Raw genomic sequence first — 144,179 nt, 5'->3', positions numbered from 1 at the left:
GAGTCTGTATCTGATGGAAATCAGCAGTGACAAAGAGATGTGCGCACAGTCTCAGGACAATGGTATGGATGGGACTAACCTGAGCAGTGCAGTATACAAAGGGGAGGAGTCTGTATCTGATGGAAATCAGCAGTGACAAAGAGATGTGCGCACAGTCTCAGGACAATGGTATGGATGGGACTAACCTGAGCAGTGCGGTATACAAAGGGGAGGAGTCTGTATCTGATGGAAATCAGCAGTGACACAGAGATGTGTGCACAGTATCAGGACAATGGTATGGATGGGGCTAACCTGAGCAGTGCAGTATACAAAGGGGAGGAGTCTGTATCTGATGGAAATCAGCAGTGACACAGAGATGTGCGCACAGTCTCAGGACAATGGTATGGATGGGACTAACCTGAGCAGTGCGGTATACAAAGGGGAGGAGTCTGTATCTGATGGAAATCAGCAGTGACACAGAGATGTGCGCACAGTCTCAGGACAATGGTATGGATGGGACTAACCTGAGCAGTGCGGTATACAAAGGGGAGGAGTCTGTATCTGATGGAAATCAGCAGTGACACAGAGATGTGCGCACAGTCTCAGGACAATGGTATGGATGGGACTAACCTGAGCAGTGCGGTATACAAAGGGGAGGAGTCTGTATTTGATGGAACTCAGCAGTGACACAGAGATGTGCACACAGTCTCAGGACAATGGTATGGATGGGACTAACCTGAACAGTGCAGTATACAAAGGGGAGGAGTCTGTATCTGATGGAAATCAGCAGTGACACAGAGATGTGCACACAGTCTCAGGACAATGGTATGGATGGGACTAACCTGAGCAGTGCAATATACAAAGGGGAGGAGTCTGTATCTGATGGAAATCAGCAGTGACAAAGAGATGTGCACACAGTCTCAGGACAATGGTATGGATGGGACTAACCTGAGCAGTGCAGTATACAAAGGGGAGGAGTCTGTATCTGATGGAAATCAGCAGTGACAAAGAGATGTGCACACAGTCTCAGGACAATGGTATGGATGGGACTAACCTGAGCAGTGCAGTATACAAAGGGGAGGAGTCTGTATCTGATGGAAATCAGCAGTGACAAAGAGATGTGCACACAGTCTCAGGACAATGGTATGGATGGGACTAACCTGAGCAGTGCAGTATACAAAGGGGAGGAGTCTGTTTCTGATGGAAATCAGCAGTGACACAGAGATGTGCACACAGTCTCAGGACAATGGTATGGATGGGACTAACCTGAGCAGTGCGTTATACAAAGGGGAGGAGTCTGTATCTGATGGAAATCAGCAGTGACACAGAGATGTGCACACAGTCTCAGGACAATGGTATGGATGGGACTAACCTGAGCAGTGCAGTATACAAAGGGGAGGAGTCTGTATCTGATGGAAATCAGCAGTGACAAAGAGATGTGCGCACAGTCTCAGGACAATGGTATGGATGGGACTAACCTGAGCAGTGCGGTACACAAAGGGGAGGAGTCTGTATCTGATGGAAATCAGCAGTGACACAGAGATGTGCACACAGTCTCAGGACAATGGTATGGATGGGACTAACCTGAGCAGTGCGGTATACAAAGGGGAGGAGTCTGTATCTGATGGAAATTAGCAGTGACACAAGAGATGTGCACACAGTCTCAGGACAATGGTATGGATGGGACTAACCTGAACAGTGCAGTATACAAAGGGGAGGAGTCTGTATCTGATGGAAATCAGCAGTGACACACAGATGTGCGCACAGTCTCAGGACAATGGTATGGATGGGACTAACCTGAGCAGTGCGGTATACAAAGGGGAGGAGTCTGCATCTGATGGAAATCAGCAGTGACAAAGAGATGTGCGCACAGTCTCAGGACAATGGTATGGATGGGACTAACCTGAGCAGTGCGGTATACAAAGGGGAGGAGTCTGTATCTGATGGAAATCAGCAGTGACACAGAGATGTGTGCACAGTATCAGGACAATGGTATGGATGGGGCTAACCTGAGCAGTGCAGTATACAAAGGGGAGGAGTCTGTATCTGATGGAAATCAGCAGTGACACAGAGATGTGCGCACAGTCTCAGGACAATGGTATGGATGGGACTAACCTGAGCAGTGCGGTATACAAAGGGGAGGAGTCTGTATCTGATGGAAATCAGCAGTGACACAGAGATGTGCGCACAGTCTCAGGACAATGGTATGGATGGGACTAACCTGAGCAGTGCGGTATACAAAGGGGAGGAGTCTGTATCTGATGGAAATCAGCAGTGACACAGAGATGTGCGCACAGTCTCAGGACAATGGTATGGATGGGACTAACCTGAGCAGTGCGGTATACAAAGGGGAGGAGTCTGCATCTGATGGAAATCAGCAGTGACAAAGAGATGTGCGCACAGTCTCAGGACAATGGTATGGATGGGACTAACCTGAGCAGTGCGGTATACAAAGGGGAGGAGTCTGTATCTGATGGAAATCAGCAGTGACACAGAGATGTGTGCACAGTATCAGGACAATGGTATGGATGGGGCTAACCTGAGCAGTGCAGTATACAAAGGGGAGGAGTCTGTATCTGATGGAAATCAGCAGTGACACAGAGATGTGCGCACAGTCTCAGGACAATGGTATGGATGGGACTAACCTGAGCAGTGCGGTATACAAAGGGGAGGAGTCTGTATCTGATGGAAATCAGCAGTGACACAGAGATGTGCGCACAGTCTCAGGACAATGGTATGGATGGGACTAACCTGAGCAGTGCGGTATACAAAGGGGAGGAGTCTGTATTTGATGGAACTCAGCAGTGACACAGAGATGTGCACACAGTCTCAGGACAATGGTATGGATGGGACTAACCTGAACAGTGCAGTATACAAAGGGGAGGAGTCTGTATCTGATGGAAATCAGCAGTGACACAGAGATGTGCACACAGTCTCAGGACAATGGTATGGATGGGACTAACCTGAGCAGTGCGGTATACAAAGGGGAGGAGTCTGTATCTGATGGAAATCAGCAGTGAAAAAGAGATGTGCGCACAGTCTCAGGACAATGGTATGGATGGGACTAACCTGAGCAGTGCAATATACAAAGGGGAGGAGTCTGTATCTGATGGAAATCAGCAGTGACAAAGAGATGTGCACACAGTCTCAGGACAATGGTATGGATGGGACTAACCTGAGCAGTGCAGTATACAAAGGGGAGGAGTCTGTATCTGATGGAAATCAGCAGTGACAAAGAGATGTGCACACAGTCTCAGGACAATGGTATGGATGGGACTAACCTGAGCAGTGCAGTATACAAAGGGGAGGAGTCTGTATCTGATGGAAATCAGCAGTGACAAAGAGATGTGCACACAGTCTCAGGACAATGGTATGGATGGGACTAACCTGAGCAGTGCAGTATACAAAGGGGAGGAGTCTGTTTCTGATGGAAATCAGCAGTGACACAGAGATGTGCACACAGTCTCAGGACAATGGTATGGATGGGACTAACCTGAGCAGTGCGTTATACAAAGGGGAGGAGTCTGTATCTGATGGAAATCAGCAGTGACACAGAGATGTGCACACAGTCTCAGGACAATGGTATGGATGGGACTAACCTGAGCAGTGCAGTATACAAAGGGGAGGAGTCTGTATCTGATGGAAATCAGCAGTGACAAAGAGATGTGCGCACAGTCTCAGGACAATGGTATGGATGGGACTAACCTGAGCAGTGCGGTACACAAAGGGGAGGAGTCTGTATCTGATGGAAATCAGCAGTGACACAGAGATGTGCGCACAGTCTCAGGACAATGGTATGGATGGGACTAACCTGAGCAGTGCGGTATACAAAGGGGAGGAGTCTGTATCTGATGGAAATTAGCAGTGACACAAGAGATGTGCACACAGTCTCAGGACAATGGTATGGATGGGACTAACCTGAGCAGTGCGGTATACAAAGGGGAGGAGTCTGTATCTGATGGAAATTAGCAGTGACACAAGAGATGTGCACACAGTCTCAGGACAATGGTATGGATGGGACTAACCTGAGCAGTGCGGTATACAAAGGGGAGGAGTCTGTATCTGATGGAAATCAGCAGTGACACAGAGATGTGCGCACAATCTCAGGACAATGGTATGGATGGGACTAACCTGAGCAGTGCGGTATACAAAGGGGAGGAGTCTGTATCTGATGGAAATTAGCAGTGACACAAGAGATGTGCACACAGTCTCTGGACAATGGTATGGATGGGACTAACCTGAACAGTGCAGTATACAAAGGGGAGGAGTCTCTATCTGATGGAAATCAGCAGTGACAAAGAGATGTGCGCACAGTCTCAGGACAATGGTATGGATGGGACTAACCTGAGCAGTGCGGTATACAAAGGGGAGGAGTCTGTATCTGATGGAAATCAGCAGTGACACAGAGATGTGCACACAGTCTCAGGACAATGGTATGGATGGGACTAACCTGAACAGTGCAGTATACAAAGGGGAGGAGTCTGTATCTGATGGAAATCAGCAGTGACAAAGAGATGTGCACACAGTCTCAGGACAATGGTATGGATGGGACTAACCTGAGCAGTGCAGTATACAAAGGGGAGGAGTCTGTATCTGATGGAAATTAGCAGTGACACAAGAGATGTGCACACAGTCTCAGGACAATGGTATGGATGGGACTAACCTGAACAGTGCAGTATACAAAGGGGAGGAGTCTGTATCTGATGGAAATCAGCAGTGACACAGAGATGTGCGCACAGTCTCAGGACAATGGTATGGATGGGACTAACCTGAACAGTGCAGTATACAAAGGGGAGGAGTCTGTATCTGATGGAAATCAGCAGTGACACAGAGATGTGCACACAGTCTCAGGACAATGGTATGGATGGGACTAACCTGAGCAGTGCGGTATACAAAGGGGAGGAGTCTGTATCTGATGGAAATCAGCAGTGACACAGAGATTTGCGCACAGTCTCAGGACAATGGTATGGATGGGACTAACCTGAGCAGTGCAGTATACAAAGGGGAGGAGTCTGTATCTGATGGAAATCAGCAGTGACACAGAGATGTGCACACAGTCTCAGGACAATGGTATGGATGGGACTAACCTGAGCAGTGCAGTATACAAAGGGGAGGAGTCTGTATCTGATGGAAATCAGCAGTGACACAGAGATGTGCACACAGTCTCAGGACAATGGTATGGATGGGACTAACCTGAACAGTGCGGTATACAAAGGGGAGGAGTCTGTATCTGATGGAAATCAGCAGTGACAAAGAGATGTGCGCACAGTCTCAGGACAATGGTATGGATGGGACTAACCTGAGCAGTGCAGTATACAAAGGGGAGGAGTCTGTATCTGATGGAAATCAGCAGTGACACAGAGATGTGCGCACAGTCTCAGGACAATGGTATGGATGGGACTAACCTGAGCAGTGCAGTATACAAAGGGGAGGAGTCTGTATCTGATGGAAATCAGCAGTGACACAGAGATGTGCACACAGTCTCAGGACAATGGTATGGATGGGACTAACCTGAGCAGTGCAGTATACAAAGGGGAGGAGTCTGTATCTGATGGAAATCAGCAGTGACACAGAGATGTGCGCACAGTCTCAGGACAATGGTATGGATGGGACTAACCTGAGCAGTGCGGTATACAAAGGGGAGGAGTCTGTATCTGATGGAAATCAGCAGTGACACAGAGATGTGCGCACAGTCTCAGGACAATGGTATGGATGGGACTAACCTGAGCAGTGCGGTATACAAAGGGGAGGAGTCTGTATCTGATGGAAATCAGCAGTGACACAGAGATGTGCACACAGTCTCAGGACAATGGTATGGATGGGACTAACCTGAGCAGTGCAGTATACAAAGGGGAGGAGTCTGTATCTGATGGAAATCAGCAGTGACACAGAGATGTGCACACAGTCTCAGGACAATGGTATGGATGGGACTAACCTGAGCAGTGCAGTATACAAAGGGGAGGAGTCTGTATCTGATGGAAATCAGCAGTGACACAGAGATGTGCACACAGTCTCAGGACAATGGTATGGATGGGACTAACCTGAACAGTGCAGTATACAAAGGGGAGGAGTCTGTATCTGATGGAAATCAGCAGTGACACAGAGATGTGCACACAGTCTCAGGACAATGGTATGGATGGGAATAACCTGAGCAGTGCAGTATACAAAGGGGAGGAGTCTGTATCTGATGGAAATCAGCAGTGACACAGAGATGTGCGCACAGTCTCAGGACAATGGTATGGATGGGACTAACCTGAGCAGTGCGGTATACAAAGGGGAGGAGTCTGTATCTGATGGAAATCAGCAGTGACAAAGAAATGTGCGCACAGTCTCAGGACAATGGTATGGATGGGACTAACCTGAGCAGTGCAGTATACAAAGGGGAGGAGTCTGTATCTGATGGAAATCAGCAGTGACACAGAGATGTGCTCACAGTCTCAGGACAATGGTATGGATGGGACTAACCTGAACAGTGCGGTATACAAAGGGGAGGAGTCTGTATCTGATGGAAATCAGCAGTGACACAGAGATGTGCACAGTCTCAGGACAATGGTATGGATGGGACTAACCTGAACAGTGCGGTATACAAAGGGGAGGAGTCTGTATCTGATGGAAATCAGCAGTGACACAGAGATGTGCACACAGTCTCAGGACAATGGTATGGATGGGACTAACCTGAGCAGTGCGGTATACAAAGGGGAGGAGTCTGTATCTGATGGAAATCAGCAGTGACACAGAGATGTGCACACAGTCTCAGGACAATGGTATGGATGGGACCAACCTGAACAGTGCAGTATACAAAGGGGAGGAGTCTGTATCTGATGGAAATCAGCAGTGACAAAGAGATGTGCGCACAGTCTCAGGACAATGGTATGGATGGGACTAACCTGAGCAGTGCGGTATACAAAGGGGAGGAGTCTGTATCTGATGGAAATCAGCAGTGACACAGAGATGTGCGCACAGTCTCAGGACAATGGTATGGATGGGACTAACCTGAGCAGTGCGGTATACAAAGGGGAGGAGTCTGTATCTGATGGAAATCAGCAGTGACACAGAGATGTGCACACAGTCTCAGGACAATGGTATGGATGGGGCTAACCTGAACAGTGCATTATACAAAGGGGAGGAGTCTGTATCTGATGGAAATCAGCAGTGACACAGAGATGTGCGCACAGTCTCAGGACAATGGTATGGATGGGACTAACCTGAGCAGTGCAGTATACAAAGGGGAGGAGTCTGTATCTGATGGAAATCAGCAGTGACACAGAGATGTGCACACAGTCTCAGGACAATGGTATGGATGGGGCTAACCTGAGCAGTGCAGTATACAAAGGGGAGGAGTCTGTATCTGATGGAAATCAGCAGTGACACAGAGATGTGCGCACAGTCTCAGGACAATGGTATGGATGGGACTAACCTGAGCAGTGCGGTATACAAAGGGGAGGAGTCTGTATCTGATGGAAATCAGCAGTGACACAGAGATGTGCACACAGTCTCAGGACAATGGTATGGATGGGACTAACCTGAACAGTGCAGTATACAAAGGGGAGGAGTCTGTATCTGATGGAAATCAGCAGTGACAAAGAGATGTGCACACAGTCTCAGGACAATGGTATGGATGGGACTAACCTGAGCAGTGCGGTATACAAAGGGGAGGAGTCTGTATCTGATGGAAATCAGCAGTGACACAGAGATGTGCGCACAGTCTCAGGACAATGGTATGGATGGGACTAACCTGAGCAGTGCAGTATACAAAGGGGAGGAGTCTGTATCTGATGGAAATCAGCAGTGACACAGAGATGTGCACACAGTCTCAGGACAATGGTATGGATGGGACTAACCTGAGCAGTGCAGTATACAAAGGGGAGGAGTCTGTATCTGATGGAAATCAGCAGTGACACAGAGATGTGCACACAGTCTCAGGACAATGGTATGGATGGGGCTATCCTGAGCAGTGCTGTATACAAAGGGGAGGAGTCTGTATCTGATGGAAATCAGCAGTGACACAGAGATGTGCACACAGTCTCAGGACAATGGTATGGATGGGACTAACCTGAACAGTGCAGTATACAAAGGGGAGGAGTCTGTATCTGATGGAAATCAGCAGTGACAAAGAGATGTGCGCACAGTCTCAGGACAATGGTATGGATGGGACTAACCTGAGCAGTGCAGTATACAAAGGGGAGGAGTCTGTATCTGATGGAAATCAGCAGTGACAAAGAGATGTGCGCACAGTCTCAGGACAATGGTATGGATGGGACTAACCTGAGCAGTGCAGTATACAAAGGGGAGGAGTCTGTATCTGATGGAAATCAGCAGTGACACAGAGATGTGCACACAGTCTCAGGACAATGGTATGGATGGGACTAACCTGAGCAGTGCGGTATACAAAGGGGAGGAGTCTGTATCTGATGGAAATCAGCAGTGACACAGAGATGTGCGCACAGTCTCAGGACAATGGTATGGATGGGACTAACCTGAGCAGTGCAGTATACAAAGGGGAGGAGTCTGTATCTGATGGAGATCAGCAGTGACACAGAGATGTGCACACAGTCTCAGGACAATGGTATGGATGGGACTAACCTGAGCAGTGCGGTATACAAAGGGGAGGAGTCTGTATCTGATGGAAATCAGCAGTGACACAGAGATGTGCGCACAGTCTCAGGACAATGGTATGGATGGGACTAACCTGAGCAGTGCAGTATACAAAGGGGAGGAGTCTGTATCTGATGGAAATCAGCAGTGACACAGAGATGTGCACATAGTCTCAGGACAATGGTATGGATGGGACTAACCTGAGCAGTGCAGTATACAAAGGGGAGGAGTCTGTATCTGATGGAAATCAGCAGTGATACAGAGATGTGCACACAGTCTCAGGACAATGGTATGGATGGGACTAACCTGAGCAGTGCAGTATACAAAGGGGAGGAGTCTGTATCTGATGGAAATCAGCAGTGACACAGAGATGTGCACACAGTCTCAGGACAATGGTATGGATGGGACTAACCTGAGCAGTGCGGTATACAAAGGGGAGGAGTCTGTATCTGATGGAAATCAGCAGTGACACAGAGATGTGCACACAGTCTCAGGACAATGGTATGGATGGGACTAACCTGAGCAGTGCGGTATACAAAGGGGAGAAGTCTGTATCTGATGGAAATCAGCAGTGACACAGAGATGTGCACACAGTCTCAGGACAATGGTATGGATGGGACTAACCTGAGCAGTGCGGTATACAAAGGGGAGGAGTCTGTATCTGATGGAAATCAGCAGTGACACAGAGATGTGCGCACAGTCTCAGGACAATGGTATGGATGGGACTAACCTGAGCAGTGCGGTATACAAAGGGGAGGAGTCTGTATCTGATGGAAATCAGCAGTGACACAGAGATGTGCACACAGTCTCAGGACAATGGTATGGATGGGACTAACCTGAACAGTGCAGTATACAAAGGGGAGGAGTCTGTATCTGATGGAAATCAGCAGTGACACAGAGATGTGCACACAGTCTCAGGACAATGGTATGGATGGGACTAATCTGAGCAGTGCAGTATACAAAGGGGAGGAGTCTGTATCTGATGGAAATCAGCAGTGACACAGAGATGTGCGCACAGTCTCAGGACAATGGTATGGATGGGACTAACCTGAACAGTGCAGTATACAAAGGGGAGGAGTCTGTATCTGATGGAAATCAGCAGTGACACAGAGATGTGCGCACAGTCTCAGGACAATGGTATGGATGGGGCTAACCTGAGCAGTGCAGTATACAAAGGGGAGGAGTCTGTATCTGATGGAAATCAGCAGTGACACAGAGATGTGTGCACAGTCTCAGGACAATGGTATGGATGGGACTAACCTGAACAGTGCAGTATACAAAGGGGAGGAGTCTGTATCTGATGGAAATCAGCAGTGACACAGAGATGTGCGCACAGTCTCAGGACAATGGTATGGATGGGGCTAACCTGAGCAGTGCAGTATACAAAGGGGAGGAGTCTGTATCTGATGGAAATCAGCAGTGACACAGAGATGTGCACACAGTCTCAGGACAATGGTATGGATGGGACTAACCTGAACAGTGCGGTATACAAAGGGGAGGAGTCTGTATCTGATGGAAATCAGCAGTGACACAGAGATGTGCGCACAGTCTCAGGACAATGGTATGGATGGGACTAACCTGAGCAGTGCAGTGTACAAAGGGGAGGAGTCTGTATCTGATGGAAATCAGCAGTGACACAGAGATGTGCGCACAGTCTCAGGACAATGGTATGGATGAGACTAACCTGAGCAGTGCGGTATACAAAGGGGAGGAGTCTGTATCTGATGGAAATCAGCAGTGACACAGAGATGTGCACACAGTCTCAGGACATTGGTATGGATGGGGCTAACCTGAGCAGTGCAGTATACAAAGGGGAGGAGTCTGTATCTGATGGAAATCAGCAGTGACACAGAGATGTGCGCACAGTCTCAGGACAATGGTATGGATGGGACTAACCTGAGCAGTGCAGTATACAAAGGGGAGGAGTCTGTATCTGATGGAAATCAGCAGTGACACAGAGATGTGCACACAGTCTCAGGATAATGGTATGGATGGGACTAACCTGAACAGTCCATTATACAAAGGGGAGGAGTCTGTGTCTGATGGAAATCAGCAGTGACACAGAGATGTGCACACAGTCTCAGGACAATGGTATGGATGGGTCTAACCTGAGCAGTGCAGTATACAAAGGGGAGGAGTCTGTATCTGATGGAAATCAGCAGTGACACAGAGATGTGCGCACAGTCTCAGGACAATGGTATGGATGGGACTAACCTGAACAGTCCATTATACAAAGGGGAGGAGTCTGTATCTGATGGAAATCAGCAGTGACACAGAGATGTGCACAGTCTCAGGACAATGGTATGGATGGGACTAACCTGAGCAGTGCAGTATACAAAGGGGAGGAGTCTGTATCTGATGGAAATCAGCAGTGACACAGAGATGTGCGCACAGTATCAGGACAATGGTATGGATGGGGCTAACCTGAGCAGTGCAGTATACAAAGGGGAGGAGTCTGTATCTGATGGAAATCAGCAGTGACACAGAGATGTGCACACAGTCTCAGGACAATGGTATGGATGGGGCTAACCTGAGCAGTGCGGTATACAAAGGGGAGGAGTCTGTATCTGATGGAAATCAGCAGTGACACAGAGATGTGTGCACAGTCTCAGGACAATGGTATGGATGGGGCTAACCTGAGCAGTGCGGTATACAAAGGGGAGGAGTCTGTATCTGATGGAAATCAGCAGTGACACAGAGATGTGCGCACAGTCTCAGGACAATGGTATGGATGGGTCTAACCTGAGCAGTGCAGTATACAAAGGGGAGGAGTCTGTATCTGATGGAAATCAGCAGTGACACAGAGATGTGCACACAGTCTCAGGACAATGGTATGGATGGGTCTAACCTGAGCAGTGCAGTATACAAAGGGGAGGAGTCTGTATCTGATGGAAATCAGCAGTGACACAGAGATGTGCGCACAGTCTCAGGACAATGGTATGGATGGGACTAACCTGAACAGTCCATTATACAAAGGGGAGGAGTCTGTGTCTGATGGAAATCAGCAGTGACACAGAGATGTGCACACAGTCTCAGGACAATGGTATGGATGGGTCTAACCTGAGCAGTGCAGTATACAAAGGGGAGGAGTCTGTATCTGATGGAAATCAGCAGTGACACAGAGATGTGTGCACAGTCTCAGGACAATGGTATGGATGGGGCTAACCTGAGCAGTGCGGTATACAAAGGGGAGGAGTCTGTATCTGATGGAAATCAGCAGTGACACAGAGATGTGCGCACAGTCTCAGGACAATGGTATGGATGGGACTAACCTGAGCAGTGCGGTATACAAAGGGGAGGAGTCTGTATCTGATGGAAATCAGCAGTGACACAGAGATGTGCGCACAGTCTCAGGACAATGGTATGGATGGGACTAACCTGAGCAGTGCAGTATACAAAGGGGAGGAGTCTGTATCTGATGGAAATCAGCAGTGACACAGAGATGTGCACACAGTCTCAGGACAATGGTATGGATGGGACTAACCTGAGCAGTGCAGTATACAAAGGGGAGGAGTCTGTATCTGATGGAAATCAGCAGTGACACAGAGATGTGCACACAGTCTCAGGACAATGGTATGGATGGGACTAACCTGAGCAGTGCGGTATACAAAGGGGAGGAGTCTGTATCTGATGGAAATCAGCAGTGACACAGAGATGTGCACACAGTCTCAGGACAATGGTATGGATGGGACTAACCTGAGCAGTGCGGTATACAAAGGGGAGGAGTCTGTATCTGATGGAAATCAGCAGTGACACAGAGATGTGCACACAGTCTCAGGACAATGGTATGGATGGGACTAACCTGAGCAGTGCGGTATACAAAGGGGAGGAGTCTGTATCTGATGGAAATCAGCAGTGACACAGAGATGTGCGCACAGTCTCAGGACAATGGTATGGATGGGGCTAACCTGAACAGTGCAGTATACAAAGGGGAGGAGTCTGTATCTGATGGAAATCAGCAGTGACACAGAGATGTGCGCACAGTCTCAGGACAATGGTATGGATGGGACTAACCTGAGCAGTGCAGTATACAAAGGGGAGGAGTCTGTATCTGATGGAACTCAGCAGTGACACAGAGATGTGCGCACAGTCTCAGGACAATGGTATGGATGGGACTAACCTGAGCAGTGCAGTATACAAAGGGGAGGAGTCTGTATCTGATGGAAATCAGCAGTGACACAGAGATGTGCGCACAGTCTCAGAACAATGGTATGGATGGGACTAACCTGAGCAGTGCGGTATACAAAGGGGAGGAGTCTGTATCTGATGGAAATCAGCAGTGACACAGAGATGTGTGCACAGTCTCAGGACAATGGTATGGATGGGACTAACCTGAGCAGTGCAGTATACAAAGGGGAGGAGTCTGTATCTGATGGAAATCAGCAGTGACACAGAGATGTGCGCACAGTCTCAGGACAATGGTATGGATGGGGCTAACCTGAGCAGTGCAGTATACAAAGGGGAGGAGTCTGTATCTGATGGAAATCAGCAGTGACACAGAGATGTGTGCACAGTCTCAGGACAATGGTATGGATGGGGCTAACCTGAGCAGTGCGGTATACAAAGGGGAGGAGTCTGTATCTGATGGAAATCAGCAGTGACACAGAGATGTGCACACAGTCTCAGGACAATGGTATGGATGGGACTAACCTGAGCAGTGCGGTATACAAAGGGGAGGAGTCTGTATCTGATGGAAATCAGCAGTGACACAGAGATGTGCGCACAGTCTCAGGACAATGGTATGGATGGGGCTAACCTGAGCAGTGCGGTATACAAAGGGGAGGAGTCTGTATCTGATGGAGATCAGCAGTGACACAGAGATGTGCGCACAGTCTCAGGACAATGGTATGGATGGGACTAACCTGAGCAGTGCAGTATACAAAGGGGAGGAGTCTGTATCTGATGGAAATCAGCAGTGACACAGAGATGTGCGCACAGTCTCAGGACAATGGTATGGATGGGACTAACCTGAGCAGTGCAGTATACAAAGGGGAGGAGTCTGTATCTGATGGAAATCAGCAGTGACACAGAGATGTGCGCACAGTCTTAGGACAATGGTATGGATGGGACCAACCTGAGCAGTGCGGTATACAAAGGGGAGGAGTCTGTATCTGATGGAAATCAGCAGTGACACAGAGATGTGCGCACAGTCTCAGGACAATGGTATGGATGGGACTAACCTGAGCAGTGCGGTATACAAAGGGGAGGAGTCTGTATCTGATGGAAATCAGCAGTGACACAGAGATGTGCGCACAGTCTCAGGACAATGGTATGGATGGGACTAACCTGAGCAGTGCAGTATACAAAGGGGAGGAGTCTGTATCTGATGGAAATCAGCAGTGACACAGAGATGTGCGCACAGTCTTAGGACAATGGTATGGATGGGACTAACCTGAGCAGTGCGGTATACAAAGGGGAGGAGTCTGTATCTGATGGAAATCAGCAGTGACACAGAGATGTGCGCACAGACTCAGGACAATGGTATGGATGGGACTAACCTGAGCAGTGCGGTATACAAAGGGGAGGAGTCTGTATCTGATGGAAATCAGCAGTGACACAGAGATGTGCGCACAGTCTCAGGACAATGGTATGGATGGGACTAACCTGAGCAGTGCGGTATACAAAGGGGAGGAGTCTGTATCTGATGGAAATCAGCAGTGACACAGAGATGTGCGCACAGTCTCAGGACAATGGTATGGATGGGACTAACCTGAGCAGTGCGGTATACAAAGGGGAGGAGTCTGTATCTGATGGAAATCAGCAGTGACACAGAGATGTGCGCACAGTCTCAGGACAATGGTATGGATGGGACTAACCTGAGCAGTGCGGTATACAAAGGGGAGGAGTCTGTATCTGATGGAAATCAGCAGTGACACAGAGATGTGCGCACAGACTCAGGACAATGGTATGGATGGGACTAACCTGAGCAGTGCGGTATACAAAGGGGAGGAGTCTGTATCTGATGGAAATCAGCAGTGACACAGAGATGTGCGCACAGTCTCAGGACAATGGTATGGATGGGACTAACCTGAGCAGTGCGGTATACAAAGGGGAGGAGTCTGTATCTGATGGAAATCAGCAGTGACACAGAGATGTGCGCACAGTCTCAGGACAATGGTATGGATGGGACTAACCTGAGCAGTGCGGTATACAAAGGGGAGGAGTCTGTATCTGATGGAAATCAGCAGTGACACAGAGATGTGCGCACAGACTCAGGACAATGGTATGGATGGGACTAACCTGAGCAGTGCGGTATACAAAGGGGAGGAGTCTGTATCTGATGGAAATCAGCAGTGACACAGAGATGTGCGCACAGTCTCAGGACAATGGTATGGATGGGACTAACCTGAGCAGTGCGGTATACAAAGGGGAGGAGTCTGTATCTGATGGAAATCAGCAGTGACACAGAGATGTGCGCACAGTCTCAGGACAATGGTATGGATGGGACTAACCTGAGCAGTGCGGTATACAAAGGGGAGGAGTCTGTGTCTGATGGAAATCAGCAGTGACACAGAGATGTGCGCACAGTCTCAGGACAATGGTATGGATGGGACTAACCTGAGCAGTGCGGTATACAAAGGGGAGGAGTCTGTATCTGATGGAAATCAGCAGTGACACAGAGATGTGCACACAGTCTCAGGACAATGGTATGGATGGGACTAACCTGAGCAGTGCAGTATACAAAGGGGAGGAGTCTGTATCTGATGGAAATCAGCAGTGACACAGAGATGTGCACACAGTCTCAGGACAATGGTATGGATGGGACTAACCTGAACAGTGCAGTATACAAAGGGGAGGAGTCTGTATCTGATGGAAATCAGCAGTGACACAGAGATGTGCGCACAGTATCAGGACAATGGTATGGATGGGACTAACCTGAACAGTGCAGTATACAAAGGGGAGGAGTCTGTATCTGATGGAAATCAGCAGTGACACAGAGATGTGCACACAGACTCAGGACAATGGTATGGATGGGACTAACCTGAACAGTGCAGTATACAAAGGGGAGGAGTCTGTATCTGATGGAAATCAGCAGTGACACAGAGATGTGCGCACAGTATCAGGACAATGGTATGGATGGGACTAACCTGAACAGTGCAGTATACAAAGGGGAGGAGTCTGTATCTGATGGAAATCAGCAGTGACACAGAGATGTGCACACAGTCTCAGGACAATGGTATGGATGAGACTAACCAGAGCAGTGCAGTATACAAAGGGGAGGAGTCTGTATCTGATGGAAATCAGCAGTGACACAGAGATGTGCGCACAGTCTCAGGACAATGGTATGGATGGGGCTAACCTGAGCAGTGCGGTATACAAAGGGGAGGAGTCTGTATCTGATGGAAATCAGCAGTGACACAGAGATGTGCGCACAGTCTCAGGACAATGGTATGGATGAGACTAACCTGAGCAGTGCAGTATACAAAGGGGAGGAGTCTGTATCTGATGGAAATCAGCAGTGACACAGAGATGTGCGCACAGTCTCAGGACAATGGTATGGATGGGACTAACCTGAGCAGTGCAGTATACAAAGGGGAGGAGTCTGTATCTGATGGAAATCAGCAGTGACACAGAGATGTGCACACAGTCTCAGGACAATGGTATGGATGGGACTAACCTGAGCAGTGCGGTATACAAAGGGGAGGAGTCTGTATCTGATGGAAATCAGCAGTGACAAAGAGATGTGCGCACAGTCTCAGGACAATGGTATGGATGGGGCTAACCTGAGCAGTGCGGTATACAAAGGGGAGGAGTCTGTATCTGATGGAAATCAGCAGTGACACAGAGATGTGCGCACAGTCTCAGGACAATGGTATGGATGGGACTAACCTGAGCAGTGCAGTATACAAAGGGGAGGAGTCTGTATCTGATGGAAATCAGCAGTGACAAAGAGATGTGCGCACAGTCTCAGGACAATGGTATGGATGGGGCTAACCTGAGCAGTGCGGTATACAAAGGGGAGGAGTCTGTATCTGATGGAAATCAGCAGTGACAAAGAGATGTGCGCACAGTCTCAGGACAATGGTATGGATGGGGCTAACCTGAGCAGTGCGGTATACAAAGGGGAGGAGTCTGTATCTGATGGAAATCAGCAGTGACACAGAGATGTGCGCACAGTCTCAGGACAATGGTATGGATGGGACTAACCTGAGCAGTGCAGTATACAAAGGGGAGGAGTCTGTATCTGATGGAAATCAGCAGTGACACAGAGATGTGCACACAGTCTCAGGACAATGGTATGGATGGGACTAACCTGAGCAGTGCGGTATACAAAGGGGAGGAGTCTGTATCTGATGGAGATCAGCAGTGACACAGAGATGTGCGCACAGTCTCAGGACAATGGTATGGATGGGACTAACCTGAGCAGTGCAGTATACAAAGGGGAGGAGTCTGTATCTGATGGAAATCAGCAGTGACACAGAGATGTGCACACAGTCTCAGGACAATGGTATGGATGGGACTAACCTGAACAGTGCGGTATACAAAGGGGAGGAGTCTGTATCTGATGGAAATCAGCAGCGACACAGAGATGTGCACACAGTCTCAGGACAATGGTATGGATGGGACTAACCTGAGCAGTGCGGTATACAAAGGGGAGGAGTCTGTATCTGATGGAAATCAGCAGTGACACAGAGATGTGCACACAGTCTCAGGACAATGGTATGGATGGGACTAACCTGAGCAGTGCAGTATACAAAGGGGAGGAGTGTGCATCTGATGGAAATCAGCAGTGACACAGAGATGTGCGCACAGTCTCAGGACAATGGTATGGATGGGACTAACCTGAGCAGTGCGGTATACAAAGGGGAGGAGTCTGTATCTGATGGAAATCAGCAGTGACACAGAGATGTGCGCACAGACTCAGGACAATGGTATGGATGGGACTAACCTGAGCAGTGCGGTATACAAAGGGGAGGAGTCTGTATCTGATGGAAATCAGCAGTGACACAGAGATGTGCGCACAGACTCAGGACAATGGTATGGATGGGACTAACCTGAGCAGTGCAGTATACAAAGGGGAGGAGTCTGTATCTGATGGAAATCAGCAGTGACACAGAGATGTGCACACAGTCTCAGGACAATGGTATGGATGGGACTAACCTGAGCAGTGCAGTATACAAAGGGGAGGAGTCTGTATCTGATGGAAATCAGCAGTGACACAGAGATGTGCACACAGTCTCAGGACAATGGTATGGATGGGACTAACCTGAGCAGTGCGGTATACAAAGGGGAGGAGTCTGTATCTGATGGAAATCAGCAGTGACACAGAGATGTACACACAGTCTCAGGACAATGGTATGGATGGGACTAACCTGAGCAGTGCAGTATACAAAGGGGAGGAGTCTGTGACGCGCCCCTGAGCCTGCTGTGTCGCGCAGCGTCTCGCGCACGGGGGCTTACCCAGAACCGGATCAGATGAGGGTTGTAGTCTTCGAGTGGCGGGGACCCGGTCCGTGCCCAGGGAGTCAAACTCAGTGTGTGGCAGTCTTGATAGATGTTATTTGAGTGTCGACTACGCCACCCGTTGATTTGCAGCTATGGAGCTGCCGCTGCAGGGCAGACCGCTGAGGCCGGTGTAGAATTGTGCAGCGTGATAGTATAACCCCCAACGGGAGGGGTATGGCCTCAGGGCAGCCGACGTGGAAGATGGGGGTAGCAGGAACCACTCAGAGACGGTGCGGTGTAATTCAGGGTCTTTACTGGTAACAACGATAGACCCTCCCGGAGTACTTGCTAGCGAACGGGGCCTGGTCAGTTCTTGAGCAGATGGGATCTCCCCTGGCCAGGCGGAGTTGTAGGCCTCCCAAACTGACTGTACTCTTCTGGCTACCTTGCTAGAAGCGGATATAAGTAGCCCACGTCCCTGAGTGTACCGTGTGGTGCTCACCCGTATGGCCGGTGACTCGGGGCCTTCTAATGGCTTCCGCTCCACGATGGCGGTGCTGGTCCCACGCGTGTGACCGTGCCTTCGGGTTTCTGGGCCTGAGGACCTGAAATCCCCTGCCGGTCGGCTTCTGCTGCTGGGTAAGAGTTAGTCCCCACAGCCTCGGACGCCGGGTCCGGTAAGAAAGCTTCTCAGTCAGGGCGAGCTCTGCAGCTGCCAGCCCCTGACTCGTAGTAGTATTGCTCCCACTGAGCTTCTGCTGTTTCTTCCTATGACTGTTTCTCGTCTCTACTCTCCTTGACTCCTAAACCTGCCTCAGCCCCGGGTTTATATAGGGGAAGTTCTTCCCCTCCCAAGACTGGGCAGGAGGTGTGGCATGCACAGGATCCCTGACCAAAGGACCTCCCACCTGCTCTCAGACATAACATTACATTACTGTGGAAACCAGACCCCTGGGGTGCCACATTCCCCCCTAGTGAAATTTAGTACTCCGGGACTAAACATATTTTAGAAAAACATAACAAGATATAACAACAATAATAGTACAATAAGAAGAAACACATAAAGGTGGTCACGGCATGTCCGTAACCGGGTGCAGTCTTTGAAGAAAAGCAAGGTGTCCATTTCACCAAAACAGGGAGACGTAACCAGGTAGGGGTTTGTCCTGCCCCGAGTCCTTAACAGTCTTTAGTCCGTCCTGGGTTACGCTCCAACTATGTACAAGGATTCCCGGTAAATCCACCAAGGACTCCTACAAATAACTAGAAACACAAAATTATACACAAGCAACAATACACAGGTAAACATAAATAAAACAATTTATACATTTCAAATCCTCCAACGTGCGGGTAACTGGCCTCTAGTGGCCCTAGTGGACCTACGGAGCTGACTGTCTAGCCCTGAACTACAGGGTGTAGGAGCTGTCAAGGGTAAACTGGGCAGCTGTCTACCGGCTCTTTGGCTCACTAGGGGTACGGCAGGCTCACTATAAGCAGAGGGTTGATCCTCCTGTTCTGCTTGTGTGGAGTCTTCTGCCTCCTGGACCGGCTGCTCTTCCAGCTCTACCTGTCGCTCCGTAGGTGCTTGGGATGCTGGTTGGAGGAAGGTGAGTACGGGTACCACAACTGCGCCATTGACTTGAGTCCAAGACCGAGGGAAGTCTCCGAGCACAGTACTAACCATGTCTTCCCTTTCCTCTACGGGTCGAGGGTCTTCTTGTTCCTCTTCAGGGTTCCGTAGCTGTTCGGGACACTTCTTCAGGTGGTCCCGGGATACAATGGCTGTGGTTTCCCCTCCGTCTTTACTGATGGTACAAACCTTCGGGTTCTCGTGGCTTGAGGGCAGTACGGTGTACGGGTCCTTCTCCCACTGGTCGTCCAACTTGTGGAGCCGTCTCTTCCTCTTCAAGACCTGCTCTCCAGGTACCAGGGGAACAGCGGGAGCATACTGGTTGTAAGTTTTCTCTTGTCTTTCCCTAGCCTGACAGAGACTTCGCTCCACGCTCTCCTGTACTCTCCGGTACTGCTGCTGCCTCTCTGTGTCCCAGTCTGCTTCTGGTGAAGTGTCCTCGGGTGTCAGGACTCCCATTTCCAGGTCAACAGGTAACTTACCAGGTCTTGCCCTCATTAGGTAAGCCGGGGTACAGTTGGTGGAACCTACCGGGATGTGGTTGTATAGGTCCACCAGATCGGGCAACTTCTCAGGCCACAGACTGCGTTCTTCCAGGGGCAACGTTTTTAGAAGATCCATTACCACCTGGTACATTTTCTCACAAAGTCCATTAGTTTGCGGATGGTAGGGTGTCGTCCTTATCTTCCGGCAGCCATACAGATTGCAGAATTCCTGGAAGACCTCCGCTTCAAAGGCAGGTCCCTGGTCCGTCAGCACTTGGTCCGGGTACCCGTGTGGACGGCAGAAGTGCTGCTGGAAGGCTCTAGCTGCTGTTTGAGCCGTTAAGTCCTTAACGGGGACGACAACCAAGAACCGGGAGTAATGATCCACGATGGTTAACGCGTAGACGTAGCCACTTCTGCTTGGGGTCAGTTTTACATGATCCAAGGCTACCAGTTCCAACGGTTGCCGGGTGACGATGGACTGCAGGGGAGTCTTCTGGCTGGCACGGTCCTTCCTTCTCAGGTTGCACGGGCCACAGTCTCTGCACCACTTCTCAATGGTTCCCCTCATGCCTACCCAGTGGAATCGCTCGCGCAGCAGGAACTCCAGCTTCTTCCACCCGAAGTGTCCAGCTCCGTCGTGGTATGCCTCCATCACCATGGCTGCGTCTCTTCGTGGCACCACTACTTGCCAGAGTAGTTCATGCGTCTGGGAGTTAACCATTCTGCGGCACAACTTCCCCTTGTAAAGGAACAGTCGACTCTTCTCTGCCCATAGTTGTTTGGCTTCCTCCGGAGCGTCTGGTTCAAGGCAAGCCTCCGGGCGAGTCAGCATCTCCTTCACCAGTCGGACGGCAGGGTCGCTGTCTTGCGTTTCCGCCCAGTTGTAGTGAGGTAAGGGGTTCAACGTAGCAGCCTGCTTACTCCTTACCCGGTGGGAATACTGGATAGTCCCATGACGGTGGAACGCAGGGAGTTCAACTTCTTCCAGTCCCTCCGGATCTTCTCCTTCGTCCGGCAGGTTGGGCATCCTGGACAGGGCGTCCGCGTTGGTATTGGAGCGTCCGGCCCGGTATTTGATTGTGAACTCGTAGTTGGACAGACGGGCCATCCACCTCTGCTCCAGGGCACCGAGTCTTGCCGTGTCCAGGTGTGTCAACGGGTTGTTATCCGTGTACACGGTGAACCGGGAAGAAGCGAGGTAATGCTTAAAGCGCTCGGTGACTGCCCATACTACGGCCAGGAACTCTAGCTTAAATGAGCTGTAATTCTCGGGGTTCCTTTCGGTGGGTCGCAGTTTTCGGCTGGCGTAGGCGATTACTCGTTCCTTCCCCTGCTGGATCTGGGACAGTACGGCTCCTAGCCCGATGTTACTGGCGTCGGTGTAGAGGATAAAGGGCTGGCTATAATCCGGGTACGCCAGGATTTCGTCCCCCGTGAGGGCCATCTTCAGCTGGCGGAAGGACTCTTCTTCCAGCTCCTCCCATTTGAAGGGCGGCTTCTGGTTCTTGGCCTTCCGGGACTGGCCTATCAGGAGGTCCTGCATAGGTGCTGCCTTTTTGGTGAAACCGGGAATAAACCTTCGGTAGTAGCCTACCAACCCGAGGAACTGCCGCACTTCTTTTACGCTGGAGGGGCTTGGCCATTCCTTAATTGCGGTGATCTTATCAGGGTCGGGAGCCACTCCGTCAGCGCTCACCACGTGTCCCAGGTACTGCACCTTTGGTTTCAGGAGGTGACACTTGGAGGGTTTCACCTTTAGGCCGTAACTCGCCAGAGCTTCGAACACTTCCGCCAGGTGTTTCAGGTGGTCCTCATACGTCTTGGAATATACGATGACATCATCCAGGTACAACAGGACCGTCTCGAAGTTTCTGTGGCCCAGACAACACTCCATTAGTCGTTGGAAGGTTCCTGGTGCGTTGCAGAGTCCGAACGGCATGCAGGTGAACTCGCTAAGTCCCATCGGGGTGGTGAATGCGGTCTTCTCCCGGTCCGCCTCTGCTACAGGAACCTGCCAGTACCCGCTAGTGAGATCCAAGGTAGAGAAGAAGTTAGCAGATCTTAAAGCAGCCAATGACTCCTCTTTCCTTGGTAAGGGGTACGCATCCTTGTGTGTGATACGGTTGATTTTCCGGTAATCTACACACATCCTCATGGTGTTGTCTTTTTTTCTGACTAAGACTAGTGGAGCTGCCCAGGGGCTACAGCTATCCCTGATCACCCCAGCCTCCTTCATGTCTCTAAGCATCCCCTTGGCGTGTTGGTAGTGGGCAGGGGGTACGGGTCGATACCTCTCTTTTATAGGAGGATGGTCTCCCGTGGGGATGTGGTGTTCTACCCCCTTGACTCGCCCGAAGTCTAACGGGTGTTTACTGAACACTCTCTCGTACTCTTGAACCACCCGATAGACTCCTTGTTTCTGGTGTGAGGGAGTGGAGTCAGTACCCAGATGTAGTTGCTGACACCAGTCCTCCATGTTTTTCTTAGAGCCGTTACCTTCCTCCGGGTGAGATGGAGGCAAGGGTTCCACAGATTGTATAGAATTTTGGTTAATGGTATATAATTTGGCTAGCGTGGCATACCGGGGCAGGTACACTTCCCTCTCCCCGATATTTATTATGCGAACGGGCACCCTCCCATGGCGTACATCAACCACCCCCCGTGCTGTCAAAATGGTGGGCCTACTGTCCGAGTAAACTGGTTCTACCATTGCCTGGTAATCCCTACCTCTCAGACCAATAGCTGCCCGGCACCAAATCATCATTTCACTTTTTGGGGGCATGGCAATAGGAAAAGGGTCACATATTCTTACGCTACCAATCTTACCGCCGGAGAGTTCCACCTGTTGCCGTCGCATCAGTGCCCGGATCTCTTTCTGGAGCACCCGCTGCTCGCCGGAGCTGGCGTTCTTGGCAACCTGCTGTAAAAGGAAAATCACCTCTGCAAGACAATTTTCAATTACATTAGTTCCTAGAGTTATTTTTGGGTGACTCTCATGTTTGTCAATATCTACAATGATCAGTCCCTGTGCTGCCAGTTCGACTCTACCGATTTTGATGGTCACCTCTTTAAATCCGATCTGTGGCACGGGCTGGCCATTGCTGGCGATGATACTCAAGTCGTCGTCAGGGTAGCGGGTAATATCCGAGTCATTCCAGTACTGCTTAAAGAGCACGTACTCATGGGAATGCCATCCAGTACCACAGGCAAGACTGGACGTCCTCCCACATATCTGTCGCGCCAGTTCGATGGGCCTGGTGATCTTTTTCCTGGGGGTTGGCCCTCTACCCCAGGTTGTGCCCGTTTAAAGAACAGTACCTTGCCATATGTCCGGGTTGATTGCAGCGGCGGCAGATGGATCGTCCGTCCTCGCTGTATCGGTCACTGGGTCTTCCTCTGGCCGGTGGGGTCCTCCTTGGTCGACGCCACGGGATGTCCTCCGGTCCGGATGCCAGCTGGATCTTCCCTGGGGTGGAAACCTGTAAAGACTGCACAGTTCGGGTTAGCGCAGCAACGCTCTTAGCTAGCTCTTGGACCTGATGGTGTAGGTCTGGAGCCGGGTCATTGTCCAAAGCCTGCGCATCAGCTCCCACAGGCCCTGCCGACAAGGGCGCCGCCTCCTGGTGGTAAGTGATAGCTGGGCGCCTGTGGGTCACAACGCCACCCGGTGCCGGTTCTCGGAGCACCCGGATGGCTCTGTCCTTGAACTGTGCAAATCCCAGATGAGGGTCCTGTAAGGCCATCGCCCGCAACTGGGTTCGGTGGGCATTACAATATAGTCCCTCTATAAATTGTTCGGTCAACAGCCTGTCCTCGTTTCCCACTCCATCAGGGTCGGTCTGCTTAATGGCCCTCAGGGCCTCTTGTAGGTTTAGTGCATAGTCCCTTATACTCTCATGCGCTCGCTGCTTGCACCCGTAGAATCTAAGCTTAATCTCGGCTGAGGTGCGGGTATCAAAGGTATCCTTCAGCCGGGTTAGTATCCCTGCGACAGTCTTCCTCCCAGGTGGCCAGGATTTTACTTCCCTTTTGGCTGCCCCGGTTAGTTGGGCCACCAGGATGCTCACTTTTTGCTCTTCTGTGAGGGGGTACACCTGGAAGAGGCTATCCAGCTTTTCTCTAAAGTCATGCAGGGTATGTGACTCCCCTGAGTACTGGGGTAGCCAAGCTGCTCCCGGGATATAGGGCATGGTGAAGGGCATAACTGCAGCAGCGGTGGCGCTGGCGGGGGTTGAGGCAGTGAAGCTCTCCTCCGTATCCGACATCTTCCTCCCCCCTAGTGGACCGTGGCCTACCTTGCGATGATCCTGTTCCGTAGGCCGCGGCTCCGCAGTAGATCGTCAGGGTTGAGGACCTTCCGTCGCGCTCCGGTGACGTCGGCGTCTGCTGGGCTCCTTCCAGGACCTTACGCAACGTCCGGACGTGAGGCGGGGCTTCAGTTCTCGCGCGCTTTCGGAGTCCACGCCCCTCTTCTTCCCGCGCGGCGTCCTCAAGATGGCGTCCAATGGCGGGAAAACTCCACGGATGGCGGGAAGAAGGCCGAAGATGGCGCCGGATGGCGGGAAAACTTCGCGGATGGCGGGAAGAAGGCAGAAGATGGCGCCGGATGGCGGGAAACCTCACCACTGGTAAGTTTGAACAGTCTTTGCTTTTCAGGCACGCAGTACCCGGTGGTTGCGGGCACGAAATCCTGCCGACTACGCCAAAGTTGACGCGCCCCTGGGCCTGCTGTGTCGCGCAGCGTCTCGCGCACGGGGGCTTACCCGGAACCGGATCAGATGAGGGTTGTAGTCTCCGAGTGGCGGGGACCCGGTCCGTGCCCAGGGAGTCAAACTCAGTGTGTGGCAGTCTTGATAGATGTTATTTGAGTGTCGACTACGCCACCCGTTGATTTGCAGCTATGGAGCTGCCGCTGCAGGGCAGACCGCTGAGGCCGGTGTAGAATTGTGCAGCGTGATAGTATAACCCCCAACGGGAGGGGTATGGCCTCCGGGCAGCCGACGTGGAAGATGGGGGTAGCAGGAACCACTCAGAGACGGTGCGGTGTAATTCAGGGTCTTTACTGGTAACAACGATAGACCCTCCCGGAGTACTTGCTAGCGAACGGGGCCTGGTCAGTCCTTGAGCAGATGGGATCTCCCCTGGCCAGGCGGAGTTGTAGGCCTCCCAAACTGACTGTACTCTTCTGGCTACCTTGCTAGAAGCGGATATAAGTAGCCCACGTCCCTGAGTGTACCGTGTGGTGCTCACCCGTATGGCCGGTGACTCGGGGCCTTCTAATGGCTTCCGCTCCACGATGGCGGTGCTGGTCCCACGCGTGTGACCGTGCCTTCGGGTTTCTGGGCCTGAGGACCTGAAATCCCCTGCCGGTCGGCTTCTGCTGCTGGGTAAGAGTTAGTCCCCACAGCCTCGGACGCCGGGTCCGGTAAGAAAGCTTCTCAGTCAGGGCGAGCTCTGCAGCTGCCAGCCCCTGACTCGTAGTAGTATTGCTCCCACTGAGCTTCTGCTGTTTCTTCCTATGACTGTTTCTCGTCTCTACTCTCCTTGACTCCTAACCCTGCCTCAGCCCCGGGTTTATATAGGGGAAGTTCTTCCCCTCCCAAGACTGGGCAGGAGGTGTGGCATGCACAGGATCCCTGACCAAAGGACCTCCCACCTGCTCTCAGACATAACATTACATTACTGTGGAAACCAGACCCCTGGGGTGCCACATCTGTATCTGATGGAAATCAGCAGTGACACAGAGATGTGCGCACAGTCTCAGGACAATGGTATGGATGGGACTAACCTGAGCAGTGCAGTATACAAAGGGGAGGAGTCTGTATCTGATGGAACTCAGCAGTGACACAGATGTGCGCACAGTCTCAGGACAATGGTATGGATGGGACTAACCTGAGCAGTGCATTATACAAAGGGGAGGAGTCTGTATCTGATGGAAATCAGCAGTGACACAGAGATGTGCACACAGTCTCAGGTCAATGGTATGGATGGAGCTAACCTGAGCAGTGCAGTATACAAAGGGGAGGAGTCTGTATCTGATGGAAATCAGCAGTGACACAGAGATGTGCGCACAGTCTCAGGACAATGGTATGGATGGGACTAACCTGAGCAGTGCAGTATACAAAGGGGAGGAGTCTGTATCTGATGGAACTCAGCAGTGACACAGAGATGTGCGCACAGTCTCAGGACAATGGTATGGATGGGACTAACCTGAGCAGTGCATTATACAAAGGGGAGGAGTCTGTATCTGATGGAAATCAGCAGTGACACAGAGATGTGCACACAGTCTCAGGTCAATGGTATGGATGGAGCTAACCTGAGCAGTGCAGTATACAAAGGGGAGGAGTCTGTATCTGATGGAAATCAGCAGTGACACAGAGATGTGCGCACAGTCTCAGGACAATGGTATGGATGGGACTAACCTGAGCAGTGCAGTATACAAAGGGGAGGAGTCTGTATCTGATGGAAATCAGCAGTGACACAGAGATGTGCACACAGTCTCAGGACAATGGTATGGATGGGGCTCACCTGAGCAGTGCGGTATACAAAGGGGAGGAGTCTGTATCTGATGGAAATCAGCAGTGACAAAGAGATGTGCGCACAGTCTCAGGACAATGGTATGGATGGGACTAACCTGAGCAATGCGGTATACAAAGGGGAGGAGTCTGTATCTGATGGAAATCAGCAGTGACACAGAGATGTGCACACAGTCTCAGGACAATGGTATGGATGGGACTAACCTGAGCAGTGCAGTATACAAAGGGGAGGAGTCTGTATCTGATGGAAATCAGCAGTGACACAGAGATGTGCACACAGTCTCAGGACAATGGTATGGATGGGACTAACCTGAGCAGTGCGGTATACAAAGGGGAGGAGTCTGTATCTGATGGAAATCAGCAGTGACAAAGAGATGTGCGCACAGTCTCAGGACAATGGTATGGATGGGACTAACCTGAGCAATGCGGTATACAAAGGGGAGGAGTCTGTATCTGATGGAAATCAGCAGTGACACAGAGATGTGCACACAGTCTCAGGACAATGGTATGGATGGGACTAACCTGAGCAGTGCAGTATACAAAGGGGAGGAGTCTGTATCTGATGGAAATCAGCAGTGACACAGAGATGTGCACACAGTCTCAGGACAATGGTATGGATGGGACTAACCTGAGCAGTGCAGTATACAAAGGGGAGGAGTCTGTATCTGATGGAAATCAGCAGTGACACAGAGATGTGCACACAGTCTCAGGACAATGGTATGGATGGGGCTAACCTGAGCAGTGCGGTATACAAAGGGGAGGAGTCTGTATCTGATGGAAATCAGCAGTGACACAGAGATGTGCGCACAGTCTCAGGACAATGGTATGGATGGGACTAACCTGAGCAATGCGGTATACAAAGGGGAGGAGTCTGTATCTGATGGAAATCAGCAGTGACACAGAGATGTGCACACAGTCTCAGGACAATGGTATGGATGGGACTAACCTGAGCAGTGCAGTATACAAAGGGGAGGAGTCTGTATCTGATGGAAATCAGCAGTGACACAGAGATGTGCACACAGTCTCAGGACAATGGTATGGATGGGACTAACCTGAGCAGTGCAGTATACAAAGGGGAGGAGTCTGTATCTGATGGAAATCAGCAGTGACACAGAGATGTGCACACAGTCTCAGGACAATGGTATGGATGGGACTAACCTGAGCAGTGCAGTATACAAAGGGGAGGAGTCTGTATCTGATGGAAATCAGCAGTGACACAGAGATGTGCACACAGTCTCAGGACAATGGTATGGATGGGACTAACCTGAGCAGTGCAGTATACAAAGGGGAGGAGTCTGTATCTGATGGAAATCAGCAGTGACACAGAGATGTGCGCACAGTCTCAGGACAATGGTATGGATGGGACTAACCTGAGCAGTGCGGTATACAAAGGGGAGGAGTCTGTATCTGATGGAAATCAGCAGTGACACAGAGATGTGCACACAGTCTCAGGACAATGGTATGGATGGGACTAACCTGAGCAGTGCAGTATACAAAGGGGAGGAGTCTGTATCTGATGGAAATCAGCAGTGACACAGAGATTGTTGTCACCATTAATTAAAGATGGAATATAGATTAGACATCAGTTCTTCTGTGTATGAGGAGAATATCTTGAGCTGTGTTGTTTTATTTGATTTGATGTGGTATGCACCGATTTTGACACTTGGACATGTGCTAATTACTATTTATTAATGTTTTATCATACAGATTGTCCACATAAAATCCATTAAATGAATTTAGAAGCCATTGAGATTTCTTGGCGTACAAAGTCCTTAGATCTATTTAAGCAGGAAGCCAATGGCGCCCCCCAGGATATCGTCTCCAATGATAGGGATCTGATACAACAATACAAAGCAGCACTACAGAAGAAAGTCAGAGGAGGGTGGAATAGGACCTCATTGGAAAATGATATGGATCAAAAGATTATCCCAAGAGGATTATGAGTGCAGGTTTTTTCCTCCATTGAACTTGAGGACTTGGATTTGGTTCAAAGATGGAAATTGGCAGCTACCACCTGCTCATTGGAGTTTATCAAAATAATCGTGGACAAAAATACAGCCACACTTAAGAATATGGACAGAGAAACTGAGGAATTACAGAAGACACTAAAAAAGGATGTTCAACCTGACATCCTAGAAACACACCTGAAAACGATAGAAAAAGATGTGGATAAATGGGAGAACGACACTAGCCAAATTAAATATTACTAATACCAAAGAAATCTTAAGGATGATGAAAATGATTGTATCTTTAAGTGGCAAAATCCAAAAAGGAAATCATTACAGAATGCTGCATTGAGCCATCAAGCCACTCCCAGCAATACCCCGGTGTCCGAAAGTAGCACTTCTAGTAGTGAGTCTGAGACCACTTAGGATCACTATCAATACACTAGAGCGGCAACAAGGGAACACGGAGATATCCTGAAATTTGCAACAAAAGAGACAACAAAAAGACTAAGGCTATGTGCACACAGTGCGTTTTTGGTGCGTTTTCGTGACGTTTTTTCCTTGCGGAAATAGGCCAAAAATGCTAGGGACTCCGTGTGCCAGCAATGACAATCCTGAAGTGCTTTGCATATGATCAGGAATTTTCCTGTCAGGTTTGTCATTGCGTTTAAATCTGCAGCATGTCAATTCTTTGTGCGTTTCTGCAGCGTTTTTCACCCATTGGCTTCAATTGTGCCAGTCAAATCCGCAGGAGAAACGCTGGTATAAAAATATTTGCGCATTTGCTGCAAAGTTTTGCTGCATATTTGACCCAATTACAGTCAATGAGTCAAAAATGCGGCAAGACGCACAAAGAATTGACAGCGGGTGACAGGTGTCAGTTGATGAGGGACTACTCCTCCCATCAACCTACGGCCACTCCCTCTGACAACAGTAAGAGCAGATGCGGCTGATGGGAAGAGTAATCTCATCAGCCAGCGTCTGTGCTCATAGTGTAAAATTTTTTTTAAACTAAATGTTGAAATAAATGAACACGTTATACTCACCTGTCCGCTCTAAGCCTATGTGACATGGCGATTCGATCAGCCGGTGATACACTGACAGGAGCGCGATCGCTCCCGGCAGTGTATAGCACTGAACTGCCGGGACTGAAGTTACTTGAGTTCATTAGCTAATAATCAGCTGATGAGCCCCAGTGACCTCATTTACAGCATCAGTGCTGTGTGGAAATTTTCTCACGCAGCACCAATGCAGTAAGGGAGGTGACCTAAGTTCATCAGCTGATCATCAGCTCATGAACTCAAGTAACCTCTGTCCTGGCAGCTAAGCGTTATACATTGACACAGGAGTGATTACATTCTTGTGTCAGTGTATACAGTGCTGTCCTCAAGAACAGTCACATCAGTAATTGCTGATGTGACTGCTCTAGAGGTGACCCAGATCTTCGTGGGACACTCTGGATTATGTCATCACGTCAGACAGGTGAGGGATATGGTTGTTTTTTTTGTTTGTTTTTTTCTTACAGGTGACAATGGCTTCAGCGGATTAGGTGTTAGGTGAGTATTTTTCTTTATTTTATTTTTGTTACAGGAGACGAGGGCTTCAATGCAATGGGCGTTAGGTAAGTATTTTTTTTTGTTAAACTAAGAATTATTAATAAAGAATTGTCTTGTTATTTCAAATAAAGGATTTTTTTCTGGCTGTGTCTTTATTTACAATATAACTATAGGATTAGCAATGGATAGGCGTCTTATAGATGCTGCTCCATTATTAACCCGTGTGTTTGATGTCACCGGACAATACAAAGGTGATAGACCGCTACAGGGCAAGTGGAAAGAGCAAGGTGCCAGAATAGGCTAATCTAATAGATGCGCCTTTTCTGAGGCAGCTGCGGGCTATTTTTAGGCCAATATCTATGGCCCCTTACCAGCCTGAGAATACCAGCCCCCAACTGTCTGCTTTAGTTTGGCTGGTTGTCAAAAATGGGGGGGACCCCATGACATTTTTTTAAATTATTTAGTTAAATAATTAAAATAAAAATGTCATGGGACCCCTCTATTCTTGATAACCAGCCTTGCTAAAGCTGACAGCTGGGTTGCAGCCCGAAGCTTTCAGTTTTGTCTGGCTGGTTATCAAAAATACAGGGGAACCCACGCCATTTTTTTATTTATAGCACAGGTGCCGGCAGATGAATACACCCATCAGCGGCACCCACTCTTGCTGTTAACAGTGACAGCAGGCGTGGGCTGGTGGGTGTAGTAATCCCATCTGCTGACCCCTGTGACAGGAGGTTAACATTTTACCTCTGGTCACAGCTGCGGGCTCACACTGTCATCTGACAGTGTGGGAACCGCAGCTCTCTGTCTGGTGGTATTAACCTTACCACTGATCAGAGGTAGTGTTTGCTGCATTGTCATGCACATGATAGCGTGGCAAACACTGGATGTTCGGGCCCCCCATGCATTAGGAGTAATGGCAGGGCTCACTCAGGTCTCATTGTTTGAGCTAATCCCCCTGCTTTTGTAAATAAACTAGCTGGTTTAGTACAATATGCAGTAAGCATAGCAACAAACATCATTGTTCCCAAACACCAAGTCACTGTCTTTCTTGACCAGCCACAGAAATACACATACATTCACAAGTCAACACAAACACAGTAGTGTATTTCTCTTGGCTTCACAAATCTATACGTCTATAAGAAGCTGTTTTGTCACATTGCTCTCCCATCTTAAATCAGCCAGACAAGCTAGGATCCCAATCATCCTTCTCCACTTATTGGAGACAGTCCATCAGCATGTCTTTAAGCACAGCCATGAATGTAAGAGGTCTCACCTTCATGAGAACAAAATTTTGTATCATCCAGTTCCCTCAGAGCATATTCCGTGTCTTCCTTGAGAATAAACTCCTCACGTAATTGACGAGAACACACTTGTATTCATTGCGTCCAGACAAGCCTTCCTCAGCATTCCGTAGTTCCTGAATTAAATCCGATGAGTGTCAGTGGCCTGGTATTCAATCCGTTGAAGCTGGCACAGCTCCTGTAGTTGCCGTTTCTTGTTGCTGCTGTATATCCTCATGGTCCTCCTCCCAAGGCCGGGCTGGTGGGGTTGAACATGGGAGCATCCAAAACCCGCTGTGTATACTTGTGGTCTACTTATATGTCTCCCTGGCTTTGGAGCCCTTTGGACGGTGTGTGCTAACACCAGTACCCTTGCAGCTCCCCCAAATCTGCTGGGCTGAGTAGTATCCCACCATTGCAACCAAAATATGAAGACCCGGAGTCTTCAGTGGGCAGAACACTACTCAGACAACACAGGGTGAGGGTAAAACAGTGTGGCAATACTTTATTGAACCACAAAAGAGGCAATAAACAGATAGAACAGTCCCAGCAAATACCCAAGATGCCGTTCCAGTGGTGTCGGTACGTGAGTTCCCGGGGCTCATTTGAGATTTTTAAGTCTTGTGAGCCCAATAAGCGCTAGAATCACTGTCCTCGCCTTCAGAAAAATCGAGCATCACAAGGAAATCTGAGAGCAGCCGTAGCCCTGGCTTCCTGTTGATGTTCAATATGTCCGAAGGCAGGGACAGGCAGGGGCACTGACTGGGCGCAGGGTTCATGTGATGTAACAACCCCAAGTCCCGACACCGCAGGAACAGTGCCGCCACGGGAGCTGAGTGTGAATGTTTTTATTTTAACGAGTACAAACTTGAGGAATGACAAGGGGTTGTCCTAGTATTGGACAACCTCTTTAAGAAGATACAATTTTCGATTAAAAAATTTCCAACGTTCTGAACATGAAAAAGGCTTTTCCCCTGTGTGAATTCTCTAAAGTTTATTAAGAGTTGATTTTCAAGGAAAACATTTCCTACATTAAGAATATAAAAAAGGCATCTACCCTGTGTGACTTCTCTGGTGAGTAAGAAGAGATGATCTCTTCACAAAACATTTTCCACATTCTGAACATGAAAAAGGCTTCTCCCCTGTGTGGGTTCTATGGTGGATATTAAGATGAACTTTCTGATTAAAACATTTCCCACATTCTGAACATGAAAAAGGCTTCTCCCCTGTGTGGGTTCTTTGGTGTATAACAACATCTGATTTCCGGTAAAAATGTTTCCCACATTCTGAACATGAAAAAGGCTTCTCCCCTGTGTGGGTTCTCTGGTGTATAACAAAACTTGATATCTGTGTAAAACATTTTCTACATTCTGAACATGAAAAAGGTTTCTCCCCAGTGTGAATTCTCTGGTGCTTAACAAAATGTGATTTCTGGTTAAAACATTTCCCGCATTCTGAACATGAATAAGGCTTCTCCCCTGTGTGGGTTCTCTGGTGGCTATCAAGATAGGATTTCCTGGTAAAACATTTCCCACATTCTGAACATGAAAAAGGCTTCTCCCCTGTGTGGGTTCTCTGGTGTGTAACAAAACTTGATATCTGTGTAAAACATTTCCCACATTCTGAACATGAAAATGGCTTCTCCCCTGTGTGCGTTCTCTGGTGTATAACAAAACTTGATATCTGTGTAAAACATTTCCCACATTCTGAACATGAAAAAGGCTTCTCCCCAGTGTGAATTCTCTGGTGCTTAACAAAATGTGATTTCTGATTAAAACATTTCCCACATTCTGAACATGAAAAAGGCCTCTCCCCTTTGTGAATTCTCTGGTGACTAAGAAAAGATGATTTATTCACAAAACATCTTCCACATTCTGAACATGAAAAAGGCTTCTCTCCTGTGTGGGTTCTCTGGTGGGTATCAAGATAAGCTTTCCTGGTAAAACATTTCCCACATTCTGAACATGAAAAAGGTTTCTCCCCTGTGTGAGTTCTCTGATGTCTGATAAAGTTGACATCTGTGTAAAACATTTCCCACATTCTGAACATGAAAAAGGCTTCTCCCCTGTGTGAATTCTCTGGTGACTAACAAAATTTGATTTCTTGTTAAAACATTTCTCACACTTGGAACAAGAAAATCTATTCTCTGGTGTGTGAATTTTTTGATGTTTAGGAAAAGACTTCTGTAGGGGAAAACTATTTCCATATTCTGAACGTGAAAATGGCTTCTTTGCTTTAGGAGCAATTTGTTTTTTAATGCTTATGTTGTGACTCTGACTTTCCTTAGTAGTCTGCAATGTATCAGAAGACAGGACCTGCTTCAAAGGATCAGATGACAGATCTTTGCTGTGAAGGGATGATGGTATATCTGGAGTAATGACATTAACTTCAATTGTATCCTGTGGGATCTCAAGATCATCTGATTTAAAAATTGAAGATGTCAGCTGTCCCTCTGATCTCCTGGTGCAGTCATCTGTCAAGAAGAAAATCAATTATTATTTTTCAATAAAAATATCCTTGAATTTTATATTTTTTAACATTTCTACTGTCTATAAAAATGGCAAGTTATTTAAAAAATATTGATTTATTCACCAAGACAATGACAGTTCACTGTTTAATAGAAAACCTCATAGGATGAACCAGTGGAACGTGGTGTTCAACTGTTTGTTCATTCTGCCTCCCAAATATGGAATAAAAAGCCACCAATGTTATGTAGGTGAAAATAATACCAATAAAAACTTCTACTCATCTCACAAAAAAGAAGTCCCCACTCAGGTCCATCATCTGTCAGTGGAAAACCAGAGGTTTCCACATTATTAGTGGCTCAAAAGCTCTTGAAAAGCAACATGGCTTCCATAAACCAATCCAGCAATATCAGCTCTCCCAAAGTCAGATCTCCCCCTCACTTCTGAGCCTTGCAGTGCGCCCAAAACACATTTAGCCTCCATGTATTTGGCATTACTATAGTGAGAGGAACCCACTTAATTGATGGTGTGTGTCTCCTGGAGCACAATCTGGACACTATGTGTTGGGTAATAAAATGGCATATTTGTGATTTCCACTGTTTGCTAATTTCCGGGAAGTGCCTGAGGAGTCAAAATAATCACTACTACTACAGATTAATTCACTGAGGGTTATAAAATGTATTCACTTTATGGGGATTTCCACTGCTCTGGTTTTCTGACATTTTGTCATATTAGGGCTTCTGCAAATGGTGGGTCCCATCTCCTCTGGGATCTGCTCCTGCAACGTCTGCTTCTCTCAGCAGGAGCCGCCTTATTCATCCAGCAGGCGGCGCTGGTGATGGAAGAGACGTCAGAACCAGAAGCTCTGGGCGGCGCAGGCTCTGTCCAGCCACTAAGATCAGGATTGCTGGGACCAGTAGTACCATCCAGTCTGACAGTATGGGTGTGTGTGCTGTTCAGCTGGAGTAATCTGCTCCCTGCTTCAGCCATTTGGAAAGCACCGCACCCTACTAAAGGTGGAAGCATATTGCCAGAAGCTGCCAGATCCAGCCTTGTCCTCCTCTGGTTCAGTCCTCTGTGCTCAGCTCCCGGCTTGTGTATTTGTTCCTGTTGTGACCTCGGCCCGTTTACTGACTACTCTCGTGTCTTCTGATTTTGTATTTTCTCTGTCCTCTTGGTTCTGACCCGGCTATCTGACTATTCTTCTTGTCATCTCACACCACAGAACAGCAGGTAACACCGTGGCCCAAGCCTAGGGGTCTCTGTGTAAGAACAGATCCATGTAGTGGGGTTAAAGGGTGATAAAGTAATCCATGGGATCTGGAAAATGGAGTAGATAGCGCCAAGCCTGTTCGTGTTGGCCATCTTTTGAGCTGCCAGGTGACCATGAACAGTGTCCCCAATACGCTGTGTCTGCAAACTATCCCAGCAAGATCTGCATTCAAATAGCTAAATATTTAACTGCTGTCGTCAAAACTGTGAGTATAGACAATAACACATCTACTGAAATGATCAAATTCAACAGTCTCCATCAGTAATAAATGAGTAACTAGTGGTGAAACCTCTCTGGGGTAATTGGAGTATGGGGCTCGGTGGCTCTTGACAATGTAAACTATCGTAAGAGCCAATATTTTCTGTCAGATGAGTTTTAAAAAGAAATATTAGACGATCAAAGAGAACTTTTTATAATAGTGCAGAGCTGAGGTGTCTTAAATTTGGACCTCAGGCATTGGGAAGAGGCATTTTTTTAAAGACTACCAAGGAGTTATAGATTCACATAAGTGAGGCCGATCCCACCACAATCAAACTATCATACAGAATGAAGCTGTAAAAAAAGACATAGAATAAAAAATGTTACATCCGCAACAACAAACTATGTATGAGGGGAGAATTCCAACACACTCATTTATGGTGGACCATTGGAGCTACGGAGTCCTGAGCAGAAGAGTAGAGAAAGTATTAGCGCCCCCATTTCAGGAGAGATTGTGCAGTAATCTGAATTCCTTAGGATCGAAAACATAATGGAATTTATGACGTGGAGTGAATCCATGAAACCAGGGCTCGAGCCAACACATCTCCTGCAGGCATGAATAAATGTATATCACAGCCATCAGCCACGCACAGCTTAGAGATATATCATGGCTCAGGTGTAATGTTTTCTGTATAGTTTGTCACAATCCTGTATGAAGTTAGTTGGTTTTAAAAGAAATTGAAAACTCAGGATAAAGGGAAACTCTGTTGTTATTGTACAGAAATTCACACGTGTCCCTCACTGCACATTTAATGTTGTCGATCATAAAAGTGAAGTTTAGCCAGAAAGACTGGACCTGGTCTTGTAGGGACCATATGAGCACATTCAGCAGCACAGAAGAGGGAGAAGGTAGATTCATCCAATAAGATATCAGGGTTCTAGGAAGCCAACACCATCATTACCCTCTGCTTTCTCTTACAGGCCCATCATAATATTTTTCTTAAAGTGATTTTCTCACTTGTCAGCACATTCTACGTACGCTGTCATTTGGCTTTGTAGTTTACAGATCTGGGCAGGTAAGGAGGTAAGGGTCAGCGTCTTCTAATCCCAGGGGGTAGGTGGATCTTACTGATTGTAAATTCTATAGAAAAGGACTTTCAACGCCCAAAGTCATTTGAACATTTTCGGACGGAGGAGAATGTTGTGGTCTAGAGGCAAAATAGTGATCACACGATTGTGATACGGCCGGACTACACCACTGATAAAGCAGCCACAGTCGGTGACTGAGAAGAATCTGTGACTTCTGTGCATTTAGTGGTCACTACTCACCTGGGTAGTCATATGTAGGAATCTCCTCTTTACATCGCTCATCACCCCTCACATATGTCTCTGTAGTATTAATATGGGTCAGATCTTCACCCTGAAACAAATATTGTAAAAGTCACAAACAGATGGAGAAGTCCCATCTATGATCAGCTCTAATCCTGCCATCTCCACCGTTATCATTATACAAGTATAAAACATATAATACTGGTGGATAAAACAAGACTGAACACAAGACCTTCACAGCCGTCTACACATCATAGGGGAGATCTCATGACACCTTCTCTCCATCTACCTGATGATCTTGAGGAACATTGGGGTCTTCTTGTTTACAGTCCTGTGGAAGAAGAGGACGGGGACATCTCTCTGGTGTTGTCCTCTTACTGGATAGATCTAGAGGAAGCACATACAGGGACTGAATTCATTCTTTACATACAGATAATTATAGGCTGTGTGTATTTCGTCCTGTCTATTACCTGGTGATGTGAGGGGCTGAGGAACCTCCATCATGACGTCCTTGTGCAGATCTTTGTGTCCTTCTAAATACTCCCACTCCTCCATGGAGAAATAGACAGCGACATCCTGACACCTTATAGGAACCTGACACATACAATGATACCGTCATCCCCTGATCCCTTCATAGCATTATTGTATAATGTCCCAGCATTCCCAGCAGTGTCACCTCTCCAGTCAGCAGCTCAATCATCTTGTAGGTGAGTTCTAGGATCTTCTGGTCATTGATGTCCTCATGTATCAGGGGGTGAGATGGAGGTCCTGTGATTGGGCTCAGGGGTCTTCCCCATCCCTCAGACACAGGGTCCTGACAGCGCTCACTAGAGGTCTTCTTCACTACTGTGTAATCCTGGTTATGGAGAGACACATTAATAAATCTCCCTCCAGACATTTCCAGAGTCCTCACCTCTCCAGTTCTGTCCATCTGTTATTCCCATAGATAAGAATGATGTAATGTGACGCCATCAGAATCTCTCACCTCTCCAGTAAGCCGGAAGAGGATCTCTAGGGTGAGGTGCAATATCCTCTCCGCCATCTTGTCTCTGTCCATATCCATCTTTGATTGGTAAATCAGGAAAATTCTCTTATATAGAAGATCTTCACTGCGAGGATCTTATATTGTAGAGATCTGAATGAGAAGATGATGAGCAGATGTAACATCATAAATATCCTGTGTAATAATACAATTACTGGAGATAATAAGGGAAACATATGATATTTATTATTTTACAGTATTTAGTTTTTTTCCTCGACATCTACTTATAAAACCTTTATATTTTAGGCCACAGACACCAAGTAGTTACTTCCCCGCAGTCTGCAGCTGAAAAAGTTTCTCACAAGATGGTTGTTTGATGGTTTTACGAGATGGTTGGTTGTTCTCTCCCCGACCCTTTCACAACTCCTGTCTCCTAGTTTAATCGCAAGAGAAACACATAACGAGAACCTGGAGAAAGGGTAAATCGTTCAGGTGGAGGGGAGATGGCGGAGGGGCATTGCTGAACCGTGAAGCTTCCTGGACACTGAGGGTAAATCCATCGTACTGGAGGGTATAAAGAGAATATGTGGACGGTTATCACTACTATCTACATTACTGTGCTGGAACTAGGAGAGGAATAATGGCGTTGTGTGAGGACTTCTCTGGGCTTCTGTCCTTCATCCTGCAGTCGTCTGAATGGATCTAATGTGGACGGGAACCAGCTAAGCCGCATTCTGTCCACAGCTGTTACCTCACTGTTCACACCACACAGAGACCCCAAAAGAGTCTCCGTGCTGAAGGGGTTAATGCCCCCTGCGCCCAGTAATGGGGGTCTACACATACCTCCACCTGCAGAGCCGCCACCACATATATGGCTGCTCTGTGCGCACAGGACCTGTGATGAGGTCACAGGAGGGGAGGAGTCAGGGGTCACATGATCAGGGGCCTCAGTGGATGCACAGTGTGAACTGTGCGGCTCCTGTACAGTGATATCCGGAGTGAAGACGCTACATGGGGACGTCTCCGCAGTCAGTGACATTTCCGGCATTATTTGCCCCTAACTATTGGCACAATTACCCCGCGCCGCCTTTTCTACAGTTTTATGTGTGAATGTAACGTGGGATTTTCCTGCTTGGAGACAAATAGACGACACATGAGGTGATTATCACCAGTTACCGGACGTCTACTATGTGGCGGCATATGATTGTGCTATCCACTCCATACCAGGATAAAAGGCCGAAATCTCGTATGTTTAACCCCTTCCAAGGAGGGCGGCCCTGATAGACTATGTTCAGAGTCCGGCTAATGTTCATCCCGAAGAGTTAGACGAGTGTGCGATGTTTTTCTCGCCTACATCCATATACAATACGTTATTAACTTCGTCTTTTACTTACTATAATCCTCTATGTAACTTTAATCTGATTACAAAACTAAGAAAACAATCTTATATACAGATATCGATATATGATAGATAATAGATAGATGTCCTGCAGATATAAAATCTCACAACCCCATATATATCATAAATCTGCAGCCTTTAGAGCCTTTCATGTGGAACTAAAGGGTGTTTAGCCTTGTTTAACCTAATAAATAATTTAAAAAACGGCATGGGGTCCCCCTATTTTTTGTAACCAGCAAAGGGAGAGCAGACAGCTGAGAGCTGATATTATCAGGTTGGGAAGGTCCCTGGTGATTGGGGCCATCCCCAGCCTAAAAATACCAGCCCTTAGCCATACCAGAAGTGGAGCAGCACCAGAAGTGGAGCAGCACATGAGATGCACCAAATATGGCTTTTTGCCTTTGCTCTTCCCAATTGCTCTGATGCGTTGACAATCAGTGTAATGCATCTTGGAGTTGATGACAGCTGTGATTTGTCAAAAATCACAAATGGCATCAAGCCCTGGTATTAGTAATGGAGAGGTGTCCATCAGACAACCCCATTACTGACCCAGTAACCAAAAATAAAAACATAAAAAAATATTTAATTTGAATAAACACTCACCTACATTTTTCCTGATTCACTAATTTATTAAAATCCTCCTCCTAATATGTAACACAGACTCAGCTTCACCAGCACACCGCCAGAACAAGTCCGACACAGAGAGGAACATCCTATGTAGCATAGTGGGACAGCGGTATCATGTAGATAGAAACTTATAGTTTTTCTTCTGAGAACGGCAATAGATAATTTGTGGCAGAGTATGAATGTTTTTTGCCAATCCTCCTCTGAAATTTAAGTACCCAATTCCTTCTCCCAACCCCTGTAAAGGGTAGAAGGTCATTGCTGGTGTCCATTTGTGTTGTTTTGTGTATATAAGATAGAAGTTTAGTACAAGGACCTACTTGAGTGATTAAGGGTTCAATCGGAGTGAGTTCATCCTTTATACTAGTCAGAAATATGTGAGAATTTCTAAATGACCTGAGCTGGAAATAAGCCAAACAGGATAGACCCCTACCTGGTCAGGATAGACCCCTACCTGGTCAAGAGCCACCAAGTTTTGTAAAGGATGGAAAAGAGCCTGATCCCATAAGAACGTGTCTCAATCTAACCCCATCAAATTTGGCCCAGATTAGAAATGAGGCCACACCTGAAGCAGGTGGGAAATCTGGGTTGTCAAACAAGGGTGTTAATGGACCCAACCTATGTGATATAGATGATGAGATTAGGACTCAAAAAGTGTATGTATGCAAAAAGTGAGTGTTATTAATAGTTTAGTTTCTCCATGTATTTTACCAATCCAAGGTTGAGATGTGAGTGTCCAGAGAGAGAGGTCCTCTTCCAGTTTCATCCACTGCTTATTTTCCATAGACCTAAACCAGTCCATTGTTCTCATAAGAATCGAAGATTGATGGGATTTTTTTTTAGATCTGGCAGATTAGTACCCCATTTTATTCTTTGGGACGACAAAATATTGTAACAGACATTCTAAGCCTCGATGTTCCCCATACAAACTTGCTGTTAGATGGGAAAAAAAGGTCTGAGGAAAGCAGACAGGAACGGTCTGGAATATATAAAGAAGATTTGGTAAAATGCCAATTTTGATCACATTAAAACGACCAAACCAGGACAAGGGTTTTAAGTTCTAATTAATTCGATTTTGAATCGTTTGTTCAAGGATGGGGGATATAATTTAAATGATACAGATCATCCAAGTTCCCCAGAATTTGTATACCCAGGTACTTAATAGCATCTTTCTGCCACTTTAAGGGGAAGTTAGAAATTAGTTATTGTGTCGGTTCAGCGTTAAAAGTTATGTTTATGGCTTCTGATTTAGAGTAGTTGGCTTTAAAATTGCTTACATGGCCGAATTCTTTTAAATCCTTTAGTATAGAAGGAAATGAGATAATTGGATTTGAAACATAGAGCAACAGGTCATCTGCGTATAGAGCTAGTTTATAGTGATGTGAGTCTATAGTAACTCCACTAATATCTGGATTTTTACATAATGCTACCGTGAAATGTACCATCACCAATGTGTATAGGAGAGGTGATAAGGGACACTCTTGCTTTGTCTCTTTTTTAATAGAAAAGGTGTCAGATAGAAGGCCGTTTACCCTATCGCTTTAGGGTCAGCGTATAAGGATCGAATTTTAGATAACAAGAAAGAGCCTAACCCAATTTGTGGAAGGGTGCTCTTCAAGAAAGTCCAATGCACTGTGTCGAACACTTTTTTAGCATTGACAGAAACAAGGCACATTGGGAGCCCCTGTTTTTTTGCATGTGAAATTAACAACGTTTTCTCTGTATTATCACAAGCTTCTCTACCCTAACAAAGCCAACCTGATCGTTGCTAACAATTGAATGTATATAGTGGGAGAACCATGTTGTAATTATTTTAGAAAATATTTTGACGTCTATATTAATGAATGATATTGGATGAATATTAGGGCAGGTATTTGGTCCTTTTCCAGGCTTTGATAAAACCGTTACATGAGCCTTAACCGGTTCAGGACCGCCCACTGTACATAAACGTCGGCGCTGCCTGGGCTCTGTGCAGCGCCGACGTTTAAAAACGGTGGGTGGTCCCGCAGCGCTCAGGACCCCCAGGGTCCTGCTAGCGCTGTGGTACCGGTTCAGAGCGATAGCTCTGACATGTGGCATCATGGGGACCTGATTGGATCAGGTCCCCATGATGTTAACCTGTTCCTATCTTCTAGATGCCGCGATCCATAGCGATCGCGGCATTTAAAGGATAGGGACAGCCGGTGGTCGGCGATCGGGACCCCCCACATACCTGTCAGCGGCGGGGATCCCGGTGCTGTGACCTCTGACATCATCGAGACCTGATTGGCTCAGGTCTCGATGATGTCAGCGTCACACCAGCCAATCAGAGAGATCACCAGGGAAGTTTGTTTTAGCAACAAACTTTCCCGGGCGATCTGCCTGATAAATGCAGTTTCTCCTCCGATCTCAGTGAGAGAGCAGAGGAGAAACAGTGTGACAAGAGCGGTCAGCCTTGCCACTGTGAAAGTAAAAAAAATAAAAAATAAAAAAGAAAGTAAGAGTTAGGGTTAGTGAGTCTGTCAGATCAGTCAGTCCTGTCAGATCAGTCCAGTCAGATCTGTCAGTCAGTCAGTCCTGTCAGATCAGTCCAGTCAGATCTGTCAGTCCTGTCAGATCTGTCAGTCAGATCTGTCAGTCCTGTCAGATCTGTCAGTCCTGTCAGATCTGTCAGTCAGTCCTGTCAGATCTGTCAGTCAGTCCTGTCAGTCCTGTCAGATCTGTCAGTCAGTCAGTCCTGTCAGATCTGTCAGTCAGTCCTGTCAGATCTGTCAGTCAGTCAGTCCTGTCAGATCTGTCAGTCAGTCAGTCCTGTCAGATCTGTCAGTCAGTCAGTCCTGTCAGATCTGTCAGTCAGTCAGTCCTGTCAGATCTGTCAGTCAGTCAGTCCTGTCAGATCTGTCAGTCAGTCAGATCTGTCAGTCAGTCAGTCCTGTCAGATCTGTCAGTCCTGTCAGATCTGTCAGTCAGTCAGATCTGTCAGTCAGTCAGTCCTGTCAGATCTGTCAGTAAGTCAGTCCTGTCAGATCAGTCAGTCAGTCCTGTCACATCAGTCAGTCAGTCCTGTCAGATCAGTCCGGTCAGTCCAGTCCGGTCCCGTCCTTTCAGTCCGGTCCGTTCAGTCCAGTCAAAAAATCTAAAAATAAAATGGCCCGTCAGACTTATACCGCAGAGGAGGTGTATGCCCTGCTGTGTTCTGACACTGATGACAGCGCAATCTCAGATGGAGATATGGATTTTGAGGGCTTTAGTAGCGGCGACACTGAGAGCCCAGAAATGAGCAGTGATTCTGTTCCATCCTCAAGCCCAAGGACCAGTACAGCAATAGGGGGCAAATAGCGCTACTGGAGAAACGTCTCCAAATCAGGGAACACTGCCCAGTACAAGCGCTGTCCCTGCTACTAGTGAATTGGCGCACGCCAGTGTACAAGGGGCGTTGCCACATGATCTAGCATTTCCCAGATGGGAGGCTTCGGATTCGGCTGCTCCATTCAGCCCTGATTTCAATGCCACTCCTGGTATAAATGTGGAGGTGGAAGATTTTGGACCAATTCATTTTTTTAATTTGTTTTTTACAGACAGCTTGCTAGAGCATATTGTCGTGCAAACAAATTTATATGCATCCCAATTCATAAGCCAGAATCCCCGATCTTACTATGCTAGGGCAAATTTATGGACACCAACTAATGTCCCGGAAATAAAAAAATTTTTAGGACTTACATTTGCCATGGGGCTTGTTAAAAAACCGAGCATTCGATCCTACTGGTCCAACCACCCTGTTCAAGCCACCCCTATGTTTTCAGTCATTCTGCCTAGGACCCGTTATGAAATGCTCATGCGGTTTTGGCATTTTAACGACAATAGTCAATGCCTGCCCAGAAATGCCCCAGAACATGACAGGTTATATAAAATTAGACCCATCATTGAAAATTTGTCAGAAAAATTCTTAAGCCTCTACACCCCAACACAAAATATTTCTATAGACGAGTCCCTTGTAAAATTCAAAGGAAGACTGCACCTCAAGCAATTTATCCCATCTAAAAGGGCAAGGTTTGGAATAAAGCTCTATAAAATGTGCGAAAGTTCAACCGGATACACATCCGCTTTTCGCATATATGAGGGGAAAGATAGCCAACTAAACCCAGCAGGATGCCCTACTTATCTGGGGACATCTGGAAAAATTGTTTGGGAGCTGATAAGTCCATTTTTTCAAAAAGGCTACAATCTATATGTAGACAATTATTACACCAGCATACCCCTATTTAAAAGTCTGGTTGAACACAACATCGGGGCTTGTGGGACCATCCGTAAAAACCGTCAGGGGTTTCCACAACCATTGGTCAACCAAAAGTTTCAAAAGGGGCAGTCAGGGGCTGTACGCAACGGAGAGCTGCTTGCCCTGAAATATAGGGATAAGAGGGATATTTTTGTCCTCAGCTCGATCCACACAGATGCCACAAGGGCCACTGTAGAACTAGGATCCACCACTCCGAAGCAAAAACCTGTGTCAGTCATTGACTACAACAAACACATGGGGGGTGTGGACCTTGCAGACCAGGTTCTACAGCCATACCAGGTATCAAGAAAGTCCTATACCGGGTATAAAAAGTTGGTTATTTATTTGTTTCAGGTGGCCACATACAATTCTTTTGTGTTGTACAAAAAAGCAGGAAATTCAGATCCTTTTCTTGATTATCAAGAAAAGGTAATTGAAAATCTTGTCTTTCAAAGTGTTAGCCCCGCTCATCCATTAGAATCTGAGGATGTGAAAAGACTCACTGAGCGACATTTTATTGCACTTATTCCAGCAACGGAAACAAGAAGGAACCCCCAGAAAAGATGTCGTGTATGTACTAAGAGAGGAATGAGGCGTGATACCCGCTACTATTGCCCACAATGCCCATCATTGCCAGCCTTATGCGTCACTGACTGCTTTAAAATCTTCCACACAGAACCACGTTTTTAAACTGTAAAAATATATCCCAATTTGTCATTCAAACATTTGGTTCATTTAGTGAATGACACATTCGAGTAGAGCTCACTTAATTTCTAGGGGGGGGGTTCTCCGGAATCTAAACCTTCCATTGCGTGCTTGTTTCTGGAAATCATCCATTGAGTTAAAATGGTCACTAAACCCATAGATGAATTCCCAGAGGGGTTTCATTTCCAAAATGGGGTCACTTCAGGGGGGATTCTTTAGCTCTGGTACTCTGAAAAGTGCCAGAACAGCATAATCCCCCCTGAAGTGACCCCATTATAGAAATGACACCTCTGTGGGAATTCATCTATGGGTTTAGTGACCATTTACCTATCTACTTATTTTCCCACCACTAGATTAATTTATACAGAGGAGTAGATTGTAAAAGTCGGTCACTTGTTGTGGGTTTCCTCTGTTTAGGCACCTCAGGGGCTCTCCAAATGCAACATGGCGTCCGCTATCCATTCCAGTCAAATTTCCATTCCAAAAGTCAAATGGCGCTCCTTACCTTCCAAGCCATGCCGTGCGCCCAAACAGTGGCTTTGCACCACATATGGGGTATCAGCGTGCTCAGGAGAAATTGCACAACACATTTTGGGGTCCATTTTTTCTGGCTGCCCTTGTGAAAATTAAAAATTTGAGGCTAAAGTAGCAGTTTTGTGTTAAAAATGTGTTTTTTTATTTTCACACTTCAACATTATAAAATTCTGTGAAGCCCCTGGGGGTTCAAGGTGCTCACCACACATCTAGATAAGTTCCTTGAGGGGTCTAGTTTCCAAAATGGGGTCACTTGTTGGGGGTTTCCTCTGTTTAGGCACCTCAGGGGCTCTCCAAATGCAACATGGCGTCCGCTATCCATTCCAGTCAAATTTCCATTCCAAAAGTCAAATGGCGCTCCTTACCTTCCAAGCCATGCCGTGCGCCCAAACAGTGGCTTTGCACCACATATGGGGTATCAGCGTCCTCAGGAGAAATTGCACAACACATTTTGGGGTCCATTTTTTCTGGCTGCCCTTGTGAAAATTAAAAATTTGAGGCTAAAGTAGCAGTTTTGTGTTAAAAATGTGTTTTTTTATTTTCACACTTCAACATTATAAAATTCTGTGAAGCCCCTGGGGGTTCAAGGTGCTCACCACACATCTAGATAAGTTCCTTGAGGGGTCTAGTTTCCAAAATGGGGTCACTTGTTGGGGGTTTCCTCTGTTTAGGCACCTCAGGGGCTCTCCAAATGCAACATGGCGTCCGCTATCCATTCCAGTCAAATTTCCATTCCAAAAGTCAAATGGCGCTCCTTACCTTCCAAGCCATGCCGTGCGCCCAAACAGTGGCTTTGCACCACATATGGGGTATCAGCGTGCTCAGGAGAAATTGCACAACACATTTTGGGGTCCATTTTTTCTGGCTGCCCTTGTGAAAATTAAAAATTTGAGGCTAAAGTAGCAGTTTTGTGTTAAAAATGTGTTTTTTTATTTTCACACTTCAACATTATAAAATTCTGTGAAGCCCCTGGGGGTTCAAGGTGCTCATCACACATCTAGATAAGTTCCTTGAGGGGTCTAGTTTCCAAAATGGGGTCACTTATTGGGGGTTTCCTCTGTTTAGACACCTCTGGGGCTCTCCAAATGCAACATGGCGTCCGCTATCCATTCCAGTCAAATTTCCATTCCAAAAGTCAAATGGCGCTCCTTACCTTCCAAGCCATGCCGTGCACCCAAACAGTGGCTTTGCACCACATATGGGGTATCAGCGTGCTCAGGAGAAATTACACAACACATTTTGGGGTCCATTTTTTCTGGCTGCCCTTGTGAAAATTAAAAATTTGAGGTTAAAGTAGCAGTTTTGTGAAAAAAAGTTAAATGTTCATTGTTTTCTTCCACATTCCAAAAATTCCTGTGAAGCACCTGAAGGGTTAATAAACTTCTTGAATGTGGTTTTGAGCACCTTGAGGAGTGCAGTTTTTAGAATGGTATCACTTTTGGGTATTTTCTGTCATAAAGGCTCCTCAAAGTCACTTCAAATAAGATGTGGTCCCTAAAAAAATGTTTTTGCAAATTTTGTTGTAAAAATGAGAAATCGCTGGTCAACTTTTAACCCTTATAGCTTCCTAACAAAAAAAAATTTTGGTTCCAAAATTGTGCTGATGTGAAGTAGACATGTGGGCAATGTTATTTATTAACTATTTTGTGTGACATATCTCTCTGATTAAAGGGCATGAAAATTCAAAGTTTGAAAATTGCAAAATTTTCAAAATTTTTGCCAAATTTCCAATTTTTTCACAATCAAACGCAAGTGATATCAAAGAAATTTTACCACTATCATGAAGTACAATATGTCACAAAAAAAACAATCTCAGAATCAGGGGGATCCGTTGAAGCGTTCCAGAGTAATTACCTCATAAAGTGACAGTGGTCAGAATTGAAAAAATTGGCCCGGTCACGAAGGCAAAAACAGGCTCTGGCGCGAAGTGGTTAAGTGATTGGGGCAAAAGGGGGAGTCTTCTGAGATATTATTGAACACTTTGCCTAAAAATTGTAATAACAGAGGTGCAAATGTGACACCCCAGGGGTCTGGTTGCCACAGTGATAGAGATGTTATGTCTGAGAGCAGGTGGGAGGTCTCTTGGTCAGGGATCCTATGCATGCCACACCTCCTGCCCAGTCTTGGGAGGGGAAGAACTTCCCCTATATAAACCCGGGGCTGAAGCAGGGTGAGCAGTCAAGGAGAGTAGAGACAAGAAACAGCAGAAGCAATACTACTACGAGTCAGGGGCTGGCAGCTGCAGAGCTCGCCCTGACTGAGAAGCTTTCTTACCGGACCCGGCGTCCGAGGCTGTGGGGACTAACTCTTACCCAGCAGCAGAAGCCGACCGGCAGGGGATTTCAGGTCCTCAGGCCCAGAAACCCGAAGGCACGGTCTCACGCGTGGGACCAGCACCGCCATCGTGGAGCAGAAGCCATTAGAAGGCCCCGAGTCACCGGCCATACGGGTGAGCACCACACGGTACACTCAGGGACGTGGGCTACTTATATCCGCTTCTAGCAAGGTAGCCAGAAGAGTACAGTCAGTTTGGGAGGCCTACAACTCCGCCTGGCCAGGGGAGATCCCATCTGCTCAAGGACTGACCAGGCCCCGTTCACTAGCAAGTACTCCGGGAGGGTCTATTGTTACCAGTAAAGACCCTGAATTACACCGCACCGTCTCTGAGTGGTTCCTGCTACCCCCATCATCCACATCTGCTGCCCTGAGGCCATACCCCTCCCGTTGGGGGTTATACCATCTACGCTGCACCATCCATCCACCGGCCTCAGCGGACTGTCCTGCAGCGGCAGCTCCATAGCTGCATTCAACGGGTGGCGTAGTCGTCCATCATCTACCGCTGTTACATCGCCGCTCAGTTTGACTCCCTGGGCACGGACCGGGTCACCGCCACGAGACTACAACCCTCAAGAGATCCGGCTCCGGGTAAGCTCCCGCGTGCGCAACGCAGCGCGACACAGGCCCAGGGGCGCGTCACAAACATGTTATAAAATCTATTATTGAATCCATCTGGCCCAGGGCTCTTCCCGATAGGGAATGATTTAATGTCCTCTCCTATCTCTTGTTCAGTGAAAGTTTTGTCTAGTATCTCCTGCTCAGGGGTCTGTAAGGAAGGAACGGCTGTGTCCTTAATATATTTGTCAATTTTTGTTTCAAGAATATTAGGTGGCATGTCTTGGTATTGTCCATGAATACTATATAGTGAGCTATAACAGCAAAGAAATGCTTTAGCTCTGTCAGTGGGGTTATGAATTTCTGGCCCGGGTGCTCGTTTTATTTTGGATACGTATGTCCTTTACACGTGTGGATGTAACCTCCTTGCCAATGAGCAACCACATTTATCTGTGAATTCATACGAGTACCTTCACATGTGATCTTGGTATTTTCTATACATTTGATCTATTAAAGACCTTCCCTCCTTTCTTTTTTGATCAGATTGTTTTTATTGAACAAAACAAAGAATTACCAACATTTCTTTTTTCTTATACAAACATTGTGATAAAAACAATAAAAAGAAAGAAAAACCAGTAAACAATACAAGAACCGGTTTACAATGATATAAATCCCAATATCGCTCTATAGTACAAGGTTTTGGAACAGTAATTTTACATTTGTACATAAATATCTGAATACTTCCTGACTGTTTATTTTTTTCCCCTATTGAGACATCAAAAGAAAAAGAATACATCTAAGAAGGGGCAATTGTGTGGACTGAGACAATTATTATTTGCTGACACCTTGGGTATAAGGATATAAATTCCTGGTTTACTGTAAGGAAATGGACAAACGATCCAGTATAGTATTTCTGAGAAAGTTTTCTGAAGCAATACATGGGGTAATTAACCATTGTTCCATATGTGTATGAATTTCTTGAGAGCGTTCCTTTAATATAAGATCCACTTTCCAAGCATAGAGTGTTATTTATCCTGGATTTTAGTTCTGTTATCGTTGGGGGAGAATTGTCTATCCAATGTAGTGCCAACTTTCTGGCTTGGAATAATATTCCTGAGCTATCTACTGCCATATGGGAGTCTGGATCTACGTCTTCTCCCAGGAGTCCTAGGATACAGATTTTAGGTTCCAACTGAAGTTGTATCCCAAATACAGATAGTACAAGAGCGATCACCCCCTTCCAGTAGTCGCCAATATTTACACATTCCCACATCATATGTATCATATGTATCAGGTGGGCGTCCTTTTGACCACATCTAGGGTCTGTGTCATTCGTTTGTATTTCAATTTTAAATAAAATACTTGGGGATCTATATACTCTTATGAATGAGAAGAATTCGGGACAATCTTGTGACTCCGACAATGAAAATTTCGGTGTCAAATCCAGTATTTCCCCCATTGCTCCTCAGATAAGGGACCCACATCCTCTTCTCATTTTGTCTTAACTATCAAAGGATGTTTATCCAAATGTAGGGCCAGTAACAGCCTGTAAATAAGGGATATTAGACTTTTTGTATCCAACGATGTAGTAATGGTATCTATTGGGTGATGTCAATCAGTATGGCGTTTATTCTAGTTGTGTACTATACTCATGACGTATCTGCAGATGTTGATAAAACACCCTATGCAGAAGGTTAAAATCTACCTTTACTTGTTCAAAGTTCTTGAATAATCCATCCCTCAAGAGTTGTGACACCAAACATATACCCCTATCCTCCCACTTACTAACATCTTTTAGTTTCTGTAGCTCTGGTAAGTTAGAGTTGTGCCATAAAGGAGTATAGTTTGTGTACTTTCCAATTACCAGAATATTTTTACCCCTATCCCACACCTTATATATTAACTTTAGTGTAGGACATTTTAAGTCATTTTCTCGAGGAGGCCCCATATCTAGTACTGAGAATGGAAGCTTTTACTTGGTTCCTTCCATAAGTATGTGCCCTGAAATTACACAATATTTACAAATACCTCATCCATGAAACCACCTTAACTCCATTCTAGTGTTAAGCAAATCTGCGTATACCTGGAGGGAAGCAGATCGTTTATGTTGTTTGTCAAGGAGATCAATCCACTCAAGCAAATGGGAGACTTTAGCTGCTTTCTCTTTTTAGCCTGGATCCATGTTTTATTATTATCCCTTTGAGGACGCATTTGAGTGCTTCCAATTGAAATGGTAAGTCGTTTTCATCATGCTCATATATTTGAAGGAGTCTATAGTCTCAAGAAGGTCTGAGACACAGTCAGTCTTTGAGCAGATTATCATTTAAGCTTCAACAGCTGAAGCCTTGGTGGAGTCAGGTATAGTCAGATTACAATATACAGGACCATGATCTGACCATATAGCAGTCCCTATCAGAGATATAGGCTGCCATGTAAGCAAGTGATGGCTAATTAAAGGGGATGTCCACTACTTTCACATTGATGCCCTATCTGTATCGCAGCACCCCCGCCGATCAGCTGTTATCGGTGCCGGCGGCCGCTGGCGGGAAGTCCTTATCTGCGGAGCCTGGCCGTCAAGTTGTAGTGGCCGGCGCTGGTTACTGCACATCCACCTCCCATTCAATTGAATGGGAGGTGGATGTACAGTACCCCGCGGTGGCTACTACAGATGGATTGCCAAGCGCCGCAGGTAAGCACTTCCGGCCGACGCCGGCACACATAACAACTGATTGGTGGGGGTGCCGTGTACAGGACCCCGGCCGATCATACATTGATGCCCTACCCTGTGGAGAGGACATCAATGTGAAAGTAGTAGGCAACTTCTTTAAGGAAAAGTCTCTACGGCTGTGCATATTGTGTAAAGAAGAATAATACATATAATCCTTTAAGTCTGGATGTAGTATACTTCATACATCGACCAGTTGGAGAGAACGGAGCACATTTAGCAAAGCTTTTTATTGTGATTTAGATTGGTGACTCCAGCCCAGGAACGCGTCTAAAGAAGGATCCAAGAAAAAATGAGTCACCTCCAATGATGATAAGGTCCTCCGCAAAATGTTGTAGTTTGTTTAAGTAATGACGACATGTCTTAATTAGGTCACAATTAGGCAGCTAGAAGTTTGCCAAAGTCAAAATTTTGGAATAGATCGAAATCTTAACAAACACATACAGTACCCTCCGTGTCAGACAGTGTTTCTACAATAGTATGCAGCAGTGATCTGTGGCGGCCTATACTCAGCACCTTAGACTTCAAAACTGCATTTGTACTGTGACACCAAAATGAATAATATCTGTTAGTAAACTGAAGTGTATGATCGCATCTAAAGTGGTGCTCTTGAAGAAAAAGAAAATGTACGTGCTGTTTATGCAGATGATACAACACTTGAGCTCTTTTCTCTGGAACATTAAGTCCTCTGACATTTAATAAATAAGTTTTGCGTTGTGCCATATTATATGAAAAGAAGTGGTGGTGGTGGGGGAAACAAGGATAGAAAGATTAAGAGCAAGGAGGAAGTATAGACGGTAGATAGTAACGTCTACCTCTCAGTGTCTAAGAAGTATAGATTATGAATATATCAAAACAGTAGGAAATTGCAAAACAAGCAGATCCCAATGCAAGTCCCTAACTGGGGGTTGTCTTTACAGGCGTAAGTCAAACTTTCAGTCCTAGGATTCCTATTAGGTGGAACCATGGAATATACAGCGAGTAAAGTAATACAGCCTGATATTACAGTAGTATCATGGGAACTCAACTTATATCCTGTTCTAAGATCTTATATGAACTTAGACATTCTATATAGTGGAAGAGTGGCACCTAATGCTCTATTTAGATATATCTAATTATATGCTTAAAGAAATAAGTAAGCATCTGCAAACTGTCTCTCATCAGGGAAGACAAGATTCATTTCAGGAGCTCATATGATTGACAGGTTGCTCTCCCATCTGGCTGCATCACCATCAAGTTCCTGATCCATTGAACACCTTCTGTGACGTGCTGGAACTCTCTGTGGCAATGGTGGAGCAGGTGGCCAGTCAGATATATGGAATGTCCAGGGCATCACAGAAAGGTCTCGTCACTTTGATCTTTCAAAGTATTCAATGTTCCATTTTTTTGGACCTGTAGCTGGAAAGGGTACTACAGGAGTATATCAGGCCATTTTACAATAGAGCATCAAGTAGTGGTTTCAATACCCTTCTTTTAGCAAGTGTCATTCAGGATAGGTCTATGAGCAATTGTATACGTTTTCCATTGAAATCACCAGGATCCAACTCCTCTGCTTTCATCACAATGGCCTCTTTTACATTGAAAAAGATGTAAATGACAGATCTGAGCCATGATTGCCTAATATGGTGCACCCTGTCGATCTTCAGCTCCTTATCAATAGGGTCACCAAGGACATTATTGAATAATATCCATAATGTTGGCATGATCGCTTGTGCATTGATGCTTTCAGGTATACCCCTTATCCAGATATTATTGTGATTTAAACAGATGGTTTATTTACTGGCTGTGAAGATCCAGTGTTAGTTTCTGAGCATTATGATGGCCTCTAACTTGGACGACATTATCCTCTAATCTCTGTACCTTGTCAGTAAGCTGTGACAGGATAGAAGTGAGGGGACGTATTTCAGTATTGTATGTGGTCTCCAGCCTCTGAATATATTGCTCCATATCTTCTTTAGTAGGGATAGACGCAATCTGATATACAAATAAGTTATGTTGCTCCCCATATCAGAATAACCTGTGGCTGGGGGGTAAATGTCCCTGTGAAGCAAGCACTGCTCAGTATGGGGGCTTTGGTGAGAGTACAGGGAGATTTGTGGAGCTGTTTTTTTGTGAGGTCTACATTAAGAGAGAAGATGGTGCAGGACTTACAGTCTGGAGCTGTCTGGCATCATGAGGGTTAAGACAGCTTCTTTTTCCAAGCTGAGATGAGGCAGTAATGGCTCAGAGCAGGAAGATAAGACCTTCCATAAGAAACACTGCATACCAGACCTGCTGACAGAGGTGGAGGACCTCAGATTAACCTCGGATCTCTTCCTTCTTTCCCATATCAGGCGTCATGTTTGAGGCTGTAAATTGCTTATAATTCCCCCAAGAACATGGTCTGTAGAGAGTGCTCTCAGTGTGTGCGTTCTCTCGGTGCTATGTCCAGGCCATGTCCTTCCTGTTGATGCTCAATACATCCAAAGGTGGTGTTGATTGGGGACAGGATTGTGTGATGTAACAACCTTATGTGAGCCCCAGGAAAGTGAGTTGTGACACCAATGGAACGGTGCCAGAACTGGAAGTGCGTATAAGTGTTTTTATTTTAACAAGGCCAAACATGAAGAATGAGAAGGAGTTGTCCTAGTAGTGGAAAACCTTTTTAAAAAGATACAATTTTCGGTTAAAAATTAAAAAGGCTTCTCCCCTCTATGTGACTTTTGTGAAGTTTATTAAGAGTTGATTTCCGTGTAAAACATTTCCCACATTAAGAACACATGAAAATGGCTTCTCGCTAGTGATGAGCGAGCACTAAAATGCTCGGATGCTTGAAGCTCGGGCCGAGCACATCGCGATACTCGGGTGCTCGACCCGAGCAACAAGCCCAATATAAGTCTATGGGAAACTCGAGCATTTTTCTGGCAGTTCCCCCTGCGGTCTGCAGAAGGTAAAAAATTGCCAAAATTGATGGGAACGTGCTCAATGAAACATGTCAGGCAGGCAGGCAGAATATATAAGCAGACAGGCAGGCAGGGTATATAGGAGGGTGCATGAAAAACATAGCAGGGCACTCGGAACACACTAGCGCCCTCCAATTTTCACGCACCCGTCTCTTTAAAAAAGCCGGCAATTCAGCAGCTGCATACAGTTATAACATCGGTACCTGACAATTTAGAACAGAAAGAATAGAGCATCACACATAGATTAGATAGAAAGAAACATGTCAGTCAGATATATATAATGAGTACAGTGATAGTGTTGGTTACTGTACTTGTCATTTAGTTTTAAAATAAAGGATTTATAAAAAAAAATTAGCGTGGGGTCCCGCGTAATTCTAGTCTCTAGCGGAGGTTAAGCAGATGACTGGGGCAGATGTTTGAAGCCTGGGAAGGGGGTAATACCCACGGAGCTTCCCAGGCTACTAATATCATCCCCCAGCTGAATACCTAGCCTTTACTGGCTATTAAAATGGGGGACCCCCCAAAAAAATGACTTTGGGTCCCCCTATTTTGATAGCTAGCAAAGGCTAGGCAGACAGCTGGGGGCTGATATTAATAGCCCAGGAAGGGTGCCATAAATATTGGCCCCCTCCCAGGCTAGAAACACCAGCCCTCAGCCGCCCCAGAAATGGCGCATCCATAGGATGATGTCATTTGCTGGCACCGCATGTGCAGGAGAATTCTCCCACGCTGTCAGTGATGTGCATGAGGTGAGCCGAGTTCATTGGACATGAACTCAGCTCATCTGGATGCCGTCGCAGCGAGACACTGTGGAGCGCAAGCATGCCTCCGCTCTGCAGTGTCTCTGAAGGATGACAAGCTGGATAGCAGCGTTCGGCTGCGATCCAGCCTGTCATGTGAATGTAGCAGAGCTGGAGCCGTCGTGGGAACCATGGAAAGGTAAGGATGAGGTTGGTTTATTATTTTACTTTTATTGCAGGAGACATGGGATTCAGCTGGAATGTGTGCGATGGTAAGTAGAGTTTAATTTAGAATATTAAAGTATTGTGTGTTTATTTCAATGAAAAGATTTTATTCTGGGTGTTGGTGTTTTTATTTTACATTTGCCTTACATTTGCTTTATAGACGCCTCCCCATTACTAACCTGGGCTTGATGTCAGCTAACATTATAAGCTGACATCAACCCCAGCCCTATTACCCCACTGCCACCACTACAGGGCAGTGGGAAGAGCGAGGCTAAGTGCCAGAATTGGCACATCCTATGGATGCGCCATTTCTGGGGCGGCTGAGGGCTGGTGTTTCTAGGCTGGGAGGGGGCCAATATTTATGGCACCGTTCCTGGGCTATTAATATCAGCCCCAGCTATCTGCCTAGCCTTTGCTAACTATTAAAATAGGGGGACCCCACGTCATTTTTTTTTCGGTCCCCCATTTTAATAGCCAGTAAAGGCTAAGTATTCAGCTGGGGGCTGATATTAGTAGCCTGGGAAGCTCCGTGGGTATTACCCCCTTCCCAGGCTTCAAACATCTGCCCCAGCCATCTGCTTAACCTCCGCTAGAGACTAGAATTACGGGGGACCCCACAACAATTTTTTTTTTTATAAATCCTTTATTTTAAAACTAAATGACAAATACAGTAACCAACACTGTCACTGTACTCATTATATATATGACTGACATGTTTCTATCTATCTAATCAATGAGTGATGCTTTATTCTTTCTGTTCTAAATTGTCGGGTACCGATATCTGCCGCTGATGAATTGCCGGCTTTTCATGTTTCACTGTGAGCACAGTTCCTATCGATTTGGGCAATCACTGTAATGCCTAAACCAACATGGCTGCGGCATTACAGTTAGTGGCAGGCATTCCCTGCATGTTGTTTGGCACTCTAAATAGCGCCAAACATGCAGGACGGGGACCCGAGCATCCGTCCGAGCATCGCGCAAGTACTCGGCGAGCTCCGAGCATCTCGTTACTGAGATGCTCGGGCGAGTACCGAGCAGTGGAAAGCATGCTCGCTCATCACTACTTCTCACTTGTGTGAGTACTTTGGTGACGAAGAAGTGAGAATTTGTTCACAAAACATTTTCCACATTCTGAACAGGAAAAAGGCTTCTCCCCTGTGTGGGTTCTCTGGTTTATAACAACATCTGATTTATGGGTAAAACATTTCCCACATTCTGAACAAGAAAAAGGTTTCTTCCCTGTGTGAGTTCTCTGGTGCTTAACCAGATCTGATTTCTGATTAAAACATTTTCCACATTCTGAACAGGAAAAAGGTTTCTTCCCTGTGTGAGTTCTCTGGTGATTGACCAAATTTGATTTCTGGTTAAAACATTTCCCACATTTTGAACATGAAAAAGGCTTCTCCCCTGTGTGGATTCTCTGGTGGCCATCAAGAATCGCTTTACGGGTAAAACATTTCCCACATTCTGAACAAAAAAAAGGCTTCTCCCCTGTGTGGGTTCTCTGGTGTATAACAACATCTGATTTATGGGTAAAACATTTCCCACATTCTGAACAAGAAAAAGGCTTCAACCCTGTGTGAGTTCTCTGGTGCTTAACCAGATCTGATTTCTGGTTAAAACATTTTCCACATTCTGAACAGGAAAAATGCTTCTCCCCTGTGTGAGTTCTCTGGTGATTGACCAAATTTGATTTCTGGTTAAAACATTTCCCACATTTTGAACAGGAAAAAGGCTTCTCCCCTGTGTGGGTTCTCTGATGGCTATCAAGAATCGCTTTACGGGTAAAACATTTCCCACATTCTGAACAAGAAAAAGGCTTCTCCCTTGTGTGAGTTCTCTGGTGATTGACCAAAACTGATGTCTGGTTAAAACATTTCCCACATTCAGAACAGGAAAAAGGCTTCTCCCCTGTGTGAGTTCTCTGGTGATTGATCAAAACTGATGTCTGGTTAAAACATTTCCCACATTCAGAACAGGAAAAAGGCTTCTCCCCTGTGTGAATTCTCTGATGTCTGATAAAACTTGATTTAAATGTAAAACATTTTCCACATTTTGAACAAGAAAATGGCTTCTCTCCTGTGTGGGTTGTCTGGTGGTTATCAAGATGCACTTTCTGTTGAAAACATTTCCCACATTCTGAGCATGGAAAAGGCTTCTCCCCTGTGTGACTTCTCTGGTGATTAACAAGATTTGATTTCTGGTTAAAACATTTCCCACACTTGAAACAAAAAAATCTATTTTCTGCTGTGTGAACGTTTTGATGTTTAAGAAAAGACTTTTCGAGGGGAAAACCATTTCCATATTCTGAATGTGAAAATGGCTTCTTTGAATTAGGAGTAGTTTGTTTTTTAATGCTTATTTTGTGACTATGATTTTCCTTAGTAGTCGGTAATGAATCAGAAGACAGGACGTGTTTCAAAGGATCAGATGACAGATCTTTGCTGTGAAGGGATGACGGTATATCTGGAGTAATGGCATTCACTTCAATTGTATTCTGTGGGATCTCAAGATCATTAGATTTAGAAATTGAAGATGACAGCTGTCCCTCTGATCTCCTGGTACAGTCATCTGCCAAGAATAAAACCAATTATTATTTTTGAATAAAATATCCTCGAATTATATATTTTTTAACATTTCTACTCAAAATGTAAAAATAGCAATTTATGTAAAATATTGAATTATTCACCAACAAAATGACCGTTCACAGTCTAATAGAAAACCTCATAGGATGAACCAGTAGAGCGTGGTGTCCAACTGTTTGTTCATTCTGTCTCCCAAATATGGAATAAGAAGCCACCAAACAATGTTATCTAGGCAAAAATAATACCAATAAAAACTTCTACTCATCTCACAAAAAACAACTCCCCACTCAGGTCCATCATCTGTCAGTGGAAAAACAGAGGTTTCCACATTATTAGTGGCTGAAAGGCTCTTGAAAAGCAGCATGGCTTCCATAAACCAATCCAGCAATATCCGCTCTCCCGAAGTCAGATCTCCCCCTCACTTCTGAGCCTTGCAGTGCGCTCAAACCACATTTAGCATCCATGTATTCGGCATTACTATAGTGAGAAGAACCCATTTAATTTACGGTGTGTGTCTCCTGGAGCACAATCTGGGCACTATGTGTTGGGTAATAAAATGGCATATTTGTAATTTTCACTTTGCGCGGTGCAGGCGCTGTCCTGACACTAAGATAAGGGTGCCTGGGACCTGTAGTACCATCCAGTCTGGCAGTATGGGTGTGTGTGTTGTCCTGCTGGAGTAATCTGCTCCCTGCTTCAGCTATTTGGAAAGCACCACACCCTACTAAAGCTGGAAGCATATTGCTGGAAGCTGCCAGATACAGCCTTGTTCTCCTCTGGTTCAGTCCTCTGTGCTCAGCTCCCGGCTTGTGTATTTGTTTCCTGTTGTGACCTCGGCCCGTTTACTGACTACTCTTGTGTCTTCTGATTTTGTATTTTCTCTGCCCTCCTGGTTCTAACCCGGCTACCTGACTATTCTTCTTCCCATCTCACTCAACAGAACAGCAAGTAACACTATGGCCCAAGCCTAGGAGTCTCTGTGTAGGTTCAGATCCATTAGGAGGGGTTAAAGGGTAATGGGCAAAACTGTGACTATAGATAATAACACCGACTGAAATGATCAAGCTGAACAGTATTCTTCCATAAAAAAACAAACGTCAGTCTGTAACTACCAGGTAGTTACAGACTCACATAATTTAGGCAGGACGATCCCACCACAAATGAACGATCATACAGAATGAACATGTAAATAAAATACAAGAATAAAAATATATGTTACATCCCAAACACCAACGTATGTACAACACTAAACCGGAGTTGCACTCATTTATGGTGGACCAGTGGAGCTATGATGAGTGCTGACCAGAAAAGTAGAGAAAATATTAGTGCCCCCATTTCAGGAGAGATTGTGCAGTAATCTGAATTCCTGAGGATTGAAAACATAATGGAATTTATGACGTTGAGTGAATCCATGAAACCAGGGCTGGAGCCAATGTAGCACCCTGAGGACTCGGCTGCTACAGGGGTATTACACCTCAAGCCAGAGGTGTGGTATTCCACTCCCGGGTAAGGATGGAGTGTGGAACTGAGCTAGTAGGCTGCATGCACTACATACATCCCATTTCCGGGGGACAGAACTACGGTACTCCCACCAGTATATGTGCAGGTACGACAGCGTCTGTTCCTGGCTGGAGTGGGAGGGGGGTGGAACATCCCAGTAGTGTAGGGGCAGATAGGGGGAGTAGTCTGGGTAAAGCTAGGAGCTCATTGGGTGCTGGTCACCTGGGCTCACACATAGAGGGAGTATATAAGGTGGGCACCATCTTAGATCAGGGTCAGTTCAGCCTGAGGAGAAGCAGAGCAGAGGAGCTCAGCCAGGAGGGCTGACAGGGAGCTGTGGCTCCGGCTGGGCCCAGCTCCAGAACAGAGCCTGCAGAGAGAGAGAGAGAGAGAGAGAGAGGAGTAAGAAGGACCCAGAGAGGAAACAAGAAGAGAACCCTAAGATCCCAGAATAAGGACAGAAGGGTGAAGGGTTGGCGGACAAGGGTACCGGATCCCAAGCTGGCAGAGGCCAAAACAAACCTTAGCCAGGAACCGGAGGTCGTGGTCAGGATCTGCCACGACCCTCACCAAATCCACTAGAAAGGCACACCAAGCATAGGGTCAGGGAACCCAGAGGAGGTTTGACCACCAAGAGACCCGAGGGAGCCGGCCAAAAGTGGATCCCTGGTGGGAACGGCCAGAGGAAGGGAGAGTCAGAAAGGAGCTCAGGACCACGCTCCGGAATTGCCTGGGGGTTGGCCGAGTCCAGGACCTGGTGGACGCAGCACGGCTCGGGTGGTCACTCAAGGCCAGAGTGACTAAAAGGACACCAGTAAGTAAAAACCCTGAACTGCATCTCTGACTCTGCCTCTCCTTTGTGCATCATCATAACCCCCATCATCCACACCTGCTGCCCTGAGGCCATACCCCTCCCGTTGGGGGTTATACCATCACTGCTGCACATATACCACCGGCCTCAGTGGACTGCTCTGCAGCGGCGGCTTCAAAGCCGCACTCAACGGGTGGCGTAGTCGACAATCAAGTTAACATCTACTGCCTTAGACTGCCACTTAGTTTGACACCCTGGGCACGGACCGGGTCACCGCCACAAGGACTACTACCCCCATACAGATCCGGCTCCGGGTATCCCCTTGAACATGGCCCAGGGGGCGCGTCACCAACACATGTCCTGCAGGCGGGAATAAATGTATATTACAGCCATCAGCCACGCACAGCTTAGAGATATATCATGGCACAGGTGTAATGTTTTTTGTATAGCTTATTGCAATCCTGTTTGAAGTTAGTCGGTTTTTAAGAGAAATTGAAAAGTCAGAAAAAAAGGAGACTGTTCTTATTGTACAGAAATTAACACTTGGCCCTCACTGCACATTGAATATTGTCGATCCTAAAAGCAAAATTTGGCCAGAAAGACAGGACATGGTCTTGTAGGGACTATATGAGCACATTCAGCAGCACAGAAGGGAGAGAAGGTAGATTCATCCAATAAGATATCAGAGTCCTAGGAAGCCAACAGCATCATTATCCTCCGCTTTCTCTAAGACGTCCAATAATATTTTTCTTCAAGTAATTTTCTACTTTTTTCTAACTTGTCAGCACATTCTACGTACGCTGTCATTTAGCTTTGTAATTTACAGATATGGGCAAGTAAGAGTCAGCAGGTAAGAGACTAATCCCAGGGGGTACGTGGATCTTCCAGGTTTTAAAGGTCTCTAGAAAAGGGTTTTCAATGCCCAAATTCATTTGAACAGTTTTGGGTGGAGGAGAATGTTGTGGTCTAGAGGCAAAAGATTGTGATACAGCCGCACTACACTACCGAAAAAACAGCCACAGCCGGTGACAGAGAAAAATCTGTGACTTCTCGGCAATTAGTGGTTACTACTCACCTGGGTAGTCATATGTAGGAATCTCCTCTTTACACCGCTCATCATCCCTCACATATGTCTCTGTAGTATTAATATGGGTCAGATCTTCACCCTGAAACAAATATTGTGAAAGTCACAGACAGATGGAGAAGTCACATCTATGATCAGCTCTAATCCTGCCATCTCCACCGTTCTCATTACATAAATAGAAAACATATAATACTGGTGGATAAAACAAGACTGAGCACAAGACCTTCACAGCCGTCTACACATCATAGGGGAGATCTCATGACACCTTCTCTCCATCTACCTGATGATCCTGAGGAACATTGGGATCTTCTTGTTTACTGTCCTGTGGAAGAAGAGGACGGGGACATCTCTCTGGTGTTGTCCTCTTACTGGATAGACCTGGAGGAAACACATAAGGGGCTGAATTCATTCTTTACATACAGATAATTATAGGCCGTGTGTATTTAGTCCTGTCTAGTACCTGGTGATGTGAGGGACTGGGGAACCTCCATCATGACGTCCTTGTACAGATCTTTGTGTCCTTCTAAATACTCCCACTCCTCCATGGAGAAATAGACAGCGACATCCTGACATCTTATAGGAACCTAACACATACAATGATACCATCATCCCCCTGATCCCTTCATAGCGTTACTGTATAGTGTCCCAGCATTCCCAGCAGTGTCACCTCTCCAGTCAGCAGCTCAATCATCGTGTAGGTGAGTTCTAGGATCTTCTGGTCATTGATGTCCTCATGTATCAGGGGGTGAGGTGGAGGCCCCGTGATTGGGCTCAGGGGTCTTCCCCATCCCTCAGACACAGTGTCCTGACAGCGCTCACTAGAGGTCTTCTTCACTACTGTGTAATCCTGGTTATGGAGAGACATATTAATAAATCTCACTCCAGACATTTCCCGAGTTCTCACCTCTCCAGCTCTGTCCATCTGTTATTCCCATAGATAAGAATGATGTAATAAGACGTCATCAGAATCTCTCACCTCTCCAGTAAGCCGGAAGAGGATCTCTAGAGTGAGGTGTAATATCTTCTCCACCATCTTGTCTCTGTCCATATCCATCTTTGATGGATCAATAAGGAAAATTCTCTTGTATTGAAGATCTTCACTGAGAGAATATGATATTGTAGAGATCTGAATGAGAAGATGATGAGCCAATGTAACATAATAAAAATCCTGTGTAATAATACAATTACTGGAGATAATAAGGGAAAAAATATGAGATTTATTATTTTGCAGTGCTTAGTTTTATTCTTTACATCTAGTAATAAAATCTACATATTTTAGACCACAGACAACAAGTAGTTTCTTCCTCAGAGTCTGCATCTGAATATGTTTTCTCATAGACTCATCTTTGGTGACGCTAATTCTTGTCTCATTTACCGACACTGGAATCGGCATTAGCAATACTACAGGAGATATTCATTACACGTGACATGAGGAATAACTACTTCATGATGAGGACGACTTCTTCATCTTCTACTATGGCTCTAGAAACTTATTTGGCCAGAGAGTCACTGACTACATCACCACCGGTCGTCTATATGAATGTTTCCCGTCTTCCCCGGACTGTAATCTTCTATCACGTTAGATCTCATGTCTGATTAAGACACAGATGTTTGAGGCTTTTATAAAAGCTTTTTTGTTTGCACAAACACCGCAGACAGTTCTTATTTGATACCAAGGTCTCCATGTGCAGTGTTTTATGGGGTTTATTCCTGGCATTAGGCTTTCCAATATTACAAGAAAAAAGCAGATATTAAAATGTTTCTAAAGAAAATTGGCACCAACAATTCTGGTAAAAAGAAGCCATACAAAAAGCGTAAGACACATTGCTATTTTTTAACACTTTAATTTGTTTAAAAAACAAACAAACAACTTTTAGGCACCAGAACATAGATGTACACCGCAGGGATGGCACAGGTTCGGCTGCAACAAAATCCTGGCAGTTTAACCACTTGCTGCTGACAAAAGCAAATATGGCATCTAAGAAGGTGTGACAGAGTCCGGCTCAGTGCCCCTCCTCCCCCAAGTACTTGATATTATGTGGCTGCCTAGTTACTACGATACTTAAATGACTAATAATGGTGTCTGGGCCTGCAATGTATGAAAGTCTATTAGGCCGGGCCGGAGTCAGCACCCAATAAGTTACATTTTAACGCCCACATACCCAGACTAAAGTTGCATGAAAGCACTGATTTCGGGGGGCTTGGTCGACTATATGAAGTATTTTGGGGCCTCTCGACAGATGATCTTAGGGCAGGGAAGGATCTGGTATCCTGAATTTCAGAAACGAATCCTTTTGTTCTTCCTGTAGATAATCCTGGCGACTCGCTCATCCAGACCACAGGAAAGCTGGAATATTTGTGTGCATGGGGGAGTCGGGAGAGATAACCGTCTGCCAAATGACTGATCAGTCAACAATTATCTCATGTGTATGGGGCCATTAGTATTATACTGACAGGCAGTGATGATGCACTGTTCTTCTGTACGGAGGTGTATCAACTGAGCAATCAGAGGCTTGTAAGTTGTATGATCGCACGAAGGAGAGTTGTTTAAAAAAAGATTTAAAGTGAAAAAATATCACAGATTTTGCAACAAGAAATATCTGTCACTATACGGAGACCAGACTCACTGCACAATGTTAGTTAAGTCACGTCCATAACAACTTTCTTATACTCAGTTATCCTATACACATCATATACACTGTGACGTAGATAGAAATCACAGATCCAACAGCAATAGCTGAAATTGAGCCCCTCGAAAAAATATACACTGCTCAAAAACATAAAGGGAACACTTAAACAACAGAATATAACTCCAAGTAAATCAGACTTCTGTGAAATCAAACTGTCCACTTAGGAAGCAACACTGATTGACAATCAATTTCACATGCTGTTGTGCAAATGGAATAGACAATAGATGGAAATTATTGGCAATTATAAGGACACCCTCAATAAAGGAGTGGTTCTGGAGGTGGGGACCACAGACCACATCTCAGTACCAATGCTTTCTGGCTGATGTTTTGGTCACTTTTGAATGTTGGTTGTGCTTTCACACTCGTGGTAGCATGAGACGGACTCTACAACCCACAGAAGTTGCTCAGGTAGTGCAGCTCATCCGGGATGGCACATCAATGCGAGGTGTGGCAAGAAGGTTTGCTGTGTCTGTCAGCGTAGTGTCCAAAGGCTGGAGGCGCTACCAGGAGACAGGCCAGTACACCAGGAGACATGGAGGGGGCCGTAGGAGGGCAACAACCCAGCAGCAGGACCGCTACCTCTGCCTTTGTTCAAGGAGGAACAGGAGGAGCACTGCCAGAGCCCTGCAAAATGACCTCCAGCAGGCCACAAATGTGCATGTGTCCGCACAAACGGTTAGAAACCGACTCCATGAGGGTGGTATGAGGGCCCGACGTCCACAGATGGGGGTTGTGCTCACAGCCCAACACCATGCAAGACGCTTTGCATTTGCCACAGAACACCAGGATTGGCAAAGTTGCCAATGGCGCCCTGTGCTCTTCACAGATGAAAGCAGGTTCACTGAGCACATGTGACAGACGTGACAGAGTCTGGAGACGCCGTGGAGAGCGATCTGCTGTCTGCAACATCCTTCAGCATGACCCGTTTGGCAGTGGGTCAGTAACGGTGTGGGGTGGCATTTCTTTGGAGGGCCGCACAGCCCTCCATGTGCTCGCCAGAGGTAGCCCGACTGCCATTAGGTACCGAAATGAGATCCTCAGACCCCTTGTGAGACCATATGCTGGTGCGGTTGGCCCTGGGTTCCTCCTAATGCAGGACAATGCCAGACTTCATGTGGCTGGAGTGTGTCAGCAGTTGCTGCAAGATGAAGGCATTGAAGCTATGGACTGGCCCGCCCGTTCCCCAGACTTGAATCCGATTGAGCACATCTGGGACATCATGTCTCGCTCCATCCACAAACGTCACGTTGCACCACAGACTGTCCAGGAGATGGCGGATGCTTTAGTCCAGGTCTGGGAGGTGATCCCACAGGAGACCATCCGCAACCTCATCAGGAACATGCCCAGGCGTTGTAGGGAGGCCATACAGGCACGTGGAGGCCACACACAATACTGAGCCTCATTTTGACTTGTTTTAAGGACATTACATCAAAGTTGGATCAGCCTGTAGTGTGTTTTTTTAGTGAGTCACCCCCAAAATTAAAGTGGAAAAACACACTACAGGCTGATCAAACTTTGATGTAAAGTCCTTAAAACAAGTCAAAATGAGGATCAGTATTGTGTGTTGCCTCCCCGTGCCTGTATGAACTCCCTACAACGCCTGGGCATGCTCCTGATGAGGTTGCGTATGGTGTCCTGTGGGATATATATCAATCAATATATATATAATTTTCCTCCCCATCCACGATAGATAAGAGTCTCTCCACTGCTTAATGAGATTTACTGTGGAGTCAAGCAGAGGGGGGAAAGTTCAATTTAAATAAATCTCCCTTCTGCCTATCTTCACCCCAAGGCATGTGATATGGGTCTTAGGCCAAGTGAATGGGTATAAGTTTTCCAGTTTTGCTAGGGAGTGTGTGGGGACATGAAAGTCCAGAGCTTCCGATTTGGAGAGGTTTATTTTGAAATTAGAGAGACTGCCATATTGCTCCACCAGCGCCATCAAGGCAGGGAGACCCTTTAGAGGATTGGTTAAGACGACCAGAAGGTCATCAGCAAAAGCTGCTGTTTTAAAATGTGAGTTGTGTATTCTGATGCCCTCTATCCCCTGATTTTCTTGTATTGAGATCAATAAAGGTTCCATTGCCAAGACAAACAACAGTGGAGACAACGGGCAGCCTTGTCTGGTCCCATTGCGCATGGTGAATGTGTTTGACAAGGAATCGTTGATTTTGATGCGTGCAGTCGGGTTATGATACATAGCCATAATGGCAGTAACCAGTGCAGGTGGTAAGCTGAAGCGTAGAAGTGTCTCCTCCAAGTAGATCCAGTTCACCGTGTGGAAGGCTTTCTCAGCATCTGTACCCAGTAGTACCAAAGGGATCTTGTGGGCTTTGGCATATTGAAGAAGGTGCAAAATTTTGTGAGTATTGTCCTTTCCCTCTCTCCTGTCCACAAATCCAGTTTGATTCAATGAATTAAGATTTGGCAAGAACTCGGCAATTCTACGTGCAAACATACTGGCCAGCAGTTTCAGGTCAACATTCAATAGGGATATAGGTCAGTAGCTGCCACATAGGGTCGGGTCCTTGCCATCTTTATGTATTAATGATATTTTGGCTTCGAGCATTTCTTGTGGAAAGGGTTGACCCTCTAATGTTTCATTAAAAATCTTCAGAAGATGGGGCAAGAGGAGAGGGGCGAAAGTTTTGTAGTATTGCGCAGAGAACCCATCTGGACCAGGGGCTTTGCCTTTCGGGCACCTCGACAAGGTGGACTGAAGTTCCTCTAGTGTGAAGGGTTTAGATAGTTTGTTTTGTTTAGATGTTGTTAATACAGGGAGATTCAGTGTTCGCAGAAAGTGAGCAGTATCTGACTTTCTCTGTATCTCATGAGCTTCTGTGTCATTTGGGCGAAGATTATATAGCTGTGAATAGTATTCCAGAAAGGCCGTCTCAATGTCAGTGGGGTTCTGTGCTGTAACACCGCTGGAGTTCACAATGGAGTGGATGTGGGTGCGGGCTTGTCTTTTGCGGAGCCGGGATAAAATAAATTTGGAGGCCTTATCTCCATGTACAAACGTCCTGTTTTTCCACAACGCATACATTTTCACCGAACTGACATTAAGAATATCTTTCAATTTTTGTCTCTTACTAGTGATGGTGGCCAAAGTTATATTGTCATTGGTTTTTTTGTGGTTCAGCTCCAGCTATGCTATATCGTCGTATAAGTTTTGGACTTCTTGATGTCTCCTTTTGTTATAATAAGATGCAATGGAGATAAGTTCGCCTCTTAGCACAGTTGTATGTGCTTCCCAAAGGGTCTGGGGGGAGGTCCCCTCTATTTCGTTTTGTTGGAAGTATTGGTGAAGTTTATTACTCAGTCGCGCCTGGATAGCAGGTAAGCCCAGTAGTGCTTCATTTATCTGCCAAGATCTGGGACCTGAGCGCATTCCGGCTGTAATTATTGAAAGTAATACAGTGGCGTGGTCTGAATAAACGTTCGGGGTTATATTTGCAGTAGAAAGTCTAGGCAGGAGCGATCTTGGTACAAAAATGTAATCTATACGGTGGTAGGATTTATGAGGATTGGAATAGAAAGTGTAATCTCGTACGGAGGGATTTAAGTATCTCCATGAGTCAATTAGCTGCATAGAATTAAGAGTGGTACGCAGTCTCACTAGATCTCTAGAAGAGATGGCGCTTTTTTGTTTGGAAGTGTCCAGCATAGGTTCCAGAGCAATGTTGAGGTCTCCTCCAATCAAGAGAACACCCACTCTAAAGCTCTCTATCTTTTTTAGAATCGATATTAACCATTTAACCAATTTTTTGTTGGGTGTGTACAGGCTACATAGGGTTACCAATGACCCACTGAGTAACCCCTTAACACATATGTAGCGCCCTTGAGGATCTACGAGGGATTCTCTGAACTGGAATGAGACTCCTCTCGAGCCAGATTGAGTTGATGTGGCATGGTACCATGTGTCATAGAGTGAACGATCAAAGTTTGGCAATCTGTTGGGTTTAAAATGGGTCTCTTGGATGAATAGCACATCCGCGTTTTGTTTTTAAAGTCTATGTAGTGTTGGGTGTCTGGAGCTCGGCGAGTTTAGACCATGGGCGTTTAAGGATGCAAAAGTAATTACTTATTAAGTAAGACCTTATCGGCGTCTGTCATGGTGGTATAGGTCTTTCTCAGGTGGCGCTTCCCGTGGAAAGAAGCTATTTGTGCCTATAGGGATTAGGAGATGGAAGGGAATAGGAAGAGGGGAAGGAGGGGAGGAAAGACTAGAGATCAAAGAGAAATGGAAAAAGGTGAGTATTAGTTTAGTTGATTGAAAACAATATATAACAATTCCAGATTCAAATTCAAACCACATATATAATGATTGGCATTAGTAGCCAGTTTAGGGGAGCATGCCCAACTTACAAATTTATATTCAACGAAAACATCCTTGTAGAGCATGGCATAACAAGAGTAACAAATAGCGAGGCCAAGACCTGAAGGGGGGAATGGTATGATGAGTCAAACCACATACTTAGGAATTCAAAAAAGGGGAGAGGTCGAAGCCTGTTTCCGAATTCCTTGACCGAGACCAACAGAGTCCAGGAGAAAGAAACAAAACAGTTTACTCTTTCTCAATTGTCCCGAAAAGGACCGACGAAGAGATGGGACAGCAGCGAGTGTCAAAACCGCTCAGGTGATATCATCAGGCCTTTTAGGAGTCGGAGATTTAGCTGACTTTCTCCTCGCGTGTTGTGTTTTCGGGGTCGCTTGTTGCCAAGGGATTGGGCTCGGAAAGGGTTGAATCAGCGTCGCAGAATGAAATGTCTCCAGATCACGGTAGGATGCAAGAGTTATGTCAAGGGTTTTGCAGGCAGCTTTAACATCTGCAGATGATCTGGCGACGATCTTCATGTCTCCTGCTGTCACGTGGACTCCGAAGGGGAATAACCAACGGAAACGGTGACCCCTCTGCAGTATAGCATCCGTGAAAGGTTTCAACAACCTTCGTTTTTTCAAAGTGATAGCCGACAGATCTTGAAAGAGCTGGATCCGTGTGTCTTCATAGGAGATCTCCTGTTGTTCCCTTGCTCTGCGGAGGATCAGATCTTTAACTCGGTAATCCAAAAAGCGACATAATACATTTTGGGGTGCCTCTCCTTGGGGCGGTTTGGGTCGGAGGGCCCTATGGACCCGGATTAGTTCGATTTCTCGGGGGTCATCATCAGCAAGTATGCCCCTGAAGATCTCTACTGCAACTTGGCCCAGAGCTTCAAATGCCACAGATTCGGGAAGGCCTTTAATTCTAATATTGTTGCGTCGCTCCTGATTCTCGTGATCTTCCAGGGTATTATGGATCAGATGTAGTTGTCGTTCATGAGCATTTAAGTTGTCAAGCAGCGCATTGGCTTGTTGTGAGAGTGCAGTTTGGGATTGTTCAAGCGTCTCCATCCTGTGGCCCTGTTGGGTAAGGTCATTTTTTATCTCTGCCAATTCTCGACTAATTGGTTCAAGGGTTTTAGCCAATATTCGCTTTATGAAAGAGCGAGTAACCGTGGAATCCTTATCTGAGCATTCTCCATCCGAGTCACTTTCCACCTCAGAGTCAGAATCGTGTATGTTTGTCATAACTAAGAACTTGGCGGTCTTTGTTGATTCTGTTGTAGTGCCCTGTTTCCTTAAGAATTGGTCAACATCAGCTTGGGTGACGGATTTCACAGCTTTAGATGCATTTTTAGGGGGCTTAACACTGGACTTCCCCATAGTGTTACTGGAAAGCTCTGTAGAGGAGAATATTGTCAAGTTATGGTGCGATGGCTCCACCTTCTGGCTTAGGGGTGTTTAATACGACATATCTTATCAGGCAGTTTTATATGGTCAGAATCCGAATATATTACTGGTAGATCCTACTGGTGGGAGTTGTAGTACACCAGAAATAGAGAATAAAAAGCTGTACAATCCACTAGGGTGAGAGATTATATTAGTGTGCAATAAAGCTCTATGCACAGCCTCTCTATTGCCTCTAAGATGCACAAGACATCAGTCCCAGGACATAGCTTGCAGGCTCAATTGGGGCTAGAACAGTGGGCTGGTGATAGAATATCAGTGGGTGTCCAGGTGACACTGGGGCCTGCTGTATTGTTTTATATATAAAAGTAGCAGCCTCAGCCTCTGTGTCCTTAATTATTCTTCAGCCCTGCTCAGATTTGGCCAGAGTCTGTAGTGCTAATTTTAATAGAAGAGCTGCAGCCTCAGTCGCAGGAGTCTCCACTTCTCCCCAGCACTGCTTAAGTCCCACGCCCCCAGTCTGGTTCCCTTTGCTCTGGCGACGGGGCTGAAGGGAATCTCAGGCCTCCGTGATCTCCGGAGCTCTCACCGCTCTTCAATGGCGTCGCCCCTCCCGTCTCTCCGTCACTCCCGCCGAGCGAGCCGCGCGATCAGCCGGTTGTTGGAGCCAGAGGCAGACGCGGATGTGTCGTCCAGGCTGCGCTCCTCTCAGGGAGCAAGACTGCGTGCACGCCGGGTCAAGATGGCGAGGGGCGGTGGGGGGGGTCACAATGCAAACCCACCTGGGGCGAGCGGTAAGGCTTCTGCAGCTTTCTTTGTCGGGCTCCTCGGGTCCCAGAAGCTGTGGGCAGCAGGCAACAAAGGTCTAGGGGGTGGATGGCATCTTTGCGAGGCCAGATGTGGCCGCGGCTTGCCAATCGGTGGAAATTATTCGATCGGGTGAGTCACAGCCTGTGATCGTGGGGATTTTGTCATGTGACCCAGCCGCGTCATGTGATTGCGAGACTCCGCGCTGCAGGAAATTACATGTTTTGAAAGAGTGGGAATACATATAAGGTGGACAAAATGGAATGAGTCTGATGAGAGCACTATTATGGGATAATGTATTTGAAAAAACAATGGGTTTTATATAGAAAAACCCTGGAATTATAGCAACCAAAATATAAAAGAGATATAAGCCCGCCCAGGAAGTGACATAGGACTCCCTGGAAAGGAGGGAAAGTAAACCTATTTACATACAGGAAGTGAGTGTGTGGGATTATCTCCCCATACATTTTTTGGAACAATAGTGGTGGCAGCACTCTGCACCACTGTAATGAACACTCACCATTGTGAGGCTCATTGAATTTTTTGTTTTACTCACTTTGACACTTTATTGGCACAGAATCACCTTCTCTCTTTGCATTATTTGTGCCTTCCCCAAAATTCTAAACATACTCCTCTGATGAACTCTCTGTAAGAAAAAAGAAATGTGTCGGGAGGGATTTTTGTGGGATATGTTAGAAGGTGCACTTGGGTACTGCCCTTGTTAGGGCGTGAGCTAACACCACGGGCACGACGGGGCAGCATCAGTCCTCAGAAAAAGATCAACTGAGACAGATAGAAAATCCCGGATGGAGTCTACATGCAAAATGGGTGAGATCCACACATTTTCTTTCTATATTGCACAATAGCACTTTTATGATTAATGTTATTTAACAGTCAGGACTGGATATATTCATCAGGAGACTGTATCCTGTAAATATCTGTAACAAGTCTTTTTGTGTCTCGAGTTTAAAAGGGATTATGTTGAGTCAGTAATGACTATATAGGATATAAAGTTTTATAAGTAAAGGTTATGTTTTAAGAGAATCCTCTCTGCTGTGAGATGTCCTTTTGTTTAGGAATTGAAGGACAGGTCCCAATAAAATGTCCCTTTTTCCCACAAAAAAAAGAAGGTGGTCTCACCCATCTATCCCGAAGGCATCTATCAAGAAGTATGGCCAATGACATGGTAGCCTCCAAGGACTGAGGGGTTTCATATACTGCCAAGGCATCTTTCAATCTTTTCAGCAAGACCTTCACAAAATTGGCTTCTAAGGGCTGAGTCATTCCATTTAGAATCCGTTGCCCATCTACGGAATTCAGAACTAAACATCTCCCCTGACCGATTGCCCTGCTAAAGGCGACGTAGCCTAGACTCAGCAAAGGCGACTCAGTCAGGGTCATCACAGATGAGGGCCAGGGCCCCAAAAAAAACCTCCACAGACTGGAGACAAACCGAATCCTGCGGTAAAGAAAAAGCCCAGGATAGAGGATCTCCCTGCAACAGTGAGATCACAATTCCTACTCGTTGCTCCTCACTTCCGGAGGAGTAAGGACGAAGTATAAAATACAGTTTCCAGGCCTCCTTGAAAACAAAAAAACTTGTCCCTACCTCTTGAAAACCTGTCCAAGAGGGCAACCTTGGGTTCAGGCTGGACAGGCCTACCTGAAGAGACCCCCACATTAGCGACCTGTAGCCGCTGATGCTGTTGCTGAACCTCACAACGGAGGTCATTCACCTCCAGAGACAGACTGTGCAGCCACTCTGTGAGCTCTGCAACTGAACCCATACTAAGGAGAAAGGAAAAAAACCCACACACGAAAAAAAACAACACACAATTAAACCCAAATGTCAGTTGTTATTTTTTGTCTCTAAATGTGCACAGCCAGTGATAATATCACGCAAGGTGAGGGAAAGACTAAATACAACACGAAGGGATTAGGGGAAGGGGGGAGTGGAGACCTCCTAGACTGATCTGACATCACCCTGTCTCCCCTACTGTCCCTATATTGGTTGTTCACCAATCGCCGCACAGGAATCTACCCCTGTATTTACCTAGCGCTTGGCCCTGGCTAGGGAATGGGGGGGGGGGTGAGCACTAGTCAGTCCCCACTAAACACTAAAGACAACAAGGTAGACAGATATGGGGGAAAATAACTTGGCTTGAGCCGACTTCAGAGAGATAACACACATGTCCTCTTTGCTCCAGAGAGGAAGTAAGCAGACTGCACCTGCTCCAAGCTTTCACAAGGAAACATGTGAATATCACCGGCGCCTCCCTATTGCAGACTGAAAGTATTTAAACACCCAGGCCAGGGTGTTAATTAGCAAGAGGGAGGTAGCCGCTGGGTCCTAGAGTGAGACAGATCTAAGAAGGTGTATGTAATGCTAAATTAATATATCTCCTGCAACCACCTGCAGGGTGACTGTCACATCTGACACACCCATGACACCATCCCAGCCTTGTGCAGGTCTACAATTTTGTCCCTGATGTCCTTACACAGCTCTTTGGACTTGGCCATGGTGGAGAGGTTGGAGTGTGATTGATTGTGTGGACAGATGTCTTTTATACATGTAACAAGATGCAATTAATACAGGTAATGAGTGCAGAGTAGGAGGGCTTCCTAAAGAAAAACTAACAGGTCTGTGAGAGGCAGAATTCTTGCGGGTTGGTAGGTGATCAATTACTTATTTCATGCAATAAAATGTCATTTAATTGACGCTGAGAAGGTGTTTGACCAACTCAATTGGTCGTTTGTCTTCTCGATGTTAAATAGGTTTGGGTTTCTGGGTCCAATTATTCACTTCATTAGAGCCCTTTATACAATACCCTCAGCCAAGGTGTCTGTTAATGGAACCATGTCTGATGAATTGTCTGTTTGTTAGGAAATCCCTGCATGTGTCACAGCTGCCTAACAACCCTGACACATGCAGCCTCAGCGGCACTAACATAGATGCCGAGCACCCGAGCGTGCTCACCGAAGGGTTAACAATACACGCTCGCTCATCACTAATGAGAACAATACGTAATGGGGTCTCCACATACCTCCACCTGCAGGGCCGTCACCACATATATGGCTGCTCTGTGTGCACAGGAGCTGTGATGAGGTCACAGGAGGGGAGGAGTCAGGGGTCACATGATCAGGGGCCTCAGTGGATGCAGGACTCTGCTGTGCTGGTTGTCATGGTGCTGGATGAGCTGAAGTTTATGTGTGGGGTCAGGAGGGGTTTACAGTGTGGATGTAGCAGAGCCGCGTGTGTACGAGGCGTACGGAGCAGAGCCGCGTGTGTACGAGGCGTACGGAGCAGAGCCGCGCGTGTACGAGGCGTACGGAGCGGAGCCGTGTGTGTACGAGGTGTACGGAGCGGAGCCGCGCGTGTACGAGGTGTATGGAGCGGAGCCGCGCGTGTACGAGGTGTACGGAGCGGAGCCGCGTGTGTACGAGGTGTACGGAGCGGAGCCGCGTGTGTACGAGGTGTACGGAGCGGAGCCGCGTGTGTACGAGGTGTACGGAGCGGAGCCGCGCGTGTACGAGGTGTACGGAGCGGAGCCGCGCGTGTACGAGGTGTACGGAGCGGAGCCGCGCGTGTACGAGGTGTACGGAGCAGAGCCGCGCGTGTACGAGGTGTACGGAGCAGAGCCGCGCGTGTACGAGGTGTACGGAGCAGAGCCGCGCGTGTACGAGGTGTACGGAGCAGAGCCGCGCGTGTACGAGGTGTACGGAGCAGAGCCGCGCGTGTACGAGGTGTACGGAGCAGAGCCGCGCGTGTACGAGGTGTACGGAGCAGAGCCGCGCGTGTACGAGGTGTACGGAGCAGAGCCGCGCGTGTACGAGGTGTACGGAGCAGAGCCGCGCGTGTACGAGGTGTACGGAGCAGAGCCGCACGTGTACGAGGTGTACGGAGCAGAGCCGCCCGTGTACGAGGTGTACGGAGCAGAGCCGCGCGTGTACGAGGTGTACGGAGCGGAGCCGCGCGTGTACGAGGTGTACGGAGCGGAGCCGCGCGTGTACGAGGTGTACGGAGCGGAGCCGCGCGTGTACGAGGTGTACGGAGCGGAGCCGCGCGTGTACGAGGTGTACGGAGCAGAGCCGCGCGTGTACGAGGTGTACGGAGCAGAGCCGCGCGTGTACGAGGTGTACGGGGCAGAGCCGCGTATGTACGAGGTGTACGGGGCAGAGCCGCGTGTGTACGAGGTGTACGGGGCAGAGCCGCGTGTGTACGAGGTGTACGGAGCGGAGCCGCGTGTGTACGAGGCGTACGGAGCGGAGCCGCGTGTGTACGAGGCATACGGAGCGGAGCCGTGTGTGTACGAGGTGTACGGAGCAGAGCCGTGCGTGTACGAGGTGTACGGAGCGGAGCCGTGTGTGTATGAAGCGGAGCCGTGTGTGTACGAGCTGTAGGGAGCTAAGCCGTGTGTGTACGAGGTGTACGGAGCGTAGCCGTGTGTGTACGAGGTGTACGGAGCGGAGCCGTGTGTGTACGAGGTGTACGGAGCAGAGCCGCGTATGTATGAGGCGTACGGAGCAGAGCCGCGTGTGTACGAGGTGTACGGAGCAGAGCCGCGTGTGTACGAGGTGTACGGAGCGGAGCCGCGTGTGTACGAGGTGTACGGAGCGGAGCCGCGTGTGTACGAGGTGTACGGAGCGGAGCCGCGTGTGTACGAGGTGTATGGAGCAGAGCCGGGTGTGTGTGAGGTGTACAGAGCAGAGCCGGGTGTGTACGGAGCGAAGCCGCGCGTGTACGAGGTGTACGGAGCGGAGCCGTGTGTGTACGAGGTGTACAGAGCGGAGCCGCGTGTGTATGAAGCGGAGCCGTGTGTGTACGGAGCGGAGCCGCGCGTGTACGAGGTGTACGGAGCAGAGCCGCGCGTGTACGAGGTGTACGGAGCAGAGCCGGGTGTGTGCGAGGTGTACAGAGCAGAGCCGTGTGTACGAGGTGTAAGGAGCAGAGCCGGGTGTGTGCGAGGTGTACGGAGCGGAGCCGTGTGTGTACGAGGTGTACGGAGCAGAGCCGTGCGTGTACGAGGTGTACGGAGCGGAGCCGTGTGTGTATGAAGCGGAGCCGTGTGTGTACGAGCTGTAGGGAGCTAAGCCGTGTGTGTACGAGGTGTACGGAGCGGAGCCGTGCGTGTATGGAGCGAAGCCGTGTGTGTACGAGGTGTACGGAGCGGAGCCATGTGTGTACGAGGTGTACGGAGCAGAATGCCTTCAAGTGGTGTTACAAGTGAAGTTAAATGGGAAAGGTTTATAGAGAATAATAGTGGTTGGTTGAAAGATCACGGTTTGGAGGGCACCGCCAAGAATTAGTTGGTAGTTTCAAAGGATGTGCTGATTGGTGGTTACAAAGAAGTTAAGACAGGCAATAAGTATTGTTATCATGTGTATGACCCCCAAACAATTCAGCCGACTACCACTCTGAGTAATCTTGTTGCCAGAGCTACTCCTCAGGTGCCTCCTTCGTTCAATGGACCTGTAGGATGGACATGTTGGAACTGTGGACAACAGAAACCAGACTGTAGAGACACTTGCTTTGCCTGTGGTGCTCCTCGACATAAGACAGCAAAAGGTGCATACCCGACAAATATTGGACGTACTGTCCACATGTACCCACTGTACACCCAGACCTGTGTCATAAAAACAGATTCCCCACAGCTTGGACTAGACGTTTCCTCCACCACTGCTGCAAAAATTACTACCATGGATCAGACAGGACATACAGGAGATGATGTAGGGCGAGACCTCGACATCTTTTGAGACACTGAAACTGGTGTGGGATAGGGGTGACACAAGGGAGGTTAGGGTGACTGAATACCGTACATGGAGCCCAGGGGTCCAGCTTTCCATGCTAAAACAGCTCCCAAACCCTGAAAAGAGTCCGGCAGCATTTGTCAGATCCCTACAGGAGATACGAGTGACTTATAACTGTACCTGGAGAGATTTAGAAGCTTTGACTAAAGCAAAGGCTGGAGATGTGAGAGGGACACATCATGTAAAGTAACAGTATGTGACTGCCAACACCCGAACACTATGCTACATCGAGCATGATCTGACCAGAGAAAGTGGGGAAGACTTTTGAGAACGAATGAAGAAGGGGGCGGATTGAAAGGTTTTGCCACCGGATGCTATTGGGGCTTTTGAAAAATTGAAAGAGTGTTTTATGTCTGCTCCTGTTCTAATCTAACCCAATCTCCAAGAACCATTCATTCTGGAGGTGGATGATTCAGAGGTCGGGGCTGTTTTATCTCAGGTGTTGCCAAACTCTGACTAATTTGCGGCCATGTGCTTTTTTCTCGAGAACATTTCCGTATGCTGTTGGGAATTGTGAGTTACTCTCTGTTAAATTAGCCTTTAAGGAATGGAGACATTTTCTCAAGGGGGCAGTTCATAAAGTCACTGTGGTCACTGACCAGAAGAATTTAACATTTATTGATCGTATATTCAGCTAAACAGCTAACTCCTAGACAGGCCAGAGGGTCCTTATTTTTCTCTAGATTCAACTTCTCTATCACTTTTAGGCCAGGATCTAAGAATGTGAAGGCTGACACACTATATCGCAGTTTTAGTTCAGTTTCTCTTTCATCCTCCATTATTCCTAAGGCTATTGTGGTTTCTGCTGTATCCTCGGATTTGGAAGCTGAGATCCTTAAAGTCCAATCGTTGGCTCCTTCCACCACTTCTGGGTCCAAATTATTTGTAGCTGTGTACCTAATATTGGATCTGTTTCAGGAGTTGCATTATTGCATCTTGAGTGGTCATCCTGAGGTCACAGCTATGTGGAATGCTATTACTAGGTTTTTTGGTGGCCATTTATGAATAATGATCTTGAAGATTTTGTATCCGCCTGTGAAGTTTGTGCACACGCTAAAGTCTATCATAATCGGCCGGCCGGCCGGGAAATTGGATCCATTGCCAATTCCAGAAAGACAGTGGACTCATCTGTCCTTGAATTTCATCACGGATTTGCCTCTTTCTGGTGGGAACATGGTTATTTGGATGGTGGTTGGCTGATTCAGTAAACAGGCTCATTTTGTTCCCTTGTCAGGGTTACCTAATGCCGAGACACTCAGGTTGTTTGGCATGTTGTGAGATTGCATGGAATTGCTCCTAACATATTGTCTGATAGTAGAGTGCAATTTGTTTCCAAATTCTGGAGAGCTTTTTGTAAAAAACTGGAGATTGACTTGTCATTTTCCTGTGCCTACCACCCTGAAACCGGTCAGACAGAAAGGACAAGTCAATCTTTGGAACAAACTTTAAGGTGTTTTGTTGCGGCTCAGCAGGAGGACTGGTCTTCATTCTTACTTCTTGCTGAGTTCGCTTCTAAGGCCACGTGCACATGTTGAGTACTTGGTGAGTTTTTTACCTCGGTATTTGTAAGCCAAGCCAAGGAGTGGAACAGTCAGAAGAAAAGTATAATAGAAACACGTGCACTACTTCAGAATTTTTCACCCACTCCTGACTTTCTTATGGGGCTTTCTTTTATCCAGAAAAAAATTATTTTACTTTCCTAGAAAAAACATATAATCAGATTCATGGTACAGTGATGGGCTCGTAAGTAGCACCAACTTAAGCTAATTTATTTATGGGGATTTTTGAGAATATTTTTAATTATACTAATTTTAATAATAATATTTTCTATAAACGCTATATCAATGACCTGTTCATCATCTGGGATAACTCTAGTACTGATGTACATAACTTTATTACCTGGATCAATTCCAGCAGTTTGGGTCTAAAATGGCAAATGGTTCCTAGAGGCGCTCCCGTTGGAGGGCGAGTTCCCAAATCACTGGTAAAAGTTCAGATGTTTCGTGCGATCAGGGGTTGAGTGAAACACAATAGGTTAAAACTTGTGGATTTATTTGGAGTAAATCATAAAAATCACTCATGTATGATTTCTCACACTAGTGATCTCTGATGACCGGGGGAATTATTTTTCCCACCATAGCCTCCATTATATCTCACCGCCTCTACACGAGCATCTCTCTGCTGTTAATCATCCTCTAGTAGCCGGGGTTCCTGTACTCCACTGACTTGTCCGTCCCATCAATTGTCATTTTACAAATATACACTGCTCAAAAACATAAAGGGAACACTTAAACAACAGAATATAACTCACAGCCCAACACCGTGCAGGACGCTTGGCATTTGCCACAGAACACCAGGATTGGCAAAGTCGCCACTGGCGCCCTGTGCTCGTCACAGATGAAAGCAGGTTCACACTGAGCACATGTGACAGACGTGACAGAGTCTGGAGACGCCATGGAGAGTGATCTGCTGCCTGCAACATCCTTCAGCATGACCGGTTTGGCAGTTGGTCAGTAATGGTGTGGGGTGGCTTTTCTTTGAAGGGCCGCACAGCCCTCCATGTAGTTCCTGCAAGATGGAGGCATTGAAGCTATGGATTGGCCCGCCAGTTCACCAAACCTGAATCCGATTGAGCACATCTGGAACATCATGTCTCACTCCATCCACCAACGTCACGTTGCACCACAGACTGTCCAGGAGTTGCGGATGCTTTAGTCCAGGTCTGGGAGATCCCACAGGAGACCATCCGCAACCTCATCAGGAGCATGCCCAGGCGTTGTAGGGAGGTCATACAGGCACGTGGAGGCCACACACAATACTGAGCCTCATTTTGACTTGTTTTAAGGACATTACATCAAAGTTTGATCAGCCTGTAGTGTGTTTTTCCACTTTAATTTTGCTGTGACTCCAAATCCAGGCCTCCATTGGTTAATAAATTTGATTTCCATTGATGATTTTTGTGTGATTTTGTTGTCAGCACATTCAACTTTGTACAGAACAAAGTATTCAATGAGAATATTTCATTCATTCAGATCTAGGATGTGCTATTTGAGTGTTCCCTTTATTTTTTTGAGCAGTGTATTTATACTGAACTAATGGTACAGAACATACAGCTAGGAGTGTTACCACATGCTTTTGTGTGTGAATATCCTAGTTCTTCGCTTCTCCATAGACTATATTTATTTATACTATGATTATAGGCGCGTTCTCTCCAGTTTTTCATGTGTATTCATATATACCTAATTTATAACTATAATTATCATGCTCATTATATAAATACATTCCTATATGTTCTTTATTGTTTTTTGTACGAATAGAAATTCCAAACACTTGCGTGGCTTCACATGACCATTCATATATCTCCTCATTGTCAAAGAAAGCTCCAAGACAAGTTCAATTCCATTTATTTTATTTTTATTATATATTTCTTTCTTCACTACATTAGTTGTTTGTCTCATATTTACTACCATCTGTAACAATGTGTTTTGTCATCATTTTTGCAATATTATATAAACATGTAAATGGCAACTCTTGACCTGCAGGATAAATGTGACGTCGTGGTCATATGATCTTGTTGACCCCATTTTTAGCGCCTTTATTTGACGCCTTGTCTATTTATTTCTGCTTCTGCTGATTGTGACTATATTGTGTTTTGTCCTGATGAAGAAGTTGTAAAACGTTGAAACGCGTTGACAAATAAACCGCTCACATTGGATTCTACATCTCTTCACTTTTCTTCAACGGCAGAGCAGATTAACCCCTTTGTTTCCAGTTTTTATCTTCTGAATCTCGTGGGTCTGGAGCAGCCTTCAGCTCTATCAGTGGTTGTGTGCACACAACAAACCAGGTGAGCTCCGCTGCGCATGTTCTCTCTACAATTTTAAGCAGATAAGACCCTATTTGCGATTTTTATCCTTTCCAGTTTTCTTCACTTCACTATATTGATCCCATATTTAAATCTATTTATCTCAGACGTTTTACTAATTACTGTCACAAGAGGTTCAATTACTATTACAAACAATAAGGGAGACAGGGGGCCCCTTGTCTTGTACCTCTGTGAAATAAAAATTGATTAGACAGCCATTAGCTCTTATTTTGGCCTTTGGCATCGAATAAAGCAATTGCAACCATTTTATAAATTTGTCACCAAAGCCCATCTGCTGTAACATAGACCACAAATATTGTCATTCTACACTGTCAAAGGCCTTAGCGGCGTCCAAAGACAGGATCACTCAATGACCAATATTATCAGCCCTTGCTTGCATATTAAATAAAGCTTTCCGAGATTGATCGTGGTGGACTTAATGGACATAAATCCATACTGATCGTGGTGTGTATTATTGAGATTACTTTTGAAAGTCTGTTAGCAAGTAGTTTGACGTCTACTGTTAAAAGTGAGATGGGTCTATAGGATGCCAGCAAGCTGGGGTCTTTGCCTTGTTTAGGCAACACAATAATTATGGCTTTCCTGCATGGATGTGGGCAATGATCCTCCTCCAAAACAGGAATTGTATACCTCCAATAACACTGGTAGTAATTCTTCCTTATATCTTTCATATACTTCCACTGGAAGACCGTCCATTCCCGGTGCTTTATCGTAGGCTATTGATCTCAGTGCCCATTCTAGTTCTTGTACATCAAGCAGTTCATCTAATAAATTCCGAGAGTTTAAGGAAAGGACCGGGAGCTCAGTTTTATCTAGGAAGGTCTGGGTCTGTTCTTCTGAGGGTTGAACCCGAGAAGTATACAGCTTTGCATAGTATTCCTCCAACACTTTCAGTATGTCCACTGTGGACTGTACCACATTACCCTCCCTAGTCTGCAGACTGTATATAAAGGCGGAGTCCCTCTGGGCAGCAGCTATCACAGATAAGTGACCTGTTTTATCCCCCTCTTCACAATAGTGCATCTTGGGAAACATCTTCTTCCTTCCTGCAGCTGCAATGTTCCCTGATTCAGCAGGTCCTGAGCTGCTTTCAGCCTGTTTTGCGCAGCCGGCATTGGATCTGTAATCATCGCACTCTCTGCATCTCCCAATTCCTGAAACACCAATGGATCCTGCTGCTTAGTTCGGGATTTAGCTGCTGAAATTTATTTAATAAAAATACCTCTAAGGTTCACCTTCATGGCTTCCCATACATATAAAGATAGAAGTTGTATTTTTATTAATCACAAGATACTCCTTTAGTTTTCATCAATTTTCTCAAGGTCTATAACTTGCAACCAAAAGGGGTTTAATTTCCCTGTGGGTCTGTACTGCATTGGAAGATTAAGCTTAGGGAGACACAGAGGAGAATGATGGGATAGGACTCTGGGCAGGAGCTGATGTCAGATATAAGACCCTGCAAGCGTTCATTTCCAAGAGACAAATCCATTCTCCACAAAGAGGAGAATGTGGATGAAAAACAAGAGTTTTGGTATACATTAGGATGACGGGCTCTCCAAAGATCAATTATGACTGTCTCCTTAAGTAAGTGACCAAAAGGGGTACAATTGCTTTCTACCCTCTTAGCTTCATGCCTCCCTCTATCCCAGAGAGAGTCCAGTATATTATTAAAGTCCCCTATTATAATATAGGGGGGTTTGCGAGAAGTCGGAAATAATAGTGAGAATTTTATGTATGATTATCCTGGAATATAGTGGTGGTATGTAGATAGAGATTATTAATAGAGATGTAGTAAGTAACTTACAGAACAAACATATCTAGTGACATATCTAGTAGAGTGTGTGGAGTGATAGTCGGCTGTAACCACTTCTTGTTTAGCAGATGAAGTTTCTCAGAGGTAAGATGTGTTTTTTGCAGACAAATCAGAGCAGGTTTTGCTGTTTAAAGATACTGAAAGATTGCCGTTTTTAACACTAGAAGAAAGACCCCTCACATTCCAACTAATTCATTTCACCAACCCCGCCATATTTAATGTAGTACATATGTTGTTTCCAATATCCTATTAGCAGAGCATTTACGTTTTACATAGCTAGTGTCAACAATATAAAACATACCCAAAAAAAAAAAAAAGAGACCCCCACCCCCATAAAACCCCAACCCCAAAAGGCAGATATAAAACACCTTTTTTCCAGGTGAGAGACTGGGCAAAGTATTTCCATAGCGGTCTCTTTTAAAGTAGAAAAAATGGTGGCTCGGTCACTTTTGAACGTATGGGAGAATCCCGCCTAGAATGTAAGGCTCCTCGGGGATAATTCAACCCCAATTAGGCATAAAAACTGCAATATAATCATAATAGAACCTGAGGAAAAAAACATTTGTAAAGAACTGTCCAACAAGCAGCAACACACTTCTTCCCATATACTCACGAATCATCGTGTTTTTAAAGAATTAGGGTTTGTACCAAAGGATCTTCAACTTGTAGCATCCCAAATTTGATCCCGGTGTATTTGCCTATCATTCAAATCCAGCTAGCGAAGGACTTCTTTTGAATCTTGAAAAAAAGTGTGCAGTACCTCCGGCTACCACCCTTAACTTGGCAGGGTATATCATTGAATATAGAACGTGCAGATCTCTCAGATGTTTTTGATATCAAGGAATCTGCCTCTTTGTTTCGGCCCTTCTATAGAATAATCTGGAAAGATCTAGATTTTGGATCTATTAATCGTTAGAGCTGGGTGATCCCTTGCCTGCCGCAGGATAATATATTTGTCCCGGTAGAGTACAATTTTAGCCAGCACAAGTCTTGGTGGAAGCCCAGGAGGAAGAGGACGGGTCGGTATGACTCGCCCCCTGGGCCGTGGGGTACCCGGAACCGGGCCTTCTGGTGTACGGTGCTGATGGGGGTAGTAGTGGCAACCCGATCCCGTGGCTCAGGGTGGTCAGACCAAATTGTGGCAGTCTATTTATCAGTGTTTTGAATGTCCGACTACGCCACCCGTGGATTGCAGTCAGAGATAACCGCCGCTGCAAGGCAGACCGCTGAGGCTGGTGTTGGTGTGCAGCACAGGGGTGCTTCCCCACGGGAAGAGTGTAGCCTCAGGGCAGTATAGGTGGATGCTGGGGGTGATGGTGCAGGCACAGCAAAGATCACACTAAGTCCAATGGAGCAGTCCAGGGTTTTTACTCACAGTTGTTATCCATGTCACTTCTGTCAGCAATGACTGCCCAAGCCGTGCTGCGTCCACCAGGTGAGGAGCTGGGTCAACCCCCAGGCAATTCAGGAGTATGGCACAGGACCCCCTTCTGTCCTTTCTCTGGCCTCTCGTGCCCCACCAGTGACCAAACTTCTGTCCAACTACCGTGGACCGTGTCGGGTAAGCGTTAGCCTCCGCTTCCCGCTATCCTATATGGTGCCTTTCTAGCAGGTTTGGCGGGGGGTCGCACCAATAAATGATCACGATCTCCGGTTCTTGGCTGAGGGATGATTTACCTCCACCAACTTGGGAATCCGGTACCCTTCCACAGCCTGACCCTTCACCCGATATAACGCGGGTTTGCAACGGTTGCTGTCCGTTCTGCTCTCTTAGGGTCCCTTCTGCCTTCTTGTTTCTGGAGCCTTTCTACTCCTCTGTCTCTTCTCCTTCTTCTCTTCTCCTCTCTGGCCCCGGCCTTCTCTCTAGGCCTGCTTCGTGGAGCTGAGCTCAGGCTGAGCCGACTCGACTTCTTATTTCCTGACTAAGATGGCTCCCACCTTTTATCTGCTTCTCTGTGTCTGAGCTCAGGTGACCTGCACCCAATGAGATCCTTACTATGCTCCAGAAACCTTCCCCTTCTGCTCCTACATCACTGGGTTCTCTCCCCCCTCCCCACTCCAGCCAGGGACATGGTCAGTTGTGCCTGCATAAATGGGAGCACCGTCGAGCTGTCCCCCGGAAATGGGGTGAGTGTGTGTATGCAGCTAACTGAGCCCTGGTCCACACTCCATCCTTACCTGGGAGTGGAATATCACACCTCTGGTTGAGGTGCAATACCCCTGTAGCAAGCGAACCCTCGGGGCGCTATAGGTACACTATGAACTCATTCTACAGCCTATAGGGGTGGGTTAAGGTTTCAAGCCCTATTATTAATTTCAGCAAGTTGTCAAAGAATTCAGTAGGAGAAGAGCCTTCTAGTTTTTTAGGCACACCAATAAGTGGTATATTACTGAGCCTGGATCTATTTCAAGGTCATCTGTTTTCGCCAGAAGTGCTGATATTTGCTGTGCTGCAAAGCTGCTCTCATTGCTTCTATAGGCAATCTGATCTTCAATGGCGCTGACGCTGCCCCTGCTCTATTTTCTGCAGTTTGTGTTGTATACCTGCTATCTCATCTTTAAAGCGCACTTGTCAGCAGGATTGTGCTTAGTAAACCACATACACTGTCAGGTGGGTGCCGTTATACTGAGTACAGTTGATGAAATCCGTCCAGCGGTTCTTTTATAATCTTTACTTTCATTTCTGACATAATGATATGCATGTGCTCTCATTACCTATTAATGTATGCCTATCTCTGCCTTGTGACAGGTCACTGTACTTTCAGTGATCTGCCTACTATTTTACGTACTGACTGTGCAAATTGTCTCTTCAGAGAGGAAGAGGACCAGAACTCGAGTGCCACCTGCAGGAAGTAGCAATTCTAAAAGTCAATAGTGACCCTTTAACGAGCCTTATCACATAACTTAGGATATAAGCCAGAACCAAAAACTCAATTTGCAGACAGTACCCGAAAACATTTTGCTAGAGGAAAAATAAATTTTCCTGCAGCAATATGGCCCCCGCTCTTCCGCAGTAGCATTTCTCGGTTGCCGAGAGCTGCTACTGCGCATGTGCGGTGCCATATTGCTGCACCCAAATTATTTTTCCAAAAGCAAAATGGCGCCCTGGCATGCACAGTAGCATTTCTTGGCAAACAAGAGATGCTACTGCGCATGCGCTGGCCGCCGCGGCCATTTTGGGGAATGTAAATTTCACTTTGTGACACAAATTACACAGTCAGTATGTAAAATAGTAGGCAGGTCACTGAAAGCACAGTGACCTGTCACAAGGCAGAGATAGGCATACATGAATACATAATGAGAGCACATGCATATCATTATGTCATAAATGAAAGTAAAGATTATAAAAAAAAAATGCTGGATGGATTTCATTAACAAAGGTATCATTTTACTCACTATAACAGCGCCCACCTTACAGTGTATGTGGTTTACTAAGCACAATCCTGTTGACAGGTGCGCTTTAAGACCACCAAAATGTACATTCAAAGCAGATTGTAAATCCTCTCCATGTACCTCTGCCATGAAAACATCTTTTAAAGTAGGTTCCTCAGGTACCTGTATGTCCCAATGGCACAAATTAGACCGTGGGGCAGCGAGTACTCTGTCACATGCAGTTTTCGACCCTCCATCAATCTGGATCCCTCTCCCATCTCCCCCTCATCCAACTTCTCTGCTCTGGAGGCCATGCACAGGTGCGGGGTAGCTGCTATAAGGTCACTGTCATCTGCTGAGACCTGTATTTGTGTGCGGGCAAATTGCTCCAGCCTGGCCACCACTTCCCTCCTCCATCTGTCTCCAGCATGACAAGCGTGGTGTCATTTTGGAGCTGAAAGCCTGCTTCTCCCTCTGTCTTTCTGTGGCTTTTCCTGGTTATTTTGTTTTTCCCTGGAGCAAAGTTATCCGGTAGATAGCTATTTTCAGGATGATCGTCGGGTCCTATATTGGATAAATAGCTAGATGCTCGACAGGAGCTTCTCCATCTGCTTGTTCTCACATGCCGTTAAGGTGGTTGCCCACCTACTTAGTCTTCATGGCGGATACACAAAAGTATTGCTGCTTTCTGTGTAAGTGGGATAGTCGCGCAAAAAATATCACTACAATAAAAGAGACCGGCCTCTCTGACATTCACTTCAGCAAGGGAGTAAAACTGTCCTGCATCCAGGAGTTGTTGATCCACCTAGGTAATGGTGGTAACAAAATCTTATCAAGTTGGGCCTGTTGAAGCACTTTCTAAAGGCAATGGATAAAAATGTAAAAGCATTCATGCATCTCACCGATAAATTTCCAATTTTAAGTGAAGCAAAGATAAAAGGAGTCGTCTTTATTGGACCTCAGATTCGTAAGCTTCTTCAAGATGAGGAGTTTCTTCATTTGTTGTAGGACAAGGAGGAGAAGTGAACGACGAGCACAGTGAGAGATTTAACCAAGATATTGTGGCTATGGAGAAAAGATATCAAGGAAAAATGAATGCATCAATCCTTGCAGATTACTGCTGCACAATTGTAAGAGATGATCCGATGCAGGAGTACAAGAAACAAGCAAAAAAGAGCTGTCATTGAATGAGGACTAATTTTTGTAGAGCAATTTCTGCAACTGTTTATAATTCGCAATAGTGTTTAGACATGTTTTAGTTATCCAAATTGTTGCCAAGTTTCCTCTAAATAAATATCAGAAAACTGTCATAAAATATTCAGCATCTGTATATTTACAAAAAATAATATTTCAAAGTACTGATACTTTTATGCATTAATAATATATAACGCATAAAAGTAAAAATAAATAAGCAGCAACAAAAGGAAAACTCTTTGATATAGAAACAAGAGACAACTAAAATTTTTTATCATGCAATTTGAATTCAGGAAGTGAAAATCATTAAGAAAGGGCTCATTTCATAACTGAACCTGACAATTTTTGAAAATATGTAAAACAGTGTTACATGATCTCAAAGGTCTTTAAGCTAGTCAGGTGGAAGGTTCTTCAGCTGCTCACTAAGGATGTGCAGCCTCTGTGCAGGTCCCGGTACCTTACTTTCCTGCTCTGCACCAATCAGTTAGATAACTGTGGGGCCGGACGAGAGAGCAGTTCTCTCACTGATCAGAAAGGACATTGTCTCATTGTTCTCAGTCATAGGAAGCTACCTCCAGTCTATAGGACGCACTCATTTATTAGCAAGTTTTTTTCTTGCTAAAAGTGTGTCTTTCCAAGTAAAACTTTTTCCACATTAAGAATATAAAAAAGGTTTCTCTCCTGTGTGACTTCTCTGATGTCTATCAAGATGCGCTTTCTGGTTAAAACATTTCCCACATACTGAACATGAAAAAGGCTTCTCCCCTGTGTGAATTCTCTGATGTTTGATAAGACTTGACTTCTCTGTAAAACATTTCCCACATTCTGAACATGAAAAAGGCTTATCCCCTGTGTGAGTTCTCTGGTGACTAAAAAGATTTGATGTAGTCGCAAAACATTTCCCACATTCTGAACATGAGAAAGGTTTCTCTCCTGTGTGAGTTCTTTGATGTGTAACAAGAATTGATTTCTGGTTAAAAGATTTCCCACATTCTGAACAGGATAAAGGCATTTTCCCTGTGTGAGTTCTCTGGTGTATAACAAGTCTCCACTTCCGGCTAAAACATTTTTCACATTCTGAACATGAAAAAGGCTTCTCCCCTTTGTGAGTTCTCTGATGTATAACAAGAGTTGATTTCTGTGTAAAACATTTTCCACATTCTGAACAGGAAAAAGGCTTTTCGCCTGTGTGAGTTCGCTGGTGCTTAACCACATCTGATTTCTGGTTAAAACATTTCCCACATTCTGAACATGAAAAAGGCTTTTCCCCCGTGTGAGTTCTCTGGTGCTTAACAAAATTTGATCTCTGGTTAAAACATTTCCCACATTCTGAACATGAAAAAGGCATCTTCCCTGTGTGAGTTCTCTGGTGTAGAACAAGACTCCATTTCCAGTTAAAACATTTCGCACATTTTGAACATGAAAAAGGCTTCTCCCCTGTGTGAGTTCTCTGGTGACTAACAAGATTTGATTTCTGGTTAAAACATTTCCCACATTCTGAACATGAAAAAAGCTTCTCCCCTGTGTGAGTTCTTTGGTGTGTAACAAGTCTCCATTTCCGGTTAAAACATTTCCCACATTCTGAACATGAAAAAGGCTTCTCCCCTGTGTGAGATCTCTGGTGTATAACAAGTCTCCACTTCCGGTTAAAACATTTCCCACATTCTGAACATGAAAAAGGCTTCTCCCCTGTGTGAGTTCTCTGATGTATAACAAGATGTGATTTCTGTGTAAAACATTTGCCACATTCTGAACAGGAAAAAGGCTTTTCCCCTGTGTGAGTTCTCTGGTGCTTAACAAAATTTGATTTCTGGTTAAAACATTTCCCACATTCTGAACATGAAAAAGGCATCTTCCCTGTGTGAGTTCTCTGGTGTAGAACAAGACTCCATTTCCAGTTAAAACATTTTGCACATTTTGAACATGAAAAAGGCTTCTCCCCTGTGTGAGTTCTCTGGTGACTAACAAGATTTGATTTCTGGTTAAAACATTTCCTACACTTTAAACAAGAAAATATTTTCTCTGCTGTGTGAATTTTTTGATGTTTAAGAAAAGATTTTTCGAGGAGAAAGCTATTTCCATATTCTGACAGTGAAAATGGCTTCTTAGCTTTAGGAGTAGTTCGTTTTTTAATGCTTATTTTGTGACTTTGATTTTCCTTAGTAGTCTGTAATGAATCAAAAGTTAGGACCTGTTTCAAAGGATGAGACAGATCTTTGCTGTGAAGGGATGATGGTATATCTGGAGTAATGGGATTCACTTCAATTATATCCTGTGGGATATCAAGATCATCTGATTTGAAAATTGAGGATGTCAGCTGTCCCTCTGATCTCCTGGCACAGTCATCTGCTAAGTAAAAAAAAATATTATTTTTGAATAAAATATTCTTGAAATTTATATTTTTGAACATTTTTACTTAAAGTATCGGTAGAAATGGCAAGTTATATAAAAATAATGAATATTCACCAAGACAATGACAGTGCACAGTCTAATAGAAAACCTCATAGCATGAACAAGTAGAGCGTGGTTTTCAACTGTTTGTTCATTCTGCCTCCCAAATATGGAATAAAAATCCAAACAATGATATGTAGACAAAAATGATACCAATAAAACCTTCTACTCATCTCACAAAAAGCAAGCCCTCACTCAGGTCCATCATCTTTCAATGGAAAAACAAAGGTTTCCACATCATTAGTGGCTCTTAGGCTCTTGAAAAGCAACATGGCTTCCATGAACCAACCCAGAAAAATCTGCTCTTCCAAAGTCAAATAAGCTCCTTACTTAACCCAAACAGAAAGCACCACACCCTACTAAATCTCAAAGCATATTACCGGAAGCTCTTAGATACAGCCTTGTTCTCCTCTGGTTCAGTCCTCTGTACTCAGCTTTCGGCTTGTGTATTTTGTTTTTTCTTGTGATCCCAGACCGTTTACCGACTACTCTTGTGTCTTCTGATTTTGTATCTTCTCTACCCTCCTGGTTCTGACTCAGCTACCTGACAATTCTTCTTGTCATCAAACTCCACAGAACAGCAGGCAACACCGTAGTCCAAGCCTAGGGGCCTCGGTGTAAGTCCTGATCCAAGTAGAGGGATTAAAGGATGATGGGCAAAACTTTGACTATAGGTGTCAGGAATATTATAAAATATTAATATCAGGAAAATGTCCCTCCATCTGCGTGACACACATGTTCAACCCCCTCCCTTATTCCCTTTCCGCTCAGCACAAAAGCCCCAATTAATGCACGACTGATAAATAGTTATTCACACACGGCCAGGGAAGAAGTGTGAAAACTTCGTTAGGAAGCAGGCCTCTTGTCCCTGAAAGACGCAGGAGGTACTTAAAATGCAGATTTCCCTAATTTGTGTGTAACTGTGAAGGGTCTTCCCTGAGCTTCAAAGGGGAATTTGCAGACTCACTGACTCCGATATTAGTTATGAAATAATATGAGCTCCATAGGTCCGACAATAACGAGACCCAAATGGGTAGTGACCAAAACAGCCCCAGAATATGCAGGTATTTTTCCACAGCTGTAATCACAATCAGGGAGCAGCAGCGCAAAAACACCCGAATAGTAGACTGCAGCTCTGGGATACGTGATATCAAAAGAAAGATAAAATCATGAGGGAAAATATGGCGTATGTTGCTAGCTTCTGCGATTAACGGGTGATGAGTTATCGCAAAAGTCAGCATTTCTAATAAAAATCTACAGGCTGAAGACCGGCCCACATGATGTCACCGCAAGGGGCGTGTGGCCAGGTCTCTCCTTAGGTATAAAGTAATCTAGGGGGAAGACAGAAGCACTCATTGCTGGGGGGAATACGAATTATACGCAAAGGGTCCTGTTCAATAACAGCAATCTGGAGAACCCGCCCTTCCACTATACTGAATAGTCTCCGTGATCGTGTAGTGTAAGTAATTTTCACTCTTTATCTTGTTTTATTTTATGTATCTGCTTATGTATTTTAATGCCCCCTTTGTAACATCCTTATGTATATATTTTTCCTAAACACTGCCTCCCTTTTGGATCAAATATAAAATTTAATAGTTCTGTTTCTTTTGTTCTGTAATCGTTCTCCTCCCCGAAGCCATAAACGCTACCGGGTTGGTTCCTGACCCGATACAAGTCCATTGACACCGGGCTGTATCAAACCAGAACTGGTGGCAGCATACCATCTGGGGGATTTGAGGAAGGCTGGCAGTGACGGTCGGAGGTGTGGATATATATTACTGGCACAGCCAGAGAAATATATATATACCGCCCTCACTGCAGAGGGCTTCAAATACCCAGTGGGCTACAGGACAGCCTCTCCGGCGACCACTCGCTCTAGGTGCAGTACCTTGACTGACCTGAGAGGCGAGGGGGCGCCAGAGAGTTGTGCCTGTATTGTGGCGTCACGGATTGGTGACGTGTAAGGGATAACACCCCACAGTGTCTTCCCCCGCTGGTGGCGGCTTCCTGGCACTACTTACTCTAGGTGCAGTACCTTGACTGACCTGAGAGGTAAGAGGGCGCCAGAGAGCGGCACCCACCGGCCGGCAAGTTTTCCTGACAATAGGCAATAACACATCTATTGAAAAAAAAAAGAGTAACTAGTGGTGAAACCTCTCTCGGGTAATTGGAGTATGTGTCTCACTAATTACTTACCGGTAATGTGATTTTCCTGAGCCCATGACAGCCCCACAACGAGAGAGGGAATCCACCCTTCAAGGACAGGAAACCTACAGAATAAAAGGGCGGCATGTCTCCACCATCTCAGTTGTTTACAGAGTATGAGAGGACACTACTTAATAGTTATATACCCCATGATTTTTCCTCCTACACACCGCAAGAATCAAACACCACGAAGGAAATGAAGTGATCATCCTCTACCAGTGACGAAAGGGAATAAAAGGATGCTGTCATAGGCTCAGGAAAAACAAATTACCAGTAAGTAATTTAGTGTTATCCTATCACCCATGACAGCACCACAACGAGAGATTTACAGAGAAACTTTAACGTTAGGGTGGGACCACAGCCTGTAGAACCCTTTTCCTAAAGGAAAGGACAGCAGAAGATTCCAGATCAAGCCTATAGTGTCTTTAGAAGGTACAAGGTGAAGACTGAATCACAACCTTACATATTGCTTGATGGGGACATCCGGTGCACAATTTCCTGATTTCTTTGGAAATTGGAAGCCATCTTGGGAAGATAGGCTGGTTCCAGAACCAGCCTATATTCTAGGATCTGTATAAATAGAGGATTAACCGACAAAAGCTTGAATGTCACTAACTTACCATGCTCAAGTCAGAGCCACCGGGATAATAGTCTTTAATGTGAAGACCTTGAATCCATGTGTTCAAGCGAAGGCTTGTTAGAGCCGTAAGCACTGGATTCAGATCCTAGAGTGCCATCTTTGGACTGGAAATGGGCCTAGATCCAAAGCTCACTTTCAAATTCCATACTTCATTGAAGGTTGGACACTGTTTCAGCTGTATACAGCTCAAAATGTCCACTTTTAATTCTCTTCCCCTTTATATGAGGTGCTGTTAAAGATAAAAGGTGAGACTTCGCCATCTGAACTGATTAGACAGTGTCATTAGAGATCTTGGCAGAGTTCCTCCATATTGGTTTATGTAAGCTAAAGCTACTCTGTTGTATGACAAGATCTTTACATGGTGACCATGTATAGATGAATGGAGCTTTCTTATATACTGCCTAAAGCTTCTTTAGGTTAGAGGAACCGGATCTTTAGAGGCAACACACGGGTATATACCTGTGACCATGCTACATATGGAATGTAGGAGATTAGAGTTATTAACAGCAATATTGCCTTGTTTAGAGTTGTGGCCAGACTGCTTATTAAATTTTGACATTTAACAGGACTCCTTATTCTCCCTTGGGAGACCACAACTCTGGCTCACTGCCCAGTGAGTTCTGCAGCACTCAATGGATCTGCCCATAATCCCAAAATAGTTGAGGTAACCTATTGCCAATGCCTCTTCCTTCAATATGAGAGTTGTCCTAACTACTATAAGTCTCGATAAAGCCTTAAGGCTCATTGACATCTGAAGGGAAGGACACAAACTGAAAGCCTAAATCCTCATTTTATGCCAGGATCCTCAGGAAATTTGATGTTTCATGTGAATTGGAACCTGATAGTATACCTTCTTTAACTGCTAGACTACTATATAGCAATCTGGCACTACAGATTTAATAGCAGATCTTATAGAGTCAATTTCAAATGATCTAACGCTCAAGAATCTGTACAGCCCTTTCCGGTTGTAGCAAACCCAGGTAGAGCTGGGTTAAATAATAGCTTTACAGGTCTTGATTAGGGCGCCTGAAGAGCTAAGCACCAGAGCAGGCTAGGCATTCATCTTAGTCAGACTGCTGAAAATCAGAGCAGACTATATGAGTCTTGGAAATAAACAGAGATACAGGCCAGGCTCCACCTGAGCGGAGTATGCAAGCATCAGTGGTTGCCCTGGATAAATGCTGTTTTGTTTGATCAAGCTGGGCTAGCTGAGCTGTATATGAGTAGTCAGGGTCTGTCCTATTTAGTCAGCGCTTGTACAAGGCCAGAAATATTATATTTATGACTTCCGTGCAACCTGTAAAAGAAATAAAACTGCACTTGTTTGGACCAAACCCAGAATGGCTGTATGAGCACTATGCGATGCCTCCTACCTTTGAGAGTGAAACCCTACAAGGTTTATTATTGACCTGCAAAACTAAGGAAGCGCTCTTATTGTCACCTGCCTTTCCCAAGACATCATCCAACCGGCATTCCACTGAGTCAGCTGAGCATCAGCCAGGAATACTGCCACCCTCTGTCTCAAATAGAGGCTAGAATATTTTTCCCCTTGAATTCTATAAGCTTGCCATGCACAGTTAACAGTGGCTGAACTTGGTTTTGTCAGACATAAACTTAGTTGTGCAACCAGTACCTTTACAATGAGGGACTATGAGCTATGAGGCAACGAGGCACTACAAGGCACAGGGGCACTATGAAGCACCGTGAGGTACTAACAGGCACTGTGAAGCGCTATGAGGCACTATGAGGTACTAACAGGTGCTATGAGGCACTATGAATGCACTATTAGGCACCATGAGGCACTATGATGTGTCTTGAGGCACTATTATATGCTATGAGGCACTATGATATGTTATGATATGCTATGCGGCGCTATGATATGCCATGAGGCGCTATGAAGAGCCATGAGGCGCTATGAATAGCCATGAGGCACTATAAAGCACTATGAAGTGCCATGAGGCACTATGAAGAGCCATGAAACACTATGATACACTATGCTATGATGTGCCACGAGGCACTATGAGGCGCTAGGCAGCACTATGATGCGCTATGAGGCACTGTGAAGCGCAAATGAAGTGCTATGCTATGATGTGCCATGAGGCACTATGATGTGCTATGAAGCGCTATGCGGCATTGTGAAGTGCTATGAGACACTATGAAGCGCTATTAGGTGCTCAGATTTTCATTAAAAGAGTAATCCATCTGAATGAAGGATAAACCTTTACTTTGGGTGATAATTATCAATTGTCAGACTAGCCCCACCCGAAGGAGCCAACTGATGAGACGCAGCTGGACAACAGACCTTCACAGAAACCATGTCCTGTATTAACACAATGTGCCGTCCTATGGATGGAGTAAACAGACTGGAGGACAACAGTTCAAACCTCTGAGTGTTACTTTAACATTTACTGAGCAAATTGATGCTCATTTTTGTGGTAAACTCTGAAGCCCGATCATGAGACTCTGTGCAGCCCAGACATGTGGCTAACTTTAGCCTAGAGGTCCAGCTTCCGTCCTGAAGTCAAATTTAAGCACCAGATGAGGTCTTACAGAGCGCACACTCACCCATTTTTGAGTTATGCGCTAACTTCCTTAAGCCTTTCCTAGTAACCATAACAAAGAAAGGGCCCCATAAACAAGGTGAACATTCACGAAGATCACTCACCGCCAGCTGTACAAAATTCGGAGGCTGGACCAAGTCACAAGACTGTTCCTTTCTGGAGGCTCAAGCGACTGCCTGCTGCTGTTCCACACTTATACTGCGGTCAGACCCCATTTCAAATGGGGGACCAGCTACAGCTCAGGGACACCTCCTCCGCTCCTCTGGCAAGCTCGTCATCAGGGCACAGCTTTCTAGCGCGCCCTGCATATGTGCAGCCTGGTACAAGACGGTAGCCGGAAACATGCTAGAAGACATTGGTCTCCGCTACTTCTTTTTCCTTTTTACCAGTGTGCGTCTTAGGGCGCGATTTCCTGGGTAGTGTACTGCCCCTGCGCAAACGGGATGCGTGGCCGCCAGGCCATCAAAGCTAATGGTGCGGCTGCTGCTCACGCCCGTCTGACAGAACAGGCCCCCTTGGACCCACCGCGGCGCTTCCATTTCCCTGATGCAGGCCACAGCAGAGACTGTGCCCTGTTACAAACCGACTGGCCCAGGTGTGGGAATAATCCTCTCTTCTTTCTTCTGCCGTCATTTTAACAAAATTCCCCCTCAAGGACAGGGAACCAACTGAGGTGGTGGAGAGGCGCCACCCTTTTATTCTGTAGGTTTCCTGTTCTTGAAGGGCAGATCCCCTCTCTTGTTGTGGTGCTGTCATGGGTGATAGGAAAATAAAAAAAAAAAAACACGTTATATCCCCAACAAGAATGTATGTTTTGGGGGAGAACTCTAACACTAAACCAGAGTTGCACTCATTTATGGTGGACCGTTGGAGCTACTATGAGTCCTGACCAGAAGAGTAAAGAAAGTGTTAGTGCTTCCCATTTCAGGAGAGATTGTATCTGAATTCCTTAGGATCGATAATATAATATAATTTATGACGTGGATTGAATCCATGAATTCAGGGCTAGAGCAATTCCAATACATCTCCTGCAGGCGTGAATAAATGTACAGTACAGACCAAAAGTTTGGACACACCTTCTCATTTAAAGATTTTTCTGTATTTTCATGACTATGAAAATTGTACATTCACACTGAAGGCATCAAAACTATGAAATAACACATGGAATTATCTACTTAACAAAAAAGTGTGAAACAACTGAAAATATGTCTTATATTCTAGGTTCTTCAAAGTAGCCACCTTTTGCTTTGATGACTGCTTTGCACACTCTTGGCATTCTCTTGATGAGCTTCAAGAGGTAGTCACCGGAAATGGTTTTCACTTCACAGGTGTGCCCTGTCAGGTTTAATAAGTGGGATTTCTTGCCTTATAAATGGGGTTGGGACCATCAGTTGTGTTGTGCAGAAGTCAGGTGGATACACAGCTGATAGTCCTACTGAATAGACTGTTAGAATTTGTATTATGGCAAGAAAAAAGCAGCTAAGTAAAGAAAAACGAGTGGCCATCATTACTTTAAGAAATGAAGGTAAGTCAGTGCGAAAAATTGGGAAAACTTTGAAAGTGTCCCCAAGTGCAGTTGCAAACACCATCAAGCGCTACAAAGAAACTGGCTCACATGAGGACCGCTCCAGGAAAGGAAGACCAAGAGTCACCTCTGCTTCTGAGGATAAGTTTATCCAAGTCACCAGCCTCAGAAATCGCAGGTTAACAGCAGCTCAGATTAGAGACCAGGTCAATGCCACACAGAGTTCTAGCAGCAGACACATTTCTACAACAACTGTTAAGAGGAGACTTTGTGCAGCAGGCCTTCATGGTAAAATAGCTGCTAGGAAACCACTGCTAAGGACAGGCAACGAGCAGAAGAGACTTGTTTGAGCTAAAGAACGCAAGGAATGGACATTAGACCAGTGGAAATCTGTGCTTTGGTCTGATGAGTCCAAATTTGAGATCTTTGGTTCCAACCACCGTGTCTTTGTGCAGCGCAGAAAAGGTGAACGGATGGACTCTACATGCCTGGTTCCCACCTTGAAGCATGGAGGAGGAGGTGTGATGGTGTGGGGGTGCTTTGCTGGTGACACTGTTGGGGATTTATTCAAAATTGAAAGCATACTGAACCAGCATGGCTACCACAGCATCTTGCAGCGGCATGCTATTCCATCCCGTTTGCGTTTAGTTGGACCATCATTTATTTTTCAACAGGACAATGACCCCAAACACACCTCCAGGCTGTGTAAGGGCTTTTTGGCCAAGAAGGAGAGTGATGGGGTGCTACACCAGATGACCTGGCCTCCACAGTCACCAGACCTGAACCCAATCGAGATGGTTTGGGATGAGCTGGAACGCAGAGTGAAGGCAAAAGGGCCGACAAGCTCATCAAGAGAATGCCAAGAGTGTGCAAAGCAGTCATCAAAGCAAAAGGTGGCTACTTTGAAGAACCTAGAATATAAGACATATTTTCAGTTGTTTCACACTTGTTTGTTAAGTATATAATTCCACATGTGTTAATTCATAGTTTTGATGCCTTCAGTGTGAATGTACAATTTTCATAGTCATGAAAATATAGAAAAATCTTTAAATGAGAAGGTGTGTCCAAACTTTTGGTCTGTACTGTATATTACAGCCATCAGTCAGGCACAGCTTAGAGATATATCATGGCACAGGTGTAATGTTTTTTGTATACTTTATCACGATTCTGTTTGAAGTTATTTGGTTTAACCCTTAACAACAGCTGTAACACATTTTTACGGCGGAAGTTAAGGGTACTTATGACTGAGTGCCGCTCTTTCACTGCACTGAGACATAAGTTTATAGCGGTGCAGGTCTACGACAGCTGACATCCTGTAGTATCAGCCCCGGCCAGTTTAGATGCCGATTAACCCTTTAAATACCGCTGTCAATCGTGACAGCGCTATTTAAGTGGTTACAAGGGGGTCGCAAGATCCCCTTAGTAACCATCGGACCCCCGCGATGTGAATCATTGGTCTCGATGGTTACCAGGGTACCCTGAGATCATGTGATGATCCCAGCGTACGGTGGCCTGTGAGATCCAGCAGTAAGCTGGATCTCACAGGTGCAGTCAATGACTCACTGATAGGTCTCATACACAGCAGTACAGGAGTACTGCAGTGTATGAGACCAGTGATCAAAGTAAAAATTACACATGTCCCACAGTGGGACTTAGTGAAAAAGTAAAAAAAAAGTGAAATAAAATATGTAAAAAAAAAAAACACAAAAAAATGCACACAAATCACTAAAATCCATTTCGCCACTCAAAATGCAGCGTTTGCAATTAAACAAAAAACGTACACATAATTGGTATCGCCACATCCGGAACGACCCGCTCTATAAAACTGTCACGTTATTTATTCCATTTGGCGAACACCGTCAAAAAGGCACACCAGGGGCTCTCCAAACGCAAAATGACTTATGCTCTCGATTACAGCCATTTTTGCATTCAAAAAGTCAAACAGTGCTCCTTCCCTTCCGAACCCTGCTGTGCGCCCAAACCGTAGTTTTACCCCACATATGGGGTATCAGCATACTCAAGGGTCCATTTTCTCCTGGTACCCTCGTGAAAATAAAAAAATTGGAGCTAAAAGTAAATTTTTGTAGGAAAAAAATTTGATTCATTTTCACGGCTCTACGTTATAAACTTCTGTGAAGCACCTGGCGGTTCAAGGTGCTCACCCCACATATAGATAGATTCTTTGAGGGGTCTAGTTTCCAAAAGGAGGTCACTTGTGGTTTGTGGGGTGTTTCCAGTGTTTAGGCACATCAGGGACTCTCCAAACGGAACATGGCTTCCGCTCTCGATTCCAGCCAATTTTGAACCAAAGTAAATTGTACGCCTTACCTACTGAGCTCTGAAGTGCACCCAAACAGTGGTTTTCCCCACATATGGAGTATCGGCATGCTTAGGATAAATTGCACAACAAATTTTGTGGTCCATTTTTTCTTGTTACCCTTGTGAAAATAAAAAAATTGCGTCCGAAGTAAGCATTTTATCAAGAAAAGTTAAATGTTCATTTTTTCCTTCCACATTGCTTCAGTTCCTGTGAAGCATGTGAAGGGTTAATAAACTTCTTGTATGTGGTTTTGAGCACCTTGAGGGGTGCATTTTTAGAATGGTGTCACTTTTGGGTATTTCCTTTCATATAGACCCCTCAAAGTGACTTCAAATGTGATGTGGTCCCTAAAAAATGGTTTTGTAAATTTTGGTGGAAAAATTAGAACTTGGTTAACTTTTAACCCTTATAGCTCCCTAACAGAAAAAAAGATTTAGCTTCAAAAATCGAGCTGATGTAAATTAGACATGTGGAAAATGTTATTTATTAACTATTTTGTGATTTTAACTCTCCGATTTAAGGGCACAAGGATTCAAAGCTTGAAAATTGCTACATTTTCAAAATTTTGGGCAAATGTTGTCGGTCATAATAGCGAGGTTTGGTCATAAAGACTGGACCTGGTCTTGCAGGGACCATATGAGCAGATTTATCTAAACTGTGTGCAGAATTATTAGGCAAGTTGTATTTTAGAGGATTATTTTTATTATTGATCAACAACTATGTTCTCAATCAACCCAAAAGACTCATAAATATCCAAGCTTAACCCCTTAAGCCCCGCGGGTGGTTTGCACGTTAATGACCGGGCCAATTTTTACAATTCTGACCACTGTCACTTTATGAGGTAATTACTCTCGAACGCTTCAACGGATCCCCCTGATTCTGAGATTGTTTTTTCGTGACATATTGTACTTCATGATTGTGGAAAAATTTCTTCGATATCACTTGCGTTTATTTGTGAAAAAAACGGAAATTTGGCGAAAATTTTGAAAATTTTGCAATTTTCAAAATTTGAATTTTTAAGCCCTGAAATCAGAGCGATATGTCACACAAAAGAGTTAATAAATAACATTTCCCACATGTCTACTTTACATCAGCACAATTTTGGAACCAAAATTTTTTTTTGTTAGGGAGCTATAAGGGTTAAAAGTTGACCAGCGATTTCTCATTTTTCCAACAAAATTTACAAAACCATTTTTTTAGGGACCACATCACATTTGAAGTCACTTTGAGAGGTCTTTATGACAGAAAATACCCAAAAGTGACACCATTCTAAAAACTGCACCCCTCAAGGTGCTCAAAACCACATTCAAGAACTTTATTAACCCTTCAGGTGCTTCACAGGAATTTTTTGAATGTGGAAGAAAAAAATGAACATTTAACTTTTTTCACAAAAATGTTAATTTAGACCCAATTTTTTTTATTTTCACAGGGGTAACAAGAAAAAATGGACCCCAAAATTTGTTGTGCAATTTCCCCTGGGCACGCAGATACCCAATATTTGGGGAAAAAATACTGTTTGGGCGCACGGCAGGGCTCGGAAGGGAAGGAGCGCTATTTGACTTTTTGATTGTAAAATTTGCTTGAATAATTAGCGGACGCCATGTTGTGTTTGGAGAGCCCATGTGTGCCCAAACTTTGGAGCTCCCCCACAAGTGACCCCATTTTGGAAACTAGACCCCCCAAGGCACCTTTCTAGATGCATAGTGAGCACTTGGAACCCCCAGGTGCTTCACAAATTGATTCGTAACAATGAAAAAGTGAAAAAAAAAAACACTTTTTCATTTTTATGAATCAATTTGTGAAGCACCTGAGTGTTCCAAGTGCTCACAATGCATCTAGATAGGTGCCTTGGGGGGTCTAGTTTCCAAAATGGGGTAACTTGTGGGGGAGCTCCAATGTTTGGGCACACAGCGGCTCTCCAAACGCAACATGGTGTCGCTAACAATTTGAGCCGATTTTCCGTTAAATTTGTTAGAGGACACCATGTTGCATTTAGAGAGTCCCTGTGTGCCCAAACATTGGAGCTCCCCCACAAGTGACCCCATTTTGGAAACTAGACCCCCCAAGGCACCTATCTAGATGCATAGTGAGCACTTGGAACCCCCAGGTGCTTCACAAATTGATTCGTAACAATGAAAAAGTGAAAAAAAAAACACTTTTTCATTTGTATGAATCAATTTGTGAAGCACCTGAGGGTTCCAAGTGCTCAGTATGCATCTAGATAGGTGCCTTGGGTGGTCTAGTTTCCAAAATGGGGTCACTTGTGGGGGAGCTCCAATATTTGGGCACACAGCGGCTCTCTAAATGCAACATGGTGTCCGCTAACAAATTTAACGCAAAATTGGCTCAAATTGTTAGCGACACCATGTTGCGTTTGGAGAGCTGCTGTGTGCCCAAACATTGGAGCTCCCCCACAAGTGACCCCATTTTGGAAACTAGACCCCCCAAGGCACCTATCTAGATGCATAGTGAGCACTTGGAACCCCCAGGTGCTTCACAAATTGATTCGTAACAATGAAAAAGTGAAAAAAAAAACACTTTTTCATTTTTATGAATCAATTTGTGAAGCACCTGGGGGTTCCAACTGCTCACTATGCATCTAGATAGGTGCCTTGGGGGGTCTAGTTTCCAAAATGGGGTCACTTGTGGGAGAGCTCCAATGTTTGGGCACACAGGGACTCTCTAAATGCAACATGGTATCCGCTAACAAATTGAATGGAAAATCGGCTCAAATTGTTAGCGGACACCACATTGCGTTTGGAGAGCTTCTCTGTGCCCAAACTTTGGAGCTCCCCCACAAGTGACCCCATTTTGGAAACTAGACCCCCCAAGGCACCTTTCTAGATGCATAGTGAGCACTTGGAACCCCCAGGTGCTTCACAAATTGATTCGTAATAATGAAAAAGTGAAAAAAAAAACACTTTTTCATTTTTACGAATCAATTTGTGAAGCACCTAGGGGTTCCAAGTGCTCACTATGCATCTAGATAGGTGCCTTGGGGGGTCTAGTTTCCAAAATGGGGTCACTTGTGGGGGAGCTCCAATGTTTGGGCACACAGGGACTCTCTAAATGCAACATGGTATCCGCTAACAAATTGAATGGAAAATCGGCTCAAATTGTTAGCGGACGCCACATTGCGTTTGGAGAGCCCCTCTGTGCCCAAACTTTGGAGCTCCCCCACAAGTGACCCCATTTTGGAAACTAGACCCCCCAAGGCACCTTTCTAGATGCATAGTGAGCACTTGGAACCCCCAGCTGCTTCACAAATTGATTCGTAATAATGAAAAAGTGAAAAAAAAAACACTTTTTCATTTTTACGAATTAATTTGTGAAGCACCTAGGGGTTCCAAGTGCTCACTATGCATCTAGATAGGTGCCTTGGGGGGTCTAGTTTCCAAAATGGGGTCACTTGTGGAGGAGCTCCAATGTTTGGGCACACAGGGACTCTCCAAATGCAACATGATATCCGCTAACAATTTGAGCCGACAATTTGTTAGCGGATATCATGTTGCATTTGGAGAGTCCCTGTGTGCTCAAACATTGGAGCTCCCCCACAAGTGACCCCATTTTGGAAACTAGACCCCCCAAGGCACCTATCTAGATTCATAGTGAGCACTTGGAACCCCAGGTGCTTCACAAATTGATTCATAAAAATGAAAAAGTGTTTTTTTTTTCACTTTTTCATTTTTACGAATCAATTTGTGAAGCACCTGGGGGTTCCAAGTGCTCACTATGCATCTAGAAAGGTGCCTTGGGGGGTCTAGTTTCCAAAATGGGGTCACTTGTGGGGGAGCTCCAAAGTTTGGGCACAGAGGGGCTCTCCAAACGCAATGTGGTGTCCGCTAACAATTTGAGCCGATTTTCCATTCAATTTGTTAGCGGATACCATGTTGCATTTAGAGAGTCCCTGTGTGCCCAAACATTGGAGCTCCCCCACAAGTGACCCCATTTTGGAAACTAGACCCCCCAAGGCACCTATCTAGATTCATAGTGAGCACTTGGAACCCCAGGTGCTTCACAAATTGATTCATAAAAATGAAAAAGTGTTTTATTTTCACTTTTTCATTTTTACGAATCAATTTGTGAAGCACCTGGGGGTTCTAAGTGCTCACTATGCATCTAGATAGGTGCCTTGGGGGGTCTAGTTTCCAAAATGGGGTCACTTGTGGGGGAGCTCCAATGTTTGGACACACAGGGGCTCTCCAAACGCAACATGGCGTCCGCTAACAATTTGAGCCGATTTTCCATTCAATTTGTTAGCGGACACCATGTCGCGTTTGGAGAGCCCGTGATGTGCCTAAACAGTGGAGCTCCCCCACAAGTGTCCCCATTTTGGAAACTATACCCCTCAAAGATTTTATTAAGGTGTATAGTGAACATTTTGAACCCAGAGGTACGGCACATTATTTGTTTACATTAGGTCATCATATTGAATAAGTTTTCATTATTCTTGAGCGCAAGTGCTCGCTACTTGAGTTTGCATCGGGTACTCAGGTATGCACCATGTACAGCGTGTGCTCGAGTGACATGCTCGAGTCCCTGCTCCGCATGTTTCACGGTTATTAGACACCCAAAAAAAAACATGCGGGGATCGCTCGTGCATGGCAGGCAATCCCCGTAAAGTTTTTTGGCCGCGAAGCATATGGGGCAGAGACTCGAGCATGTCACTCAAATACCCACGATACTAAATGCATACCAGAGCACCCGATGCAAACTCAAGTAGCGAGCACTTGCTCTCAACACTAGTCGCCATATCGTCATCTTTTTTTCTTACTTTTGAAAAAAATCCCAACCCCAGCCCTAACCCTAGCACAACCCTAGCCCCAGCACAACCCTAGCCCCAGCACAACCCTAGCCCCAGCACAACCCTAGCCCCAGCACAACCCTAGCCCCAAACCCAGCCCTAACCCTAGCCCAATCCTAACTCAAGAGTTTATTTTTGACGCCGTTCCTTGTGCGGTATAAGTGATTAGACGACTTTATTCTTCGGGTCGGTGTGATTACAGCAATGCCAGAATCATATGGGGTTTTTATGACTGACAGCTGTCACACACTAAAAGACGCATTTTTTGTAAAATCTAGTTTTTGCATCGCCATATTTTGAGAGCTATAATTTTTCCAAATTTTGGCAGACAGTCATGTGACGGCTCGTTTTTTGCGGGATGACTTGACGTTGTTATTGGTGCCATTTTCAGGCACGTGACATTTTTTGATCGCTTTCTATTCCGATTTTTGGGAGGCAGAATAAACAAAAACCAACAATTCAGGAATTGTTTTTTTTTTTTTTTTTTTATTCTGTTCCGCGTGTGGTAAAATTGATGAGGCAGCTTTACTCTTCGGGTCAGTACGTTTACAGCGGTACCACATTTGTATAATTTTTCTATGTTTTGGCGCTTATACACAATAAAAGCTATTTTATAGAAAAAAATATTTTTTAGTATCGCTTTATTCTGAGAGCTATAACTTTTTTATTTTTCGGCTGATGGAGCTATATGGCGGCTTGTTTTTTGCGGGACGAGATGACGTTTTCAGCGGTATCATTTTTATTTATATGCGTCTTTTTGATCGCGTGTTATTCCACTTTTTGTTTGGCGGTATGGTGATAAAGCATTGTTTTTTGCTTGTTTTTTTTTTTTTTTTTTTACCGTGTTCACTGAAGGGGTTAACTAGTGGGACAGTTTTATAGGTCAGGTTGTTCCGGACGCGGCGATACCAAATATGTGTACTTTTATTGTTTTTTTTTTATTTTTTTTATAATAATATTTATTGATGGGTACATTATATTTTTATTTTTGGTGTATTATTTTTTTATTTTTTTATAATATTTTTGCACATTTTTTTTTTTTTTTTTTTTCCACTTTCACACAGTTTATACACTTTATTACTTTGTCCCACTCTGGGACTTTCACTTTTTTTTTTCTGATCGCCTGCATGGCACAGGAATGGAGCACCATCCCTATGCCATGAAGGCTGTCAGAAGTGCACAGTGTGAAGATTGCTTGGAGATGCACTGCGCATGTCCAAGCAATCTTCCTGCTCTCTGGTGACCCGGATGTTGTCATGACGACATCGGGTCGTCATGGCAACACCCGGGAAGCCTTTGCAGACTGCGCTGGAAGCCGGAAGAGGAGGTGAGTATCGGCGATCACCTCCCCTTGCCCCCGCAATGCCGCGATCGACTTCGATCGACTTCGATCGCAGCATCGCGGGGGTTAATGTGCTGGGAGCGGTGCGTGACCGCTCCCTGCACATAGTACCGGGTGTCAGCTGTGACAATCAGCTGACACCCGGCGGCGATCGCGCCCGCACAGCCTGTGTGCGCGCGCGATCGCCATGACGTACTAATACGGGTCTGGCTCTTAAGTCCCAGGGCACAGACGCGTATTAGTACGTCAGATGTTATTAAGGGGTTAATATTTTTGGAAGTTGGAGTGTTTTTTTTTTTTAGATTTGGCTATTTTAGGAGGATATCTGTTTGTGCAGGTAACTATTACTGTACAGAATTATTAGGCAACTTAATAAAAACCAAATATAATCCCATCTCACTTGTTTATTTTCTCCAGGTAAACCAATATCAGTGCACAAAATTTAGAAATAAACATTTCTGACATGCAAAAACAAAAATAATTAGTGATGAATATAGCCACCTTTCTTTATGATGACACTCAGCAGCCTCCATCCATAGATTCTGTCAGTTACTTGATCTGTTTTCGATCAACATTGCGTGCAGCAGCCACCACAGCCTCCCAGACACTGTTCCGAGAGGTGTACTGTTTTCCCTCGATGTAGATCTCACATTTTATGATGGACCACAGGTTCTCTATGGGGTTCAGATCAGGTGAACAAGGGGGCCATGTCATTATTTTTTCTTCTTTTAGACCTTTACTGGCCAGGCACGCTGTAGAGTAGTTGGATGCATGTGATGGAGCATTGTCCTGCATGAAAATCATCTTTTTCTTGAACGATATCGACTTCTTCCTGTTCCACTGCTTGAAGAAGTTGTCTTCCAGAAACTGGCAGTAGGTCTGGGAGTTGAGCTTCACTCCATCCTCAACCCGAAAAGGTCCCACAAGTTCATCTTTGATGATACCAGCCTATACCAGTACCCCACCTCCACCTTGCTGGCGTCGGAGTGGAGCTCTCTGCCCTTTACAGATCACGCCTCTGATCCATCCATCTGGCCCATCAAGAGTCACTCTCATTTCATCAGTCCATAAAACCTTTGAAAAATCAGTCTTAAGATATTTCTTGGCCCATTCTTGACGTTTTATTTTATGTTTCTTGTTCAAAGGTGGTCGTTTTTCAGCCTTCCTTTCCTCGGCCATGTCCCTGAGTATCGCACACCTTGTGCTTTTTGATACTCCAGTAACGTTGCAGCTCTGAAATATGGCAAAACTTGTGGCGAATGGCATCTTGGCAGCTTCACGCTTGATTTTCCTCAATTCATGGGCAGTTATTTTGCACCTTTTTTTTTTTTTTTGCTTCTTGTGACCCTGTTGGCTATTTGCCATGAAACTTTGATTGTTCTGTGATCACGCTTCAAAAGTTTGGAAATTTCAAGACTGCTGCATCCCTCTGCAAGACATCTCACAGTTTTGGACTTTTCAGAGCCCGTCAAATCTCTCTTCTGACCCATTTTGCCAAAGGAAAGGAAGTTGCCTAATAATTAAGCACACCTTATATAGGGTGTTGATATCATTAGTCAACACCCCTCCTCATTACAGAGATGCACATCACCAGATTTACTTAATTGGTAGTTGGCTCTCAAGCCTATGCAGCTTGGAGTAGGACAACATGTATAAAACGTATCATGTGATCAAAATATGCATTTGCCTAATAATTCTGCACACAGTGTAATAAGTTATCAGGGTTCTAGGAAGCCAACAGCATCATTACCCTCCGCTTTCTCTTACAGACCCATCATAATATTTTTCTGTGAGTGATTTTCTAACTTGTCAGCACTTTCTACGTACACTGCCTTTTGGCTTTGTAGTTTACAGATCTGGACAGGTAACGGTCAGCATCATCTAATCCCAGGGGGTAGGTGGATCTTCCAAGTTGCAAGTTCTATAGAAAAGGGGTTTCAATGCCCAAAGTCATTTAAAAAGTTTTTCGTGGAGGAGAATGTTTTGGTCTAGATACAAAATGGTGATCACACGTTTGTGACATGGCCGGACTACATGATTGGTAAACCAGCCACAGCCAGTGACTGAGAAGAATCTGTGACTTCTCTGCATTTAGTGGTTACTACTCACCTGGGTAGTCATATGTAGAAATCTCCTTTTTACACCGCTCATCACCTCTCACATATGTCCCTGTAGTAATAATATGGGTCAGATCTTCACCCTGAAACAAATATTTATATAAATATAATCCTGCCATCTCCACCGTTCTCGTTACACAAGTATAAAACATATAATACTGGTGGATAAAACAAGACTGAGCACAAGACCTTCACAGCCGTCTACACATCATAGGGGATATCTCATGACACCTTCTCTCCATCTACCTGATGATCCTGAGGAACATTGGTATCTTCTTGTTTACAGTCCTGTGGAAGAAGAGGACGGGGACATCTCTCTGGTGTTGTCCTCTTACTGGATAGATCTGGAGGAAACACATACAGGGACTGAATTCACTCTTTACATACAGATAATTATAGGCCGTGTGTATTTAGTCCTGTCTATTACCTGGTGATGTGAGGGGCTGGGGAACCTCCACCATGATGTCCTTGTACAGATCTATGTGTCTTTCTAAATACTTCCACTCCTCCATGGAGAAATAGACGGTGACGTCCTGACACCTTATAGGAACCTGACACATACAATGATACCGTCATCCCCCGATCCCTTGATAGCTTTACTATAAAATGTCCCAGCATTCCCAGCAGTATCACCTCTCCAGTCAGCAGCTCAATCATCTTGTAGGTGAGTTCTAGGATCTTCTGGTTATTGATGTCCTCATGTATCAGGGGGTGAGGTGGAGGCCCTGTGATTGGGTTCAGGGGTCTTCCCCATCCCTCAGACACAGGGTCCTGACAGCGCTCACTAGAGGTCTTCTTCACTACTGTGTAATCCTGGTTATGGAGAGACACATTAATAAATCTCACTACAGATATTTCCAGAGTCCTCACCTCTCCAGTTCTGTCCATCTGTTATTTCCATAGATAAGAATGATGTAATGTGACGTCATCAGAACCTCTCACCTCTCCAGTAACCCGGAAGAGGATCTCTAGGGTGAGGTGTAATATCCTCTCCGCCATCTTGTCTCTGTTCATATCCATGTTTGATGGATAAATCAGGAAAATTCTTTTATGTAGAAGATATTCACTGAGAGGATCTGATATTGTAGAGACCTGAATGAGAAGATGATGAGCCGATGTAACATCATAAAAACCCTGTGTAATAATACAATTACTGGAGATAATAAAGGGAAACATTTGAGATTTATTTTTTTTACAGTATTTAGTTTTCTTCTTTACATCTAGTAATAAAACCTATATATTTTAGGCTACAGACAACAAGCAGTTTCTTCCTCGGAGTCGGCAGCTGAATACCTTTCTCAAAGACTCATCTTCCTTATTGCTAATTCTCTTCTCATTTACCGAATCAGCATTAGCAATACTGCAGGAGATATTCATTACACGACATGAGAAATAACTACTTCATGAAGAAGACGAAATCTTCATCTTCCACTATGGCTCTATAAACGTATTTGGCCAGAGTCCGTCACTGACTACATCAGCACCGGCCGTCTATATGTTTCTTGTCTTCCCCGGACTGTAATCTTCTATCTCGTTAGATCTCAGGTCTGATTCACACTCAGAAGTTTGAGGCATTTATAAAAGCTTGTTTGTAAGAACACCAAGACGGAGTTATTTGATACCAAAGTCTCCATGTACAGTGTTTTATGGGGTTTATTTCTGGGCTTAGGCTTTCCTATATTACAAAAAAAATACATAAAAAAGAATATATTAAAAAAAAAAAATTGGCACCAACAATTCTTGTAAAAAGAAAAAAAAAACATGCAAAAAGTTACTTTTTAACACTGTGTAAAGTGCTGGAGGGTAGATATGTTTCCCTGAGGCTATTGGCATCAGTGAATTAAAACCATTAAGTTTCCTCCAGCACGCTATGTGCAAGGAGGGGTTAAGTCTCCATTTCCAAAGGGCATGTTTTTATGAGAACCACAATAGAGCGGGCGGGAGGTTGTTCTCCATATCTCCTCCCCAGGGTGTGGTCTGGGGGAGGTTTAAACACTTGGCCAGCTGAGGCATTCAGAGTTCAATGTCTGGAGAAGTAAGCTTGTGTTTGAACCATGCAAAGTTGCTGAACTCTCAGCAGACGAATCCCTGTTACTCCAAGGACAATGTTCTATGTGTTACCATTTTTGCTTTGTTTTCCTGTTTTGCTCAGCCAGCTGTGTTTATTTTTATGGACTAAAGTTTGGTTTATGCAGAATTATAATAAATCAACCAAAGATTTAAAGAGACGGCGTATCTGTGTCTACCTCCGTGTGCAGCCAAGTAAGTAATCTACCACAGGTGGCGGTAGAAGTGCGGGCAAGATCCCCAGGAGGCACGTGTAACGGATGAGGACAAACCACATGTCCTGGGTAAAGGCGGCCATAAATCAGGAAATGAAGACCGACAGTATGGAGGACCTGGTCAAGCATCTTGTGATAGCACAGCAGGAGACAAGCAAGCTACTATTGCAGCAGATCCACCAACAGCAGAAGCAGCACCAACAGGACCAGCTCTGACAGCAGCAGCAGATGGAATTGCTCGCAGAGGTGGTTCGTGGAAGGCCGACAGCCCCTCCCCCAACTCCAGGTGATGACTCGAGCATCCGGAAAGTGGTAAGGCGTGCCATGCAAAAAAAAATCACCCCGGGCGATGATGTGGAGGCATTTTTGACTGTGTTTGAGCGGGTGGAAGAGCGGGAGAAGCTACCACCGGGGCAGTGTTGTCGGAGGTGTTGGCCCCCTATCTGAATGGTGAGCCCCAAAAGGCTTATTACGACCTGGCCTTGCAGGATGCCCAGGAGTATATTAAACTAAAAAAAAGGGTCTACCACTGGGCGTATTGCGGTGATAAACCCCCTCACTCCCAAATGTTCGATCTCCTCCATCTTGTGCAGAAGTGGTTGCAGCCGGAGTCCTCCACTCCAGCCCAGATAGTCGAGCGGGTTGTCATGGACAGATTTGTGCACTCCCTACCTAGGCCCATGCAGACCTGGGTTGCCCAGGGAGACCCCCGGAATGCAGATGACCTGGTCAGCCTTGTAGATAGATACCAGGTGGTCGAGAGGACCCCAAGGAAGCCGGGTGGTGCTGCATCCCCATACTGGGGTACTCAGGGGGAGCCAGAGTCCCAAAAGAGGAGGGGGGGTTAGAGCCACGAGTGGTGGGAGTCCAATGTCCCAAGGGGTTGCTGAGGGGCTGCCAAAGGCCGCTGGGAAAGACATGATCTGCTGGAGGTGTCGAACTCCTGGACACAACTGCCAGTTGTCCTCTGAGCAGATGGACTGCAGCATAGGAAGACGCTGCTCATACAATGCCTACCCCACCTGCAGTGTGGACTATCAGCCCTGTGAGGGGCCCCAGTCGTGTATTGTAACAATAAATGGTGTGTTAGTGTCGGGACTCCTGGACTCAGGAAGTTTGGTGACCCTGGTAAAGGCTACACTTCCCCACCAGTTGATCCCAGGGAAGTACGTGCGCGTCCGCTATATCTACGGGGATGCCAAGGACTACCCCGTTGCCCGAGTGACAATAAAAACTAACTGTGAGGTTGGGGTGGTTGAGGGCTTGTTACACCCGGTTATAATCGGGTGGGATTCTGGCTGTTCTGGGACTTGTGGGGAAAGGCAGGGGTGCCCACTAGCTCAGACCAGATCCGGTTCGTCCACGAAGAATCACCATTACAGCCAGAGTAAGATGAGTTCCCCCTGTGTGTCCTGGCAGGTAATTAGGATGAGACAGCGACCCATGAGGATGAGATTCCTGAACTGGGGGTTTCTGGGGGGGGAATTTTGGTACAGCGCAAATGCAGGATCTTACGTTAAAAGGTGCATTTGACAATGTGACTGTAATAAATGGGGTTGCCCAAGACCCGGGGGCTGACACCAGGTTCCCGTATTTCACCTTAAATGACGAGCTGCTTTATCGGGTCACTAAACCAAGATGGGAAGTGATAGAGCAGTTGTTGGTGCCGGGTCCCTATAGACATAGGATATTAGATTTGTCCAATTCGCATGTCTTAGGGGGGCATCTGGGAGTAGGCAAAACCCAAGAGCGGGTCTTGCAGAGGTTCTACTGGCCTGGGTGTCACCGAGACATTGTTAATTTCTGCCGGTCTTACCCTAATTGTCAGCTAACTGCTCCCGTGTCTGACTTCTGGAGTCCCCTGGTTCCGTTACCCATTATAGAGATCCCGTTTGACCGAATTGCCATGGACCTTGTAGGGCCCTTAGTTAAGTCTGCCAGGGGTCACCAATACATATTGGTTGTGCTGGACTATGCAACACTGTACCCAAAGACGGTACCATTGGGAAACTCTTCTGCTAGGAGCATAGCCCGAGAGCTGGTACACATCTTCTCCAGGAGGGCCTGCCAAAGGAGACCCTGACAGACCAGGGAACCCGTTTCATGTTGAAGGTGATGAGGGAGTTGTGTAAGGCTCTACAGATTACGCAATGCACCATCCGCAGACGGACGGCCTGGTGGAGAGGTTTAACAAGACCTTAAAGTCCATGCTTAAAAAGGTCATGGAGAAAGATGGATGAGCCTGGGATTGCCTACTCCCCTACCTGCTATTCTCCATTAGGGAAGTTCCCCAGGCCTCTACTGGGTTCTCAACCTTCGAGCTGATTTATGGACGACACCCTCGGGGACTACTGGACATTGCGAAAGAGACCTGGAAAGCAGAGGTAACACCCCATTGGAGCATCATCGAGCATGTGGCCCACATGCAAGACCGGATCGTGAGGGTCATGCCAATTGTAAGAGAAAGCCTCCTTTAAGCCCTAGAGGCCCAGGCAAGGGTCTATAATCGGTCGGCGAGACTGAGGCAAGTTAGCCCTGGAGACCGGGTGTTGGCGTTGATCCCTACGGTGGAAAGTAAATTCCTGGCAAGTGGCAAGGGCCATATGAGGTGGTGGAAAAATTGAGTGACATCAACTACAAGGTCCACCAACCAGGAAGAAGGAAGTCATATCCAGTATATCCCCGTTAACCTGCTTAAACCTTGGCGAGACAGGGAGCCAGTGGAAGCTACGTGCCTGGGGGCCCATCCTGAAGCCCAAGTTGACGATGTCACAGTGGCAGAGACACTATCACTGGCCCAGAAGCAATAGTGCCGAGAGCTACTTCAGCGGAACCAGAACCTGTTTTCATAGCTGCCAGGTTGTACACAGGTGGACGAACATGAAATCCTGACAGAGCTTAATGTAAGGGTGAATCAAATGTCGTATCGCATTCCTTAAGAGGTGAGGAGAATGTTGAGCCTGGGCGTCATTCAAGGAGTCAAAGAGCGGTTGGTCCAGCCCCATTGTCCTGGTGCCGAAGCCAGATGAAAAATGACGGCTCTGTAATGATTACAGGAAGCTGTATGAGGTGTCAAAGTTCAACGCGTATCCGATGACCTGCGTCGATGATCTTATATCTGGCTGTCCCTAGCCTCTCAATATCACCACCCTGGACCTAACGAAAGGGTGCTGGCAGATTCTCTTTTCCCCAAGTGCCAAGGAGAAAACGGCCTTCTCTACTCATTAAGGGTGCTTTCAGTACACCAGGATGCCGTTCGGTCTGCAGGGAGCCCCAGCTACCTCACAGAGGGCCATGGACCGGATCCTAGTCTCTCATAAGAAGTATGCTGCAGCTTACCTGGATGACATCGTAATCTTCAGCCAGGATTGAGGAAGTCATTTACAGAAGGTCCAGGCTGGTACGGGATGTGCTTAGGAAAGCAGGGTTTACGATAAACCCAAAGAAGTGCACCATTGGGAAGAAAGAGGCAAAATACTTGGGCTACGTTGTCGGAAGGGGCGAAATAAAGCTGCAAGTAAAGAAGATGGAGGCTATCCATAACTGCCCGCAAGCAAGTTCATTCATTTCTGGGAATTGTGGGGTATTATCGGCAATTAATCCCAAATTTCCCCATGATAACCGTCCCCCTGACTGATCTTCTTAAAGGCACGAAAATATCGATGGCCAAGTGTTCCCCTGAAGCGGAGATTAGTGTTGAGCAAACTTTTTCGGCATTCCAATTTCGGGTTTCTTGTTCGCGCCAAAAAATAGGCTCCGCCCATGAACATCCCTGATTTGCCACGCTGTCATGCAGATGTTATTGGCGTGACAGCGTGGCAAATCAGGGATGTTAATGGGCGGAGCCGAATTTTTGGCGCGAACAAGCCGGAACACGAACCCGAAACTGAAATGCCGAACAAATTTGCTCAACACTAGCGGAGATGGCATTCCAGGAGTTGAAGCTCGCCCTATGTAAGCAGCCAGCCTTAGTAGCACCTGACTTCACTAAGGAGTTCGTGGTTCAGACTGATGCATCCGAGGTCGGTTTGGGAGCTGTGTTGTCCCAGGAAATAGATGGGGACGAACATCCAGTCCTATTCCTGGAGTAGGAAACTCTCCTCCTGTGAAAAGAACTATGCCATCGTAGACAAGGTGAGCCTGGCCATCAAATGGGCCATTGAGACCCTAAGATATTATATGTTAGGCCGAAAATTCGGGCTAGTGACAGGCCATGCACCCCTGAGATGGATGAGGGAAAGAAAGGGGATCAATGCCCAGGTAACTAGGTGGTTCCTAGCACTCCAAGACTTTAATTTTCATGTAGAGCACAGGCCCAGGAATCTACATGGAAATGCAGATGCCCTGTCCAGATTTCCCTGTTTAGCAAGTGAAGGTGCCAAAAACCCCGGCTTTGTGCAGGGGAGGGGGATATGTGACAAAGTCACTGGTAAAGTGCTGGACGGGAGATATGTTTCCCTGAGGCTATTGGCGTCAGTGAATTAAAACCATTAAGTTTCCTCTAGCACGCTATGTGCAAGGAGGGGTTAAAGCAAACATGGCATCTAAGGTGTGACAGAGTTCAGCTGAATGCCCCTCCTCCCCCAAGTACTCGATAGTATGGGGCTGTCTAGTTACTAAGATACTTAAATGACCAATAATGGTGTCTGGGTCGGCAATGTACAAAAGTCAATTAGGCCGGGCCAGAGGCAGCGTCCAATAAGTTACTTTTTAACATCCACATACACATTAGACTAAAGTTGCATGAAAGCACTGATTTCGGGGGTTTGGTTGACTATATAATGTATTTGGGGGCCTCCCGACAGATGAGGTCAGGGCAGAAAAGGATCTGGGATCCTGAATTTCAGAGGCTAATCCGTTTGTTCTTCCTGTAGATAATCCTCCACTAGAGGAGTCTGGAGGTGACTCTCTCATACAGACCTCAGGAAAGTTGGAATATTTGTGTGTATGGAGAAGATGGAAGAGATACCTGTCTGCCAAATGACCATTCAGCCAACACTTATCTCATGTGTATGGGGCCGTTAGTATTACATTGATGAGCAGGGATAATATACGGCACTACAGAAGTACAGTGCATCATCTGAGCAATCAGAGGCTTGTATGTTGTATGATCGAACTAAGGAGAGTTGTTTAACCCCTTAATGACGGAGCCAATTTTTACCTTAATGATCAAGCCAAATTTTACAATTCTGACCAGTGTCACCTTATGAGGCAATATCTCTGGAACGCTTAAATGGATCCCACTGATTCTGAGATTGTTTTTAGTGACATATTGTACTTCACGATAGTGAAAATTTATTCGATATGATCTGCATTTATTTGTAAAAAAAAAAAAATGAAAATTTGGCGAAAATTTTGCAATTTTCAAACTTTGAATTCTTATGCCCTTAAATCAGAGCATTATGTCACATGCTTCAAATGAACTGAAGCAACATGGAAGGAAAAAGTAAACATTTAACTTTTTTCACAAAAATTTTACTTCAGACCCACATTTTTTTATTTTCACAAGGGTAACAATAGAAAATGGACCACAAAATTTGTTGTGCAATTTCTGCTGAGCATGCCGATATCCCATATGTGGGGGAAAACCACTGTCTAGGTGCACGGCAGGGCTCGGAAGGGAAGGAACATTGTTTGACTTTTTGAAAGCAAAAATGTCTGGAAATAAGAGCGGACACCATGTCGCGTTTGGAAAGCCCTTGATGTGCCTAAATTATGGAAACCCCCCACAAGTGCCCCCATTTTGGAAACTACACCCCTCAAGGACTGTATCTAGATATGTGGGGATCACATTTAACCCCCAGGTACTTCACAGAAGTTTAGAGCGTAGAGCAGTGAAAATAAAAAATTCTATTTTTTCCACAAAAATGTAATTGTAGTCCCAAATTTTTTGTTTTCACAAGGGTAACAGGAGAAATTGGAGCCCAAAATTTGTTGTTCAATCTCATATGAGTACGCTGATACCCCATATATAGAGGAAAACTATTGTTTGGGCGCCCAGCAGGGCTCAGAAGGAAGGAGTGACATTTTGGAATGCAGACTTTGATGGAATGGTCTGCGGGTGTCATGTCGCGTTTGGAGAGCCCCTGATGTGCCTAAACAGTGGAAACCCCCAACAAGTGATCCCATTTTGAAAACTAGACCCCTCAAGGATTTTATCCAGGGGTGTAGTGAGCACATTTTGAACCCACAGGTACTACACAGAATTTTATAACATTAGGTCATCATATGGAAAATTTTAATTTTTTTTTCAGCAAAATATTGTTTTAGCCTCAAATTTGTAATTTTCACAATGAATAATAGGTGAAAATGGACACCATAATTTCTTACGCTACTTCTCCCGAACACGATGATACTGCATATGTGGTCAAAAATTTCTGTCTGGGCACATGGCAGGGCTAGGAAAGGAAAGAACTATTTGTCTGGAATAAATTGTGAATGCCATGTCGCATTTGGAAAGCACCCGACATGCGAAAACAGCAGAAACCCCCCACCCCCCAGGTGAACCCATATTTGAAGCTTCACTGCCTAAGGAATTCATCTAGGGGTGTAGTGAGTATTTTGAACTCATAGGTGCCTCACAGAATTTTATAACACTGAAACATGGAAATATGACATTTTAATTGTAAAAATATAATAATTGTATTTGCTGCAAATTTTCAGGTACACAAGGGTTAATAGGTGAAACTGGACCCCATAATTTATTGCACAATTTCTTCCGAACGCGGTGATGCCCCCTATGTCGTCAGAAATTACTTTTAGGCCACACGTCAGGGTTGAGAAGGAAGGAGCGCTATTTGGCTTTTGGAGCACAGATTTTGCTAGAATAGTTTGCGGGCGACATTTTCAGACCTCTGAAGGTGTTAGAACAACAGAAAAAAAACCAAAAGTAACCCCATTGTAGAAATTGCACCTCTCAATGAATTCATCTATGGCTGCAGTGACTATTTTGTAACATCCATGCCAGGCTTTTTTTTTTTTTTGGAGAATTGCAAAACTGCCAGATTAGTGCCCACACAATGTGCCGCCATACAGTGTAGCGCCCCCATATATTGTAGCGCCCCCATACATTGTGCCCAGCTTGTGCTTCTGGCGATACGCGGCATGTAAACTGTCAAGTGCTCTCTTCCCACTATAACAATGCCAAACATGTGGCTGCTTATTGGGGTTTAGGCACAGTGGGGCTCAGAAGGAGGGGCATTTTGATTTGGGAGACCAGAATCCACTGGATTTAATTTGAGGGGGAAGAGAGCCATGTCGCTTTTCAGTTTGTTCTACCAGTAACGTGGGAACCCCATATAGTTTCAGTGACAGATGACGGACTTGAGCCTGGTTTTGTGTGGATAAATTAGGGTTTTTTATTGGTAACATTTTGGGACGCATAAAATCTTTTGATCGCTTCCAGAATAAGGCTGGGATCACATTCGTGTTCAACGCTGAGCACTTACCGTGGGGTTTCCGTGTAAATTCCACAAAAATGAGATACAGACGAAACCCCCAATAGACCCACCCACCATAACGACGCAGATGGAGACACTTTGGGCTCTGTTTGGCATCTGCTCCGGTGGTCTCCATCTTTTTAGGCGTGCAAAGATCTGTGGTTGCCCACACTTGTGTGCTAAAAAGACGTCCTAAATAATGGGACACCCTGGATCAGAGACCAGTCCAAAGTGACTCCATCAGCCTCATAAGTAAGTGGGTCCGTCTGGGGTTTGGTCTGAATCGTGGTATTGGGGAATTAACACAGAAACCTAGACGTAAGCTCTCAGTGGAGAGCGCAGGAGAAATGTGAGTTGAGCCTTATTCCGATTTTTGTAATGTAGAATGAACAAATAGACAGCAGTACAAGAATAGTTCTTATTTTAATTTTTTCGCCGTTTTCTGTGTGGTAAAAGTGATAGGGCAGATTATTCTTCGGGTCGGTGCGATTACAGCAATACCAGATTTATATATACTGTATATATATTTTTTAAGCTTTTGCCCCCATCACACAGTAAAAATGTTTTTTTTTTTTTTATAAAATACTAGTTTTTTTGTCGCTATATTCTGAGAGCTGTAACTTTTATTTTTTTGCCGAATTCGCTATTCTAGGGCTTGTTTTTTGCAGTTTGGCGTTTTCACTTTTACCATTTTTTTACATAACTTTTTGATTGCTTTTAATTCACTTTTTTATGAGTCAGTATGGTGTTTGCCATAAGGAATAAATAATGTGCCAGTTTTATAGAGCGGGCCGTTCCGGACGCGGCGATACCAATTTTATGTGTACTTTTTTGTTTATTTTTGTTTTATCATAAACGCTGTGTTTTGAATGGCGAAACAGCTTTTTGTGACGTGTGCGTTTTTTTCTTTTTTCACTGTGGGACATGTATAATTTTTATTTTTATCACTGGTCTCATACACTGCAGTACTTGTGTAGTGTAGTCAGCTTATAGCTGGATCTCAAAGGCCACCGTACCCTGGGGTCATCACATGACCTCAGGGTACTATGGTAACCATCGTGACCGGCAATTTTCATCACGGGGGTCTCAAGGTTACAAAGGGGGTCTTGTGACCCCCTTGTAACAATTTAAATACTGCTGTCGCAATTGACAGCTGTATTTAAGGGTTTACTCGGCCCTGATCGGTTGCAAAACCGTTCGGGGCCGATACTGCAGGGTGCCAGCTGTCACATACAGCTGACACCCACGCGAATTGCCACCGCCGGGTGGCAATATTCCTTTATTCCCAATTGCAGTTTTAAAACGGCAATGAGGGAATAAAGCCCCTTAACGACAGCAGTTTTAATGCGCATCGGCGTTCATTAAGGGGTTAAAACAAATGTTCTAAAAGAGGTGCCTAAACAGTGGAAACATACCACAAGTGACACCATTGTGGAAACTAGACCCCTCAAGGAATATTTAGATGTGTGGTGAACACCTTGAACCCCCAGGTGCTTCACAGAAGTTTATAACGTAGAGCTGTGAAAATGAAATGTCTATTTTTTTCTACAAAAATGATCTTTTAGTCCCAAATTTTTTACTATCACAAGGGTAACATGAAAAAATGGACCTCAAAAGTTGTTATGCAATTTCTCCTGAGTTCACCAATATACAATGTGTGGTCGAAAACTACCTTTGAGGCACAGTGCAAAACTCAGAAGGGAAGAAGCGCCATTTTGGAGTTCAAATTTTGATGGAATGGTTTGAGTATGCCATGTCACATTGGCAGAGCCCCTGAGGTGCCAAAACAGCAGAATCCCCCATAAGTGACCCCATTTTACAAACTACACCTCTCAATGAATTCGTCTAAGGGTGCAGTTATCATATTGACACCACAGGTATATCACAGAATTTTATACCATTGGGCAGTGAAGGAAAAAATAATTACATTTTTACCACAAATATTTTGTTTTAGCCCCAGATTTTACATTTTCGCATGGGGAAATTGGTAAAAAAAAAAATGGCACCAAAATGTGTCACACAATTTCTGCTCAACGTGGCAATACCTCATATGTGGCTGTACAGTACTGCTTAGCCACACAGTGAGACTCGGGAGGGACAGAGAGCTATTTGCCTGCTGGAGGGCAGATTGTCCTAAAATAGTTTGCGGACTCCATATACAGAGCCCCTAAGTGCTAAAAGGGCAGAATCCCCCGTCAAGTGACCCCATTTTGGAAATCATACCCCTGCCAAACACGTGGACGCTAAATGAGGTTAAGACACACTGTGGTGCTCAGAAGGGAGGGGGGATTTGGGAGCGCAGAATTTGCTGAATTTCTTTTGGCGAGGGGAGGGGGGCGAGAAGCCATTTTGCTTCTCCAGAGCCTTTGTACTACCAGTAACGTGGAAGCCCCCTATAATTCCATTAACACATGACGTACCTGAGTGGGGGCTTTTTAGGTGAAGCTTTAATTGGGAATATTTTACATAACATTTTGGATCACATTTATCCAGCGCTCTACACTGAGCACTTACTTTGGTGTTTCCATCTAAATCTCAGAATGATGTTATTCAGATGAAATCCCCGAGAGATCCATTCACTATAATGAGATGAGGCAGCAGAGTTACTCTGGACTCCGTCTGGGGAATTACTGCATTTTTTTTCTATTCAGCGTTGTCCTTCTTTTCAGAGGTGCACAAAACTGTGGCTGACCGCGCTTTTATCTACGGCTAAAAAGAAGGACACCGCCAAATCATAGGTCAGACGACGTCCACAGTGCCTCCATTTGCCTCATTACAGGGAATCTTCCACCGGGGGTTCAGTCTGAATCATTTATTTCAGAGATTTACACGGAAACCCCGGTGTAAGCGCTCAGCGCAGAGTGCCGGATAAATGAATGACTGAGCCTTAATGAGATCTTTGGGAGGCAGAATGAACAAATCAACAGCAGGTGAATAATTGGTTTTATTTACGCTGTTCCTTGTGCAGTGTAAGTAATTAGGCAACTTTATTCTTTGGTCGGTGTGATTACAGTGATACCAGACTTATATTGGGTTTTATGATTGGCTGCTGTCACACACTAAAAAATGTTTTTTTTTGCAAAAACTAGTCTTTGCATTGCCATATTTTGAGAGCTATAATTTTTCCATATTTCTGCCGACAGAGTCATGTAGGGGCTTGTTTTTCGCGGGACAAGTTAATGTTTTTATTGGTAAAATTTTCGGGAAAATTACATTTTTTTATTGCTTTCTATTCAGATTTTTGGGGAGGCAGAATGAACTAAAACCAACAATTCAGGAATTGTTTTTTTTGTCGTTACTTGTGTGGTAAAACTGATAAGGCAGCTTTATTCTTCGGGTCAGTACGATTATAGAGATACCTCATTTATGTAATTTTTTTACGTTTTTGCGCTTTTACATAATTATTTTTTCTATAAAAGTTTTTATCTTGACATCGCTGTATGCTGAGAGCTGTAACTTTTTAATTTTTCGGCTGATGGAGCTGTATGGCAGCTTGAATTTTACGGGACAAGATGACGTTTTTAGCGATACCATTTTTATTTACATCTGTCTTTTTGATCGCATTTTATTCCAGCAGTATGATGAAAAGGCTTTTACGCTATTCACTGAAGGGGTTAACTAGTGTGACACTGGTCATTCTGGACACAGCGATACCAAATATGTTTACTCTTTTTGTTTATTTTTTTTTTACATAAAAATGTGTATTTATTAGTGTAATATATTTTGCTATTATTTTTTAACATTTTTTTTACTTAGTCCCGATAAGGTAAATTCACTTTTTTCACAGGTATAATGTATTGTAATGCACTAGCATTGCAGTACATTATACCTTTGTAGAATACTTGTGAGACCATGCTGTGAGGGGATAACTCATCCTGGTGCGCGAACTAGCACCCGGCCATGACGGGCTATCCCCGTCACTGAACGTAATGGGGTTAATCTCCTTTAATTAGACCTACTGTTCACTCAGGGCAAAGTTCTGTACCATCTAAGCAAGCATCCTGGCCTGAGATAAGGACCTTATCCTGCTCTTTGTCTCCACTATGCTCCCTGCCTGGAATCCAGATTCCCACTGCCATTATATCTTTGCTTTCCTTCAGAACATACTATTTGATGTCTCCCTCCTGCACACAACACCATATCAATTCAAGTCTGCAACCAGATGGACTGAATGTCTGTATTTCTCACTTATCCTTATCTGACTCATCACCAGGATATTATTCTCATGTGTGCCCATCTAGCCCAGAATGAGGGCTCCCACACAGTATGATGCCCCCACAATTACTGATATATAAAAAAAAAAAAACACACACACTATTCAACCAACCCCTTTCCTGAGATGCGCTGCTCCGGTCTGTGCAGTGTGAGTACTGAGGCTCCATACTACAGCCGTGATGTACTGACGCCATTGCACCTGCACTGCACGGAGCCTCAGACTCACAGGTGAAGGCTGAATGGTGGATCGGCGAGCTTTCAACTCCCTGATTTACTATTCTATTCAATGGTATCCCCATCATAGGAATGTGGATATCACTGAAATTGTGATGATGGGTAAGGAGAGTGTGCTCGGTGCTGAGCCGTCTCAATTCATGGGCACCATACAGGCCGCAAGGGCTTCCGTTATGAATGATACGCCCCTGCCAACTATTGTGTGGTAAATAATATCTCATAGATCCTGGGTTCATTAGTATCTGCACCAAGAATGGGGCTCAGTGAGTATTCATTCATTAGTTGTGGGGTGGATGGTACCATGTTGTGTGTGTAGGGGGCCATACTGTGGGAAAACCCCCCTAAAATAAAATATTAAACCCTTTTTAAATATATGCATTGAAAACTGAACTAATATATATATATATATACTTAAAGCTAGCAAAATTACAAGCTCAATGGCTTTCTATGGTTGTATATAAACAGATGTAAACAATGATGCTGCTGAATAATTGATACAGTCACTACCTTACCCTACCCCATACCTAAACAAAGCGGATACTGCCTAGCTGCGGAGGTTAGCACCCTCAACAATGGTGCCCCCGGTCACTGGTGGCTGTACCTCAGAAGCTCTAGTTAATGCTGATATACATATAAAAAATACACTGATAAATTAAATAGGATCAGATATGTCTCCAGGTATATATAAAGGAAAGGGTATGATAGTCATCAGAGAACGGTTCAATAATCCGCCTCGATGCGTTTCCCCAACAGCTTCATCAGGAGGCTTGATACAGGGATGATAATTCATAATGTTCAGCATAGTGTGTCTAATAGCCAGGTGTCCATGTATAAATATCCCACTTCATCCAAAACCCCTCCCCAGACTAGGAGACCTATTCCCATTCCTAGAGGTGAATTGTCATAGGATATATGGAATGCAGTCTGTCTACAATAATATCCACCCCCTAGTGTGAATGTCCAGAAGTGACGCGCTTTACACTGAAACACCAAATAAACTGATTGCCGCCGCGCCACTCGTACCCGTGACTGCTCATGACCGTAGTTATGTGTTCCACGCCGGAGACCATAATGGCCTATATGTGTCCGGACCAACATCCTTGTCAGTAAAGTAACATACGATTAAAGGGTTTCTGTTTACCTGTGTGTTGTATCCTGTCACCTGATTACAGGGGCATAATGGGGGCATTACACTGTGTGGGGGCATCATACATCCTGCATAAGGGGCATAATGGGGGCATTACACTGTGTGGGGACATCATACACACTGCATAAGGGGCATTACACTGTGTGGGGGCATCATACATACTACATAAGAGCCATAATGGGGGCATTACACTGTGTAGGGGCATCATACATACTGCATAAGGGGCATAATGGGGGCATTACACTGTGTGGGGGCATCATACATACTGCATAAGGGGCATAATGGGGGCATTACACTGTGTGGGGGCATCATACATACTGCATAAGGGGCATAATGGGGGCATTACACTGTGTGGGGGCATCATACATACTGCATGAGGGGCATAATGGGGGCATTACACTGTGTGGGGGCATCATACATACTGCATAAGGGGCATAAAGGGGGCATTATACATACTGCATAAGGGGTATAATGGGGGGATTACACTGTGTGGGGGCATCATACATACTGCATAAGGGGCATAATGGGGGCATTATACATACTGCATAAAGGGCATAATGGGGGCATCATACAAACTGCATAAGGGGCATAATGGGGGCATTACACTTTGTGGGGGCATCATACATCCTGCATAAGGGGCATAATGGGGGCATTACACTGTGGGGGGGGCATCATACATACTGCATAAGGGGCATTATACATACTGCATAAGGGGTATAATGGGGGGATTACACTGTGTGGGGGCATCATACATCCTGCATAAGGGGCATAAAGGGGGCATCATACATCCTGCATAAGGGGCATAATCGGGGCATTACACTGTGGGGGGCATCATACATACTGCATAAGGGGCATAATGGGGGCATCATACATACTGCATAAGGGGTATGATGGGGGGGATTACACTGTGGGGGGCATCATACATTCTGCATAAGGAGCATAATGGGGGCATTACACTGTGGGGGGGGCATCATACATACTGCATAAGGGGCATAATGGGGGCATTACACATACTGCATAAGGGGCATAATGGGGGCATTACACATACTGCATAAGGGGCATAATGGGGGCATCATACATCCTGCATAAGGGGCATTACACTGTGGGGGGCATCATACATCCTGCATAAGGGGCATAATGGGGGCATTACACTGTGTGGGGGCATCATACATCCTGCATAAGGGGCATAATGGGGGCATTACACTGTGTGGGGGCATCATACATCCTGCAGAAGGGGCATAATGGGGGCATTACACTGTGTGGGGGCATCATACATCCTGCATAAGGGGCATAATGGGGGCATTACACTGTGTGAGGGCATCATACATACTGCATAAGGGGTATGATGGGGGGATTACACTGTGTGGGGAATCATACATCCTGCATAAGGGGCATAATAGGGGCATTACACTGTGTGGGGGCATCATACATACTGTGTAAGGGGCATAATGGGGGCATTACACTGTGGGGGGCATCATACATCCTGCATAAGGGGCATAATGGGGGCATTACACTGTGGGGGGCATCACACATCCGGCATAAGGGGCATAATGGGGGCATTACACTGTGGGGAGGCATCATACATCCTGCATAAGGGGCATAATGGGGGCATCACACTGTGTGGGGGCATCATACATCCTGCATAAGGGGCATAATGGGGGCATTACACTGTGTGGGGGCATCATACATCCTGCATAAGGGGCATAATGGGGGCATTACACTGTGTGGGGACATCATACATCCTGCATAAGGGGCATAATGGGGGCATTACACTGTGTGGGGGCATCATACATCCTGCATAAGGGGCATAATGGGGGCATTGCACTGTGTGGGGGCATCATACATCCTGCATAAGGGGCATAATGGGGGCATTACACTGTGTGGGGGCATCATACATACTGCATAAGGGGCATAACGGGGGCATTACACTGTGTGGGGGCATCATACATCCTGCATAAGGGGCATAATGGGGGCATTACACTGTGTGGGGGCATCATACATCCTGCATAAGGGGCATAATGGGGGCATTACACTGTGTGGGGGCATCATACATCCTGCATAAGGGGCATAATGGGGGCATCATACATCCTGCATAAGGGGCATAACGGGGGCATTACACTGTGTGAGGGCATCATACATCCTGCATAAGGGGCATAATGGGGGCATTACACTGTGTGAGGGCATCATACATCCTGCATAAGGGGCATAATGGGGGCATTACACTGTGTGGGGGCATCATACATACTTCATAAGGGGCATAATGGGGGCATCATACATCCTGCATAAGGGGCATTACACTGTGGGGGGCATCATACATCCTGCATAAGGGGCATAATGGGGGCATTACACTGTGTGGGGGCATCATACATCCTGCATAAGGGGCATAATGGGGGCATTACACTGTGTGAGGGCATCATACATCCTGCATAAGGGGCATAATGGGGGCATTACACTGTGTGGGGGCATCATACATCCTGCATAAGGGGCATAATGGGGGCATCATACATCCTGCATAAGGGGCATAACGGGGGCATTACACTGTGTGAGGGCATCATACATACTGCATAAGGGGCATAATGGGGGCATTACACTGTGTGGGGGCATCATACATACTGCATGAGGGGCATAATGGGGGCATTACACTGTGTGGGGGCATCATACATACTGCATGAGGGGCATAATGGGGGCATTACACTGTGTGGGGGCATCATACATACTGCATAAGGGGCATAAAGGGGGCATTATACATACTGCATAAGGGGTATAATGGGGGGATTACACTGTGTGGGGGCATCATACATACTGCATAAGGGGCATAATGGGGGCATTATACATACTGCATAAAGGGCATAATGGGGGCATCATACAAACTGCATAAGGGGCATAATGGGGGCATTACACTTTGTGGGGGCATCATACATCCTGCATAAGGGGCATAATGGGGGCATTACACTGTGGGGGGGGGCATCATACATACTGCATAAGGGGCATAATGGGGGCATTATACATACTGCATAAGGGGTATAATGGGGGGATTACACTGTGTGGGGGCATCATACATCCTGCATAAGGGGCATAAAGGGGGCATCATACATCCTGCATAAGGGGCATAATCGGGGCATTACACTGTGGGGGGCATCATACATACTGCATAAGGGGCATAATGGGGGCATCATACATACTGCATAAGGGGTATGATGGGGGGGATTACACTGTGGGGGGCATCATACATTCTGCATAAGGAGCATAATGGGGGCATTACACTGTGGGGGGGGCATCATACATACTGCATAAGGGGCATAATGGGGGCATTACACATACTGCATAAGGGGCATAATGGGGGCATTACACATACTGCATAAGGGGCATAATGGGGGCATCATACATCCTGCATAAGGGGCATTACACTGTGGGGGGCATCATACATCCTGCATAAGGGGCATAATGGGGGCATTACACTGTGTGGGGGCATCATACATCCTGCATAAGGGGCATAATGGGGGCATTACACTGTGTGGGGGCATCATACATCCTGCAGAAGGGGCATAATGGGGGCATTACACTGTGTGGGGGCATCATACATCCTGCATAAGGGGCATAATGGGGGCATTACACTGTGTGAGGGCATCATACATACTGCATAAGGGGTATGATGGGGGGATTACACTGTGTGGGGAATCATACATCCTGCATAAGGGGCATAATAGGGGCATTACACTGTGTGGGGGCATCATACATACTGTGTAAGGGGCATAATGGGGGCATTACACTGTGGGGGGCATCATACATCCTGCATAAGGGGCATAATGGGGGCATTACACTGTGGGGGGCATCACACATCCGGCATAAGGGGCATAATGGGGGCATTACACTGTGGGGGGGCATCATACATCCTGCATAAGGGGCATAATGGGGGCATCACACTGTGTGGGGGCATCATACATCCTGCATAAGGGGCATAATGGGGGCATTACACTGTGTGGGGGCATCATACATCCTGCATAAGGGGCATAATGGGGGCATTACACTGTGTGGGGACATCATACATCCTGCATAAGGGGCATAATGGGGGCATTACACTGTGTGGGGGCATCATACATCCTGCATAAGGGGCATAATGGGGGCATTGCACTGTGTGGGGGCATCATACATCCTGCATAAGGGGCATAATGGGGGCATTACACTGTGTGGGGGCATCATACATACTGCATAAGGGGCATAACGGGGGCATTACACTGTGTGGGGGCATCATACATCCTGCATAAGGGGCATAATGGGGGCATTACACTGTGTGGGGGCATCATACATCCTGCATAAGGGGCATAATGGGGGCATTACACTGTGTGGGGGCATCATACATCCTGCATAAGGGGCATAATGAGGGCATCATACATCCTGCATAAGGGGCATAACGGGGGCATTACACTGTGTGAGGGCATCATACATCCTGCATAAGGGGCATAATGGGGGCATTACACTGTGTGAGGGCATCATACATCCTGCATAAGGGGCATAATGGGGGCATTACACTGTGTGGGGGCATCATACATACTTCATAAGGGGCATAATGGGGGCATCATACATCCTGCATAAGGGGCATTACACTGTGGGGGGCATCATACATCCTGCATAAGGGGCATAATGGGGGCATTACACTGTGTGGGGGCATCATACATCCTGCATAAGGGGCATAATGGGGGCATTACACTGTGTGAGGGCATCATACATCCTGCATAAGGGGCATAATGGGGGCATTACACTGTGTGGGGGCATCATACATCCTGCATAAGGGGCATAATGGGGGCATCATACATCCTGCATAAGGGGCATAACGGGGGCATTACACTGTGTGAGGGCATCATACATCCTGCATAAGGGGCATAATGGGGGCATTACACTGTGTGGGGGCATCATACATACTTCATAAGGGGCATAATGGGGGCATTACACTGTGTGGGGGGCATCATACATCCTGCATAAGAGGCATAATGGGGGCATTACACTGTGTGGGGGCATCATACATCCTGCATAAGGGGCATAATGGGGGCATTACACTGTGGGGGGGCATCATACATTCTGCATAAGGGGCATAATGGGGGCATTACACTGTGGGGGCATCATACATCCTGCATAAGGGGCATAATGGGGGCATCACACTGTGTGGGGGCATCATACATCCTGCATAAGGGGCATAATGGGGGCATTACACTGTGGGGGGGCATCATACATCCTGCATAAGGGGCATAATGGGGGCATTACACTGTGTGGGGACATCATACATCCTGCATAAGGGGCATAATGGGGGCATTACACTGTGTGGGGGCATCATACATCCTGCATAAGGGGCATAATGGGGGCATTACACTGTGGGGGGGCATCATACATTCTGCATAAGGGGCATAATGGGGGCATTACACTGTGGGGGCATCATACATCCTGCATAAGGGGCATAATGGGGGCATCACACTGTGTGGGGGCATCATACATCCTGCATAAGGGGCATAATGGGGGCATTACACTGTGTGGGGGCATCATACATCCTGCATAAGGGGCATAATGGGGGCATTACACTGTGTGGGGACATCATACATCCTGCATAAGGGGCATAATGGGGGCATTACACTGTGTGGGGGCATCATACATCCTGCATAAGGGGCATAATGGGGGCATTGCACTGTGTGGGGGCATCATACATCCTGCATAAGGGGCATAATGGGGGCATTACACTGTGTGGGGGCATCATACATACTGCATAAGGGGCATAACGGGGGCATTACACTGTGTGGGGGCATCATACATCCTGCATAAGGGGCATAATGGGGGCATTACACTGTGTGGGGGCATCATACATCCTGCATAAGGGGCATAATGGGGGCATTACACTGTGTGGGGACATCATACATCCTGCATAAGGGGCATAATGGGGGCATCATACATCCTGCATAAGGGGCATAACGGGGGCATTACACTGTGTGAGGGCATCATACATCCTGCATAAGGGGCATAATGGGGGCATTACACTGTGTGAGGGCATCATACATCCTGCATAAGGGGCATAATGGGGGCATTACACTGTGTGGGGGCATCATACATACTTCATAAGGGGCATAATGGGGGCATCATACATCCTGCATAAGGGGCATTACACTGTGGGGGGCATCATACATCCTGCATAAGGGGCATAATGGGGGCATTACACTGTGTGGGGGCATCATACATCCTGCATAAGGGGCATAATGGGGGCATTACACTATGTGAGGGCATCATACATCCTGCATAAGGGGCATAATGGGGGCATTACACTGTGTGGGGGCATCATACATCCTGCATAAGGGGCATAATGGGGGCATCATACATCCTGCATAAGGGGCATAACGGGGGCATTACACTGTGTGAGGGCATCATACATCCTGCATAAGGGGCATAATGGGGGCATTACACTGTGTGGGGGCATCATACATACTTCATAAGGGGCATAATGGGGGCATTACACTGTGTGGGGGGCATCATACATCCTGCATAAGAGGCATAATGGGGGCATTACACTGTGTGGGGGCATCATACATCCTGCATAAGGGGTATAATGGGGGCATTACACTGTGGGGGCATCATACATCCTGCATAAGGGGCATAATGGGGGCATTACACTGTGGGGGGGCATCATACATTCTGCATAAGGGGCATAATGGGGGCATTACAATGTGGGGGCATCATACATCCTGCATAAGGGGCATAATGGGGGCATTACACTGTGGGGCAGTAAAGGGGTCCTGTACTATGAGAACAATACGTTGCCTCCCTTCCTGTCTCCATAGTTGGGTCGTATGTATCTATTACAGGAAACAGAACAAAAACCTCATGATTCTTATAAAGGGGCAACACAAGACCCCAAAAGAGTCTCGGTGCTGAAGGGGTTAATGCCCCCTGCGCCCAGTAATGGGGTCTCCACATACCTCCACCTGCAGAGCCCCCACCACATATATGGCTGCTCTGTGCGCACAGGAGCTGTGATGAGGTCACAGGAGGGGAGGAGTCAGGGGTCACATGATCAGGGGCCTCAGTGGATGCAGGACTCTGCTGTGCTGGTTGTCATGGTGCTGGATGAGCTGAAGTTTATGTGTGGGGTCAGGAGGGGTTTACAGTGTGGATGTAGCAGAGCCGCGTGTGTACGAGGTGTACGGAGCAGAGCCGCGTGTGTACGAGGTGTACGGAGCGGAGCCGTGTGTGTACGAGGTGTACGGAGCGGAGCCGCGTGTGTACGAGGTGTACGGAGCGGAGCCGCGTGTGTACGAGGTGTACGGAGCAGAGCCGTGTGTGTACGAGGTGTACGGAGCGGAGCCGTGTGTGTACAAGGTGTACGGAGCAGAGCCGCGTGTGTACAAGGTGTACGGAGCAGAGCCGCGTGTGTACGAGGTGTACGGAGCAGAGCAGCGTGTGTACGAGGTGTACGGAGCGGAGCCGCGTGTGTACGAGGTGTACGGAGCGGAGCCGCGTGTGTACGAGGTGTACGGGGCGGAGCCGCGTGTGTACGAGGTGTACGGAGCGGAGCCGCGTGTGTACGAGGTGTACGGAGCGGAGCCGCGTGTGTACGAGGTGTACGGAGCGGAGCCGCGTGTGTACGAGGTGTACGGAGCGGAGCCGCGTGTGTACGAGGTGTACGGAGCGGAGCCGCGTGTGTACGAGGTGTACGGAGCGGAGCCGCGTGTGTACGAGGTGTACGGAGCGGAGCCGCGTGTGTACGAGGTGTACGGAGCGGAGCCGCGTGTGTACGAGGTGTACGGAGCGGAGCCGCGTGTGTACGAGGTGTACGGAGCGGAGCCGTGTGTGTACGAGGTGTACGGAGCAGAGCCGCGTGTGTACGGAGCAGAGCCGCGTGTGTACGAGGTGTACGGAGCGGAGCCGTGTGTGTACGAGGTGTACGGAGCAGAGCCGCGTGTGTACGGAGCAGAGCCGCGTGTGTACGAGGTGTACGGAGCGGAGCCGTGTGTGTACGAGGTGTACGGAGCAGAGCCGCGTGTGTACGAGGTGTACGGAGCGGAGCCGTGTGTGTATGAGGTGTACGGAGTGGAGCCGTGTGTGTACGAGGTGTACGGAGCAGAGACGCGTGTGTACAGAGCAGAGCCGCGTGTGTACGAGGTGTACGGAGCGGAGCCGTGTGTGTATGAGGTGTACGGAGCGGAGCCGCGTGTGTACGAGGAGTACGGAGCGGAGCCGTGTGTGTACGAGGTGTACGGAGCAGAGCCGCGTGTGTACGAGGTGTACGGAGCGGAGCCGTGTGTGTACGAGGTGTACGGAGCAGAGCCGTGTGTGTACGAGGTGTACGGAGCAGAGCCGCGTGTGTACGGAGCGGAGCCGCGTGTGTACGAGGTGTACGGAGCGGAGCCATGTGTGTATGAGGTGTACGGAGCGGAGCCGTGTGTGTACGAGGTGTACGGAGCAGAGCCGCGTGTGTACGGAGCAGAGCCGCGTGTGTACGGAGCAGAGCCGCGTGTGTACGAGGTGTACGGAGCGGAGCCGTGTGTGTACGAGGTGTACGGAGCAGAGCCGCGTGTGTACGGAGCAGAGCCGCGTGTGTACGGAGCAGAGCCGTGTGTGTACGAGGTGTACGGAGCAGAGCCGCGTGTGTACGAGGTGTACGGAGCGGAGCCATGTGTGTACGAGGTGTACGGAGCGGAGCCATGTGTGTATGAGGTGTACGGAGCGGAGCCGCGTGTGTACGAGGCGTACGGAGCGGAGCCGCGTGTGTACGAGGCGTACGGAGCGGAGCCGCGTGTGTACGAGGCGTACGGAGCGGAGCCGCGTGTGTACGAGGCGTACGGAGCGGAGCCGCGTGTGTACGAGGCGTACGGAGCGGAGCCGCGTGTGTACGAGGCGTACGGAGCGGAGCCGCGTGTGTACGGGGTGTACGGAGCGGAGCCGCGTGTGTACGGGGTGTACGGAGCGGAGCCGCGTGTGTACGGGGTGTACGGAGCGGAGCCGCGTGTGTACGGGGTGTACGGAGCAGAGCCGCGTGTGTACGGGGTGTACGGAGCAGAGCCGCGTGTGTACGGGGTGTACGGAGCAGAGCCGCGTGTGTACGAGGTGTACGGAGCAGAGCCGCGTGTGTACGGAGCAGAGCCGCGTGTGCACGGGGTGTACGGAGCAGAGCCGTGTGTGCACGGGGTGTACGGAGCAGAGCCTTGTGTGTACGGGGTGTACGGAGCAGAGCCGCGGGTGTACGGAGCGGAGCCGCGTGTGTACGAGGTGTACGGAGCGGAGCCGCGTGTGTACGAAGTGTACGGAGCGGAGCCGCGCGTGTACGAGGTGTACGGAGCGGAGCCGCGCGTGTACGAGGTGTACAGAGCGGAGCCGCGCGTGTACGAGGAGTACGGAGCGGAGCCGGGCGTGTACGAGGCGTGCGGAACCGGGCGTGTACGAGGTGTACGGAGCGGAGCCGCGCGTGTACGAGGTGTACAGAGCGGAGCCGCGCGTGTACGAGGAGTACGGAGCGGAGCCGGGCGTGTACGAGGCGTGCGGAACCGGGCGTGTACGAGGTGTACGGAGCGGAGCCGCGTGTGTATGAGGCGTGCGGAGCGGATGCTGCCCCTCTCCAGGAGCGATTACAGCAGCACGGCATGAGACATTCTTGTACTACACGGACTGTCCTGACAGAACACAGCTCGTCAGGACATAGCCCCGACCTCCAGCGACAGCCGGACAGTCCCATTGGATCGGGGACGGTTGGGAGGTTTCTGTATATAAGTTGTGTGTGATAATTGTAGAATTATTAATGTCTTAGCATAAAAGGATGTGCCTGAGTGTTTGTGCCGGGGTCCACATGCATGGAGGGGTTGAGGCGGTGCTGGCTGTATTATGCAGACGGCATCTGCCTGTAACAGTAGTAACCAGAAACTACTAGAAACTCTGCTCCAAATGAAGCAAATCCTTATTCTGGGACCTTCGCCTTGTACGTAACACCCCCGGATCCGGTACAAGCCGGGCAGATGTTCTCATTCATGTCATTTTCTGCTTAAGGTTCTGCGGTTTTCTGGCCAACTATAAAAAAGAAAAAGCATAAAACAATATTTGTTTCTGCTGCATTGACATAAGTACAATCTTTCATTATATATAAATCTATTACACGTCGAGTCAATGCTGTAAAGGACAGTAAAGTGCCATGGTTGTGGTTTTTGGGTCTCTCTACTTCCCTCCCAAAAATGCAATCAGAAACTTGTAACTACTGATCTCTCCACAAGAAGAAGCCGACAACTCCATCAATGGGATCATTTTATAAAATTAGGTCTTCGCAAGCCACATTTTTTTTTTTAAATGTTCATAAAAAAAAAACAAGCAAACATAAATAATAACCTTACTTTGATTTTTTCCCCATTTTTCAATACTTTATGTGCTAAATTGAATGTTGTCATTCCAAAGAACAACTAGTCCCACAAAACACAAGCCCTCCGTCTATGTGAATGAAAAAACAAAGTTATATTTTTTGTGAAAAAGGGGAGGAAAAAAAAAAAATTGGTCTTGTCAGAATAATGTAATTGCTATATATATATATATTTTTTTAAAATTGAATAATTTTACCCCAAAATTGTGATCTGTTATAATATTATCATTCTTCATGCGAGATTAATCATTAGTCTGTGAATAAATCCAAACATCTGGAAGATGTAGAACAATATATCTGTGATTCTCTTCTGCCGGGATAAGCGCCTCCTTTCTGTGATTGAGAAAACGCTTGAAAGATTCAGAAAGTCCGATGAGTTTTTGGAGCTTATTGTAAAGGGCCTTAATGACGACCTGGGAAAGAAACCACCAGAAACAAAGGATCCAACCAGGTAAGTTCTAATGATCCCGTCTGATAAAATGATCAGCTTTATTTCCATGGGATTGTTCTGTAGAAGAGATGGGACCTGCAGCATTTTGACCCTGAACTTCACTATGTATAGATGTAGCAAAGCTTAATGTGACAATTCACACACCGCATTGATAAACTGTCTCAGAAGGTTAGCTCTCATAACAGAATTAACATCACTTATAGTGGAACTAAACTTACAATTTTTTTCCAGAATTGTGAAAATGATGGCACTTTGCAAAGCACTTCATTAGTTTCTTTGGTGTCATATCCATAAAATAATGATATTAAAGTGGCCTCCAGACCCTGCTTTTCCCCAATGCAGGAGCGTTGCTGGGGTCCTAAGAGATCAGGGACCCCAACCCCAAAGTACATGTTTCCCCATATAACCTCCCTGCCACTTAAAAGAGGATTTATACATATATAATTACAGTATACCACTGTTACTAATCTAAAATACACTATACAAAGACTAATATTACCAAAATTACTACTATACAAGGCCAAAATGATCCTGCTACACAATGTCCTCTACCATCACCACCACACAGTGAGTCCATATATGAAAGAAAACCCCGCAGGGTAAAAGACCATCAAAGGAGTCCAGGAGTATAAAATCTATCATATTTATTCAGCAATAGGATGATGGGGGAAGGGACACAACACATATGTGATTGTTAGACATGTAAGCAAAAAAAAGCAAGGCACGCAAGGAAGGGGCCATTCCAGGTATAATGGCTGTCTATAGTATCATCATGGGTATACTAAAATATCCCAAAATAGACACCGCATATATTACACTGGGGGCAACAGTCATCATATGCAGGTGCATCTCACTAAATTACAATATCATCAAAAAGTTAATTTATTTCAGTTCTTCAAAACAAAAAGTGAAACTCATATATTATATAGAGTCATTACACACAGAGAGGTCTATTTCAAGTGTTTATTTCTGTTAATGTTGACGATTATGGCTTACAGCCTGTGAAAACACTAAAGTCATTATCTCAGTAAATTGGAATAATTAACAAAAAACACCTGCAACGGCTTCCTAAGTGTTTAAAAATGTCCCATAGTCTGTTTCAGTAGGTTCCACAATTATGGGGAAGACTGCTGACTTGACAAATGCCAAGAAGGCAGTCATTGACACCATCCGCAAGGTCCCAGAGTTCCAATTTTCCTTTGGAAATCAAGATCCCAGAGTCTGGAGGAAGAGTGGAGAGGCCACAATCCAAGCTGCTTGAGGTCTAGTGTGAAGTCTCCACAATCAGTGATGGTTTGGGGAGCCATGTCATCTGCTGGTGTAGGTCCACTGTGTTTTATCAACACTAAAGTCAGCGCAGCCGTCTACCAGGAAATTTTACAGCACTTCATGCTTCCCTCTGCCGACAAGCTCTTTGGAGATGGAAATTTCATTCTCCAGCAGGACTTGGCCCCTGTCCACACTGCCAAAAGTACCAATACCTGGTTTAAAAACAACAGTATCACTCTGCTTAATTGGTCAGCAAACTCACATGACCTTAACCCCATAGAGAATCTATTATAGAGAATCTATGGGGTATTGTCAAGAGGAAGATGAGAGACACCAAACCCAACAAAGAAGACGAGCTGAAGGCTGCTATCAAAGCAACCTGGGCTTCCATAACACCTCAGCAGTGCCACAGGCTGATCGCCTCCATGCCACGCCGCATTATGCAGTAATTGATGCAAAAGGAGCCCTGACCAAGTATTGAGTGCATTTACTGAACATACATTTCAGTAGGCCAACATTTCGGATTTTAAAAACATTTTTCAAGCTGATGTTATGAAGTATTTTAATTTACTGAGATAATGACTTTTGTGATTTCATTGTCTGTAAGCCATAATCAGTGGCGTACCGCCAATGGTGGCAGGCCACACCACTGCTATGGGGCCCGTGAGCTTCGGGGGAGCGAGGAGGATAGGTGAGTATTGGGGGGGCGGGAGGTTGCGGCGGCGGAGGAGCGGGCACACGCAGTAGCGGCTGCTGTAGCTACCACGTGTGCCTGCTGCTAAAGGGACATGAATATTCCCTCTTCTCCACTTCCATGGGCGTGGAGAAGAGGGAATATTCATTCTCTTTAGTAGCGGGCACGGAGGAGCGCTGAGCCGTGGCTCCTGCTTACAGTGCCCGCTACCAAAGAGAATGCATATTCACGCTTGTCAACGCTCATAGTCCCGGCGAGGAGAGGAGTGAATATGCTGTCAGCAGCAGCAGCTCACCTAGGCAACTGAGAGCGCGCGCTGCTCAGATACCAACATGAGCTGCTGGCAGACAGAACACAGCATCTCTGGAGCAGAGGTGAGGAAGGAAGGTGAGTATAAGTGTTTATTTTTTGTGTGTGCAGTGATGGGGCCACACATACCAGGATTGGGGGGGTGAGGAGGACATACATACCAAGATTGGGGGATGAGGGGGCTATGCATACCAGGATTGGGGGATGAGGGGGCCATGCATACCAGGATTGGGGGGATGAGGAGGCCACACATACCATTCCTGACCCCATTTCTGGCGATTGGATATTTCCCTGGATCTCGTGTATCCTGCTGCATATTGCAGTATATAACATAGGTTTACTTTATGTGAACAATGGCCAAATAGCTGTTGATTGAGAACTCGTCCTATATGATAAAATCTGCGATGGAGGTTCCTAATACGGCTTCCAACGAAGATGTGAAATCATCTAAATGTGTATAAGAACTAGCGAGTGATAAAGGAGACAATGGCTGGTAGGTAATAAGTCATTACCTGTCTGCCAATATCTTCTTCTGGAAGACTTCAAGATATCATGTATTACATATTACATATTATTTTGAAAGAGCACCATGTAATACCACATGTGTCCTGGAGAGGCCACTACGTCCAGCAAAACACAGCTGATTGCTGAGGGTGTTCACTGCCTGACCCCCGACTATCAACTGATCGCTGTGGGAGAGGGAAACGGTCCTGAACACACCAGGACATGATGATGTTATCCTCTGGTCAAGGTACATTGATGATGTGCTTTTCATCTGGCAGGGCTCCACGTCACAGTTGGAGAACTTCTTGGCATGTCTAAATATGAATGAGCTTAACATCAAGCTGACATGGAAATATAGTTAGGTGAAGATTGACTTTCTGGATTTACTCATTTCCAGAAACTCAGACGGTACTATCGACACAGATATTTTCCGTAAGGAAACCGACCAATTCATTACTCCACTTTACTTCATCCCACCCCCCTAAATTAAAAAGCTCTATACCCATAGGACATTTCCTGAGGGCACGAAGGATCTGTTCCAATGAGGAGAAATTTAAGGATCAAATAAAAGATCTTACTACGAGATTTCGCAATAGAGGATATAGACAACATGACATCAATAAGGGGCTAACCAGGGCCAAGAATACTTCCAGACAGATATTGCTCAGTACATCACCTAGGCCACATAATAGATCAAGGGATAGCCAATCAGACATGACGCCTAGATTTATCTCTACATTTAATGCAAATTGGCGCTCAATCAGAGACATCCTTTCGAAACATTGGCCAATCCTCCTCACTGATAAGGATCTGCGCAGTAACTTGGCAGGTTGCCCACTGATCACCTGGCGGAAATCGCAAACACTGGGAGACTTACTTTGCAACAGTCATTACATACCCCCAGGAAATCGGTTTATCTTCGGCAGCAGAGGCCCACCATGGGGTAGCTTCTCTTGCGGCAGATGTTCAGTCTGTAAATATATTCCCAAAACTATGGAATTCCAGAATTCCAGTAGTGATAAAACCTACAAGATTGTACATCATATATCCTGTGATACTGAAGCAGTAGTATACCACTTCACCTGCCCTTGTGGATTGATCTATGTGGGGATGACCACAAGATCGTTAAAAATTCGCATTCAGGAACATATCCGAGATATTAAAAATGCAAGTACATGCTCGGATTCGTTCCTATTGAAAACCATCCCGAAACATTATTATGAAGTTCATCAAAGCAATCCCAAGGGCACGGTGGTATGCGGTATCGATCACATATCTCTCGGAATTAGAGGAGGTAATCTAAAGCAAAAGCTACTGCAGAGGGAAACACGATGGATAATAATATTGGATACAATAGCCCATAGAGGACTTAACGAAAGCGTGAGTTTCAAGCCCTTCTTAGTCTAAAGAGTTCAAATATTTTTATTTTAACAGTGGGTTTTGGTATAAAACTGTACATACTAGTCTATGTTTTTTAACTGCATTGTCTTCTTCATCATAGACCTTATGATTCATCTGATGTTATCCGGCCTCAAAGACGATGGGAATATGCCGATCTACAACATCTAATACTAATATCGTTATACAAGAATCTACTGTACTGCTATTGGCTCCTGGCATGTATCAGACAACTCCACCTACTGTGCAGAACCTGTGAATGTACATGTTATTATATGTATATTTAATGATTATATAAGAGACCACCGTATGTATATGCACAGAGTATAAGCACTTTACAGGCTATAACTATTATGACTGGCAGCTATGTTGATATCAATGTGACCTGCACATGCTGCATGGTATAAATACCTTACAGATCATGACTATCATAGCTGGCAGCTGTGCTGGTATTACTGGCATCTGCACATACTGTATGGTGTGAGTACCTCACAGATCGTAACTATTATGGCTGGCAGCTGTGCTGGTATTACTGGCATCTGCACATGCTGTATTGTGTAAGCACCTCACAGATCATGACTATTATAACTGGCAGCTATATTGATACTACCATGATCTGCACATACTGCATGGTGTAAGTACTTTACAAGTTACAACTTCTATAGCCAGCAGCTGCACTGTTATTACTATGATCTGTACGTATTACTGCTACCTTAGGATATTTTTTATAAATCTAGGCAGCAGTATTAGATCTGCCAATTACCCTGTGGCTCTGTTTGAACCATTAGAATAGATCAGTATGCCATACTATTCTTGTACACATCTTTTTAGATAGTTGGAAGCTTACTTAATCATAGAATCATAGAATGGTAGAGTTGGAAGGGACCTCCTGGGTCATCTGGTCCAACCCCCTGCTCAAAGCAGGATTCACTAGATCATCTCAGACAGATGTCTGTCCAGCCTCTGTTTGAAGACGTCCATTGAAGGGGAACTCACCACCTCTCGTGGCAGCCTGTTCCACTCATTAATCACCCTAACTGTCAAAAAGTTTTTTCTAATATCTAATCTGTGTCTCCTCCCATTTAGTTTCATCCCATTGCTTCTAGTCTTTCCTTGTGCAAATGAGAATAAAGATGATCCTTCTACAATGTGACAGCCCTTGACATATTTGTAGACAGCTATTAAGTCTCCTCTCAGTCTTCTTTTTTGCAAGCTAAACATTCCCAAATCCTGCAACCGTTTCTCATAGGACATGGTTTGCAGACCAGTCACCATTCTGGTCAGACCAGTCACCATTACTTACCCTTATGGATTTATCTTTCTGACTAGCCTGACAGAGGGGAGACCAAGGATGTCCCCAATACCACCGGACTGGCCACCCATCTGCTGTTGGGATGTATGTCCCTGATCTCCGCTTCCGTCAGACTTGCTTCCTCTAATCGGCACTTCCTCTAAGCATTCTACACCTGCATACCTCTAGCGTCTGGGACGGGCCTGGGTTGCCAGGGCAGCAGGATGAGTCATTCACTCTCTGCTATGCACGGCTTGCCCAGAACACGCCCGGCTGCAAGAAAGGGCAGAGCATTTGTAATGCAGGACGCTGATTGGCTGGACTGGATAGTTGGATCATATTTATACTCCCACCCACACACTCATAGCCACGCCTCCTGACGAAGCCACGCAGGCGAAACGCGCGTCGAGGCGCGCTATAAGCCCCCTCCTGGCAGAGCGTGCATAGCACATAGAACATGTCACAAGGTAAAAATTATCACTATATCTATGTATTATATTAGAGTCATATGGTTCTAGTGTATGCATCTAAACGTGTATTGCATAACGATTGCCTCATGACTGTCTATCCCTGATAGTTCTTCCACTTCCTCTATATAGGAACTTAACACATTTGCTTGCTTATTTGCAGACTGCATTTCAAATACTGATATACTCTGCATTAATGAGATCAGCGCTTGACTATATTATACTCCATGGTCGAATAGATCAGGATTTGACAGTATCTTACTACTAGATTATCATTCTGTTGGCAATCTGTCATTGGGTATATATAGATACCTCTATATATAATTATTTACTGATTTCTGTGACACTCTTCTATGGGGGGGATGGTCTCCTTTTATTGGCTTCTTTCATCTGCCTATCTGGTTCTGCTTCTTTCACCAGTCACCACTAATATTATGTAAACTCTTTTATGGTTGTCTATTTATAAAATAATAAATATAAATTTTCATTAAGAGCTCTTTCTCTGGCTCCCTTCTTTGGAAATTCGTGTCAATATAGATGTGGCTGACATTTTGGATATAGATTCTCCTGCTCCCCCTTTTTTGGATGCTACATTCTGACCAGGGGGCCTGCTTCCAAGGGCGAGTGATGGATGAGTTGTACCGCATCTATGGAATCGACCGTTCCCAAACAACGCCCTACCACCCGCAAGGTAACGGCGCATGCGAGCGCTTTAACCGAACCCTGTTGCAAATGTTGCGAACACTGGAAGTGGACAAAAAGATGAAGTGGCCCGAATATGTGTCCGAGCTGGTGTTGGTGTATAATAATCGAGTTCATGCGACCACCGGCTACACCCCTTACATGTTGCTGTTTGGAAGAAGTGGCCGAGAAATTACTGAACTGGAGCTAGACTCAGTAGACCCCGGCCCGGGCGGTAGCCCAAGTACCTGGATTCGAGAACACCGGCGTCGGCTCCATACAGTGAGAAGACTGGTTGCTCAGAAGTTTCAGGAAGTAGAGCATGCAGTTCGGCCCCCGACGACAGGTGGATCACTTCAGCCAGGAGACCGAGTGCTGGTGAGGGCTAAATGATTTGGAAGTAAACTGGACCATCGTTGGGAGGCGATACCATATCGGGTGGTGGAGAAAGTTCACCCAGACAACCCAGTCTACGAAGTTAGGCCCAAAGGGGATGACGCCGCGACACCCAGGGTGTTGCACCGTAATATGCTGCGATCTTGCTCCTCTGAAGCAGAAGTCTGTGACGGAGTTGGGCCCCCAGACGTATTGGCTGAAGTGCCACATGCAGGAACCTTAGGGGATGAAGAAGGATGGGCCACAATGCAGTTGGGTCCGTCAGAACCGTTGATGCCAACCCCGAGTGGAATTCCAAATGAGTCGGGAAATGATTTGCAATCCCCAGTGGTTGATTCCTCGGATCTCCCGGAGTCAACTCCGCAAGAAGAGCTCCGCAGAACTGAGCGGGCTAATGCCGGAATCCCTCCTAACCGGTATGCTCAGGAAGAGTTCATCTGGTCTCAAATCCATCAGAAAACGCAGGAGTGTGCCCAACTCCTGTCTGAGCTTGCACTGCCTGGAAGGAGGCATCAGTTCTGCGAGAAGCCCACTCGCCCGAGGACTGGAAAGCAAAAAGGAGGTTGGAATGTAGCCCAGTCAAGAGAGCTTGTAAAAGAACTTCTACATGATGTTTCAAGGATGGAAAGAGACTGCCATCTACTGGCCAGACGCAGTCAAGCGGAACCAAGATATGCAAGGGAAGTTGCAGGGAGAGCAAGTTCAGACGCTGGACCTGATCAGGTGACTTCCAGGAAGGAGTTCCGGAAAATAAGAGGCCAGCGCGCAAAACCTGCGGGGTCTTTGGCGCCAAGCAGCAGAAAGGAGCAGACGTGTTCCCTGCATCCTGAGAAACCCTGCATGACAGGCCTAAGCCAGATGCCTGTGAGGTGCCACAGCCGGGCACCGGTAAAAGAGCTCCGGATATCTCGCGGATGTTACCTGAGTGCTGTGCCTGCTGAGGAGACTAGGAACCTGATTGCGGTGCTGAGTGAGTTTGCGGAACCCGACGTCGCCCGCCGACAGACGAGGCCTGGATCCCCCTATCCAAGGCTCGAGAGACTGCCTCCAACAGCCAAGCAGAGATGAGTTGAGAGATGGTTGCCCCAGGAAAGTCACGCCAGCGGAAGCGGAGGAGCTGCATACGTGAACAGGGCCGTCACTTCCACTGTTCACTGTTGGGAGGGGAACGGTTGGGACTAAAGGAGCACAACATGATCTAATTGAATTTATGCGGAAGAGACTCACGGCCTAGCGGGAATAACCGGTGACCCCCGCTAGGGCCAAATGTACAGTTAAAGAACTTACGTGGTGTCTCCCATGACTGAGGGCATCACCCTACTTAAGAGACTTCGCCTTACTTAAGAGACTTCACCGTACTAAAGAGACTGCACCTTACTTAAGAGACTTCACCTTACTTTGAGAGGCTTCACCTTACTTTGAGAGACTGCGTCTTATTTTGAGAGATTTTGCCTTTTGCTGATATATTGAATTACTGTTCATTACCCTTGTTACTAATCCCTTGTTCAGAATACCTGTTGCATAAAATTGTTTATTTTCATCTCAGACTGTTCTCGCCTTGTGTCTCTGTGCGTTGTATTCCCGCACCTGCATTACATGATTGTATATGGGGGATAAAGGAAAGTTTTGTGTCAAATATGACTCCAAGACATCGAGCTTGCTGCTTGGGGGTTATGGTGACGCAACCCAAGAAAATTAAAAAGTCAGGTATAGGTAGGTTAGTAGAGAGAGAAAAAACAAGGAATTCAGTTTTGGAGAGATTCAGTTTCAGATAGAGGGAAGACATGATGTTAGAGACAGCAGACAGACAATCACTGGTATTTTGTATTAGAGTGGGGGTGATGTCAGGTGAAGAGGTGTATAGTTGGGTGTCATCAGCATTGAGATGGTACTGGAAATCAAATCTGCTGATGGTTTGTCCAATAGGAGCAGTATACAAGGAGAAGAGGAGGGGACCTAGGACTGATCCTTGTGGAACCCCGATAGTAAGAGGAAGATTAGAGGAAGAAGAGCCGGCAAAAGATACCGTGAAGGAGCGGTCAGAGGTAGGAGAAGAACCAGGAGGGAGCGGTGTCCTTGAGGCCTATACAGCGGAGCATAGTGAGGAGGAGCTGATGATCTACAGTGTCAAAAGCGGCAGAGAGATCCAGGAGAAACAGCAGGGAGTAGTGACCATTAGATTTAGCTGTTAGTAGATCATTAGAGACTTTAGTGAGGGCAGTTTCAGTAGAGTGTGAGGAGCGGAAACCGGATTGTAAAGGGTCGAGAAGAGAGTTATCTGAGAGATAGCGGATTAGGCGGGAAAAGACCAGGCGTTCCTGGAGTTTAGAGATGAAGGGAAGATTAGAGACCGGTCTGTAGTTAGCAGTGCAGTTCTGGTCCAGGGATGGCTTTTTCAGTAAAAGGGTTATGATGGCATGTTTAAGTGAGGAGGGAAAGATACCTGAAGAAAGAGAGAGGTCAAATATTTTAGTTAGGTGGGTAGTGATGTCAAGGTAAAATATATATATTATAGAAAATCAATTTGTTTATTTTAATAGATTACCTAATCAGTGTGAATTAATATAGAGATGATGGAATAATCTATGTGTATGTATGTATGCAAATGTGTATATGCACATTGATTATGTTAATAGTTAATGATATATAACAGTTTCTGTTCTCAGGCTATGTGCCCACGATGCAGAAATGCTCCGGATTTTTCCTGAGCGTTTCTGCATGTCCCTGGCAGAAAAAATGTATGCGGATTGTACATGCGGATTTTACATGTGGATTGTACATGCGGATTTTACATGTGGATTGTACGTGCGGATTGTACATGCGGATTTTTCATGTGGATTGTACATGCGGATTTTACATGCGTTTTTCCTGCCAGGGACAAGCGGATGTGAAGCTTTCTTCACATGCATTTCCGCATGCGCATTGAAAAGCGCTTTCCAAGCGATTTTAACATCACTTGGAAAGTGCTTGACAACTTGGTCACACTATATAAATCCATGCAAACGGCATGGATTTATATAGTGTGTCCGAAAGAATGTTAAAAAATAAAAAATAAATGTCATACTTACCTTCTGATGGCCCCCGGTGTCTTTATCCAATGCGTCTCAGCTTGCCGGCAACTCGCGGTACACTGAAGGACCTGCCGTCACATGACTAAATGACGTCAGCGCAGCTCCTTGAGTCCACCGCGATCTGCCGGCAAGCCAAGACAAGCACACCGGGGGCCATCAGAAGTTAAGTATAATATTTATGTTTTATTTTATTCTTTTTTTACAGGTACTATGGTACTTGGGTCCGGAGGAGAGTCTCCTCTTCTCCAGACCCGGGTACCATCCGCACATTGAAACGCATGGAATGCGCATGTACAGATCCAGTGATGCGGATTCCTTGCGTTCCAATGCAAGTCAATGGCGGCGAAAACGCAGCGCTTCCGCAAAATAATTGATCGTGCTGCTGAGACACGACTTCACCCCTCCCATCAGAATTCCTAAGGTGTTACTGAGGCCAGGAGATACATGGATGAGCAAATTGCAGTGTGCCAAGTTATCAGAAGGAGCAATGAATTTTACTAATCCCACCTAGAAGTAGAATACTATATAACCCCATGTCTACATAATAAAGTATGTCATTTTGCGTGGTTTAGTCTCTGAGTGAAGTTTTTCAACCATATTAGCAAATTTGGTTGATTTGCATTCACTCGGACATCTTTAATTAGGAGGAGAGCAGTTACCTAGTGTATCTTAAATTGGTGAAACCTCCACAGTGACAGCTGGGGAAAGGAACTGAATGAGCTGTGAGGGAATAGGGTCACTGTTGCAGGTTGTAGGGCAGGAAGAAGTGAGGAGTCTGGTCACTTCTTCTTCTGTGACCAGCTCGAAGATGGAAAGTGAACTTGAGGTGCGGGAGGGAAGGGAATCCAGAATCTGAGGGGATTGTGTAAAAATGTCTTGACAGATATGATTGATTTTTGCAGGAAATAAGTGGCCAGATCATCAGTGCTAAGGTTGGTGACGGGGGTCTGTACTTTAGAGCTCAGGAGGGAGTTTGGAGCGTCGGCGTCCCTGCCTCCTGCGTGGCAGGGACACCGTTCCCCTCACCTCTCCGCTCCGTGTCCGGCGTCCTCCTCCCGCTCTGATGGCAGCGCGCGCTGCTTCCCGGTCACTGTGCTTAGGGCACGCGCGCGCTCCCTCTCTCTTAAAGGGGCCGCGCGCGCCGTCCTAAGAAGTCCCCGGCCAATGGCCGGAGGATCTCACCATATATAAGGCACCTCCTCCAAAATGGAGGTGCCCGAGCAATGTTGTTGCAAAGCCTTTCAACTCTGCTTCAGCCCTCAGGTCCCGTTGCCAGCTTGTTTTCCAGTGCTGTCTACCTGCTTGCAATCCTGTGGTCCGACAGTCTGCCTACCAGCATCTGCCAGTCTGTCTATGGATCAGTCCACCTGCGGACCAGGAAGCACCTGCCAGATACCTGCCTAATACCTGTCTACCTGCTTGCAATCCTGCGGTCCAACAGTCTGCCTACCAGCACCTGCCAGTCTGTCTATGGATCAGTCCGCCCGCGGACCAGGAAGCACCTGCCAGATACCTGCCTGATACCTGCCTGCCTGCCAGCCTGTCCAGAGACTCTTACCCGCTCACCTGGGAGCGCTCACCTGCTACCCGCCTGCTAGCCTACCTGGAGGCTTAGCCGTCACTTGCTGTGACCACCTGCCTGTCCAGAGACTCTTACCCTACTGTCACTTACCGTGACCACCTGCCTGTCCAGAGACTCTTATCCTGCTGTCACTTGCCGTGACCACCTGCCTGTCGAGAGACTCTTACCCTGCTGTCACTTGCCGTGACCACCCGCCTGTCTAGAGACTCTTATCCTGCTGTCACTTGCCGTGACCACCCGCCTGTCAAGAGACTGTCCCCGTCACTCGCCGTGACCTCCTGCCCTTCTACCCAGAGACTGTCCATGTCACTTGACGTGACTGCCTGCCCGCTTTCCCTGGGAGCCACCCGCTTCCTTACAAGGACTGCCCCTTTGTATAGTAGCTCAGAGGTTCCACCTCCCAGACCTGTTACAGTTTGCTCGGGCCATGGAACCCGGTGGCAC

The 144,179-nt window shown here is 46.1% G+C and overlaps 2 protein-coding genes across 2 annotated transcripts; both read right to left on the bottom strand.

Annotated features, from left to right (window-relative positions):
• Window positions 1-31,967: 31,967 nt before the first annotated feature.
• On the bottom strand, window positions 31,968-128,285 carry LOC141271738 (uncharacterized). The gene is made up of 12 exons (XM_073681833.1): window positions 128,201-128,285; window positions 106,873-107,022; window positions 106,564-106,743; window positions 106,358-106,481; window positions 106,177-106,274; window positions 61,642-61,791; window positions 61,333-61,512; window positions 61,126-61,249; window positions 60,946-61,043; window positions 60,657-60,747; window positions 55,750-57,256; window positions 31,968-33,204 (listed from the first exon to the last, which is right to left on the bottom strand). The coding sequence occupies exons 2-12, from the start codon at window positions 106,948-106,950 to the stop codon at window positions 32,451-32,453; spliced, it is 3,384 nt and encodes a 1,127-aa protein (XP_073537934.1). The 5' UTR covers window positions 106,951-107,022; window positions 128,201-128,285; the 3' UTR covers window positions 31,968-32,450.
• Window positions 33,111-38,546, bottom strand: LOC141271737 (oocyte zinc finger protein XlCOF8.4-like). The gene is made up of 7 exons (XM_073681832.1): window positions 38,488-38,546; window positions 37,648-37,797; window positions 37,339-37,518; window positions 37,133-37,256; window positions 36,952-37,049; window positions 36,663-36,753; window positions 33,111-33,870 (listed from the first exon to the last, which is right to left on the bottom strand). Exons 2-7 carry the CDS (start codon window positions 37,723-37,725, stop codon window positions 33,251-33,253), a joined length of 1,191 nt encoding a protein of 396 aa, XP_073537933.1. The 5' UTR covers window positions 37,726-37,797; window positions 38,488-38,546; the 3' UTR covers window positions 33,111-33,250.
• Window positions 128,286-144,179: the final 15,894 nt, after the last annotated feature.

This window comes from Phyllobates terribilis, unplaced genomic scaffold, assembly GCF_046119375.1.
Source record: "Phyllobates terribilis strain yellow unplaced genomic scaffold, ASM4611937v1 Scaffold_5__5_contigs__length_657084704, whole genome shotgun sequence".
In the NCBI taxonomy this organism is placed as follows: domain Eukaryota; kingdom Metazoa; phylum Chordata; class Amphibia; order Anura; family Dendrobatidae; genus Phyllobates; species Phyllobates terribilis.
The sequence above is the reverse complement of the archived record's forward strand: the minus strand, read 5'-3'. Positions and strand labels throughout refer to the sequence as shown.

Bases quoted from the DNA above. Each gene is read 5' to 3' on its own strand.
- LOC141271737 (XM_073681832.1), bottom strand. From the start codon at position 37,725: ATGGATATGGACAGAGACAAGATGGCGGAGAGGATATTGCACCTCACC. The intron at 37,519-37,647 runs GTGAGAGATTCT...CTCCATAACCAG, and splicing joins TCTTCCGGCTTACTGGAGAG to GATTACACAGTAGTGAAGAA. The intron at 37,050-37,132 runs GTAATAGACAGG...TGCTTCCTCTAG, and splicing joins TCAGCCCCTCACATCACCAG to ATCTATCCAGTAAGAGGACA.
- LOC141271738 (XM_073681833.1), bottom strand. From the start codon at position 106,950: ATGGATATGAACAGAGACAAGATGGCGGAGAGGATATTACACCTCACC. The intron at 61,513-61,641 runs GTGAGAGATTCT...CTCCATAACCAG, and splicing joins TCTTCCGGCTTACTGGAGAG to GATTACACAGTAGTGAAGAA. The intron at 60,748-60,945 runs GTAGATGGAGAG...TATTTGTTTCAG, and splicing joins ATGTTCCTCAGGATCATCAG to GGTGAAGATCTGACCCATAT.